This window comes from Grampus griseus (genome assembly GCF_964374135.1).
Source record: "Grampus griseus genome assembly, chromosome: 6".
Lineage (NCBI taxonomy): Eukaryota > Metazoa > Chordata > Mammalia > Artiodactyla > Delphinidae > Grampus > Grampus griseus.
The window spans coordinates 107330588-107473565 of record NC_139000.1 but is presented as its reverse complement, the minus strand read 5'-3'; the positions used below and the strand labels follow the sequence as shown (position 1 = coordinate 107473565).

General features: G+C 47.8%; 3 protein-coding genes across 5 annotated transcripts; 1 reads left to right on the top strand and 2 right to left on the bottom strand.

Annotated features, from left to right (window-relative positions):
- Positions 1–49506: 49506 nt before the first annotated feature.
- Positions 49507–78676, top strand: CTSB (cathepsin B). The gene is made up of 10 exons (XM_082656649.1): positions 49507–49638; positions 70536–70686; positions 71665–71750; positions 72665–72779; positions 74328–74446; positions 75187–75272; positions 75561–75704; positions 76035–76151; positions 77167–77295; positions 77630–78676. The coding sequence occupies exons 2-10, from the start codon at positions 70561–70563 to the stop codon at positions 77713–77715; spliced, it is 1008 nt and encodes a 335-aa protein (XP_082512775.1). The 5' UTR covers positions 49507–49638; positions 70536–70560; the 3' UTR covers positions 77716–78676.
- A 2390-nt stretch (positions 78677–81066) lies between these two features.
- Positions 81067–120086, bottom strand: FDFT1 (farnesyl-diphosphate farnesyltransferase 1). 3 transcript variants are annotated; one of them, XM_082656578.1, is made up of 8 exons: positions 119966–120086; positions 109281–109378; positions 108298–108481; positions 103381–103509; positions 99201–99392; positions 93890–94066; positions 92613–92765; positions 81067–83036 (listed from the first exon to the last, which is right to left on the bottom strand). In XM_082656578.1, exons 1-8 carry the CDS (start codon positions 120062–120064, stop codon positions 82815–82817), a joined length of 1254 nt encoding a protein of 417 aa, XP_082512704.1. In that variant the 5' UTR covers positions 120065–120086; the 3' UTR covers positions 81067–82814. The 3 variants fall into 3 exon arrangements, with proteins under 3 accessions (XP_082512704.1, XP_082512703.1, XP_082512705.1); XM_082656577.1 differs by lacking the exon at positions 119966–120086 and having other exon boundaries at positions 109281–109680; XM_082656579.1 differs by lacking the exons at positions 109281–109378; positions 119966–120086 and adding an exon at positions 109153–109236 and having other exon boundaries at positions 81068–83036.
- Positions 120087–126152: 6066 nt separating this feature from the next.
- NEIL2 (nei like DNA glycosylase 2) lies at positions 126153–141097 on the bottom strand. Its single transcript, XM_082657502.1, has 5 exons — positions 140976–141097; positions 138992–139131; positions 133304–133638; positions 128909–129108; positions 126153–127207 (listed from the first exon to the last, which is right to left on the bottom strand). Exons 2-5 carry the CDS (start codon positions 139127–139129, stop codon positions 126846–126848), a joined length of 1035 nt encoding a protein of 344 aa, XP_082513628.1. The 5' UTR covers positions 139130–139131; positions 140976–141097; the 3' UTR covers positions 126153–126845.
- Positions 141098–142978: the final 1881 nt, after the last annotated feature.

Here is a 142978-nt window from a genome sequence, read left to right as displayed (position 1 = left end):
TTTACCATCAGTTAGTTTTGTCTATGGTTGAACTTCATGTAAATGGACTCATACTGTGTGCAGTCTTATGTGCCTGACTTTCATTCAACACAATGTTTATAAAATCCATCCACTATGCTACATGTAACAGTAGTCTGTGCTTTTTTATTACTGTGCAGGTACCACAGTGTATTTATATACCAATTTCTTCATGAATACTGACAGTTTCCAAATTGGCTGTGCCAGTTTAACTCCCATCAGCAACGTGTGAGAGTTCAAGTTGCCCTGCATCTTCACAAACACTTAGCATTGTCAGTCTTTACATTCTCACCGTTCTGGTGGACGTGTCTACTATTTTAATTTGCATGTCTTTAATAAGCATAATGCTGAGCATCTTTCACATACTTATTGGCCACCTGGAGAGCCTGAGTTATGAAGCGCCTGTTCATACCTCTGGCCAATCTTTTATCGGGCTGTTTGTCATTTTTTTATTGATTTGTAGGACTTATAAAACATTTGAGTTGACAAATATGTCGACAGTAATGAAATGATCTTTATCTGCTTTAAAATCGAGCTGGACAGCCCTGGCACCATAGCTAAGCCATGAGGACATCACTAAGTTAATGACGGAGCCCAGACAAGAGCTTGGGTCTCCTAACTTCCACTGTGTCGCCTATTCCTCGGAGTATTGTAATGTTCATACACGCAAACTTGATACGGGGAAGATGAGAGGGGATGTGGGGGGAAAATGAGCGCCACAAAATGCTATTAAATTGTTCCTTTTTAAAACAATGAACAGTTGAGTTGTCACCCTGGACCAGGTCCCGGAGGATGTACCTTACTTGCTTATCACCTCTCGTTATGATTAAATAAATAATCGTGACCTGTCCTACAGACCAAGTCTAAATATCAATAGATCACGGGGCTGAAGGAAATCAATCCGTACCAAGGCAAAAACAACTTCATTTATGGAACAGTTCCTTCTGCTCTTTGTACCAGACGCGTGGCCAGCCAGCTCTTCCCTTTCTGTCCTGCTTGTTCGGGGGTAGCTGCACAGAGCACCCCGTATGGGGCAGTACTCTTTCCTGCCACCAGGCGGCAGACTCTGCCTGTTTTGCTCCCTCCGCAGCCTTCCGACTTAAAGAGTCCACCGGGAGCACCCGCTGACCACCGCAGGACGTCTTCTCCAACGTCCAGCTTAACAACCAGCTCCTTCGTGTCCTTTAAGGTCCTCATGGTCAGCGCGATACTGGGCATAGAGTCAGCATTCGATCAAAAGCACAATCGATGAATGGAAGCAGAGCCCCCTCTGTGCAGTGATTTCTCCGCAATGCTGTCCACTTTCCAGAGGGCTCTGTTTACAGAACATGACAGTTTACAGAAACGAGGGTCCCAGCCACACAGCAAGTGAGAGTCAGACCCCACATGAAAATTTAAGCCAAGGACCACAGCCATTAGTGTCCTAACCGTGGGTTGGGGGAGGGAGCAGAGCGGGCTGAGGCTCTTGCCCTGCTGGGTCTGACCCAAGCACAGGCCAGTGAGGAAGCCCCCTCTTGTCTGAAAACACTCACGCACCGATGCCTGGGTCTGGAAAGGCCCTTAGAAATCATCACCACAGATGAGAAAACGGAGGCCCAGAGAGGGGAAGGGAAGCCACTAGTGAGGCCAGAACCCAGGAAAGGCCCCAGGTCTCTGAGAGGCAGCCCCGTGCTCCCTGCTCCACACCACGTGCATTTAGGGAAGGAGCTGGTCAAAATGATGGGCCACCATTTACATTTTTTAAATCTTTTTAACCGTGCCTGTTTGGGAAAATTGATGCGTGCCAACTTGTGTAGGACTAGAAATAAATTGGACCGAAATTAAATGCATCCGATGATGGTCCAAAAGGGACTCGAGTCGCTGAAAAGCCCCTAAGAGCTTTTGCTCTGAGCAGGTGAGTGACCGTGGACGGGAAGACCCCGCCCACCCCATCCCCACCCCTCGGCGGGCGAGCAGGTAGAGCCTGTTCTCACCACCAGGGAGCGTTGCCTACCTGCTTTTCCCGCTCGGACTGCGGCTGAGGTGTGCGCGCTTCTCCCATCCCCGTGGGCGGGAAGACCCCGCCCACCCCATCCCCACCCCTCGGCGGGCGAGCAGGTAGAGCCTGTTCTCACCACCAGGGAGCGCTGCCTACCTGCTTTTCCCGCTCGGACTGCGGCTGAGGTGTGCGCGCTTCTCCCATCCCCGTGGGCGGCGGTCTTTGCAGAGCCCAGACGACCCCTCTCGCCACTTTTCCACCTGTAGGAGGCAACATTCAACAACTTTTGAAAGAGTGGGACAGAAAACTGGAAGAGTGTGAACTTGGATATAACCTCACATCACACAGTAAGAACCAGAGAAATGAAATTGTACGTTGTTTGGTTTTGGGGTTTGGGGGGAATTTTTTTGCGGGGAGGGGAAAGGGGATTGGAAGGGGAGAGTATTCCAGTTTTGTAACGAAAGTCAATTTCTGACTGTTTAAGACATGGAAATCATTAGCAAATATAAATTGATAAGATGTATCAATTGGAGGTGAAGTTTTTTTAATTGTACGTTAAAATGTATATGAAAGGAAAGAAATTAATTTGGGGGGAAAAGGGGAAGGCAGAGCAAATGTAATAGAGAGTCAGTGACGAGAACAGCACTGAAGTGTTATAGACTCAGATGCAGCCTCCCTGCGTCAGGCCCAAGTGTCACCTACTAGCTGAGTGATATTAGGAAAAGCATTGAACCTCAGTTACTCATATGTAAATGGAAAATAATAATCACTCAAGAGGCCATACATAAGTTCATGCGGTTGGCACCGTGTCATGGTATGAGTCAATAGATGTGGTATCTATTTGTTGATAATAAGAATCAATGACACGGGTCAGATCTGTACCCAGATTCTGTTTCACAAGAGGTGAGAAGAGGCATGTTCCAAGGTACCTCAGTGTTTTCTTATATAATAGTTCTAATTTTAATATGACCTTTGAAGTTCTCTGAATATGTATTTTTCATATCCATTTTTATACTTCAGTATACTTCTTCCTTTTATTTCACAATATAATGTTCAACTAGTTGAACAAAAAATCCAAAATCATTCTTTTGGAATGTTTCCTATGGAGTCAAAAATCACCACCAGGGGGCGCGGCTTACCTGCTTTTCCCACTCAGGCGGGCGGCGGAGGTTTTTGACTCCATAGGAAACATTCCAAGAGAATGATGCTCTGACTTTTGAAGGTGTGTTTCAAAATAATGATGGAGCTCTAATTTGAGAATAGTCACTGTCAGCTGGCTGGGTATCACTTAAAGAGCACATCAGCTGCAACTAGTCAAGAGCAGCTGAAAAAGGTAAAGACAGCTTTAGGGCCACACCTGAGAGCACTGCCCCGAGCCTCGCCTAAAGGCTCGCCCTTCCACTGCTTACCAGCCACACCTTAGCAGGATGCCTGGCACTTGGGCACTGGTGGCACCACCTCCTCCAGCGGCCCCAGGGCCACCTGGTCTGTAACTGTCAGGTGGGCTCTGCAGCGGGCTCAGGGGCGTATCAGGGATGGGCTCCCTCTCCTGCTGTGCTCTACATACTAACACAGAGCAGCCAGCTCTGGATCTGGGTGGTCCACAGGGAGCACAGAACCAGATCCTGGGGCCCCACCCTTCCTGGTATCCTGGTGAGGCTGTGCTGTCCCAGGCCCAGCCCAGGGCTAAGGGCATCAGCTTGACATCTTAGCCTATACCGGCTGCTCTAACAAGATACCGCAGATTGGGTGGCTTACAAACAGCAGAAATTCACTGCTCACAGTTCTGGAGGCTGGAAGTTCAAGATCAAGGTGCCAGCAGATTGGGTGTCTGGTGAGAGCCCGCTTCCTAACTCACAACCTTCTTGCTGTGTCCTCACATGGTAGAGGGGCTAAGGAGCTCTCTGCGGTCCCTTGTAAGGGCACTAACCCCCCTCCTGGGGGCTCCACCCTCATAACTAAGCACCTCTCAAAGGCCACTCCTTCTAACACCATCACCTTTGGGGGTTGGGATTTCAACGTGTGAATCTGGGGGGGCGGACACAGACCACATCAGAGGGTGTGAGGCCCTGGGTTCCGGGCTTTCAGCTTCCCTCTGTTTCTGACCCCTCCCCTGAGTACATGCGCATCGTATCCCATGCTTGAGGAAGAGCACAACGTTTTTCTCTGTCTGGAGAAGCAACCCAAGATGGGCCTTCAGTCCAGTCCAAGAGACCCACCCAGCGCTGGACTCAGTTTCCCTCATGCTCCACTAATCAAGAATAATGGCTGACATGGTGAGTGTTCCTCTGAGGCTCTTTGCTTCTGCTTCCAAGGCTCTGCCTGCTTTTGTCCACCTCCGTCCAGGGCTTGTCTCCGGCCTCTCTGTCCCCTAAGAGACACATCCTTCACTGTGCGTGGGCCCTGGACCCTGGGGCACAGATGGTCATTCTCCTGGTCTTGATTTCTTGATGTTTGGTTGGTTGGGTCTTACGCCCATGGGTGCCCTTGCCCTGAGTGGGCTCACACTTCTGTCACCCTTGTTACTTTGCCCTGCAACATCCTCTGTTGCTTCATTTAGGCACGAGGAGGTAACTTCCAGCACCGTCTCTCCAGGACGCCCCTCCCCCTCTCAGAGAGCTGGATTGGTCCACCGCTTCCCGGCGACCTCGGCACTTTGGAATGTCCTTTAGGTTCTTTCCTTCTTCTGTAGAGTGGCACATGGTCAAAGGAGTGCTTACATCAGATCCCGATTGAATCATTCCCGGTATCAGCTAGACAAACTTTGCAGAGACCTACAAATGCCCCGATCCCTGACATTTCCACCAAACTCTCATTTTCTCTTCCAGATTTGCTGACAATACACAGGCCTTCCCACCGGGCCCCCCGCCCTCCTAGGGCCCCCATTCCCACCCACCATCGCCTCCCCGCAGCGGGCACTGCCTAGATAAGACTCAGGCTTTCCAACCCGTGGCGCCAGCCTGGGGAAGGCAGACAGAGCAGGGGCCCTGTGGCCCCTCGGCCTGCTCCCCCAGCCCTTCCCTTCCCTGGCACCAAAACAGATGACTTCATGGCAGAACTCAGCTCCTATCAGCTCGGCCTCCCTGGGACCGGAGAGGGGAGGGAGCCTGGAGGCAAAGGACAGCCCGAGCTCTGGTTACTTTGGCACAGGCTGAGCCTCTGCGGACTGTCAGCCGCAGCCTTCAAATCCGCGTGGCCCCGGCCTTTTTCTGGGGGTTCCTGCTGCCCCGGCCATCAGGGCACATGGCCGCCTCTCCTAGCTCAGCTTCCACCCCCCTCCAAGCTGCACTTGGGAACAAGGCCAGCTGCAAACAGAGCCACCACTTAGCCAGGCACAGAAGGGCAGAGGGAGTCTCCCCTTGTCCCCTGAAATAAAAGTCCGTGCTTGCTCCCAGGTCCCCACGACCCAGGCCATTTATTTCCATCCCTGTTGGCCGTCTCAGTCCAGCCCAGCGCGACATTCATCCAGCTCAGGAATTAAAGTCTCCGGCACGGTGCAGGCTCAGCATCCACTGTCCTCCTCCGGTGTCGTGTGGGGCTATGGAGAGAGCTGTGGGGAGCTGGGGGAGCCCAGGGGAACGGCCGTGTCACTGCTCTGCTGGCTTCACAGCTGGGGTCAGTTTCCAGTCTGGTCCAGCACTGCAAGGGCTGGTTTCTGCCCCGGCCAGGTGGGGCTCGCCTTGTCACCCCCGGAGGACAGGCCTGGAACTGGGCTTCCCACGGCCATGTGCTCTGAAGTAGAGACAGTTCCCTGAAACCCCAGTTGACACATCTGTAAAATCTGTTACTCCTCAGAGCATGTTGCAAGGACCAAATAGACTAATACATTAGTACTTCATGCCCGGCGGGCAGCAAACACTCAAGAAACATGTTCTTTTCGTCCCCTGTCTCTGAGAGATGGTGGTCTGCCCCTGCCGGGCTCCCTCAGCCCCCAACAGTCTGCCTGCACCACCTTCAGGTGTACAAATGAGGGTTCTATAACTCCCCCCCAGGGGCCCCCGGGCCCCCCTCTTGCTGGATCACAGGGCTCCAACCTCTCCCCCAAGACCAGGACACACAGTGATTCCCGGTGCCTGGGCACTTCAGCCACCTCCTGACTTCAGGAATCGCTAGATGGAGAAGGGGACGTTTGTCACACATGAGGGGAGAACTGCACCGTGCCTTCCCCCGCCCCACACGGGTGAGGTGCCGGTGATGGAGAATGTGCCACCCGTACACATCCCAGGGCCTCTCTCTCCCTTCTGCTCGCTCCCTGTGCCCTTCTGGAAGCACCAGGCCAGTCGACTCTCACGAACGTTTGGGCAGACTCTGAGTGTCCCTTCTTGGCCAGGAGTCATCTCCCAGGTAAACCCTGCACCTCCCTCCTAGAGGTTGGATGCAGGGCAGATGGTCAGGGAGCACAAGGGGCCTAGAACAGTATTTCTCATCCCACGTGCCACCCAGATCTCACATTGTTGCCCATTTCCCTCTTAATACCTCCGATAGCTTCCTGCATTTTTGTGAGACTTTTATCTTTCCCTACCTGAATTGAATGCACCTCATCTCCCCGACAACAGCTCCACGTATTGGAAACGTGGTTTTTCCGTCTCTATCTTGTGCTCAAGAACATTGAGAAAGGAGAGAGCCAGTGACTTGCCCAAGGTCACACAGCTGGTTCGAGAATAGGATCTGGACCTTCTGGTTCTGGTTCTAAAGAGCAGGCCTGTATCTGTCCGGCTGCCCCCAGGGAAGAGGCTCGCTCCCTCCTTTAGGGATGGCAGGGCCAGGACACCTAAGGCTTGGCCTCCAGATTCCCCTCCCAGGCCCACAAACCCTCCCCCCAATCCGGGTGATAACCGTGAATTGCTAATACTTACTGAGGGTCTTCCACGTGCTGGGCACTTAAATTCCCCCAGACAGTAAGACCCTCCAGGACTATAGTCTCATGAGATCCCATTTTTTTAGTTGTAATATCAAGTATAGCAAGTCCCCTACATACGAACCTTCAAGTTGCGAGCTTTCAAAGATGCGAACGTGCACTCACATGCCATCACCTAAGTTAGCTCACGTGACTGGTGTACCGTGTCACGGGGCGTGCCTCCTCTACAAGTGGTTGTGCTTTTGTGTACTTTACTGTACAGGACTCTATAGAGTACAGTAGTACAGTATCTTTATTTCAAACCCAGGATGTCTGGAAGCAAGAGTAAAAGCAGCAGTGATGTACCTGGTACTACTGTACTTTTCAAGGTACTGTATTGTAAGAGAAACAATTATAACAGTTTTAAACATTAAAAATGTTTATTTTTTGTGTTTTTTTAATGTATTTTTTGTGTGAAAAGTATTATAAACCTATTACAGTACAGTACTATATAGCCGCTTGTGTTAGTTGGGTACCTAGGCTAACTTTGTGGGACTTACAAACAAATTGGACTTAAGAACTCACTCTTGGAAGGGAACTCGTTCGTATGTAAGGGACTGACCGTATGGGCAAGAGTGCTGGTCAACAGGAACTGTCACCCCTTGCTGGGAGCAGTGAAAATTGAAACAACCTTTTTTGGGGGGAGATCGGACTCCACGGTTCAAAACACGTTAAAACCATGACCCCCAAATACTGCAGTTCTTCTCCCTGACCCTCCCTTCTGCTTCCAAACCTCTTCTTGACCCAGCTCCTAATCCCAGCTCCACATTAAAGCTTCACTCCTGCTTCTGGCCCAGTTTGGCATTGGGTTTTCCCGCTGTTTGATATTTAACCCTAGATTCTTTTATAGAATTCCGCCGTGGACCCCAGTGTATTACTCTTCCCAGTCTAGACAGGCTGTGCTTGGACTTGCACAAGTTGTGGCCCTCACATCCAAGCTCAGGGCCCCGTCACACGGCTGTCACTGGGGTCAGGAGGCCGATGTGCGGTAAATCAGCAAGTAAAAAAGTCTGAGGGTTTGGGGTTTCAATCTAACTGGAGAACAAAAGGCTCAGACTATTTCTAAGGAAAAAGCCAGCAGCTTCATCAACTAGTGCTGGGAATATTAGGCTTATACACACACCCAGCCCATAAACCCCTCAAGCCCGCCCTTAATGTCTAATTTCCCCTTCTTAACCTTATTACACCTGGAGGCTCATGTTGGGGGCTGAGCAGGGCATAAATGTGACTTTCTCTGTCTCCCATCTCCCTAAGGATGCACACAGGGGCCTGGGCCCCAGGAGAACACAAGGGATACCCCCACCTCGTCCACCGAGAGGGCGCTTGCCAAGCTCCCGTGGATGTGACCAGTGGCTGGGCCCGCATTCCTCAAGTCCAGAGACGTGGGTTCTTCCCTTCCCAGCTGTGCCGCCTGGGGCAAGTCATTTAACCTTTGCAGGCTTCAGTTTCTCACCTGTAGCAGATGTGAGGAGCCCTGCCCCTCCCGCCCAAGTGGGAGGACCAGACATCATCAGGACGGGCCACCTTCACGCTCTGCACAGCCTGACAACATCTCCAGGCTTCCAAGCAGAGTCTCTCCGGCTCCAGCTTCTCCTTCTGAGCCCTGGATGCGGGGAGGTGGAGCCGTGTATTCCTCTGGCCTCAGGTTCGTCGCTGCTGGTCTCCCATGTGCCCGTCTCCAGGCTTTTACTTCACAAATAGCAGTAAGGACTCAAAACAGGCATTGTGAGCAGCTGATCTATCAGTGGCACCGAGACCATGAACGTTGGACACAGCAGCAAGGAACACGGGGCAGGGAGACATGGTCTAGGATTATAAAATAATTATAATGCCAGAGGGATCTGAGACATGTCTCCAGACCATGAGGTACTTGAGGGCAGAAGTGAGCACTTAACTGTGTTCCATTTCCTTTAGGACGAGCAGAGTCCCTGGCACTCAGTAACCTATTGCAGAAGCCGCAGCGTAGAGGCTGACAGGGCTGGGAAAGGAGGGAATGTTGGCAGCAGAGGGAGTCTTGTTACCAGGGCCATCCCACCCAGAGTGCCTGGTAGACAGAGCGGAGGAAGGTTCACACACCTGTTGGACGCACCCCTCAAGCTTGGCCACTTTGCATCCTCCCTTCCAGGCCACAGTGATAATGTGGGCCCCTGGGGTTACTCTCATTACTCCGATTGGCTGCTGCCATTCCCAGGTGATGCTGGGCACCCGGGCATCCCCAGCCACGCCGCAGTCGTGGCTGTGACCCCTGCTCCTAGGTCCTCATTGCTGTCCGCCCGCTCATTGCTCAGAGCTGCTGGCCCAACCCAGCCGCAGGCACAGCCGTGACGACGGTGGCTTCTCAGGACGGGCAGGCTGAGGGCTGCAGAGAAGCTGTCAGCTGGAGTATTATTGTCCAGATGTGGGAGGCCACTTATCTGGGACGCCCACACGGGGAAATGAGATAGTTTGCGGCACTTTTCCCACCAATAGTCTTATCTTGACTGGAAAGAAGATTGCGTTTGTGTGTGAAGACGTGTGTGTGTGATTTGACAAATTTCCGTGGATGCCTGTTTGAGTGATTTTCACTCCATGACTTCTGACCATATGGATTACGTTTGTGTGCTTTTATGACTTGAATACAAAGTATGAGTCTCTGAAGTGTGTCTGTGTTTGGTGTGTCGGAAGAGAGGCCGATGGCACAAAGGGATGGAGAAGTGGGAGAGTAGTGAGAAACAGCGTCAGGGAAAACATTGAAAAGATGAAAACAACCGGTTTTGGTGAAAGGATGAAGATATAGGTATTGTTATCATTTTTTTAAATTGATATATCGTTGATGTGCAGTATTATGTTGGCTTTTGGTGTACTACATAATGATTTGACATTTGCCTATATTATGAAATGATCACCGCAGTGAGTCTGGTAATCCTCTGTCCTCATACAAAATGCGCGGGCTTTCTCTAGTTGCAGTGAGCAGGGGCTACACTTCGCTGCAGTGTATGGGCTTCTTATTGCAGTGGCTTCTCTTGTTGCGGAGCATGGGCTCTAGGCGTACGGGCTCAGTAGTTGTGGCGCACGGGCTTAGTTGCTCTGCAGCATGTGGGATCTTCCCAGACCAGGGCTCGAACCCGTGTCTCCTGCATTGGCAGGCAGATTCTTAACCACTGCTCCACCAGGGAAGTCCTGGTATTACAATATTAATGGCCATATTCCTTATGCTGTATATTAACATCCCTATGACTTATTTATTATGTAACTCGAGGTTTGTACCTCTTATTCCCCTACACCTCTTTCACACACACCACCCACTACCCTCCCTTCTGAAAACCACCTGTTTATTTTCTGTATCTATGAGTCTTTTTGTTTTGTTTCTTTGTTTTGTTTTTTAGATTCCACATGTAAGTGAGATAATGTGGTATTTGCCCTTCTCTGTCTTACTTATTTCACTCAGCATAATATCCTCTGGATCCATTCATGTTGTTGCAAATGGCAAGGTTTCATTTTTTATGGCTGAGTAATACTCCATCGCGCATATATGTGTGTGTGTGTACCACATCTTCTTTATTCGTTCATCTATCAATAGACACTGAGGTTGCTTCCATATCTTAGTTATTGTAAATAATGCTGCAATAAACATTGGAGTACATATATCTTTTCAAATTAATATTTTTGTTTTCGGTGCGTAAATACCTAGAAGTGGGATTACTAGGTCATACAGTAGTTATATTTTTAACTTTTTGAGGAGACTCCATACTGTTTTCCGTAGTGACTATACCAATTTACAATCCCAACAGTGCACAAATGTTCCCTTTTTCTCCACATCCTTGTCAACACTTGTTATTTGTTGTCTTTTTGATGATAGCCATTCTGACAGGTGTGAAGTGGTATCTCGTTGTTTTGATCTGCATTTCCCTGATAATAAGTGATGTTGAGCACCTTTCTGTGTGTCTGTTGGCCATCTGTATATCTTCTTTGGAAAAAAGTCTATTCAGGTACTCTGCTCAGTTTTTAGTTGGGTTGTTTGGGGTTATTTTCTATAGAGTTGTATGACTTCTTTGTATATTTTGAATATCAACCCCTTATGAAGTATATGATTTGCAAAGATTTTCTCCCATTCAGTAGGCTACCTTTTCAACTGTTAATAGTTTCCTTGACCGTGCAAAAGTTATTTCCTTTTTTTTGGCTGCGTTGGCTCTTTGGTGCTGCGCGTGGGCTTTCTCTAGTTGTGGTGAGCAGAGGCTACACTTCGTTGCGGTGCATGGGCTTCTCTTGTTGCGGAGCACAGGCTCTAGGCACGCAGGCTTCAGTAGTTGTGGCACACGGGCTCAGTAGTTGTGGCTCACAGGCTCTAGAGCACAGGCTCAGTAGTTGCGGTGCACAGGCTTAGTTGCTCAGTGGCATGTGGGATCTTCCCAGACCAGGGCTCGAACCCATGTCCCCTGCATTGGCAGGCAGATTCTTAACCACTGTGCCACCAGGGAAGCCCTAAATTTATTTTTTAATCCTGTTTAGGACTGTGTTTATTGAATCTAAGGCTACTTGTCTTTCATTAATTCTGGAAAATTCTTAGCTACTACCCCTTCCAATATTGCCTCTTCAAATAATGCATTTTTTGCATTCCCTCCTTGTGCTTTAGTTTAGGTGCAAGTAGTTTATTCTGGAAGTGATCTCAGTGACCAGAAATAGTGAGGTATGGAGAGTGAAGCAGGAAATTCAAAAACGTCTGAACTAGTTACCACTGTGACCAACTGGGACTCAATCCTGCAGCAGATTCTTTAGAGAACTTTATAGCATATACCCCCAATTGTTTCAACAAAGGACAGTTTAATTGAGACATTTATTTACTTACTCTCATCCTCCATTGACTGAGGGCTGCTACTGGAAGTGTTAACACCTTCAAACTTCCAGCCTGTGCTTACGTGTAAACTGAGTAGGCTTTTGCAGTGTTGGTGAAAGCCCAGGTTCAGAACAGAGAAGTGGCACATGGTTGAGAAAGGATGTTGGCACTGGGCTTGGAATTATCCACCACCACTGCTCTAAATCAGGTGGGTCCAGGGACTAGCGCAGGGCACCACCAACATCATCTTCAGATTTATAGTTAAACTTCTCATTCCATCTTTCATGCCTCTTAAACTCACTTTTATATTTTCCATCTCTTTTTTGTTCTGGACCTCATTTGTCGAAGTTTCCTCAGACCTGTTTTCTCATTTGCTAATTTTCTCTTTAGCCATATCTAAACTGCTATTCTTCTGTATATAGTATGTTTTAATGGTTTCTAGTTCTTCTTTCATCTCTAAGATATTTATTTTCTTTTAGATTGTCCCATTATCTCACTCTCTTGGGTGGTAATCCTGCTGTTTCTCTATCGAGGTAGGTGATTTTCCTGTGTTTTGTAATTTATTACTATGAAACTATTTTCAGTGAGGATTCACCCTACCCCATACCCTGTCTCTCCACTCTACTGTGGGAACCAATACACTCTGAGAAGAGGATGGTTCCTCCAAGTAGAATTTTATTTGATTCTGCCAAATGCTCCAGGGATACCATAAACTTGGGACCAATTTTTTTTTATTGTGGTAAAGTATACATATATAAAATTTACCATTTTAATCATTTTTAAGGGTACAGTTTAATGGCATTAAGTACATTCACATTGTTGTGAAGACATCATCACCATCCATCTCCCAGAACTTTTTCATCATCCCAAACTGAAGCTCTGTCCCCATTAAACACTAACTCCCTGCTCTCCCCTCCCCTCTGCTGCTGGTAAACACCATTCTATTAGTTTGACTCTATGTCTCTATGAATTTGACTACTCTAGGTACCTCACAGAAGTAGGATCGCACAATATCTGTGTTTTATGTGACTGACTTATTTCACTCAGTGTAATGTCTTCAAGGTTCATCCACATTGTATCACGTGTCAGAATTTCATTCCTTGTACAGCTAAAACTAATACAATGTTATACATAGATTATATCTCAATTTTTTAAATAAATAAACAGCATTTTTTTCCTTTTTAAGGCTGGATAATATTCCACTGTATGTATATGCCACATTTTGTTTATCCATTCATCCATGGATGGTAGTTGAGTTGCTGGGAACTGATTTTTAAGTGAATTTCTCAGCTGGAGTTTGGGTTATCCTGGGAGATGTTTTCCCACCTAGAGCCCCAGGCACACAAAGTCTCCCTCACCAGTGGGTAGGCGATTTCTAGTCCCCCCCTTTCACTGAGCAGGGGTCTCAAGTCCAGCTCCCCTTTTTCACAGGCCTGGGGCCTCATCACCTGTCCCTGTGAGAATGTTGAAACCCAAGCCTTTAGCCAATCAGATCCATTTCCTGGTCAGAATCCACCCACCCAGGCTCCAGGGCCCACAGCACCAGCTTTCACACCAACACTCTGGCTTTCAATTCCCTCTTCACCCCCAGAAACTTGGGATTTCCCTTTCTTGCTTTGAAGAAGTGGTTTTCAACCTTGGCTTATAAGAGAATCAACTGGGGACATTTAAAAAATCTCAGGACACAACCAGACCAATCACATTCAAATCTCTGGTAGTGAAAAGTGAGTTTATGTAAATAAAAATATACTGTGTAAATAAACTACAAGAGGTAGCCAAACATGTAAAAAATTTTGAAGGTGAACCTGAATTGTCAAAATATGGTGATCCCTGCTGACTTTGTTTTTGTTTTCGTTTTTTGGCGGTACGCGGGCCTCTCACTGTTGCGGCCTCTCCCGTTGCGGAGCACAGGCTCCAGATGTGCAGGCTCAGCGGCCATGGCTCACGGGCCCAGCGCGGCCGCGGCATGAGGGATCTTCCCGGACCCGGGCACGAACCCGGTTCTCCTGCATCGGCAGGCGGACTCTCAACCACTGCGCCACCAGGGAAGCCCAGCCCTGCTGACTTTGTTAGGCGACTTCTGGGTTATAGTCCCAACTGTGGGAAGCTGTGGTCTGTGATCATCCCTAGGCTGCAACGTTAATCTGGAGATAGTACTGACTGTCAATTGTAACTACCTCCTTCAGCCTCCTACATGAGATCTTACGTGCAAATCCCAGATTCGGTGCCAGTAACATTCTGACGTTTTACACCACATCTCCTTATGGAGACTGGACCATTCTTCAGCAACAACGAAGAAATGAGTCTGTCCAGTATCAAACCAGCAAATGCATGTATCATCTTCATCTCGTCACCTCTACTGAAGAGCGCCATTCATCTTTAGCCCATACATGAGTCTTTGGTTGCTATTCAATTATTTGCATCAACTGCGGTAAACCTGTTAATTATAATAATAGCAGCCAGCAAGTATTAACAACTTTTGCTATTTAAGCTGCTCTGCTGCCATCAGTGCCAAAAACCTGGACCCCAAATTTTACATTCTTATTTTTTATTGTCCTTACATACATGTAATTATACAATACACCGTGAATATATAACTTTACTATATAATATAGTACAATAAACATATACTGTATAATAATCATTACTATTATTATAACCTATATTAAACGAAGAGATAAGTGCAGAAAAACACTCCATTATTACCTCCTCCAAGATTTAATTGATGTTGGCACTTTTTCATATCAGCTTCAGATTTCTTTAAAGGAAAAAAATAATTATTACATATAGAGCTAAAACCCTTACCACACTCTCCATCTCTACCCTCCCCAGAGGTAAGTTCTATCTTGAATGTATGCTTGTCATTTGAAGGCATATTTTATACTTTTTCTGCATGTGCTTATATTCACGAATAACATATGAATTGCATGCTTTTACACTTTTTTACACACTATAAACTGTTGGAATTAAGGGACGACTCGTTGCCCGGCGCACATGCACTGCCCACAAATTCCGGTAGATGTCGCTAGCGCTCCAGTCATGGGGATCCGGTTTCTCCGCTCTCAGTGCCGGGCTTGGGATTTCCTTCTGCGCAAGTTTCAACTCTCGTTTGCAGTTGGAAGCTGTCTACAGGTAAGATACCGGAGCGGCACAACCGTAAGCAGTGAGACCTCCGATGATTTCTTTCAGTTCTTTCCCTAGAGGGAAGGCCTGTGAGCTCTGGGGTGCGCAGAATGCTTTCAGCAGCGCCAACCTGGGCAGGCACGTTGGGTCCCTGGGCCTCGGTGCCAAACCCCCCTCACCACCCCCTCACCCCACCCCGAGAATCAGTGGTAGCAAATCGCTGCATCTCCCTGAGGCACTCCGGTCCTTTGATAGAGGCTCCCTGGGGGCTGCTCTGGGCAGAGGAAGGAAAGATTCCCTAATGCACGAGGACAGAGGGGAACTGGCCGCCTGCAGCCCGGTGTTCGCCATCCCAGAGGTGATGAGCTCTGGGGGGTCCTTCCGGCTCGAATCCACCTCCCATCCTCCCCAGGTGCTGTGTAGCAGCCCCCAGCGACTCGCAGGCCCGGGCCGTGACCATCTCCCATCGTGGTTACACGGGTTTCTATTTATCATTTTCTTTTTGAAGTGGCTGTGGCTTGAGTCCCAGGAAGGCTTAGCTGAGATGAAACCTTCTCGGTGGCGGCTTCAGGGTCAGAGCACAGGGGTTGAGAAAATGTTTGGAGCGTGATCAGGCCTTGGCTTTTCCTGAAACCACCGCCCAGATTAGCCCCGGGTACCGTCCCACCCCATCCACAGCAGGGCCCTGAACACGGAAGAGACAAATCGGACTACATGCTGGATCTGGTTCATTTACTTTAACCTTTGCTTTCCGCTGCTTTTGTTCACTGAAAAGATACTGTGTATACATAATGGCCTGCCTCGGGGAACCCTGCCCCTCTGCCTGAATATTGAACCAAAGTGCCTTTGTTCAGGGAAGCATCCGGACACTGTTCCACCTGGGGCTGGCAGCAAGAAAGAAGAAATTAACACATCCCCTCCCCGAGGCTGGCGATTCCAGAGGATATTTGCAAAACTTACTGGCCTTTTAACTTTAACTTCCTCATCTCCTCCCCGTCTCCGTGCTATAAAAGAAACTGACATCCAAACCCCGGTAAGATGGTTATTTGGAGACTTTAGTCTGCCATCTTCTCGGTCCCCTTGCCTCGACACCTCGTCTCAGATTTATTGGCCTGTCGAGCGGCGAGCAGAGCGAGCTTGGACTCGGTAACAAATGCCCGAGTCTACTTCCCCACATACTAAAATCTGCCAACAGATACAGCAAATTGCGATGAGACAAGAAAAAGTCCAGGGAAGGAAGTGCTGCCAGTTTGACATCTTCCCAGGAGTTACTGTGGCCAGTGGTCTGCCCAGCACACGTCCGTGCGTCCTAACAACTGTTTGGCCTAGAGGCAGGGGCTCGGACCAACAGTAAGGCCCTGAGCCCTGGAAGCCTGGGCCCCTGTGGGATCTCCTGAGGACCCCCTCCTGCTGGCCCCTCCCTGACCTGCCCCCTCTCTGGCCTCAGGGCCCTGGGGGAAGCCTGCCCAGGCCGTGGGAGTTTGGCTACCATTATCCGGCCCTTATCTGGGCCCACTTAGTTCAATGACCAGGAGCCGACCTGAGGGTCACGCCTGTCTCCAGGGAGCCAGTGCTATCTCGGTGACCTGCAGAAACCCTGGCGTGAGCTCATGTTTTCTGACGACAGAGAGGACCCCGCCGTATCGCTGCCCTGCATCCCCACCCCCAGCGTCTGGCAGGAGCCCGGCGGAGGCTCCACGGCTCCTCACTGAAATAGCAACGTTGATAACTGGGGCAGACAGAAACACATTGATGAATTTCCATTGAGAAAAGTGCCCCCTCCCATCCTCCCCCCTGTGTTCCCGAGGTCCCACTCCGGGGGACATTCGGGGCTCACAGGCGGGACCTTCTTCACAAGTGTCCTCAAAATTGTCCTCACCCCTACCACCACCACCATGAACTTGTGCGGTGACCCCAAACCCCTAGAAAAAGGATGTATCCAAGAATTCCTGCTGAAACGTACTTGTTCCTTGTTCAGGATAAGTAAGGATAGAAACTTTGTTTTCACCCATCTGTATGTTCCAAACTCTGACACCACCCAGCACGCAGTGGGCTGCTCAGTCCTGAGAGACTGGGTTTGATTGGACTGGGTAGGGTTGGAAGAACACAGGACTAGGAAGCAGGGTGCTGCCCGCTGCCCCCGGACTCCCTGGGAACTTGGGTAAGTTAGTTTCCTCTCTCTGGTCCACACAGAGTTACTTTACACCGACTTAAAACCTTTGTTACAGGAGCATTTAGTGCATTTACATCTAATGGGATTACTAACATATTTGAGTTTACATCTACCACTTCTGTTGTGATTTTCTTTTGTCTTGGCTGCTCTAAGTTTGTTTTTCTCTCTCTTCTGGGCATCACTTGACTTGATTAATTTTATCATTCCTTTTTTTTTTTTCCCTCTCTACCACCTTGGAAGTTATAAGCCCTATTTTTATCATGATTACCCTGAAAATCACAGCATGCAGAGTTAACTACTTATCAAAGTGTAAAGTTGAACAATATGTTTATTCCACTCCCAGACAGTATAACAACCTATAACACTTTAATTCCACTTACCCCTCCAGCTGGTGTGCTATTGCTATATATGTCCGGTTTCCCAGTTCTTCTTTCAAATTAGTATTTTTGTTTGATACAGTGTATGTTCATTTACATTTACCCATATTTTCACTCACCTGCTTGGATCTCTATTATTGCAGCTCAGTCCTTCCATCTGGGATTGTTTTACTGTCAGTAGAATTCCCCTACATGGGTCTAATATTGAAAAATTCTTCTGGTCTTATTTATCTGAAAATGTCTTAATTTTGCTCTTATTCCTAAAAAAAAATGTACTGTATAGAATTCTAGATCGGCAGTTATTTTCTTTCAGCACATTGAAAATATTGGATTACCTCCTAGATTCCATTATTACTGGTGTGATCATCTCTGTTTTTTCTCCCTCTGGTGATTTTTAAGATTTTTTTTTCTTTGTCTCTGGTTTTCTGCAGTTTTAGTAAGATGTGTCTAGTGTGGATATATGTTTTCTTCATCCACCTAGGGATTTATTCTGTTACACTTGAACTTGTGGATTGGGACCTGTTACCAATTCTGGGAATTCCTTAACTATTATTTCTTCAAAGATTGTCTCTCTTCTATTCTCTCTTGTCTCCTTCTGAGACTCCAGCTATACATATGTTAGACCCTCTTATTCTATCTTCTATATGGCTCACCCTTTCTTCTCCATTTTCCATTGTTTTGTCTCCCTGTGTTTCATTCCAGATGATTTCTTCTGGCTAATTTCCTGTTCTTCTACTTAGTTGTGTCTAATGGACTGTTATTTCCAGCCACTGAACTTTTAATTTTTGGTTACTGTATGTTTCATTCATAAACGTTCTGTTTGGTTCTTTTAAGATCTGTTATGTCACTTTGGAAAATTTCCTGCAGATATTTTCAAGCTTCTCTTTTATTTCTTTAAGCGTATTTAGTATACTTTTTGTGGGGATACACTTGGAATATTCAGACAGAGAGGAGAGCGACGTATTTGTATATCTGTTTCTATTATCTGTTATTTATGCTGGTTCTCCTCATGGTACCTTGTTTTCTTTTGGTGCCAGTTTATCTTCTATTGTGAGCTGCTCATTGTACTTGAAAAAATATTTATAGCAATAATTTAAGATCTGGGGTCAAACTACCATTCTCCAAAGAGGATTTTGCTTGCTTCTGTCAGGTATGTAGGGGCTATGCACCTCCAGAGCTGCCTTAAACTAAGTTCAAAGCTTAAGGTTCCTTGGACCACCCAGACAATGGGAATGCAATTTCTAACCCCCAGTAGGATGACTGTACATCAAGTTCACCCTTACTCTAGGGATGTAGCCCTTTGTGATGCCAGCATATTGCGGGAGGAATTTTCTATTAGACTTTCCAACTTACATGGGCTTGGACTTTTATTCCTGTCCTCTATCATCCAACCCATGAGACTGTCAAAGGAAAGTCCAGATTTTCCAGGATCAGCAAATGCCCTCAAGGCAAAAGTTGTTTCCAGATTCTGCTTACATCTCTAGGTACTTGTTTATACTTCAGTTTTGACCTGATAATTTGTTGCTGTTATATCCATACTTAAATGCTTTTAAGACTTTTTTTTTCATTCCAGAATTTGTTGTTTTCGGGGGGGGGGGGTGGTATTTGGCCCAAATAACTTATCAGTAATTTGCTATGGCCTGATGTCTTGAACTTATTTAACATTCATTTAATGAACGGTGGTTTCCATCAACCAAAGAACATTCTGTCTGTCTCAGAGGACTATTTAAAGACAGTTAACTACGTACATCTTTGAAAGGACAGTTTTTGTGATTTCGTTCAAGATGTTTAAAACTAAAAGTAGTGTATCTTAATCTTTAACTTAACTGGATAATATGATTCCCATAGTTTTTCATGGTATTTGACGTACGTCAGTGTTTGCTACCTATTGCCACATAACAAATGATCACAATCTTAGGGACTTAAAAAAAAATGACATGTATTTATTATCTCACAGTGTCTGTATATTGAAGTCCAGGAACGGCTGACCTGAGTCCTCTGCTTCAGCTTCTCTCAGAAGGCTGCAATCAAGAGGTCAGTCAGGGGCTTCCCTGGTGGCGCAGTGGTTGAGAGTCCACCTGCCGACGCAGGGGACACGGGTTCGTGCCCCGGTCCAGGAAGATCCCACATCCTTTAGATACAAGGGTACCTTGAGCAAGTCAGGTAACCTCTCTGAGCCTCCGTTTCTGCATCTGTGCTGAGATCCTTGTCCCACCCACCTCCCAGGGGAGGACCTCCTGCTAGATGGTAAATTTGAGCTCCTTGTAGCTAAAGCATTTTATAACGCGGGTTATGTTCCCCTCCTGTTCCCCAGCTCCTCCCTGCCAACCCAGGCAGCCGGCACGACCCTCCAGGGACCTCCAGAGACTGCATGGAGGATGCTGGCCAAATCCGAGTCCCATCCCCATTTTCAACGCGATAAGTGTCCCCTCTCGTGGCACCCGCTCCACCCTTAGACGTACTGAACTGCCCCGGGAGCCTGTTTCAGGGTTCACGTCCTACCTGTTCATTCACTGAACTGACACTCTGGATGTCCACTGGGTGTCTGGCCCCGTGTTAGGCCTCTGCCACCAAGGGAAGACACAGCTCACAGGGCCACAGGGGTCAGGGCAACCAAGCGAAGAAGTGCAGGGTCTCTAGAGCACGGGGGAGGGTGTTCCACCACCTCGCCAGCCAGAAGAGGAGGACAGGCAGTGCTGCCCGGGCCCAGGAGGGTGGCAAGGGCCTGTGAGGGGACCGGTCTGTGCTGTAGGAGACGGGGGAGGGCCCGGGGGTGGAGCTGGCCCACTATCTGAAAGGGGGCCAGCCCCCTCCCCCTCCCAGGGACCACGGCCCTCTCCAGAGACAAGGATGGTGGATGCTCAGAGCAGGGACAGCAACGCTGAGACGCCACCAGCTGAAAATCTGAGACCCAGGCTCCCTGTCAGGTGAAACGTTCAGGATTGGTCCCCCCAGATAGGCTTTTTTTTTTTTTCCTTTTCCTCTTATCTGTGTCAGTACCCACACACGTTCCCCCGTTCCCCTTAGCTGAGACCAGGTCCAGCGACCTCTGAGTCTTTCCTTCCTCGGCACGGCCTCCCCCCTGCACCCCCCATCTCAGCCCTGTGTCTGCAGCCACATCCGACACCCGGGTGTCCCTGAGGACAGGCAGATGTGTGGGGAGACCTTGGGGAGATCAAGGGTGAGGGTGGGAGAGGAAAACAGGAAGGTGGAGGTGATAAGGAGAGAGTCTCAAGGGAAATGGAAAAACAAACTTGAAAACAGCAGGTTTGGGGAAATCCTGGCCTGAAGAGTAGCAGTCCCTGGTCATCAGAATGACAGCAGAGCTGGCCCAGGAACACTCTTTGGTGCAGGACAGGGAAGGAAGACCCTGACCCCTTCATTTACTCGAAATAACATTTATGGGGACTTCCCTGGTGGTCCAGTGGTTAAGACGCCACATTTCCACTGCAGGGGCATGGATTCGATCCCTGGTTGGGGAGCTAAGACCCCACATGCTGCACAGCACAGCCAATATATATATATATATCATATGTATATGACATTTATGGGCAGCCTGTTATGTTTTGCACAAACACAAATGTGGCAGGTCCCCGTGGGCTGAGGTGTCTTTTCCTGAACATGCCAGGTACACGCCCGCCACAGGGCCTTTGCACTTGCTTTTCCCTCTGCCTGGAATGCTCTTCCACAGATAGTCACATTACTCCTTCCCTCATCTTCCTCAGGTCTTCAGTAAAATATCACCTTCTCGGTGATGCCTTCCTGACATCTGATCTAAAATTGCAGTGAGGCTCCCTTCCCCCCAAAAAGTCCCTATCCTTATTTTCCCGGGCCTGACCCTAACAGCTGTGGAGCCTGCAGCAAGAGTAAAATGGTGGTCCCCAAAATATAGCCCCTCCTTTCTCTTCCCACCCCCATTTCCACCTGGCCCCTCAAGATCTTCACCCACACACGTGAGCATCCCAGCTGTGTCCCCAGCAAGCAGCCACCTCCCGATCACGACGCGGACTTAGGGGGTACACACACCTGTGTTCCATTCTACCTGCTAAGATCAGACCTCAGGGAGAGCCATACAAGCCCTGGATGTGGACTCTGCGCCATTTGGGCAGGAACTTTTGAGATTCTGGGTAACCAGGGTGTGCTCTACAAAGGGGGTTCAGGCTCCCAGGGGTGCATCTCCTTGGCTTGGCAAGCTCCTCCCCCTGGAGGAGACCGGGCAGGCTTCTAAAGTGTGGGGCTTAGGGCAGGGGTCCTTCTAGCTCAGTCTAGGGATGGGACTGTCCCTTCCTTGCTTTGTTTTTCTCCATTTGATACAGTATATATTTTACTTGTTTATTTGGCTTATTGTCGGTTCCCTCCAGTAAAATGTAAGCGCCAAAGAAGGCAAGGATCTGTTTTGTTTGTTTGTTTATTAATTTTTTTAATTTTTATTTTTTGGCTGTGTTGGGTCTTTGTTGCTGCGTGCGGGCTTTCTCCAGTTGTGGTGAGCGGGGGCTACTCTTCCTTGCGGTGCGCGGGCTTCTCATTGCAGTGACTTCTCTTGTTGCTGAGCGTGGGCTCCAGGCGCACGGGCTTCAGTAGTCGTGGCACATGGGCTCAGTAGTTGTGGCTCACGGGCTTAGTTGCTCCACAGCATGTGGGTTCTTCCCGGACCAGGGATCGAACCCACGTGCCCTGCATTGGCAGGCGGATTTTTAACCACTGCGCCACCAGGGAAGTCTTGGCAGGGATCTGTTTTGATCACTGTTATATTCTCTGTTCTTACAATAGTATCTGTCACGTAATGAGCGTTCAATAAATATTTCTTGAATAAATAATGGATTTGGGGGGTATGAGATACCAGGATAGAAGCCAGGCTGGGGGGTCTTCATAAAGTTCCTGTGTCCTACAGAGGGCTTCTGGCATCAAGGGTGATGTGATGCATGTTGCCAAACTCCTTCTTTTCAAGTTTACAAACTCTGGAGAGGAAATTATGAGTTTTGCTCTTAGAGGGTAGTTTAAAAATTCAGTGGCTTGTTTTTTTTTTTTCTATACACGGGCCTCTCACTGTTGTGGCCTCTTCCGTTGCAGAGCACAGGCTCCAGATGCGCAGGCTCAGCGGCCATGGCTCACGGGCCCAGCTGCTCTGTGGCATGTGGGATCTTCCCAGACCGGGGCACGAACCCGTGTCCCCTGCATCGGCAGGCGGACTCTCAACCACTGCGCCACCAGGGAAGCCCCAGTGGCTTGTTTTTAATTATGTGCGTGATATTTACTTCAGTACATACATACTCAGTGGATGTGTTTTGTGACAAAGACTCTCTCCTTGACCAAACATTACAGTCAGGCTCCTCTGAGCCCTCCTCTCAACTGTGTCTCGACCTTGGCCCCCATCCTGTCCCCAGGCCGCTTGACTCAGTTTAGCAAGAATCCCCCCACCCTTGATAACTGATCACCCTGATATCTGATCACCCTGGGTATCTGATCAAGTTCCTCATGCCCCACCCTTGCTATCTAAGTCCTTGTCCTGTCTTTAGCAAGAATCCTGTTAGATCAGTTTAGCAAGACTCTCCCCTACCCTTGACATTTCCTCTTAGTAATTTTCCATCCATTACCCCCACTCTGCTCCTTGACTAGAAATCCCCGCTTGTCTTTTTTTTTTTTTTTTTTTGGCCACGCTGCATGGCTTGCAGGATCTTAGTTCCCGACCAGGGATAGAACCCGTGCCCCCTGCAGTGGAAGTGTGGATTCCCCCCAACTTGTCCTTGTTGTAGTAGGAGTTGAACCCCATCTCTTCCTCCTACTGCCAGAGTCATAACCCCCTTTGCAATAGTCTTGAATAAAGTATTTTTTACCTTTTTTTCATTTTTTATATTGAAGTATAGTTGATTTACAATGTTGTGTTAGTTTTTCTTACCATTTTCACAAGTATCAGAATAATCTCTCTTTATAGGTAGGAATACAAAAATCTATCATACAGGGTCCCAGCCTCAAAGAGTTCCAGTCAAGGTGGGAAATCAGTTGCCTAAACCAATAATAGTCAAATGCAAGATAATAAATATGGACATAAAGTATGGTCAAGCTGTCGTCAACACCCAGATGAGAAAGCAGTTAACACTGCCTGTGCGAATCAGAGAGTCCTTCAGACAGGAGTGACATGGGCTGGGCTTTGCAGGGTGAGTAGGAGTTCGTGCTTTCTGGAAGCTCAATAACTAGCTTCAGAAGCATAATTTTTTTTCAGAAGTATAACTTTTGCACATTAAAAGATTGTTAAGGGACTTCCCTGGTGGCTCAGTGGATAAGAGTCCATGCTCACAATGCAGGGGGCCCAGGTTTGATCCCTGGTCAGGGAACTAGACCCCACATGCATGCCACAACTAAGAGTTTGCACGCCGCAACGAAGGAGCTGGCGAGCCACAATTAAGGAGCCCGCCTGCTGCAACTAAGACCTGATGCAAACAAATAAATTAAAAAAAAAAAAGATGGTTCATAGATATGATCTTATGTTTGTAAAATACATGTACTTTCACAGAAAAAATTATAAGTCTAGAGGAATGTACTAATTAAAATTAATAGTAGTTATATCAGGGTAGTGGTTTAATGGGTGATTCTTACTTTTTCTTGAAATGTTTTGTACAGAACAGCACACATATCACCCTTCTAATTAGAAAAACATTAAGATAATTAACAAACCGTGTCCACACGTCCAATATGAGCTTTTGGTCCTGGAGCTCGGGTGGCAGAGACTTGTCAAAGGCTCAGGGAGCAAAAGCAGAGCCTGTGTGGATGTGCAGATTTCAGGCCAAGGGAGCTGAGCTGCCTTCCAGGGGGAGACACTAGTCGGAAATTATGGGAATGTTCTGGGGGAACAGCGAGGCCACCTGTTGGAGGAGTAGGCTGAGCCAGAAGATGGGGTCTGGGATTGCGGGGGCGGGGGGGGGGCGGGCTTTGATCCCTTACCTACAGGCTCAGGGGGCTCCAGCAGAGCTTGGAGGGTGCGAGCCAATCAAGGAAGCTCTGTTTTCGACCGTGAGCCTCTCCTGCCCCACGTGCCCTAGGTCAAGATTCTCCCATGGGGCACAGCTGTGTCTGGGTCCCAAGTCCCTTGACTGCACGCCTTGGGTCACTCAGCGGCAGACACCTGCGTGTACAGAAAACGGAGGCGTTTAATGAAAAAGAGGAAGGAGTGGGGAGGAACCGGAGGGGACAGGAATTCCCAGGAGGCCTGCGGGGAAGGCGAAAACTGAAACCCGCGCGCCGCGTGCATCTGTGAAAATGCTGCAGGTGCGGACGGGAGGCCGCCCCCACCCCGACAGACTCAGCACAGGGCTCCCCACAAGTCTCAGCCCTGGGAACACACAGAGCCCACTCCGGGGACGGGAAAAGGAGAAAACCTTAAGTCACGGCAGCAGAAGCAACGGAGGTGGCCCTAGCTGGCTTGTGTGTCGCCGTCCGTCCTCCACGGGGAGAAGGCCGCCCCCCACGGCCTGGGGTGGTTTCCATCCGACCCAGCGGATCGGGAACAAAGCGGGGCTCTCCCCACCGCTCCGCGCCCGGAAGCTCCCTCCCTTTCTCCGGGCGGTGGCGACTGTTCCCAGGTGAGCCGCTGGGTGATGCTGTCGGCAGTAACGGAGGAAGCCGCGGGCTCGCAGCGGCTGGAGAGGCGGCCTGGGGCTGGGCGTGGATCCTGGAGCTCCGCCGGGAAGACCGAGGCTCGTGGGGTTCCAGGGACCCACCCGCAGTCTGAATTCGAAACGAATACAAACCCCGGGCGCCAGCTCTTGGCTGGCTTCAGCGTGAGGCTCCAGAAGAGGGTCTGTCCAATCTACGTACGACGAGAGGGCACGAACGGCGGTGGCCTGTTTGCAGTCTCGGGGAAACTGGTCCCTTGAGATTATAGGATTTACTCGGGTTTCTCTGGCTCCGGAGTCCAGTAAGTACACTTGTTTCTCATTTCGTTTTTTGTTCGGTGAACAGTGTATGTTTGTTCAATAAATAAAAATGGGAAGGCGGGATCCACAGGGAAAAGAGAGAAGATAAGGTACACCTGAAGCAGGTAAACTGTGTGAGAGGTCACAGCCATGTGATGCTGAGGCTGCCCTGGGAATGACTCCACCAGGTCTCTCTGGGCTGGAGAAGGAGTCCTGCCTCCATCACTCCCAGCCTGACCCTCGGTCAGTTTCCCTGTAAAATGGGCACACTGACCAATGCCCTGCCCATCTCAAAGGGGAAAAGGACACTAGGCAAGGACAGACTTTTAAATCGTTGTGTGCTCAGTAAGTGTAAAGAATTATTAATATCCTCACCCCAGTCATCATTACTGGCAAATCGTTGCCCTGTGATCCACAAAACCTCCCTGAGGCAGCAGAGCAAAGACCACCAAACCCACATCCCGGCTGCTTCGGCTTTACACAGACGTCAGTTTGGTGATAAGATTAAGCTCTGGTGTTTGCACTTTGCAGCCACATTTCCTGGTAATTTGTATGTCCGTAGTTTGAGGGGATTTCAACCTGGAGCCATATAGGGGCTGGGATCAAAAAAGTGGGAAGGGGTGCCCAGACGCAGTGACCTCTCCAGATACATGGACCCTGTTTCAGAGGTTACGATGCCGTAAGACGCCCGCCAACCTCACCGCACCCCCGTGCTCTGCATGTGACCCTGTTGGCTGCATTTGCCCAGGTCCTTATAGTTCCCCTCTACCACCACCACCACTTGATGTGGGCAGCAAGCTATAAAAGTCAGAAGGAAAACTAGGCAGGGCGCACTGTCCCTGTGCAAATAATTTACATGTTTGTAGCACTCTCTAGACTTTGCATTTCACTCACTCAGAAGAAGACAAATGGCCCCATTTCAAAAACGGGCAAAAGGCTTGGATACACACTTCACCAAAGAAGGTATATGAATGGCCAATAAGAACATGAACAAGTGTTTAACATCACTAGTCAGCAGCAAATTAAAACCATGATAAGATACAGCTGCCTACCCACTGGCCTGTTACACTAAAGGATGACCACAGCAGGTGCTGGTGAGGGTGCGGAGGGGCTGGAACTCACACACTGCTGGTGGGAGTGTAAAAAGGTATAACCACTTAGAAAACCAGTTTGACAATTGCTTGAAAAATTCAGCGTACACCTACAGGCGATCTAGCCATTCCGCTTTTAGGTATTTACTCAGTAGGAATTAAAATACTGATTCACACAAAGACTTGCGCTCAAGTGTTCATTGCAGCTTTCTTTATAATAGCCAAGAAATGGAAACAACCCAAACTTCCATCCGTGGTGAGTGAAAACAAACTGTGGTCTATTCAATGGAATACTACTCAGTAATAAAAAAAAAAGTGAGCATGTACCTACAGAGACAAATCGACATAAAAGAAGCCAGACAAGGGACTTCCCTGGTGGTGCAGAGAATCCGCCTGCCAGTGCAGCGGACACGGGTTCGAACCCTGGTCCGGGAAGATCCCACATGCCCCGGAGCAACTAAGTCCGTGAGCCACAACTACTGAGCCTGTGCTCTGGACCCCGTGCTCTGCAACAAGAGAAGCCACCACAATGAGAAGCCTGCACACCGCAACTAGAGAAAGCCCACGCGCAGCAACGAAGACCCAGTGCAGCCAAAAATAAATAAATAAATTTATTTTAAAAAAAAAAGCCAGACAAAAAGGACCCCATACTATATGATTCCACGTATATAAAATTCTAGAAAATGTAGTTGAATCCATAGTTAGAGCCAGTGGTTGCCTGGGGCTGGGGGTGGTGTACAGAGAAAAGCAGCAGGGAGGGGTTACACAGGGGCACAAGAACTTTGGGGAGTGATGGATGTTTTCATTATTTTGATTAATGTGATGGTTTCATTGTGCATATTCATGGGTCAAAATTTATCAAAGTGTATACGTTAAATACATGCAGTTTATTGTATGCCAATTGTACCTCAGTAAAGCTGTTAATATTGTTTAATTTTTAAAAAGGAACAAACTCACAGGGAACTCCACTGTACAGTAGAAACTAACACAACATTGTAAAACAACTATACCTCAATTTAAAAAAGTGTTTTTAAAAAGGAACAAACTATCGATACACATAATAACATGGATGATTTTCAAAATCATTATGTTGAATGCAAGGAACCAGACATAAAAGAGAATGCACCGTGTGGTTCCAGGAATCTAAAATTCTCAAAAATGAAAATGCTCAGTAACAAACAGCTTATCAGTGGTTGTCTGGGGTCAAGGGGGAAAGTAGGGATGAATTACAAAGGGGCACAAGGAAACTTTGGGGGGATGGAAGTATGTTCCCCGACCAGGGATGGAACCTGTGCCCCCTGCATTGGAAGTGTGGAGTCTTAAGCACTGGACCGCCAGGGAAGTCCCAAGGTAGGCATGTGTTGAAACTCATCAGCCTTATGGGTGATATGGAAAGCGTTTAGTGGTCTGGATAGAAGATCAAACCAGCCACAACATTCCCTTGATGCTGTTTGATAGCCTAATCCAGAGCGAGGCCCTAACTCTCTTCATTTCTTTGAAGCTTGACAGATGAGGAGGCTGCCAAAGAAAAGTGAAGCTAGCAGAGACGGGTTCATGAGGTTGAAGGAAAGAAGCCGTCTCCACCACGTAAAAGTGAAGCGGCAAGTGCTGATGGAGAAGCTGTAGAACCCAAGAGATCCAGCTCAGATCGTGCACGAAGGTGGCTGTGTAATAAGGAAGACCCTTTGTATTCTATTACAAGTTCATCACTAAAAGGATGTTTCCCAGAAGCTTAAATGATACATAAGGGCCCATCTCTGGGAACCCTGCCCCCCAGGTAGTGAGCATTCAGCTAAACTACCTGTGTTTAGCTCCCAGGAAACATCCTGACCAAGCCCACGTGTGAATGGCTGCAGGAAGGAAGAAATTAACCTATCCCCTCTGGAGGCTGACTGAACCAGGACTTTACTCCCACCCCTTTCAGTATAAAAGAAGTCTGAATTCTCACTAGGGGAAGATGGCTCCTTGGGACACGAGTCTACCATCTTCTGAAGCCAGCCAGGAGCCTTGCTGCTTGTGGCCCGCGGGCCCCAGATTGGAGGATATTCTGGTAAGGCCCGGGCAGCTGCTGGGAACACTTGTCCTGAGACTCTTTCCTTCAAAATTCCCGGAAGCAGCACTGGCTGCCCCTTGGCAAATGGAGCAGGGAATTGACATCTGGGAGCTGACAGGCTCAATACAGTAGGGTAAGTCACTCTGGTGTACAGCCAGAAATTTTATTTCCTCTGTTTTGGGCTTTTTTTCTCCAGAATAAGGCAATTTGCTTTGTATTTGAGTGGGGTACCCTGTTGGAGAGAGGAATGAGTTGCTAGCCTTGTACCTGATCTGTGAGCCAGTTCGTTTGTTTCTTTGGATGCTACTAGCATTTGTGTGTGCCATTTGTGTTTTGTTTGTCTGGTATTTCTGTCTTTAAAAATTGGGGAATGTTTCAACTAACCCTAAAGAAAGTCCTCTGGGGTGCATTTTGCATAAGTGGTCTGATTACAGCTATGAACCCATGACTGACAGGAAGATGACATTTTATTGTAACAGTGTGTGACTACAGTACCTGTTAGGGTCTCCAGGAGTGGCTTAGGCAGGGTTATCTTGGGACCCTGTGCACCATGTACTGTCACCCTTGCTGTGTTAATTACATCGTTTGTGGTCTCCTGTATCATTGACCTGGCCAAGGAGTCACATTGCATGGGGGTTGGGTTGATGGTTCTTGTGATATGTAAAACCCCGAGACAAAACTCGAGGGTTTATTTAGGGTTTTCTGTTTGTTCTTTGGGTTTCTCATTTCATTTTGTTTTGGTACCATTTCTCCATTTACAGACTGATGTCAAATTGAGGAAAAGAACCAAAAAAACCTGTCTGCTCTTGTCCAAAAGTGGGACATTCCCAGGGAAAAGAGAAAGTTTCCACTTGGTTCCTAAAATCACCAAAAGCCCCATCCCAGAATTCAGCCCAGTTAGTTAATGCCAAGGCAAAAAGGCATCCTTTTAATGAATGGTTAGAGATGATCAATTGCTATTTATGGTTTCACGGTGGCCTTTGAGTGGCTCTATAGCTGTTCTGTGAAGACGTGAGGAAGAATGATGAAATCCTCTATGAGAAAGCATTTGTGCTCTTATATCAGGGTGGGAAAATGTCAGACAGTTGTCACCTTACGGTAAAAGAAACCCAAGGGAAAATCTGTCATACAGGAAGAAAGGAAAGGGAACAACGTTTAGGATATGGTGCCCCAACCTCTGGCCAAGCTGGCTGTCCCAGCTGCTCTAGCTGTTATGCCAATATACCCACCCCTCCCACTGCCTCTCATTCCCATCCAGCCCCAATTCCTGACACTGGGGCTCAGGAAGCTGTGGTACTGGCTCCCCCTCCTTGTAGGGATCAATTAGAAAATCCTGTGTTAGTTCCTGGGGCACAGGGACCTGGCCTGGTATCATGATCTAAGACCCAATAGGGCACCCAGCGTGGGCCAGGAGCCGCTCCCAGGGCAGGGCGGTTTCCTTTCCGTCATTGTCCTGTGGGGGCCTAAATGCAGTGTGAGCTTGGAATCCATAACAGCTACACTAAAGAACAGATTTTCAGTGTAGACGAAATGCCTTATATTGGAAGAAGGTGCCACCTAGGAATTTCATAGCTAGAGAGGAGAAGTCAATGCCTGGCTTCAAAGATTCTAAGGACAGGCAGACTCTCTTGTTGGGCTCATGCAGCTGGTGACTTTAAGCTGAAACCAATGCTCATATACCATTCCCAAATTCCTAGGACCCTTAAGAATTATGCTAAATCTACTCTGCCTGTGCTCTATAAATGGAATGACAAGGCCTGGATGACATGACATCTGTTTACAGCATGGTTTACTGACTATTTTAAGCTCATGTTGAGACCTACTGTTCAGAATAAAAGATTCCTTTCAAAATATTACTGCTCATTGACAATGCACCTGGTCACCCATCATCTGATGGAGACGGACAGTAACATTAATGTTGTTTTTATGCCTGTTAACACAATGCCTGCAGACTATGGACTGAGGAGTCTTTTTGACTTTCAAGTCTTACTATTTAAGAAATACACTTCATAAGGCTATAGCTGCCATAGATAGAGATTCCTCTATCTATGGGCAAAGTCCATTGAAAACCTTCTGGAAAGGATTCACCATTCTAGATGCCATTAAGAATATCCATGATTCATGGGAAGAGGTCCAAATAGCAACATGAACAGGAGTGTGGAAGAAGCTGAGTCCAGCCTTCATGGATGACTTGGAGGGGTTCAAGACTTCAGTGGAGAAAGTCACTGCAGATGTGGTGGAAAACGTAGGAGAACTAGAATTAGAAGTGCAGCCTAAGGATATGACTAAATTGCTACAATCTCATGATAAACCTTGAATGGGTGAGGATTTGCTTTTTTTAAAAAATTAATTTATTTTTGGCTGAGTTGGGTCTTTGTTGCTGTGCGCACGGGCTTTCTCCAGTTGCAGCGAGTAGGGGCTACTCTTTGTTGTGGTGCGCGGGCTTCTCATTGCAGTGGCTTCTCTTGTTGGAGATCACAGGCTCTAGGTGCACGGGCTTCAGTAGTTGTGGCACGCGGACTCAGTAGTTGTAGCTCGCGGGGTCTAGAGCACAGGCTCAGTAGTTGTGGCTCATGGGCTTAGTTGCTCTGCGGCATGTGGGATCTTCCCGGACCGGGGATCGAACCCGTGTCCCCTGCATTGGGAGGTGGATTCTCAACCACTGCGCCACCCGGGAAGCCCCGAGGATTTGCTTCTTATGGATGAGCAAAGAAAGTGTTTTCTTGAGATGGAATCTGTGAAGATTGTTGAAACAACAACAAAGGATTTAGGATATGACATCAACTTAGTTGATAAAGCAGTGGCAGGGTTTGAGAGGATTGACTCCAATTTTGAACGAAGTCCTACTTTGGGTAAAATGCTATCAAACAGCATTGCCTGCTACAGAGAAAGCATTCATGAAAGGAAGAGGCAATGGATGAGGCACACTTCACTGTGGTCTTATTTTAAGCAGTTGTCACGGCCACCCCAGCCTTGAGCACCCACCACCCTGATCAGTCAGCAGCACCCACATTGAGGCGAGACCCTCCATCAGCAAAAAGATTGTGGTTTGCTGAAGGCTCAGATGAGGGTTAGCATTTTTTTAGCAAGAAAGTATTTTTTAGTTAGGGTATGTACATTGTTTTATTTTATTATTATTATTTCCTCTTCTGCCTGAGCCGCACGGCTTGTGGGATCTTGGTTCCCCAACCAGGGCTTGAACTCAGGGCCCCGGCAGTGAGAGCACAGAATCCTCACCACTGGACCACCAGGGAACTCCCTGTACATTGTTTTAGACTTAATGCTATTGCACGCGTAACAGACTGCAGTATAGCATAAACATAACTTTTATACGCACCGGGATACAAATTCATGTGACTCGCTTTACTGCAGTATTCGCTCTATTGTGGTGGCCAGGAACCAAACCCACAGTACCCTGAAGTATGCCTGTACTAGTTTTGGTGTAATCGGTTGCTCACACTGTAGTTGGCGATGGGCAGAAGCACTAAACCTGAGACCCAGGGCTGAGTTTCAGTTCCTGCTCTTCCCCTGGTTCTGTGTCACTCTACACTTTGAGCCTGGTTATCGTCCTAGTCAATTCAGAATCAATAACAAGGATACCGTAGATTGGGTAGCTTACCCAACATTTACTTCTCACATTTCTGGAGGCTGGAAACCCAAGACCAAGGTGCCAGCAGATCCAGTGTCTGGGTGAGAGCTGCCTTGTCACCGTGTCCTCACGTGCTGGAGAGAGAGTTCTGATCTTTCTCCTGTGAGGACACTCAACCCATCATGTGGGCCCCAATCTCATAATTTTATATAAACTTAATTATCTCCCGAAGACCCCCACCACCTAATACATCCAATGGGGGTAAGGACTTCAACATATGAATTTGGGGGGTGGAGGGATGAACATAAGAGTTGTCTTTTAAAAAATAGCATGAAAATACTACTTGCCTCACAAGTTTGTTTAAAGGGTCGAGCGTGTACAGAGCACCCAGTGCCGGGCAAGGCCCAGAGAAGAGTCAATAAATAAATACCAGCGTCTTCTCTGACCACACTTTTCCCACCCCATTGTCCCACTTGACAGTGGACCATCCCCTCCGTCAAATGGACTTGGAGTGCCTGCCCGCAGGGTTGCTGCAGGAATCATATGGGAGTGTGTTTGGAGAAGCTTCGTAAACCAAAGCAGCCCGTGAGGGCTGTCATTAGCGGGTCAGGGCCTGTCTCAGGACAGTGTGCGCTGTGGGTTCCTCTAGGGAGGCTCAAATCGGGGCGCCCCAGGAGTCACTGCACTCACGTGGACGGATGGAGAGCGGCGGAGAGACTTGTCCACACTGCTGACCTCGGGCCCACACGTTACCTATGGCCAAAGAGTTGGGGCGTTATAAAGCTCAGACTCCAAGGTAGAGAAAGGCATGTGACTCCACAGTCAGGAGGCGCTGAGGTCACTGCATGGGCCAAAGATACAGAGAGGAAGCAAAAATGCCAAAAATAAAAGACCCTTCCTAACCACTTCCGAAGAAAGCAGCAGAGTTTTGCTGCGCTGTGAGGTTTGCGCCCTGCCCTGAGCCGTCCAGGGGCTCTGCCCTCGGGTCTTCCTGAAATGGGAGCCGGGCTGGGCAGGCTCAGGTCCGGTAAGCGCGCAACCCTCTGAAATCATGTCCTGGCAGCAGGCGAGGAAATACGCAAACAGGGAGGGAAAGAGGAAAGAAAACAACCATGACTTGGTCAAATCATGCCACAGGTTCCTGTGTGCAGAGTTTGGCTCTCTGAAAATGTTGTCTCAAAATCTTATTTTCCTTTTTCCCCACCTGTATTCCTTTATTCCCAAATACCTGGACAAAGCCATAAATGAATACATTTGTAAAGCAGGCTATACAGCCACGAAACTGAGTGCAGAACAGCTATATAAATCAATATGGGTCAGCGTTAGGCGTATAACATTGAACCAAAAAATATGTCCCAAAACTCGGATGTACACCATTCTAATAAACCTCAAAATAAATAGGACTGAACAATTACCATTTACAGATTCATAATTCACAGCAATACTCTTTTTAAAAAGGTAAAATAGTGATAGAAGTTCAATTTTGCATATTTATTACCTCTGAGAGGGAGGAGGTAGATAGGGAAAAAGTATACAGGTGATGCACTTTCATGGCTAACACTGTTACTCCTGGGTGGGTAGCGGGGTCACAAACTCACGTCATTATCGTGTTCCATCACCTACGTGTTTCACGTACTCTCTTAAAATCTGGATTCCTTCTATGCAATTTTCCTATAATATTTTCCACAGAAGTGAATATAAACATATTAAAGAATTTTGAAAACTTAAAAGGGAGAAAGTCTTCCACAGTCCTACTATTTCAGCTTTCCCTCTGCAGTGGGTCTCCTTTTTACCCGATCATAATCACACTGTACATAATTCTGCTTTCTGTTCTTAATTTGGAAAACTGTTTATAATAGTACCTGAAAATCTTCAAAGTCATCCTTCTTCATGGCCACATAGTGGAATATCTCTACTTAATGAAAATTCCAAGAATATCAATGACTTCTGTATAGTATACTTAAATTTAAAAGAAAATACATATGCTGTTGTATGAGTCTCCTAGGGCTGCCATATCAAATTACCACAAACTGGACTGAAAACAGTAGAAATTTATTCATTCACAGTTCTGGAGATCAGAAGTCCAAAATCAAGGTGTCAGCGGGTCCATGCTCCCGTCAAAGGATCTAGGAAAGAATCCTTCCTTGTTTCTCTCGTAGCTTCTGGTGATTCCTGGCAGTCTTGGATTCCTCAGCTTGTAGCTGGCCACTCTCATCTCTGCCTCTGCCTTCTTATCTTCACATCCCCTTCTTCTCAGTGTGTCTCTGTGTGTCCTCCTCTTCTTCTTTTTTTTTTTTTTCCTGGCTGTGTGGTGCGGCTGTGTGGTACGGTCGGGATCTTAGTTCCCCGACCAGGGATCGAACCCAGGCCCACAGCAGTGAAAGCACCGAGTCCTAACCACTGGACCACCAGGGAATTCCCTTCCTCTTCTTATAAAGACACCCGTCATTGGATTTGGGGGGGGGCAACCCTAATCCAGTAGGATCTCAACCTAATTACATCTGCAGAGACCCTCCTTCCAAATAAGGTCACACTCTGAGGTTATGGAAGGACATGAATTTTGGGAGATACTATTTGACCCACTCCAGCTGCCTTCTTCAAAACTCTGAAATGCCAAACACTGGCTTTTGAACAAGGTGTCAATGGGCTGCCACAAGCCAACCAACCCAAGTGCGCTGGCTGTTGCCTCTTAATCATATCGTAGAAAGTTGGCACCAGAAGAGACCTTGGAAATCTGTCCAAACTTCTCATTTCATCAATGAGGAATTTGAGAGTCAGTGGAAAGGTGATTCATCCCAGGAGACTCCAGTTTCCAGGTATAGTCAAGGAGTCTGCCTCAGGCCAATGTTAACTGGGCCCAGAATAAACTCCAGCCTCCATCTCAAAGAGCTATTTCAGGATTGTGTTATTTACCTACTGCCAAGTAACATTAGCACACCATTCCTTAAAACACATCTACTATCGCACAGCTGCTGTGGGTCAGGAATCTGGACACAGCTTTGCTGTCCTCTGCTCAGGGTCTCTCACAAGGCTGTAGTTGGCCAAGGTTGAGGTCTTGTCTGAAGGCTCAGCTCAGGGAGGATCCGCTTCCAAACTCACTTCTGTGGTTGTCAGCAGGATTCAGTTCCTTTGGGGCTGTTGGACTGATGAGGGCCTTAGATCCTAGCTGGCTTTTGGCTGGAAGCCACCCTCAGTTTCTTGACTTAAGCAATAGAAATTAATTTTTTCACAGTTCTGGAGCCTGGAACTCTGAGATCAAGGTGTCAGAAATGTTGGTTTCTTCTGAGGCCTCTCTCCTTGGCTTACGGATGGTCACTAAATCAGGTTCCTGAACCCAATTCTAATTGGGGGGGCGGTGGTCCCCCATACCAACAAACAATCCTCAGACACCACCAGGGTATCTTACAATTCAACTCAATTCTAACATGTCTACCCAGAGATAGCATCAGATCCCACAGGTTAAGAATTCAATCCTACAAGACTGCCCCTCTCCCCCACTTCAGACACAGTTAATTTGCTAGAGCAGCTCACAGAACTCAGAGAAACATCTTACTTACTAGAGGACTGGCTTATTGCAAAAGAATGTAACTCAAGAACAGCCAGGTGGAAGAGGTGCACAGGGCAAGGTATATAGGAAGAGATGGGGCACTTCCATGCCCTCTCCAGGCACACGGCTCTCCCTGAATTTCCTCGTGTGCACCAACCCAGAAGCTTTCCAAACTCCATCCCTTTGCGTTTTTTGGATACTTCATTACCTAGGCACGGTTGATGAAATCATTGGTGATGGCAACTGATCCAACCTCCAGCCCCACCCACCTCCCCAGGGGTTGGGGGCAAGGCTGAATGTTCCAACCCTCTAGTCACTTGGTTGGTCTCCCTGGCAGCCATCCTCCATCCTTAGGTGGGATCCAAAAGTCACCTCATTCACATTTATCACTCTCAACCCTTAGGAAGTTCCGAGGGTTTGGGGAGCTGTGAGTCAGGGACAGAGACCAAATATATGTGAGGAATATATTTTGGTCATCTGGGTGACCAAATATGTAGTTTTTATATATCACAGTGTCACAGTCTCCTTTTCACCGTGTGCTCATGTGGTCTTTTCCCCTCTGAGTCCTCTGCCTGGTCTCTACATTTTTTCTTCTTATAAGGACAGCAGTGAGATTGGATGAGGGCCCACCCTAAAGGCCTCATTCTAACTCAGTCACCCCTTTGAAGACCTTATCTCCAAATATGGTCACACTCTGAGATATCGGGGCTTCAACAGATGAATTTGGGAAGGGGCACAATTCAACCCATAGCGGGGACCTGGCCTCATTTCGCAGCCCTTACCACCCCTGGCTCTCACCAGAACCCCGGCCCCAGCGTCTGCCTGACAGGATGGCTGGACCAGCAGCCCTGGAGCTCAGGGAAGACCCTTCCCCTGGGGGAGAGTCCAGCGTACTCTGGAAGTCAGCCCCAGTGCCCGGGGCCCGCAGGGGACACCTCTGGACAGCTGTTTATCCTCACCCACAAATTCCCACTCACTCGTAGGGGCCGCTCCCCTCACACCCCGGCCCTCCCTGAACTGCTGCTGAATGCGGCCCCCAGCTCCGTGCAGCTCTCTGGCCCACCAGGGACCCTCACTCCGCAGGTCTGTGCGGCAAGCGATTGTGTAGAGCTCCTTGGAATGCATTCTTCATGGAATTCCCCAAGGACACACCCTCCTGGTCTCCCTTCTCTTTACCACCAAGAACTAGCTCACTGCTTGAGGACTAGTAAGGGCACCACTGCATCCAGACTGACTCATCCCTTTTTTTTTTGCAGTACGCGGGCCTCTCACTGCTGTGGCCTCTCCCATTGTGGAGCACAGGCTCTGGACACGCAGGCTCAGCGGCCATGGTTCACGGGCCCAGCCGCTCCGCAGCATGTGGGATCTTCCCAGACCGGGGCACGAACCCGTGTCTCCTGCATCGGCAGGCGGACTCTCAACCACTGCGCCACCAGGGAAGCCCCCCCTTTTTTTTTTCATTCCTTTTTTTGACTGCACTGCATGGCATGTGGGATCTTAGCTCCCCAATCAGGGATCGAACCCACGCCCCCTGTGTTGGAAGCACAGAGCCTTAACAACTGGACCACCAGGGAAGTCCCCAGACGGGCTCATCCCTGAGATCAAATGTCCCAGCCTTGCTGTGAGGACAAAAATGTGTTCATCAAGAAATTGTGATATATATATATGTAACTGAATCACTTTGCTGTACATCTGAAACTACGCCATTGCAAGTGAAGTATACTTCAACTTTAAAAAATGGTTAGAATTTTGTTTTAATTAAAAAATAAAAAGAAATTATGAACAACAAGGTCCTACTATATAGCACAGGGAACTATATTCAATAACCTGTGATAAACCATAATGGAAAAGAATCTGAAAAATAATGTATATACATATGTATAACTGAATCACTTCACTGTACAGCAGAAATTAACACAACATTGTACATCAACTATACTTCAATAAAATAAATTTAAGAAAAAAAAAAAAGGACGTTATGGAACCAAAGCAGGGAGGATGGCGCCATCATTAGAGGAAAATCCTGCAGGTCCCATAGGTGCTGCCCGGCCAGACAGCCTTCAGAACTGCATTCTGCTGCCCGAGAGAATGTCTCCATCCCATAGGTGCTGCCCGGCCAGACAGCCTTCAGAACTGCATTCTGCTGCCCAAAAGAATGTCTCCATCACTCTGATGACAGTTTTCTTTCTCTGTGTGGGCGATGAGAACCACTCACTTCTATGGCCAGAATCTTCCAGAACTGAGCAGAAGTTATCCCTTTCTTTAAGGCTTACATGCTCTATTTCTCCCAACTCCTCACCACCCTCTTAGTTTCTCCCCAACACTGAGGCCAAGTATTAGTTACCACTCCGTCATAATCCCTGAATTGTTTTTTCTTCTGATAGAGAAATAGTTCTCTGAGCCAGACTCTTCTCAAAAACGGGAAAAGGACCTCAGAGCCGCCAGCTCAGGGAAGCCTCTGATGGACTCTGACGTGACAAAGACAGTGTATGAAATGCAGAAGGGGGCCCACGACATGGTTGTGTACCTTTGTGCATTCACCTCCTCATGTCTGTGAATGGCTCCCCCCAGGGTCATGCAGTGAACAGTCTGCACAGCTGTTCAGTGTATCCTGGAGAAAGATAAGATACAGCAAGAAGGATGCAGATGTGGCCAGCGGACGATGGCCCCCACATGGGGCTGGCAAAGTGCACTAAGGCTGACAGGAGCCCTTTCAGCTTTACTAGGATAGAGAAGAGGAATGAGGAGGCCTTGGGCTGGCAAAGCACAGAAGGAAGTGAAGGCCTTTAACTCCTTCCTCCTTTCATTTTCACCAAAGTGCGTGAAGCTCAGAGGGGAGGGGCAAAGCAAGCATCAGGTGGCCTCTGATGTGCAAGGTTAGCGATGTGCACCTTGCCCTTGTTCGTGCAGGGGCTGGCGCCACGGAGGCCTCCAGACTCGGGAGTGAGTCCGGCACAACTGGCCGCCCTGGGTGAGGCCTCACCTCCACACTTTCTGTCACAGTGAGAAGCAAGTTTCTGGACAGTAAGAGACAGAGACCAAATGGCTTTGTGTTCCCTTTATTTCCTGACCTCCCGACTCTCCCTGGGCCACAGGGTGAACCTTGATGGGCGCCCAGGACCTGCAGCCAAACTCAGGGGCAGCACACTGGAGAGTGGCTTGGAGCCCCTCTGTCCTTCCCCTGGGGCAGGAAGGGGGCCCACAGAGATGCGCTGCCGTAATTCTGCTGCATCTGTGATACTGAAGGGCAAGTGTCCTGGGTTTGAACTGTCCAACAGAAACAATAAAATGCCAGTGAACTTTGTAGACCCAGAGGCGCTCCTGCAAGAGATCTGCCGGCAGGAGGCAAGGCGTTCCCCCTTCTCTGCCTGGCACGTTTGCTGGGAAAGGGGAACGCAAACCGTGTGAGGGTCCAGACTAGACAGGGGTCCAGCTTAGCTCCGTCTGCCCCCGGAGGAGAGAAGCTTATTGCACAGTGAGTGCTGCGGCCTGGGGCCGGGGGGTGAGCGGCCAGGGGGCTTCCGGGGCAAGTCCACGGACTTATTCAGAGGAGGGGCTGGGATGAGCACCACGTGCAGGGACAGAAACGGGGTCCTGGAAAGGGACAGAGGTGAGCAGGGTACCGTCCCTCCCTCCCAGGGCTCCCAGTGTACTTACTCCGAATGACCACAAGCCATTAGCTCCAGTAGCTCAGGAGGGTGAGGTCCTTCCCGCCACGGGATCAATAAACGCTTCAGGGAAGAATTGCGTTTATTCTTAGCCTGGAACTCGGGTGGAAATAAAGAGGGGGAGACCGTTGGAAGCAGAGGGCGCTGCGAAGACAAATTCCAAGTTCCAAAGGCACGACAGGGAAAGAGCGTATGTAGAAATTCTTCGAAACAGGAGCCGTGCTGGGTCTACCATCACCCCAGCCCTTCCCCTGCTGAGTCCTCACCCCCAGGCCCCTGGCCACACCCAGCCCTCCTCAAGATGTGCCTGCCTCGTCCCTCGGCCCAAAGCTTTGTTCCTGCTGTTCCCTGACTGGAGGGATCTGGGGCCTCTGCTCCCCAAGTCCCTTCCTCCTGTTCAGACTCTACTGTCTCTCAAAGTCTAACTCCGAGGTCACTTTGGTGAAGCTGTCCCAGATTCTCTCAGTCAGAACCCCCGTCCTGCTCTCTTTCTCCCCCTCCTTTGCCGGACACGGACGTGTGTGTGTGTGTGTGTGTGTGTGTGTGTGTGTGTGTGTGTGTGTGTGTGTGTGTGTGTGTGTGTGTGTGTGTGTGTGTGTGGTGTGTGTGGTGTGTGACGTGTGTGTTTGCGGTGTGTGTGTACACGTGTGTATTTGTGTGTGTTGAAGTACAGTTCATCTGGCTCCCCAGTAAAATGCCACCAGCCGGTTGGGCTGCGCTCTGGGGCCCCCCTGCTTTCTGCCCGCCACCTTCCCCCGGCACCTGGCTCTGGGAGGGCCCTTGGCGGCGCTGGTTACTGCTCCCGACTGATTTGCTGAATCGCAGCCAATGAGCAGATTCCGTGTCCCGGCTTTAGTGCTGACTGGCTCTGGGTCCTTGGCCAGGTTACCTCACTGTTCTGCCTCAGTTTCCTAATCTGTTAAAAGATCTTACAGGGTCGACGTAAAGACTGAACGACATTGTGCACTGAAAGTGCACGTAGACTCTTATGATCTTTCTTTTGGCCCTGTCTCGCTGCTGGCAGGACCTTAGTTCTCTGATCAGGGATTGAACCCAGGCCCTTGGTAGTGAAAATGCGGAGTCCTAACCACTGGACTGCCAGGGAATTCCTTACTATGATCATTTATATTTACTTATTGTGTATGTATAACATATATTTTAAAATCTGTCTTGGCGAATTCCAAAGTCCCTTTCCCCTGGAACCCAGAGATAAGAATTTGCTTCAAGGACTGCCGTTGAGCAGAAGAGGCTGGCCTGTCCTTGGGCTCACAGCGACCTGGGAGTGTTCTGGAAAGACAAAGGCATACCTGTCATCCTCTTTGCAGCTCAAACCACAGGTCAGGCTTTTAGAAATCCATAAAATATTTAAGGCAAGGCCTTTGTTACACCATAGCTGGTCAACATTACTTTAAATAAATGAACATTATCATTCATCACAATAAAGGGGATGAGAGACAGGTAACTTGATTGTGTAGCCCTAACCCAACCCTAATGCAGAGAAGGGAGAAAGTCAAGTGATTTAATGAAGAGTCTGGACATTAGGAATTTGAGAAAAAAGACTCTTGCCTTTAGAGAAACCATCCATGAGCGCACTGCTTGTGGAGAAAATGGCCCTTGGGTCTTGGTGGGGAGGGCTGTCCCCCATCCCACCCCAGGCACTGCACTGTTCTGCGTTGGGTCCATACTGGAGGCCATGCTTTCAGGGAGATAGTGGTAAATGGTAAGAAACCCGACCAGGATGAGGTCAGGTCTGGGAACCGAATCCCAAGAGCATGAGCTGATGGAATCGAGGCCATTTGGCCCAAATCAAAGGATGTGGCGGCCTCACCTGGGCAGAAAGTGATACTTGAACCTGGGGGGGCGGGGCGAGTAAGACAGAGATCTAACTCCGTATTCAGATGTCAGGGAGACCTGGTGAGGTAGCAAGCATCCTAGCACCCTCGCTGTTCAGGCACAAGGCTAGTGACCACCAGCCAGGGTTCAAGTTACCTATAGAAAGTACTACTTGCCTTGTAACCTTTGGCAGTGGATGTATGGGCTATTGTAAACAGTTGACCTCCGGGAGAACAGAGAGCCTGTCGAGACCCTCTCTGTATTCCCAACATCCAGGACAGTACCTGGCACGTACAAGGCCCTCAGTCACGTTAAGGTGCCTTTCAATTTTAAGATTACTTAGACTTTTTCAAGGACGACAAAAATAAATAATAATGCTACTGGACTTCCCTGGTGGTCCAACGGTTAGGACTCCACGCTTCCACTGCAGGGGGCATGGGTTCGATCCCTGGTTGGGGATCCCACATGCCATGCAATGTGGCCAAAAAAAAAAAAAAATGCTACTAAGAGAGACCTCACCAAAAAGGCTCCACTAATGTGGATGTAGAAATATCCTCTAAACACCCTTTCTTCATTTATGCAGCAAACACCCCATCACAAAAGGCACAAGAGGTCGGTTGTAACCACCAGCATGTTTTTGACCTGGGAGTAACACATTTTCCACATATTCAGAACCAGCGACAATTTCTCTACTAGTAAGACTAGCCCAAGGGAAGTCCCTGAGGGTAGACTGTAAAGCAATGCTGAGCAGGCTTTTCACGTTTCCTCTCTTCTTGCCATTGATTAGTTTTTACTATTACGCTCTGTGGAAAATACTACTGTCACCCCCTGCATAATTATCAAAAGCACAAAAACATTCCAGATTTAGGAGCAGGGAGAAAGAGGCTGGGGGAAGAAATGGCAGGGTCTCATAATAATGAGGATCTGTGGAGGCCACTACTTGGCTAGAAGCTTTCCCTGGTGTTACGGGCTGAATCGTGTGTTCCCCCTGCTGCCCAATATTCATATGTTGAAGCCCTAATCCCCAGTGCTTTTTTTTTTTTAATTTATTTATTTTTGGCTGTGTTGGGTCTTCGTTTCTGTGCGAGGGCTTTCTCTAGTTGCAGCGAGTGGGGGCCCACTCTTCATCGCGGTGCGCGGGCCTTTCTCTGTTGTGGCCTCTCCCGTTGCGGAGCACAGGCTCCAGACGCGCAGGCTCAGCAGTTGTGGCTCACGGGCCCAGTTGCTCCACGGCATGTGGGATCCTCCCAGACCAGGGCTCGAACCCGTGTCCCCTGCATCGGCAGGTGGACTCTCAACCACTGCACCACCAGGGAAGCCCTCCCCAGTACTTCTGAATGTGACTGTGTTTGGAGATAGAGCCCTTAAAGACGTGATTAACTTAAAATGAAGCCAGGCCTTGAGGATGGGCCCTAATCCAACCTGACCTGTGTACTTATAAGAAGGTGAAATTGGAACACAGAGAGACACCAGTGGTGCTCAAGCACAGAAGAGGGACCACCACAGGGCTGAGAGAGACGGCGGCCATCTGCAAGTCCAGGATGGAGGCCTCAGAAGAAACCAACCCTGCTGACGCCTTGATCTCAGACCTCCAGCCTCCAGAACTGTGAGAACACAAACTTCTGTTGTTGAAGCCCCCGAGTCTGTGGTTCTCTGTTGCAGTAGGCTGAGCAGACGAATGTACCTGGGATACTCCCTTTCACCCTTACAACCACTCTGATTATGTTGCAGAAGAAATCAAGGCTCACAGACATCAGTTAACCTGTCCCAGTTCACACAGTGACTGAGTGGCAGAGCCTGGATCTGGCATGAGGTTTGTGGGTTGCAAAACTCACATTCTGGGCTTCTTCCCTTCTCAGCTCTTGTTGCAAATTCACCAACTTCCCCCACCTACTCCCTGATGACTAATCCACTACTTCCCTTCACACACATGCAAATTAGATGACTAACAATCAGAAGATACTTTATTCATCCAGTCACAGACCAATGCCAATTAGAGGAGGTTTTCTCACCTCCACAGAACCCAACATAAATAGACTAAATAGATGAGGATGGGAGCTCACACAGGCAGACATCTGGAGAAAACAAAGGATTTCATATCTCACCATGCATTTCTTTTCTTTCTTTTCTTTTTTTTTTGAATTTTTTTGGCTGTGCTGTGCAGCATGTGGGATCTTAGCTCCCTGACCAGGGATCGAACCCGTGCCCCCTGCAGTGGGAGCATGGAGTCTTAACCACTGGACCGCCAGGGAAGTCTCCTCACCATGGACTTCTAAAATCTAAAGACATCCTCAAGCAAAAGAAGAATTCATGAGAAATAAAAGATCTTCTCTGAAGATTAGTTGATTTTTGAAAAGTACTTATTGGCCATCTACAGCAAACAAGCCTTCTGAAATCGATAGAGAAATTACACCATCTGTCCATGATGACCTCACTGGTCTCTAAAATGAGCCGGAGCAATGACTATGCATTTAAATGGGAACAGTTTACTCTTTACCTTCCCTTAGCAAAAAGAATCTCATACTCAGAAACAATTTCTGCTGGTGTACGGTAATAAAACTTTTCTCCCATTTGAGCCCCAGATGATGGAGAACTCTGAATTGGGGTACTTCCCTATTGTCACTCTTCCTGATGACTTTGCTGATTGTATGTTCTGTATTCACTGCTGACGGCATGGAGCTGCTTTTTCACAGAGAGCTAAGTCAACAGATCTGTCTCTAGGGGACACTTAGTACCTAGGACAGAAACAAGTCTGACACATTCCAGGAGACCCCCAAGTATGGGACCGAAAGCGGACTCGTCAATTCTCTGTAACTCAGACCCCTTTGCGAGCTCCTAGGCAGCCTTGGAGTGGGTCCAAGGGGACACATTTTGCTAAAGATGGTGCCGGTGACCTGAGAAGAAGAGACAGGAAACACATGGGCTGAGTCAGGAGACTTAAGGGCACGTGACTTTGGCAAATGGCCCAGCCTCTCCTGGGTTTTCTCATCTGGAAGAAGCCTACCTCAGAGGGCGGCTAAGAGGCTCCAAGTGGGAAAGATTATGAGGGTGAGACTGCTTTGCAAACTGTAAAGAGCTATGAGTACAAACATACTCACATGTGTGGTCAGCACTCTTGATCTGGAGTGTGTTTCCTGTGCTGGGCGCTTGGTGCCTTACATGTATTAACTCCCTGCCACGGACTGAATCGTGTCCCCCCAGATTTCACATGTTGAAGCCCTAACCCCCAGTGAGATGGTATTTGGAGATGGGGTCTTTGGGAATTAGCTAGGTTTAGCTGAGGTCCTGAGAGTGCCCTTATCAGAAGAGACTCCAGAGAGCTTGCTTCCTCTCTCGCTCTACTTTTAATTAAAAAAAGAAAAGAACCCCCATTGCTTCAAATCCTTGCCAACATTTGGTATCGTCCATGTTTTAAGACCAGAACTTTCTATATATCTTGCTCTGGCCATTAGAAAGTGGGAGGAGCTTTGTAAACTTGAAGAGTGTATTTGTGGGTGTTACCAAACCAAACTTGGTTCCGCTCACCCAGATGTGCAGCAAAGCCAATATATTGACACCGGGTTGTGGTGAAGGAAAGTACAGCATTTATTGCAGGGCCAAGCAAGGGGAATGGACAGCTCACACTCAAAAGACCTGGACTCCCCACTGGCTTTTAGGGAAGGGTTTTTAAAGACAAAGTGAGAGGGAGGGTCTGGGGTACATGATCAACTCATGGACATCCTTGTAATTAGTTGGTGAGGCGGTAACAAGGTGATCTCAATTATCAGTTTTCTGGCTCCAGCCGGTCTGGCGTCTAAGTGCTGCTGGTGGTCCGAATGTAGTTAGCATCTTCCACCTGATGGGGGGGTTTTGTCTCTGCAAAACAACTCAAGGATATGGTTCAGGATATTATCTATAGTCCTTGAGGAGGAACTAAAGGTCCTTGACTCTGTTTTATGGCTAAACTATTATTATTTTGTCTTGTTTCACTGTTTTCCTTTGTTTCTGCATTTTTAAATTTCTCTGATTAAATCTGCTGTTTGGAACTTGAGGAAGACCTAGGAAGTTAAAGGTTTTTTACAAACAAGAGGTGGGGAACATGGCGGGAGTTTGTCACCAGGAAGGCCCCATAGTGTCCTGCTCGGTTTCATGGGCACTGTGGTTGGTGCACTACACAGAATCTAACTTAAATTATCCCCTCATAACAACCTGTTTAGAGGCTGGGAAAAGTGAAGAAACTTTGGAACTAGAAATCAAACCCAGGTTTTTCTGGCTCTGTTTTTTTTTTTTTTTTTTTTCCTACCCTGGCTAGGACCAGTGGGAAAAAAGAGTGTTGATAAGGGAGATTGTAAGCAGATAGGGTAGGGGGTCCTGGAGAAAGGGAGCCAGGAATGGTTTTCTTGGTACAAGAGAACCCATTTTGGCCTATGCCCTTTTGTGATCTAAGCCTGGCCACAATGCTTGCCCTTGAGTAGGTCTCAGTAATTAATGATTTTGAGGGAACAAAGGAACGCAGGAACAGAGAAAAGGCAGTCAAATAGTGCAGTGATAAAGCAGAGTCCTAGTTTCTCCTCAAGGGGTATACATAATAATATATCCTTTTAAAAAATTTATCTCTTGTGGCTGAATGGCATGTGGGATCTTAGTTCCCCGACCAGGGAAGTCCCACCAATATATCTTAGAGTTCTGCGGGAAAAAGGTCCCTACCCAGGTGGAGGACAGAATGATGACGTTGACCCTCCCGACTTCAGTCAGCTTAGCCCCAATTCTGTGCTAATGGTCCTCTGCTCAAGCCCCTTCATTAATATGTATGTACCCTTAGCTTAAACCTTCCCCAGTTTTGCTGTTTGGGGAGACACTGCTTTGGGAAAGATCCCCAGTGTTCTCCTTCCTTGCTGCAAGTAATAATACATCCTTCTCTTTGTGATCTTTGACTTGGTTGTGTCTGTTGGCTCAACATCCACCAAGAGGTGAACCCAGCTTTCAGGGAACAAGATCTCTGTGCAGGAGACTATTGTCAACTCTTCCCATTGGTCAGAGCCCTCCAGGAAGCTCAGAAGATTCTGGTTCATGGTAGAATCCAGTGCTTCTGGCCCTGTAGGATTGAGTGAACTGGGGGCAGGGCATAATGGGGGAAAGAAATCCTCCTTCAAATACTTCCTTCCTTCCACCTGCTAGAGGTCTCAGGAGATCACGCTCTCAGGCTCATAAAAGGCCTAAAGTAAGAATTAGGGGCCCAAGGAGACCTTCAAAAGGTCTTATCTGTGGGACTTCCCTGGTTGTCCAGTGGCTAAGACTCTGCGCTCCCAATGCAAGGGGCCTGGGTTCTATCCCCAGTCATGGAACTAGATCCCACATGCATGCTGCAACTAAGGAGCTGGTGAGCCACAACTAAGGAGCCCGCCTGCTGCAACTAAGATCCCACACAACCAAATAAATAAATAAATATTAAAAAAAAGAAGGTAGAGAGAGGATTCGCTCTTATCAGTTGTCACTCTGTTGGGTTAACACCTGGGAGGAAGAACTAGCTGATGCCCAAACCGTCAGACTCCACTGTCAGCTACTAAAGAGCCCAGTAAATATCGACAAACCATCCATTAAAAATCTCTCCACCACCAGCCTAACTCCTCTGGATTTAGAAGCTGGCAGAAAGAGGTCAGTGGAAAATGAATTTACAAGTGTTTACAAAAGAGAGAGAAACAGATCAGATATTTCTTCAGGAAAGGGGCTTTTTAAAGGACAGCCAGAAAAAGTGGGGGGGGAGGGTTGTTTCTACTTTAGCCTTTTCCAGTACTTCCTTAATCAACCCTCTTTTTAAATTTTTTTGTAATAGTTTTATTGAGATATAACTGACATACCAAAATATTTACTCATTTAAAAGTGTACAATTCAATGTTTTTTTTTTTACTATGGTCATAGGGTACATATATATCCATCACCACAATCAATTTTAGAGCACTTTTATTACTCAAGAAGTCCCATACCTTTTAGCTATCACCTCCCAAATCTCCCATCTCCCTGTCTGCCCCCCCAGCCTGAGACAATCACTAATCTACTTTCAATCTCTATAGATTTGCCTCTTCTGGACATTTCATATAAATGGGATCATATAAAATGTGGTCTTTGTGACTGGCTTCTTTCACTTAGCATAAATGTTTTCAAGGCTTATCCATGCCGTAGTATGTACCAATATTTCATTCCTTTTTATAAATGAGTACCATTCTGTTATATGGGCATATGGCGTATTGTGTATCAATTTATCAGTGGATGGGCACTGGGTTCTACCCTTTGTTTATTGTGAATAATGCTGCAATGAACATCTGAATCCAAGTTTTTGTGAGGATATGTTTTTATCTCTTTTGGTTGTATACCTAGGCCTCTTTTCCAGAAGCTCAACAGGCAAACATCTTCTGCACATACAGGCCAAGGCCCTTCTGTACATTCTGAGAGCTATTCCCTGGTCCCAAACCTGGCAAGTTAAGCCAAAATTCTATTAACCTTCAAAGTCCATTTCATTCATTTATGAATTCACTCAGTGAACAAGTGTTCGTTCTCTACTAGGTGCCAAGCACGCTACTATGTGCTGGGGACGCAGAGGGAACAACACAGGCAAAATCCTGGTCCTCTTGGAGCTTAAGAACCAGTGAGAGCAAAGAGGGAAGTAACATAGATCCTGTGGCATGTTGCTTCCTCCACGAAGCACTCCTGGATCTCCCAGGAATGGTTCAATTCTACTCTAGTAGTACCTGTTTATTTTTCTTTTGCTCTATTTCAAAAGGGATTTCTATCTCTATAATGGCACCCATCCAAAATCCCGTAAAATTGAGAGAATGCATGAAAAGCACTTGGCACTCCTCTTGTCATGCTATAAAGAAGAGAGAGGGAGAGAGATTTATCATGATCATGGGCTTGTCCTCCTACTTTGTGCCTCTTCCGAGCACTATTATGGAATTCAAGAATGACTGATGTCATATGAAGGTGACTTGGCAAAACACTGACTTGCAGTCTGGAGTCCAAGGCTGGAGTCTCTTGATCCCCTGCTTACAACTGCTGTTGTAAGTTCCTTGGATATTCCACACACTTGAGGATGCAGCAACCATGTGTGGACTGAGTCTTTTTTCCTTCCACTCTTACCCCTAACTGGGACCAAACAGGTGCGACCACGTGTCCGGAGACTCTCTGAAGGGCCCTGGCATGCACAGGGACTGTGTCACAGCTCATGGCCAGGCATCTGCAGGACACAGCAGACATCCAGGGCCTCCTGGAGTTGGCCAGATCTACAGCTTTCTTACTACAGGAGCACCAGGATAAAATACCAGACTTTTCTGAGCCCGTTGAATAATACTGGGATCATACCAACCTCGCAAGATTGTCATGCGTGTTAGAAACATCCAGGGGACTTCCCTGGTGGCGCAGTGGTTAAGAATCCACCTGCCAATGTAGTGGACACAGGTTCTAGCCCTGGTCCGGGAAGATCCCACATGCCACGGAGCAACTAAGCCCGTGCGCCACAACTACTGAGCCTGCGCTCTAGAGCCCGTGAGGCACAACTACTGAGCCCGCGTGCCACAACTAATGAAGCCCACGCGCCTAGAGCCCGTGCTCCACAACATGAGAAGCCACCGCAATGAGAAACCCTCACACTGCAATGAAGAGTAGCCCCCGCTCGCAGCAAGCAGAGAAAGCCCGCGCGCAGCAACGAAGACCCAACACAGCCCCAAAGTAAATAAATAAATAAATTTATTTTAAAAAAACATCCGGGGAATCATGGAACCAAGTGGGACTTGAGCCCCTCCATCAGCCTCCATAGGGACCCCCACCCCCAAGTAAACTTCAGGTACAACAGTGTGCTTGCTGTGTACGACCTCTTCAGGACCGGCCTCCTGGCAACCACTCTTCCAAACAGATTTTTGCCTCTCAGGTGCTTCTCTATAGAAATCCTGATGCAGCTCCTGAAATTAGTACTCAGTGGTAATTAACTACTACCTTTTTTTTTTCTTACATAGCTGGACGATCTGATAGGCACAGTCTCAGAATAGTAAAGCTAACAGCCTTTTAAGGCTCTTCTGGGAAGCCTGCTGTCTCGATACCCCCATCTCTGGCAGTTGTTTCTGGATCAACGAAATAACAAACAGCTGTCCCCTCCCTTAAGTAGGAATTCGGGCTTTGGCTTTGATGCGCTGCGTCTCGGCCGGGTGGGCCCCGGGGAATCTCTCCAGGCGGGGTGAGGCCCCGAGGGCCGCCTCCAGCCCCCTTCCGCTCCGCACGGGTCCCAGCGCGCAGGGTGGAAGCCGGCGGCGCTCAGAACCCCTCTTCCCAGGCGGCTGGAGGCCCGGGAGCCGGGCGGGCGCGGCGGCGGGGCGCCGGCGGTCACGTGGTGAGTCAGCCGGGCGCGAGGCGGGGCGGGGCGGGGCGCCGGCGGTCACGTGAGGAGTCAGTCGAGCGCGGGGCGGGGCCGGGCGCTCTACTTAGCGCGGGGGCGACCCTGAGGAGCTACAGCTGCTGCTTAGGCACCGGCACCATCACCAGCGCCGGCCAGGGCGGTCTCACGCTGCAGGCCCAGGCCCTCTGCGGCGGCGGCGGAGCGCGGTGAGTGAGTGCGTGCGGGCGGGTCGGGGGGATGGGGAGACCGGCGTCCCTGGCCGGCGGAAAGGGGGACCCTCGGGCAGTCGCAGCCGGGCGAGCCGGGGCGGCACGGCGTCCTCCCGGACGTCGTTGTGGTGAGAAAAGCAAAAATGAATCCCAGCGCGGGTAGCCGGTGCTCCTCCCCCATTCCCACCCACTCCGGCTGGGAGGCTCGTGTTCCCCCCCCCCGCAGCCCCCAGTCCCCGAGTCGTGTTCTGACCCCAGGCCGGGTCATCCAGACCCCACGGTCCGCCGTCTTCAGGGCCGGGGAGGGCCGGGCGGTGGGATCCGAGGGAGGAGCCTGCGAGGAAGAGCTTGGCCCGGGCCCCGCTGACTTCGGCGGCAGCTCTGCTCCCCAGCCCCTTTTGAGCTAATGGGCCTCAGTTTCCTCGGTAAATTGCTGGGATGATAATATTTACCTGCATCAGTTTTAGGTGTATTCTTTTTCTAAAGGGTTTGCCCGGGCAGTTTCTTGCACACAATCACACCCAAGTCCGGGGACCCCCAGAAGACAGAAATTGGAAAACAGGAACCTGGAACTGGGTGGAGGAAGGTGGGACCCACAGAAAGAGTTAAATCCACAGATGGGAGGAGAAACTAAGCAGGGGGGGCACAGGAGGCTGTAGGACCCGGGGTGCCAGCCCCGGGAGTGTGGGGGGAGGGAGAGGCTGGGCCCACCCCTGGTTTGCTAAGGAAGGGAGCCGGTCTGGGCCCAGGGTGCTGCGGGAGAGGCGAAGGCAGAGCAGAGCCCTGGGGGCATCGCCTGTCGCTCAGCTGATGACCGTGGAGGCCTCGGAGAGGGAGCGTTGTGGGGTGACCGAGTTTGGGGGTCCGCCGGCTGTCCAGGTAGATGTGAATTGGATTTGTCTTCTTCGTGGGCCTCGGTCAACCCCTTCCCCCGGCACTGAGGAAGCCAGTAGGCTGGCACGGGGAGAAGGACAGTAGCTCAGGCTCCACATTCCCTCCCTCTGACCCAGGAGAGACTCGTACCCAGTGCGGGGAGGAGGGGTTCAAAGAGAGGCCTAGAACCTTTGGTTACCTTTGGAAAAACTGACCCTCAGGTGCCTCACTAGAGGCGAATGCAGCTGAGGTGCGTTCATCTAATTGAATCTATAGATGCAGGGTGATATGAGGAAGAGCCTTAGCAGGGCGTCTGCTTTGGTAAAGGCTACTTTCCTTTTCTTTTGTAACATCCTTAACTTCCTGGAGGATTGTTTCCTGTTGGCACTGGGGATGGTGACTTAGCGCCTTTGAGCTTCATAGAGAAAGGGGCTGTGCTGCCCCCAACCTGTGTGGCTTTCCCAACGAGTTGAAGGCACCCTGGAGAATGGATTCACTCAAACCTTTGGGGGCATTTTTGTCCCAGAGCTGGGGTGCAGCCAAGTGGAAGGGTGCAGATCCCTTATCTGGGGGCGTCCCAGGCCCAGGGGAAGGCGACTTGCGCCAGACACAGCCCTGGCTCCACTTGAGCTCCCCTGCTGCTGGGTCTGGACAGCCTGTTTCTGAACTGGCCAGGCAGTGAGTGTGGAAGCCCTTTAGCTCCAGGAAGCACCTGGATTCAGCAGCCTGCTGATTCAGCAGCCTGAGCTGCGGCCCTCCTTGTAGATGGGCTCTTTCTTTCCCCAGCTGCCGGCGCTGGGAGTTGGAGTAGGACGTGGTATACATTTTAGGGCTGAGATACCTTGTGTTACCATTGGCAGCTGGATTGGGAAGTGAAGGAAGAGTGCTTTCAGGTGAGCCTTGGGATGTCTCTTGGGTGGTTTTCTTAAATGTGGTGATGAGTTGGGGTTGTATTGAATATCCCTGTGCTCGGGAGAGAAGAACTGAAACGTTTCAGGGTGAGGACCCACAGTGTCTGCCGCCTGTTTTGGGCAGTTTAGCATAAGGAAAGCGTTGGAAATATGTGAGGCTGAACTATATGAAATGGTAGTTTTTGTACATCAAGGAGGATTGCAGTCAGGCACTTGGATATGGTTCAGCCTCACGTGTAGAGGTGGTCAGGATTGACGGTAAATTGACGAATCTAGTTGAAGCACACGCAGGTGTGTGTTGGACTCACTGGGTTTTGGGAGGCTGTCGGCATTCCACCCCTTGTCCCGTGTCTTCATTTTTCTTGGTTCACGCTCAGCGCACACTCCAGAGCTGCCTCAGCAAGGGTGCCTGGGAGATGACTCCCGAGTCCCTCCATGCCTGGTATGTTCACATCCCAACCTAGCTTGGGTAGGAGGGGGATCTAGGGATCAAACACCATTAAACATTTAGACTTCAGCCCCGTTTTAAAGCGCAGGCCTCATCCCCACCTGCTTTTTGCAGCACCCACAGCTTCTTATCTCAGAGGTGTGTGTGTGTGTGTGTGTGGTCGGTCTTAGAGTCAGTGCCTTCCCTGCTGGTCATGGCCCCCGTGGGCAGACAGCAGCTTCCAGCTTCTTCACTCTGCAAATCTGTTACTGGTGTCTGAGGGACCTTGTAACTCTTATCTGCTCTTCTCTTTATGATTCTCCTGCCTGGTTGGGTTTTTTTCTCCTTGTTCTTTTAATACTTTGTATCAATTTGTGAATAATGTTATTGAAATTAACACACTTTAATTATACTGCATGTGTCCTTTTTCCACTTGTGTCTGTGAGATTGCTTTAGGTTAATACATAGCAGGTCCAGTTCATTCATCTGAAATGCACGGTGTATTTATTTCCTGAGGGACAGTTAGTTTTGCTTTTTCACTGTTCTCAGCACTGCAGTATCCTTGTGTCTGTCAGACACTTGCAAGAGTTTCTCTAGGGCAGAAGCAGAAGTCAGTAAGTTGCTGGGTCCTAAGGTGTGTGCACCTTCCATTTTTCTAGATACTGACAGTGCTGTCCAATGAGGTTTTACCAGCGTATATTCCCAGTGGCCTTGAGGGTTTTTGTCTTTCATATTTACCAACACCAGACATTATCGGACTTTAATTTCTGCCAGTCTGGTGCGTTTGAAATGCTGTCCTTGTTTTGATTTGCATGACTGGGAAGTCAAATTTAATTCTTTGCTCTAGGAAATCATTGATGAGGTTTTTCTATTTTTGTTGTTGATCAGTGATAGTTTGTGGGTTTTAATGTGTTTGTCCACAGCTAGAACTTAAGAAGGCTTCTTTTGATCCTAACCTAGGTATCTGGACTTGTCTGCAATTAGATAATATTTTCTGATTTTTTAACTTTGAGGATGCGTGTGGGTTTTGGGTACTGGAAGTCTGACTCTTCCACTTCACAGGTGAGAAAACTGAGGCATCTGCGAGTTTGTGACATGACAGGTGTCACGCAGATAATTGTGGAGGAATCTCTACAATTCCATCTCTTGGCAGTTCTGTCCCTACCCAGGTACACCATCCAGAGCTTGCCTTGGGTCTTTTCTTAAGCTTCAGTTCCCCTCACCTGGGAAACAAAAACCTTAATCAAGACCAGAGGCCCTTTTCCATCACTACCATCTTATGAATGCTGGGTGCTGGGAAGGATGGTGCCTGCAGTCTTGACTGTATTACCTGTCTCTACGGGGCAAATCACTCACTTAGTCTGGTCATCAAGATAACCTAGAGTTACCAGCACGGATGCGGCAAGGAGGATGGGACAGATACCATCTAGATAGTGAACTGATCCAGTATAGAGCAGTGTGAAACCAGCTACTCTGCCGAGAGACCCAGCGGGGCTGAGCTTCTCCGTGACCCCCTGACCTGCTGACCTGGACTGGGGCAGGATGTGCTCACTGGAACAAACCAGTCACATGGCCTCTGGGCTTGCGCAAGACCTGGGAAGGCGATGCTGCCCAAGGGGTTCAGCTGCTCCAGGGTACAGGCCTTGTCACACATCAGCTGGGAGCAGTCAGCCCCCCCTTCTCCAAATACTTAGCCCTGCAGGTATTTGGGGGGTACTTTGTTCTGGTGGTCAAGATAGCAGGATAAACCATCATCTGAGTAGGGGGATCCTGATTTTTCTTCCACACTGGGATACAACCGAGAATAGAAAGAATTACCCTGTGATGGCAGGAGTTAACCGGCCTGTGCACGGGGAGCTGTATGTTCGCGCTGCTGGCGCTGGTGCGTGAGGGATTGTTTTCTGGTGGCAGTAGGGCTGTCCACACCCAGCCAGGCTGCAGGGAAGATGTCTTCTTCCATCTCCCAGCAGCCTGGTGAGGGGAATGTATCTTCCCAGGGCCCCAGGGGAGGAAACCCAGACCAAGCCGGAGAGGCGAGGCCTTTCTGTTGCTTGTTCTTGTGTCTGCCAATCCCCCCCAGCAGTGCCCAGCCAGCAGGGAGATGTACTCCAGCCTGGGATTGAATTAGGGAGCTGCTGTGTTCCCGCGGGCTGGAGAGGCATGGCACACTCATCTCATTTGAATCTCCAGGGATTTCTGAAAGCTTTCATGAAGTAGCCCCGAGGTCCTTCAGGATCCAGGCAGCACGCCCGTTTTAGAAGCTGAGACACAGGGATGAAGCACCTCTTCAGCATCACACTAAGTCAGGGTCAGCGTCGGGGAGCAATCCAGCAAGCAAAAGCCTCCAGAACTTTCCAGAACTTTGCCCAAATGGTCATGTTTCTCAAAACTACAAAATGTTTTGACCGCTGAGGGCCTTCTTGGGGGATCCATGGTTTTAGGCCTAGGAGAGTAACTTTCTAAGTGTGCAGGTTATGAGCTGCTGTGGATGACCTTAAGCAGTGTCCCATTTGTGGGCAGTGTAGCCGCGCGGTTTCCAGGCATCATGGGAGAGCAGCTCGAGGAGGCCTCCCTGCTGAGCCTGGTGGGAATCAGTCACTTATTTCAGGCAGACAACCGGCAGACGGGGAGCAGGGGAGTCCCTGTGAGTGTCCGAAAGGGTTCAGGTGCCGGAGGCAGGTGGGGCCTTCTCGCAGCTCCTGGAGCCTGCAGTGACGCGCTGGGTGCCTTTTCTGGGCCACACAGTGCTTGCTTGGGCGCATTTAGCTGTGGGGAGCCGGGCTGTAGGGGCTGGAGAGCCAGCGATGCCTGGCCATCTGTCTCCTTAAAGCTGTGAGGATGAAGACTGGCAGCTGTTTTTGTTTGGTTTTGGTTTTGATTTAAAGATTATAAGCCAGAAAGCAGCTTCACATGTTTCCATTAGGAACCAAGACGTAAAACAGAAAGACCACGTCAAGGCTGTGCTTCGGACTCAAGGAGAGGTCCTGGGTGTCCTTCGGGTCGATCAGAGCACATCTGAGGTCGGGTCACTTGTACCGCTCCAACATGGAGGTGTAAGTGGGCGGATGACATGGAGGGGAAGCGCAGGCCTGCCTGCTTCTGTGTGGGTGCGCTGAAATGGCCCAGGCTCCCGGAGCCAGTGCCGCGGTGACAGCAAGGGGCAAGAGCAGCCTTTGTGGAAGAGAAACACAAGCTGTAGCAAGGTCCCACTGAACCTTCACAACCCTCCAGCCCTTCCACCTTCGCCCCGCCTAGAGCCACTTTGCTGACATGTAAGAAACAACCTTAATTTGTGGCTATTGGCAAAATGAAGGCACTCAGTTCTTTAGAGCCAACAGTGAAAGGGGTCAGCAGTATTTAAGCGGCAGCAGTGGGTAAGGGAGAGCAGAGGACCTGATGAAAGACTGTGGCTGGACATGCATCCATCTTCTTCTGGATTAGTCAGAAGATTGCAGCTGGCTGTTTTGGAAATTTCAGGTACATGTCCTGTCTCCTTAGATCAGATTTAGAAACCAGTCTACAGAGGATTCTTAACTGTGTAAGAAGGCTGTTTTAAAAATCAAGCTTGCCGTATGATTATCTCAAAACATGCAGAGAAAGCTTTGGACAAAATTCAACACCCATTTATGATAAAAGCCCTGCAGAAGTAGGCATAGGGAGAACTTTATTCAACATTAAAAAAGGACATATATAACAAACCCACAGCCAATATCGTCCACAATGGTGAAAAAATGAAACCATTTGCACTAAGATCAGGAACAAGACAAGGTTGCCCACTCCCACCAATCTTTTTTTAATATGGCATTTTTTTTACATCTTTATTGCAGTATAATTGCTTTACAATGGTGTGTTAGTTTCTGCTTCACAACAAAATGAATCAGTTATATATATATTTATATATATATATATATATATATATGTTCTCATATCTCTTCCCGCTTGCGTCTCCCTCCCTCCCACCCTCCCTATCCCACCCCTCGAGGCGGTCACCAAGTACCGAGCTGATCTCTGTGTGCTATGCGGCTGCTTCCCACTAGCTATCTACCTTACGTTTGGTAGTGTGTATGTGTCCATGCCTCTCTCTCACTTTGTCACAGCTTACCCTTCCCCCTCCCCACATCAAGTCCATTCTCTAGGAGGTCTGTGTCTTTATTCCTGTCTTACCCCTAGGTTCTTCATGACCTTTTTTTTCCCCTGAAATTCCATATATATGTGTTAGCATACGGTATTTGTCTTTCTCTTTCTGACTTACTTCACTCTGTATGACAGACTCTAGGTCTATCCAGCTCATTACAAACAGCTCAGTTTCGTTTCTTTTTATGCCTGAGTAATATTCCATTGTATATATGTGCCACATCTTCTTTGTCCATTCATCCGATGATGGACACTTAGGTTGTTTCCATCTCCGGGCTATTGTAAATAGAGCTGCAGTGAACATTTTGGCACATGACTCTTTTCGAATTACGGTTTTCTCGGGGTATATGCCCAGTAGTGGCATTGCTGGGTCATATGGTAGTTCTATTTGTAGTTTTTAAAGGAACCTCCATACCGTTCTCCACGGTGGCTGTATCAATTTACATTCCCACCAGCAGTGCAAGAGGGTTCCCTTCTCTCCCCACCCTCTCCAGCGTTTATTGTGTCTAGATTTTTTGATGATGGCCATTCTGACTGGTGTGAGATGATATCTCATTGTAGTTTTGATTTGCATTTCTCTAATGATTAAGGACGTTGAGCATTCTTTCATGTGTTTGTTGGCAGTCTGTATATCTTCTTTGGAGAAATGTCTATTTAGGTCCTCTGCCCATTTTTGGAGTGGGTTGATTGGTTTTTTGTTATTGAGCTGCATGAGCTGCTTATACATTTTGGAGGGTAATCCTTTGTCAGTTGCTTCATTTGCAAATATTTTCTCCCATTCTGAGGGTTGTCTTTTGGTCTTGGTTACGGTTTCCTTTGCTGTGCAAAAGCTTTGAAGTTTCATTCGGTCCCATTTGTTTATTATTGTTTATATTTCCATTTCTCTAGGAGGTGGGTCAAAAAGGATCCTGCTGTGATTTATGTCATAGAGTGTCCTGCCTATGTTTTCCTCTAAGAGTTTGATGGTTTCTGGCCTTACGTTTAGGCCTTTAATCCATTTTGCGCTTATTTTTGTGTATGGTGTTAGGGAGTGATGTAATCTCATACTTTTACACGTACCTGTCCAGTTTTCCCAGCACCACTTACTGAAGAGGCTGTCCTTTCTCCCCTGTACATTCCTGCCTCCTTTATTAAAAGTAAGGTGACCATATGTGTGTGGGTTTATGTCTGGGCTTTCTATCCTGTTCCTTTGATCTGTCTTTCTGTTTTTGTGCCAGTACCATACTGTCGTGATTACGGTAGCTTTGTAGTATAGTCTGAAGTCAGGGAGCCTGATTCCTCCTGCTCCGTTTTTCGTTCTCAAGATTGCTTTGGCTGTTCGGGGTCTTTTGTGTTTCCATACAAATTGTGAAATTTTTTGTTCTGTTTCTGCGAAAAATGCCAGTGGTAGTTTGATAGGGATTGCATTGAAGCTGTAGATTGCTTTGGGTAGTAGAGTCATTTTCACAATGTTGATTCTTCCAATCCAAGAACATGGTATATCTCTCCATCTGTTTGTATCATCTTTAATTTCTTTCATCAGTGTCTTATAATTTTCTGCATACAGGTCTTTTGTCTCCTCAGGTAGGTTTATTCCTAGATATCTTATTCTTTTGGTTGCAGTGGTAAATGGGAGTGTTTCCTTGATTTCACCGTCAGATTTTTCGTCATTAGTGTATAGGAATGCCAGAGGTTTCTGTGCATTAATTTTGTATCCTGCTACTTTACCAAATTCATTGATTAGCTCTTGTGGTTTTTTGGTAGCATCTTTAGGGTTCTCTATGTATAGTATCATGTCATCTGCAGAAAGTGACAGCTTTACTTGTTCTTTCCCGATTTGGATTCCTTTTATTTCCTTTTTTCTCTGATTGCTGTGGCTAAAACTTCCAAAAACTATGCTGAATAAGCATGGTGAGAGTGGGCAAAGTTGTCTTGTTCCTGATCTTGGTGGAAATGCTTTGAGGTTTTCACCGTTGAGGACGATGTTGGCTGTGGGTTTGTCATATATGGCCTTTATTATGTTGAGGAAAGTTCCCTCTGTGCCTACTTTCTGCAGGGTTTTTATCATAAGTGGGTGTTGAATTTTGTCGAAAGCTTTCTGTGCCTCTGTTGAGATGATCATATGGTTTTCCTCCTTCAGTTTGTTAATACGGTGTATCATGTTGATTGATTTGCGTGTATTGAAGAATCCTTGCATTCCTGGAATAAACCCCACTTGGTCATGGTGTATGATCCTTTTAATGTGCTGTGTTGGATTCTGTTTGCTAGTGTTTTGTTGAGGACTTTTGCATCTGTGTTCATCAGTGATAGTGGCCTGTAGTTTTCTTTCTTTGTGACATCCTTGTCTGGTTTTGGTATCAAGGTGATGGTGGCCTCGTAGAATGAGTTTGGGCCTCTTTCTCCCTCTGCTATATTTTGGAAGAGTTTGAGAAGGATAGGTGTTAGGTCTTCTCTGAATGTTTGATAGAATTCGCCTTTGAAGCACTCTCGTCCTGGGCTTTTGTTTGTTGGAAGATTTTTAATCACAGTTTCAGTTTCAGTGCTTGTGATTGGTCTGTTCATATTTTCTATTTCTTCTTGATTCAGTGTTGGCAGTTTGTGCATTTCTAAGAATTTGTCTATTTCTTCCACTTTGTCCATTTTATTGGTATAGAGTTGCTTGTAGTAATCTCTCATGATCTTTTGTTTTTCTGCAGTGTCAGTTTTCACTTCTGCTTTTTCATTTCAAATTCTGTTGATTTGAGTCTTCTCCCTTTTTTTCTTGATGATTCTGGCTAATGGTTTATTTATTTTGTTTATCTTCTTAAATAGCTTTTAGTTTTATTGATCTTTGCTATCATTTCCTTCATTTGTTTTTCATTTATTTCTGATCTGATTTTTATTTTTTTTTTCCTTCTGCTACTCTTGGGGGTTTTTTGTTTTTCTTTCTCTACTTGCTTTAGTTGCAAGTTTAGGTTGTTATTCGAAATGTTTCCTGTTTCTTAAGGTGGGATTGTTTTGCTATAAACTTCCCTCTTAGAACTGCTTTTGCTGCATTCCATCGGTTTTGGGTCGTCCTGTCTCCTTTGTCATTTGTTTCTAGGTATTTTTTAATTTCCTCTTTGATTTCTTCAGTGATCACTTTGTTATCATGTAGTGTATTTTTTAACTTCCATGTGTTTGTGTTTTCTATAGATCTTTTCCTGTAATTGATATCTAGTCTCATAGCGTTGTGGTTGGAAAAGATACTTGATACAATTTCAATTTTCTTAAATTTACGAAGGCTTGATTTGTGATCCAAGATATCTATCCTGGAGAATGTTCCATGAGCACTTGAGTGAAATGTGTATTCTGTTGTTTTTAGATGGAATGTCCTAAAAATATCAATTAAGTCTATCTTGTGTAATGTATCATATAAAGGTTGTGTTTCCTTATTTAGTTTCCGTTTGAGTGATCTGTCCATTGGTGAAAGTGGGGTGTTAAAGTCCCCTACTATGAATGTGTTACTGTCAATCTCCGTTTTTTAGGCTGTTAGTATTTGCCTTATGTATTCAGGTGCTCCTATGTTGGGGGCATAAATATTTACAATTGTTATGTCTTCTTCTTGGCTCGATCCCTTGATCATTATGTAGTGTCCTTCTTTGTCTCTTCTAATAGTTTTTATTTTAAAGTCCATTGTGTCTGATATGAGAATTGCTACTCCAGCTTTCTTTTGGTTTCCATTTGCATGGAATATCTTTTTCCATCCCCTTACTTTCAGTCTGTATGTGTCTCTGGGTCTGAAGTGGGTCTCTTGTAGACAGCATATATATGGGTCTTGTTTTTGTATCCATTCAGCCAATCTGTGTCTTTTGGTGGGAGCATTTAGTCCATTTACATTTAAGGTAATTATCGATATGTATGTTCCTATTCCCATTTTGTAAATTGTTTTGGGTTCGTTATTATAGGTCTTTTCCTTCTCTTGTGTTTCTTGCCTAGAGAAGTTCCTTTACCATTTGTTGTAAAGCTGGTTTGGCAGTGCTGATCTCTCTCAGCTTTTGCTTGTCTGTAAAGGTTTTAATTTCTCCATCTAATCTGAATGAGATCCTTGTTGGGTAGGGTAATCTTGGTTGCAGGTTTTTCTCCTTCAACACTTTCAATATGTCCTGCCACTCCCTTCTGGCTTGCAGAGTTTCTGCTGAAAGATCAGCTGTTAACCTTATGGGGATTCCCTTGTGTGTTATTTGTTGTTTTTCCCTTGCTGCTTTTAATATGTTTTCTTTGTATTTAATTTTTGACAGTTTGATTAATATGTGTCTTGGCGTATTTCTTCTTGGATTTATCCTGTATGGGACTCTCTGTGCTTCCTGGACTTGATTAACTATTTCCTTTCCCATATTAGGGAAGTTTTGCACTATAATCTCGCCAGATATTTTCTCAGTCTCTTTCTTTTTCTCTTCTTTTTTGGAACCCCTATAATTCGAATGTTGGTGCGTTTAATGTTGTCCCAGAGGTCTCTGAGACTGTCCTCAGTTCTTTTCATTCTTTTTTCTTTATTCTGCTCTGCAGTAGTTATTTCCACTATTTTGTCTTCCAGGTCCCTTATCCGTTCTTCTGCCTCAGTTATTCTGCTATTGATCCCATGTAGAGTATTTTTAATTTCATTTACTGTGTTGTTCATCGTTGCTTGTTTCATCTTTAGTTCTAGGTCCTTGTTAAATGTTTCTTGCATTTTGTCTATTTCCAAGATTTTGGATCATCTTTACTATCATTATTCTGAATTCTTTTTCAGGTAGACTGCGTATGTCCTCTTCATTTGTTAGGTCTGGTGGGTTTTTATCTTGCTCCTTCATCTGTTGTGTGTTTTTCTGTCTTCTCATTTTGCTTATCTTACTGTGTTTGGGGTCTCCTTTTTGCAGGCTGCAGGTTCGTCGTTCCCGTTGTTTTTGGTGTCTGTCCCCAGTGGCTAAGGTTGGTTCAGTGGGTTGTGTAGGCTTCCTGGTGGATGGGACTAGTGCCTGTGTTCTGGTGGATGAGGCTGGATCTTGTCTTTCTGGTGGGCAGGTCCACATATGGTGGTGTGTTTGGGGGTGTCTGTGGACTTATTACGATTTTAGGCAGGCTCTCTGCTAACATGTGCGGTTGTGTTCCTGTTTTGCTAGTTGTTTGGCATAGGGTGTCCAGCACTGTAGCTTGCTGGTCGTTGAGTGAAGCTGGGTGCTGGTGTTGAGATGGATATCTGTGGGAGATTTTTGCCATTTGATATTATGTGGAGCTGGGAGGTCTCTTGTGGACCAGTGTCCTGAAGTTGGCTCTCCCACCTCAGAGGCACAGCACTGACTCCTGGCTGCTGCACCAAGAGACTTTCATCCACATGGCTCAGAATAAGAGGGAGAAAAAGTAGGAAAACAGAATTAGTAGAAGTAGAAAGAAAAAAAGGAAGGAAGGAAGAAAGGAAAGAAGGAAGAAAGGAAGGAAAGGAAGGAGGAAGGAAGGAAAGGAGGGAGGGAGGAACAGAGGGACGGAGGGAGGAAGGAAAGAAGGAAGGAAAGAAGAAAGGAAGAAGATAAAGTAAAATTAAATAAAATATAAAGTTATTAAAATAAATGAATAGTTATTAAGGAAAAAATTAAAAACAAAAAACGGACGGGTAGAACCCTAGCAAATGGTGGAAGCAAAGCTATACAGACAAAATCTCACACAGAAGCATACACATACACACTCACAAAAAGAGGAAAAGGGCAAAAAATCATAAATCTTCCTCTCAGAGTCCACCTCCTTAATTTGGGATGATTCGTTTTCTATTCATGTATTCCATAGTTGAAGGGTACTTCAAGTTGATTGTAGAGCTTTAATCCGCTGCTCCTGAGGCTGCTGGGAGAGATTTCCCTTCCTCTTCTTTGTTCTCACAGCTCCCAGGGGCTCAGCTTTGGATTTGGCCCCGCCTCTGCGTGTAGGTCGCCGGAGGGCGTCTGTTCTTCGCTCAGACAGGGCGGGGTTAAAGGAGCCGCTGATTCGGGGCCTCTGGCTCACTCAGGCCTGGGGCAGGGAGGGGTACGGTTGCTGGGTGAGCCTGTGGTGGCAGAGGCCGGAGTGACGTTGCACCAGCCTGAGGCGCGCTGTGCGTTCTCCCTGGGAAGTTGTCTCTGCATCCCGGGACCCTGGCAGTGGCGGGCTGCACAGGCTCCCGGGAGGGGAGGTGTGGAGAGTGACCTGTGCTCGCACACAGGTTTCTTGGTGGCGGCTGCAGCAGCCTTAGCGTCTCATGCCCGTCTCTGGGGTCCGCGCTTTTAGCCGCTGCTCGCACCCGTCTCTGGGGTCCGCGCTTTTAGCCGCGGCTCGCACCCGTCTGTGGCGCTCCTTTAAGCGGCGCTCTTAATCCCCTCTCCTCACGCACCAGGAAACAAAGAGGGAAGAAAAAGTCTCTTGCCTCTTCGGCAGCTTCAGACGTTTTCCCGGACTCCGTTCCGGCTAGCCGTGGTGCACTAGCCCCTTCAGGCTGTGTTCACGCCGCCAACCGCAGTCCTCTCCCTGCCGTCCGAAGCCGAGCCTCAGCTTGCAGCCCCGCCTGCCACGGTGGGTGAGCAGACAAGCCTCTCGGCCTGGTGAGTGCCGGTCGGCACAGATCCTCTGTGTGGGAATCTCCCCGCGTTGCCCTCCGCACCCCTGTTGCTGCGCTCTCCTCCGCGGCTCCGAAGCTCCCCCCCTCCGCTACCCGCAGTCCACGCCTGTGAAGGAGCTTCCTAGTGTGTGGAAACCTTTCCTCCTTAACAGCTCCCTCCCACTGGTGCAGGTCCTGTCCCTATTCTTTTGTCTCTGTTTTTTACTTTTTCTTTTGCCCTACCCAGGTACATGGGGAGCTTCTTGCCTTTTGGGAGGTCTGAGGTCTTCTGCCAGCGCTCAGTAGGTGTTCTGTAGGAGTTGTTCCCCATGTAGATGTATTTCTGGTGTATCTGGGAAGGAAGGTGGTCTCCGCGTCTTACTCTTCTGCCATCTTCCCCTCCCTCACCATTCTTATTCAACATAGTTTTGGAAGTTTTAGCCACAGCAATCAGAGAAGACAAGGAAATAAAAGGAATCCAAATCGGAAAAGAAATAAAGCTGTCACTGTCTGCAGATGACATGATAATATACATAGAGAATCCTAAAGATGCTACCAGAAAACTACTAGAGCTAATCAATGAATTTGGTAAAGTAGCAGGTTGCAAAATTAATGCACAGAAATCTCTGGCATTCTTGTACAATAATGATGAAAAATCTGAAAGTAAAATCAAGAAAACACTCCTATTTACCATTGCAACAATAAGAATAAAATATTTAGGAATAAATCTACCTAAGGAGACAAAAGACATGTATGCAGAAAATTATAAGAAACTGATGAAAGAAATTAAAGATGATACAAATAGATGGAGAGATATACATGTTCTTGGATTGGAAGAATCAACATTGTGAAAATGACTGTACTACCCAAAGCAATCTACAGCTTCAATGCAATCCCTATCAAACTACCACTGGCATTTTTCGCAGAACTAGAACAAAAAATTTCACAATTTGTATGGAAACACAAAAGACCCCGAATAGCGAAAGCAATCTTGAGAACGAAAAACGGAGCTAGAGGAATCATGCTCTCTGACTTCAGACTATACTACAAAGCTACAGTAATCAAGACAGTATGGTACTGGCACAAAAACAGAAAGATCAATGGAACAGGATAGAAAGCCCAGAGATAAACCCTCGCACATATGGTCACTTTATCTTTGATAAAGGATGCAGGAATGTACAGTGGAGAAAGGACAGCGTTTTCAATAATTGGTGCTGGGTAAACTGGACAGGTACACGTGAAAGTATGAGATTAGATCACTCCCTAACACCATACACAAAAATAAGCTCAAAATAGATTAAAGCCCTAAATGTAAGGCCAGAAATTATCAAACCCTTAGAGGAAAACATAGGCAGAACACTCTATGACATAAATCACAGCAAGATCCTTTTTGACCCACCTCCTAGAAAAATAGAAATAAAACCAAAAATAAACAAATGGGACCTAATGAAACTTCACTGCTTTTGCACAGCAAAGGAAACCGTAAACAAGACCAAAAGACAACCCTCAGAATGGGAGAAAATATTTGCAAATGAAGCAACTGACAAAGGATTAACCTCCAAAATGTATAAGCAGCTCATGCAGCTCAATAACAAAAAAACCAATCAACCCACTCCAAAAATGGGCAGAGGACCTAAATAGACATTTCTCCAAAGAAGATATACAGACTGCCAACAAACACATGAAAGAATGCTCAACATCCTTAATCATCAGAGAAATGCAAATCAAAACTACAATGAAATATCATCTCACACCAGTCAGAATGGCCATCATCAAAAAATCTAGACACAATAAACACTGGAGAGGGTGGGGAGAGAAGGGAACCCTCTTGCACTGCTGGTGGGAATGTGAATTGGTACAGCCACTATGGAGAACAGTATGGAGGTTCCTTAAAAAACTACAAATAGAACTACCATATGACCCAGAAATGCCACTACTGGGCATATACCCTGAGAAAACCATAATTCAAAAATTGTCATGTATCAAAATGTTTATTGCAGCTCTACTTACGGTAGCACAGAGATGGAAACAATCTAAGTGTTCATCATTGGATGAATGGATAAAGAAGATGTGACACATATATACAATGAAATATTACTCAGGCATAAAAAGAAACGAAATTGAGTTATTTGTAATGAGGTAGATAGACCTACAATCTGTCATACAGAATGAAGTAAATCAGAAAAAGAAAGATAAATACTGTATGCCCACACATATATATGGAATTTAAGAAAAAAAATGTCACGAAGAACCTAGGGGTGAGACAGGAATAAAGACACAGACCTACTAGAGAATGGACTTGAGGATATGGGGAGGGGGAAGGGTAAGCTGTGACAAAGCGAGAGAGAGGCATGGACATATATACACTACCAAACGTAAGGTAGATAGCTAGTGGGAAGCAGCCGCATAGCAGAGGGAGATCAGCTCTGTGCTTTGTGACCACCTAGAGGGGTGGGATAGGGAGGGTGAGAGGGAGGGAGACGCAAGAGGGAAGAGATATGGGAACATATGTGTATGTATAAGTGATTCACTTTGTTATAAAGCAGAAACTAGCACACTATTGTAAAGCAATTATACTCTAATAGAGATGTAAAAAAAAAAAAAAAAAAGCTTGGCTGTGTGTCCCTGGGATGTCAGGATGCCTGTGTTCATTTCCCTCCTTCCTGAGCCCCAAGGCCCATGGTGGTCCCAGGACTGGATTCAGCGTGGTGTGGGGAGCAGCTCTGTTCTTAGGGGAGGCTCACAGCGTCACCTGGACGCAGGCCCTAGTTTGCCCAGGACAACATTCTGCGGAGCTCGAGCGGAATGTGCTTTCATATAAACAGTCAAGTGCTCTAAGGATTTGGAGTGGAAAGAAGTGACAGAGCCCCCCCCCCCTTTTTTTTTTTTTTGCTCTCACTGTTGTGGCCTCTCCCGTTGCGGAGCACAGGCTCTGGACACGCAGGCTCAGCGGCCATGGCTCACGGGCCCCGCCGCTCCACGGCATGTGGGATCCTCCTGGACTGGGGCACGAAGCCGTGTCCCCTGCATCGGCAGGCGGGCTCTCGACCACTGTGCCACCAGGGAAGCCCGAGAGCCCCTTTTTTTAAAGCCAGAGAGTAGCTTGGAAAAGGACCAGGGGGTGTAATGGATCCCAAGGTCTTCCCAGGAAGTAAGCTGACTGAGGGCTGCAAGTCACATCTGCCCACAGCCGCCCTTCCTCCTGTCCACACCCTGATGGGGATCTGGTGACTTGCAGGTGTCCTAATCCTGTTTGGGGCCCTCTTCCCTCACAGTAAGGACTTTCTGTTCTTTCTCTCTGGTTTTTAAGGGGAGAAGAACCGCCACAGAATTGAGAAAAGGGAAGTGTTTGTTCAAAAGAGGGGAAGTGGAAGCTGGTGGTGTTTCATGCTGAGACCACGAGTGGGATTGTGACTGGCTTTGTAACAGCATAGCTCATGCTTTAAACCATTTGTACTTAGTTTGTCCTGTTTCAGGATGCATGTGGATGTGGACAGAAAGCAAGAGATGGTGTTCACTGGAATGCAGGGGCATCTGTCTGTCCCCACAGGAGGAGAAATCTGATTCCGTATTCTCTGGCATCTCAGCAACCTCCGGACCCTTAGAAGGAGAGGTCCGTTGGGAGATTGATTGGAGTTAAAATCTCAGTTTTAATTGGGGCTCTTTGTGATGTGGAGGTATTTTGGGCGGGTTTGAGTGAACTGGACTTGTCTGGCATGGACTGCAAGTGGGGAGAGGAGAGGAGACAGGGAGGAGGAGAAGGGTGGGGCCTCTGCTGCCTTCTGACTGGCAGGCACCCTCCTTTCACTCTGGACTTCCACCCGGGGACACGAGTGCTCACCAGCTCCATTTCACAGGTGGTGAGACTGAGGCTCAGTGAAGGCGGGTACACAGTTGTGAAGTAAGCGGAATCCAGCCCCACTCTCATCCTCTCCAGCGGCTCCGGCGGCTGTTGACCACTTGAACTCCAGCCCAGATGCTCTCCTGTGATGCTGTGGCCCCGGCGGGCGGGCTGCGGCTGCAGGGAAGGCCCCATGACCAGACTGGAGTGGTGATTTATACTGCACCCTGACCCCAGGCTCACGGGCCCGGTTCTCACTGAGGCCAGGGATGAGCAGGGAGAACAGTTGGCAGGAGCCGTGGAGCAGGAAAGGAGGGTGGACCGTGGGGCAGTTGTCAGCACGGCAACTGAGAACCAAATGGGAGCTGCCCACGTTCCCCGCCCCCGCGAAACCAGAGAATCCTTTCGTCTTTTTTTTGGCTGTGCCACGCAGCTTGCGGGATACCAGTTCCCGGACCAGGGGTGGCCAGGGATCGAACCCAGGCCCTCGGCAGTGAAAGCGCCAAGAGCTAACCACCGGACCGCCAGGGAATTCTAGAAACCAGAGATCTGTGCAGTCCGGTTGCGTGGAGGGGTCCCACGCTCCACGTGAGCGGCCGGCTAAGTCCGCAGGGGGCCCTGGGGACGCTCCTGTTTGACACACGGGGAGTGTTCTGCGCGGATGGCCTCTGATTTCCTGAGGACCCTGCCATGTTCCTGACACCTGGACAGGTAGTGGTGAGAGCCTAGGGTGGCGACCCTTCCAGGTGCGATTCTGACGGGCCCATCAGCCAGGCCTCCCCCTGCCTGGTGGGTCCAGACGCCCTCTTGTGGGGAGCACACTTCCCATCTTGGGGCAGTGTTAAGATGCCAGGGGTAAGTCAGGGTGTCTATATAAAGGAACCCTCTGCTTTGCGTCTCTGCCCAGAAGACTTTTAAAACAGGCCCCGGACAGCTCTGTCGCCCCTCCTGCCACACGCGGACACGGCAAGACGTTTCCTAACAGTTTGGAGGCTCCTGACACAGGGTCACGTGAGCATCAGCTTCCCCATGAGTCACTGAAAATGGGAAGGTTAAGCATTCTGAGCAGGAAGTCACTGGGGAGAAGGCATCTGATTGGAAACAGAGCGTTTGGGGGCTCATCAGAACAAGTGTTCTTTCAGGTGGGTGGCTCCGGGTCTTTGGTAGCACCAGCTATTATTCTTCCTTAAAAAAAAAAAAAACCCACAAATATAACATGCTCATTTTAAAAAAATATATATATATATATGTAACATGCTCGTTTAAAAAAAAAGGCGGCTATATAGTGAAAATCAGTTTCTTGGGACTTGTGTATGTTTTTCTCGATGTTTTGCACGAATGACAGGGATAAACATGTACGTGGCTTGATGGGCTCACACTTGCCATGACTCACCTGCTGCTTTGCTCCCCTTCACTTACTGTCTGTTTTGGTCTTTTTTATCAGTACAGTGTGATTCACTTCAACTAGTTCATTTCTTAATGGCTGCTTTTGTATTCTGTTATTTAAGCATTTACCACAGCTGTGACAGTTAATGTTATTAGTTGCTTTCTTTCCGGTCTTCTGCGAACACCAAGAATGTTTAGTGAACACCCGTATACCGGTATCTTTCGTCTTGAGGCTTGTGGGATACATTTCTAAATGTCAAACTGCTGAGTCAAAGGGCATGCAGTTAGGAGAATTGATAGAGTTTGGGTCATACCTACCACTGGGTATTCATCAGCGTTAGCGTCTGTTTTCTCTACACGTCTAACCCCAGCTGAAAACTTTCCACCCCTGCCACCTTTGCCAGTCTGAAAGATACATACCTCTTTGTTGAGCATCTTAAAGTATCTGTTGGCCTTCTATAGTATTTTCTGTACATTTACTGTATATGTCCTCTGGCCATTTTTCTATTATGCTTTTTCTATTCTGATTTTTTGAGTCCTTTGCGTATTAGGGAAACAGAACCCTAAGTATTTGTAAGGACTGGTTTTTGTCCATTTGTCACTTTATATTTTGTTTTTTTCTAGCAGAGAGGCTTTATTTTCATGTAATCATTTTCCCCTTTAAGATTCTATTTGATGTCGATCTTAGGCATTCCTCACGCCAATGTTACATTTTTAAAAGTGCCCTTATTTTCTTCATACAACTTCTGTTCTTATTCAAGATCTTTGTTTCATGTAGCACTTTTTGTATAGTAAAGACTTGAGGCTAAAGATTGAGTCTTTTGGGGTTTTTTCCCCAAAATGCACAGCCAGTTGTGCAGGCATCATCCACCAAGATGTGCTGTTTCCTCCCTCGTAGGATGTGCTTCCAAATGGCCCGTTTAGTTGATGCAGCTCTTCCTGGGCTGGCGTCACCCAGGATTTATCATACGTTTCCCACCCCAGACCTTCAGGCCTCCATCACTGTTCTTCTCCAGAACTGTCTGGCTATCTTCACACATGGATTCCTCCAAGTTAATTGTTGCTTAAGCAACAATTAAGTTAGGTTTTCCCCTGAATATAAATCACTGTGTGGAAGGCAGCATGTTCAGTGCTGTCACCTACGTCATCTTCATGTACCCCTCACAAAAACCTGTGACCCGAGGTGACCCAGTGACCCTGCTGTTCCAGCCCGAGGTCAGGGACAGGAGATCCCAGCACGCGCACGCGCGCATACACACACACACACTCTCTCACTCTCTCTCTCACTCGCTTACTGAGTGGGCATCTCACGAGGCCCTGCAGTGCCGTGGCGCCCAGGTCACATTTCTTGCTCTCATCAGAGCTTCTTGCCTAAGAGTGTGCCTCAGAGGCTGAGCTGGAAGTTGGCAGTCTCCTGACCTGCAGGCCAATCCAAGAGCTAAGGCCTTGGTGGTGATGGGATGGCTTCCCTTCTCGGGAGCCCCGTCTCTGAAACTGGAAGCAGAGCCCTTGGCTGACTGGAAAAGCCACGGACAGTTCCGGGAGGCCTGTGCCACCGGCCAAACCAGCTGTTTCCCAGCTCTCGAGACGGCACGCGTGGGGCTGGAGGTGGGCTTGTGTTTGCTTGTTTGGTGTCCAGAACGTGGCTCATGAGATCGATCTTCTCTCGCGTGTTTGTCATCCCACTGGTCTTCCACTTGAGACATGATCACGGGGAAAGGCTGTTTATTCCTTGGGAGCACAAACTTGGGAGAAGTCACAAACTTTGTTCCAGGAACCCATGGAGAGGCAGGTTGACCACAGTGGGGAGGGCACTGGATTCGACTTTGCCTGAAGGTCCGGGTTTGTCCATTTGTTTGGGATGGACTTGTTGAAACTGCTTGTCGCCTGGGCCCTGGGGTGGGTTCTGACAGATAGCAGAGCGGCCTCGGCCCCGACCTCCCAGCTCACGAGATAGTTGATCTACAAACCATGCAGTGACCAGCATCATTTCAGACTGTGAGCCCTGCCCTGGCCCTGCAGCAGCTCTAGAGCTCTAGAGCTCTAGAGACCGGGTGACGTGGCGTCCTGCCAGCATCCAAGGAGGCCTCACGCACACAGCACAGCCCTTTCTTGGCTTTCTCTCTCGTGCATGCTCCCAGCCACCTGGAGGAGAAGCACACAGTCTGTCTTAGCCATTCAGGCCATTACAACAGAATGCTACAGACGGTGGCTTCCAAACAAACTTACTGCTCACAGTTCTGGAGACTGGGAGCCCCAGATCAGAGGCCAGCATCGGCCAGTGAGGACCCCCTGCCTGCTCAGACTTTCCCTGTGTCCTCACATGGAGGAAGGGGGGCCAGCGAGCTCTGTAGGAGCTCTTTTATAATAAGGGCAGTAATCCCATTCATGAGGGCTCCACCCTCATCATTCCCCAAAGGCCCCACGTCCTAACACCATCACCTTGGGGGGTAGGATTTCAACTTGAATTTGGGGGCGTGGGACACAAACATGAGTCCATTTCACAGTCCTGCATGCTATGGGCAGGGGCTGGGACTTGGAGACAAGGCTTGAGAGCACATGGTCACCGAGGCTTGAAGGCTGTCTGCTGACACCTCAGTTCCAGAAGAGGAAACTGAGGAACACAAGGGGGCAGGTGGTAGAGCCAGGACGGAATGGGATCCCTTTGACCACTGGGTTGTTTGTGGCCCCAGAACAGTGCTACCTGAGGTGACACCTTGTGTGTGTCAAGCACTTGAACTGAGGGAAGAAGCATCCTGATGTCTTGTGTCCTTTCCTTTCCAGGTTAATCTAGGATCCAGTTTCCAAAATGTGGCGGCTCCTGGCCACACTCAGCTGCCTGGTGGTGTTGACCAGTGCCTGGAGCAATGTGCATTTCCCGCCTCTGTCAGATGAGCTGGTCAACTTTGTTAACAAGCAGAACACTACGTGGAAGGTGGGCTGGGAGCCCCTTCTGTGTACTCTGACTCCTGAGGGAGGGGCTGCAGCTATGGCCCACGGGACAGCGTGTCCTAGACAGTTGATCTGATTCATAGACCTGGCCACTGAGGCCCACGCGCACCGCCCTGTCCCCTTCCCTGGTGTATGTGTTGTCCGTGTGTGAGAGTGTGTGAAGGTGCATGGGGGAAAACCAGCTCTGGAAGAGTTCACCACCGGGTAGACACTGTAACCCCACCGTGGTAGGTGTCACAGCCCATCAGTACCACCAACTCCGTGATTCTGCCCAGCCCTGAGGCCCGAGGCTACAGGAACAGAGGGATGAGGGATAAGCCATGTTCAGGGCATTGGAGGGTCTCTCGTGACGTCAGCAAGTGGTATAGCTTGGGGGAGATCCCCACTGGTCTGAGAGCTGCCCACTGCCCGTGCGGTCACTCTGGGCCACTCCCCGCCTGCTCTGCAGATGCCTGTCTTAATCCATTCAGACGGCTGTAACAAAAGCGCAGAGGTCAGTGCCTGTAAACCGGAATGTGTTGCTTGCAGTTCTGGAGGCTGGAGATCCAAGATCAGGGTGTTGGCACGGTCGGGTTCTGGGGGGGCCCTCTTCCGGGTTGCAGGTGGCTGACCTCTTGTGCCTTCACTTAGCCTGAGGGGTAAGCTAGCTTTCTGGAGTCGCCTTATAAAAGGGCACGATCCCATTCATGGGGGCTCCACCCTTGTGACCTAAGCACCTCCAAAGGCCCCACTTCTTAACACCATCACATTGGGGTTAGGTTGCAACATGAATTTTGGGGGGGACACACATTTGTTCTGTAGCAGTGCCCCAACCCCCTTGCTCTGCGGAGGTGGAGGGGCCCCCGGCCTTGTCAGGGCTTGTGTGGGTGGTGTGCGTGCTCCACCCCGTCTCTGGAAACATCCCCACCCCGCTGCCGCCCCGTGTTGGTGGGTGACTGCTATGGGTGCGGCTGTCTTCCAGGCTGGACACAACTTCTACAACGTGGACCTGAGCTACGTGAAGAAGCTGTGTGGCACCTTCCTGGGCGGGCCCAAGCTGCCCCAGAGGTGAGTGCCCACTACTGGGGAGGACGCACAGCTACACCAGCACTGCTGCCATGGGAGCAGAGATGCTTGGCACAGAGGGTAGGGGGAGGCAAGAAGGCTTCCCTGGCATCTGTAGGCCTCACTGCCCCCAGAGCTGCAGGGACTCTGCCTGAGGTACAGGGGCTAGCCACCGATGCCAGAGTTTCCTACGGTGCTTCTCCAGGCGTCCCAGCTGCAGTGGGAAAGGCCCCAGGTCTGGGTCTCCAAGACCTGAATGGACCCAATCTTGAATAATTTAAGGAAAATCTAAGAAAAGCCATATGATCTGCTGTTAATGTTTTTTTTTTTTCTGGAAAAGTCTGCAGTTTCTGTTTTCATGTAGATACTACTCTTGAAGGAAGTGTTAGAAAAACCTAATAGGATGGGATAGTTACGTTATGGGGACCATTACACAGTTGTGAAGGTATTTAAAAAATGATGAACCTGGGCAGATGTTTGATTCGGGGTCGGGTTGGGGAAGCAAGAGATACAATTATCTGGACCCTGTGGCGAAAACTCTTCAAAGATATCCATAAAATGGGTGTAGAAAGAAACGTACAGAAGAGTAAGTTACGTGGAGCAGTAGAACCTATTTTGTTTTAGAAATTCCAAGGGGGGAATTCCCTGGTGGTCCGGTGGTTAGGACTCCACGCTCTCACTGCTGAGGGCCCGGGTTCGATCCCTGGTTGGGGAACTAAGATCCTGCAAGCTGCACGGCACAGCCAAAAAAAAAAAAAAAAAAAATTGTGTTTAAATAAATAAAATTCGAAGGGGACACCCTTGCATACGCCCTCCTTTGCATGTCCTTGTGCCTGGCCCCTTCTAGGTGACCTTTGCGGGGATAGGAGAGTGGGTTCTAAGGTGACAGCTTGTGACAGAGACCTTCCTTTTTCCAGAGCTGCCTTTGCTGAGGGCATGATTCTGCCTGAAAGCTTTGATGCCCGGGAACAGTGGCCAAACTGCCCGACCATCAGAGAGATCAGAGACCAGGGTTCCTGCGGCTCCTGCTGGGTGAGTACCCTGCTGGCCGGGAGGGCTGGGGCCAGGGGACAGGTTGGGGTGGGAGAGACCAGGGGAGTTGAGGTTAGACCAGCTGTGACTAGGCAAGTCACAGAAGGTTCCCAAGTCTCAATCTCCACCAGTATAAAAACAAGAAGGATCCCTAAGGTCGTGAATCATTGCAGGACCAGGCGGAAGAATCAGTACATGCAGAATGCCCTGTACAGGGCGTGTCCCACGTATGGGTTGTGAAGCAGTTTTTATTTCTGTTTGACACACTGTCCCAGGCCATCAGCAAATACCATTAACTTTGAAGAAGCATCCCATCTGTATCAATGGCTACCTTAATTGTGTTTGTTTGGGTAAAATACACGACATAAATTTAACCATCTTAATCATCAAATGTACCACCCAGTGGCGTTGGGTCCATTCGGGTTGCTGTGCAGGTATCACCACCTCTGTCCACAGAGCCCTTCATTGTGCAAAACTGAGACTCTGTCCCCACGAAACACTAACTCCCATTCCCCTCTCACCAACCCTCAACAACCACTCTTCTGCTTTCTGTCTCTTGTGGTTTTATTCCAGGGTAACTCGCAGGGTGGGATTGGGAGGAGGGGTTGAGTGGGGACGGCAGTCCGGAAGCACGTGCAGTCACATTCTGCACTGCTGAGGAGCCCCTGGGACATTTTTTTTTTTTTTTTGCGGTACGCGGGCCTCTCACTGTTGTGGCCTCTCCCGTTGCGGAGCACAGGCTCCGGACGCGCAGGCTCAGCGGCCATGGCTCACGGGCCCGGCCGCTCCGCGGCATGTGGGATCTTCCCAGACCGGGGCACGAACCCGCGTCCCCTGCACCAGCAGGCGGACTCTCAACCACTGTGCCACCAGGGAAGCCCCTCCCTGGGACAGTTTTATAGCTCACCCAGGGTATGGGGGGGTAGGTAGGTGCTTGGAAAGGGAAAGTACATTCTTAAGATTCATGAATGGGTAACTGGTCTGTTTCGTGGGTACCAGGAATATGTCAGCGAAGGTGTTCATCATTGTTTGGGGACTAACAGAACATAGAGGCTACCAGACCCTAGTGATTATTAAAATCTAGTAAATACTAAAACCTTTGATGACACAGAAGTGATTGACTGCACCGTGCATTCCTGGGTAGGGTCAGCAGAAGAATCGGAGGAACTGTAAGGGCCCAAGGGGGAATCGGTCACGCTAACAGCTCTGTGCTCCACCCCCCCCCCTTTTTTTTTTGGTCTCTCACTATTTTAACTAGTCTGGGTACCTCATATGTAAGTAGATTCATACAGTATTCGTCCTTTGTACAAGCTATATTTTTATGTCAGAAACCAAAGACCGCATGTTTCAGCAGCGAACTGAATGCCCAGGTAGAGGTTTGGGGTGGACTTGTCTCTTGATTTAATGCCCAGCTTGAGTACCAGGCCCCTCCGCTGCCGTGGAGAGGGACCAGCCACCAGGAAGGCACGGGGTGCCTGATGTCGCCCCCCGGGTGGAGGCTGGAGGGCCCGCAGTGCAGGATGGGGCTCAGTGTGCCGGTTCTTGCAGGCGTTCGGGGCGGTGGAAGCCATCTCTGACCGGCTCTGCATCCGCAGCAATGGACGTGTCAACGTGGAGGTGTCCGCCGAGGACATGCTGACCTGCTGTGGCGAGGAGTGTGGCGAGGGGTGAGTCGGAGGCCCTCGAAGCTGCCCAGCAGACCTGCGGGTGGGCGCTGGCCGGGGGGCTCCCTGCGGGTGGGAGCGCCGCTCCCTCAGGCAGGATGACGCCTCTGCTGAGACACGATGGGGACCCGGGGCGTCGGAAACCAGGCCGGCCGCGCAGAGCTGGGTGTGGGCCATGGGGGCCAGACACAGGTTCTCCGCACAGGCGGCTTAGCTTCTGGGTTTTGTTGTGCTGGTTCCCTTCCTGCTTGAGGAAATGTAGTGGTCTCTGGGGCTTGTCTCCTCTGTAATTAAGGGTGGTGGGCTCCCAGATAAGCCACGTTCGTAACCAGATCCTGTCTTCTGCCAACTCTGCCCTTGCTTCTGCAACAGTGGTTCTCAGATGCGGCTGCGGATTAGCAATACCTGAGAGTTTAAAAAAAAAAATGCCTAGGTCTCACCCCACAGCAATGAAATGGGAATCCCTGGCATTGGTGTTCTGTAAGAGCCCCAGGGGATTCTAACGTACTGCCCTTCGAGAACCGCTGTCTAGACAGAAGACAGAGCCTGATTATGAAAGTACTTCCTGTCTGCTGGGGGCGAGTCCCTGCAACAAGTGGCTGTCGGGAGGATGAATGGGGCATTTGGGGGTCTGGGAGAACTGTCGCGCCAGTTGCCAAAGGCAGTGGTGGTGCACTGGGCTGTGGTCTGGGAGCAGCGAGAACCACTCTCACCATAAGTTTAACCAGTGGTTCTTTTCTCAGCTGTAATGGCGGCTTCCCCGCTGGAGCCTGGAACTTCTGGACGAAACAAGGCCTGGTGTCCGGGGGCCTCTATAACTCACATGTGGGTGAGTGTCTGCCCTCAGCCCCCATCTGGCCAGATAGATTTTATATGCAGGAATAATAGTGGTCTCATTTTCCCCTATAAAGTAGAGGTTAAGGGTTGAGGGCAGGAATGCTGGGCTGAAAATCCAGGTCGAAAGACAAGGCAGCCTTGTGTATGGCAGTTAGCAACAGGAGGACAGGGTCAGTGCCGCAGACTTGAGGCTTCTGTTCCCGCGAGCCGTCGCCCCGATTCTTCACTCTGGCCTCGACGGGCCTCCTCCTGACACCCACCTTTGTCCTTGGCCCTCCAGGCTGCAGGCCCTACTCCATCCCCCCCTGCGAGCACCACGTGAACGGCTCCCGGCCCCCGTGCACGGGGGAGGGCGACACCCCCAAGTGCAGCAAGATCTGTGAGCCCGGCTACACCCCATCCTACAAAGAAGACAAGCACTTTGGTAAGCGGGGCGGGCGCCCCCAGTGCACCGGCCGGGGGAAGCCAAGGAGGGAAGACCAGGGCTTTGGGGTCTTAGGTCAGGAACACAGAATGGGGCCTATCTTACGGGACGGAGCAGCACACTGCATTCTGCCCGTTTCCACCCTGAAGTCTGCGGGAATGGTGTCTTAGAACTCCAGCCTAGGAAGGAAGAGACCAAAGGTCTCATTTCATGGGGGAGTAGTCTGCCCTAGAATCCTTCTGGGTGCTGCCTGCCCTGTTTCCAGGGTCTCAGGCCCCGTGCGACCCTCTGTGGGAGGCGCCCTGCCTGACTTGGCCGGTCTCTTTGCAGGATGCAGTTCCTACAGCGTCTCCGGTAGCGAGAAGGAGATCATGGCGGAGATCTACAAAAACGGCCCAGTCGAGGGGGCCTTCTCCGTGTATTCGGACTTCCTGCTGTACAAGTCTGGTGGGTCTCGACCCCTGGTGGCAGCTGGAGGGGGAGGGAGGGCTGGGTTCCCGGCTGGCAGGACCTCCTGGGGGGAGGTGGGCCTCCAGGGGGAGGTGGGGCCACACGCCCCTGGCTGCTCCTTGGCTGGTGGTAGAGCTCTCCGCAGCGGAAAGGCCAGCTCACATCTCTCCTTGGGGAGCCTTTCCATCCCCGCCTCCATTGCTTCCTCATCGCATTCACGTTGGCCTTGGCAGAGTCTAAGCGTCATGCCCAGCACCCAGTGGATGAGGAAAGAGGGAGCACCTTGCTGTGGGGATTCAAATGGCCGGGGACAGGATGGTCCCCGCCTGAGAGCTTAGAAATCCCCCATTCCAGACGAACAGTCTGTGCTGAGGGCTTCTGTCTCATTTTATATGCTGCTAGATCGAAAACTCCAAAGCTCTCCAATCTTATAGGAAAAAAACCAAGGTGCCTGGCAAGAAAAATGATAAAGTTGGTGGTTCTTAACAGTCTCCACCAGTATTATATGAGAGGACGCATTTCCAGTTCGACGAAGTGATTCACCAGTGAGGCGGTAGCCTGGGGGTCCTCAGAGCACCTTAGCCAGCATCTTTCTGGGTCATCAGCACTGCCAGCCCAGCCCCTCTCCCACAGCACCTCTGCAGGGTGTGCCCCAGAGCAGCAGTGAAACTAAGCCACGGAACCCTTTCGACACATCATTACGTGAAGTCACTGTATGTAACACAGTTAACTGTTGGTATTTTTATTAGAATTTACAACTTTAGTTTTAAAGGGAACCAACAAACACATTTGATTGGCCTCCATCTTAATATTTACCTCCTATAGTGTGTTTGTTAGGCTTTCAAAGTAAGTAATTCCAAAATGTTGTGGGAACCCCTGGAGCTTCTTGTGGAACGCCAGGGCCGGTCCTTTCCTCCGGCCCCGTCCGTCCTGCCCGGGGTCACCAGTGAGCTGGAGGGGTGCTGTGGCAGATGGGGCGGCTGCCCGGCCTGACCGCTGTCTCCTTTCCCAGGGGTGTACCAGCACGTCACAGGAGAGATGATGGGAGGCCACGCCATCCGCATCCTGGGCTGGGGAGTGGAGAACGGCACCCCCTACTGGCTGGTCGGCAACTCCTGGAACACTGACTGGGGTGACAATGGTGAGCGCAGCCCCTTCCTGCTGAGAGTAGGGCCCCCTGAGCAGGGCACAGCGGGCGTCCTGTCCTGCTCCGCCAGCTGCGCAGGTGCCAGGGAGCCGGGGCTTCCACGAGGGCAGCCTCTGATCCCGGGAGGGTGTGTGCTGGGCCTGGGTCCCCACAGCACCAGGTGCAGGGGCCGGATGCGGGCTGAACGGAAGCCGGCAGAGCACCTTGTGGGCCGGCTGGTGACAGCTTTGGGGCTGGTTTGTGACTTCCGTTTCCCCGTTTTTCAGGGGTGGGTCTGGATATGTCGGCAAAAGCCAAGCACTCTCTAAAGGCGTCTTCTGCTCTCTAGGCTTCTTTAAAATCCTCAGAGGAGAGGATCACTGTGGAATCGAATCGGAAATTGTGGCTGGAATCCCATGCACTCGTCAGTACTAGAAGATGTAACTCCTGTGGGCCTGTCCGCCGGCCCTGGGGCAGTTTTTCCCTAAATACCGCCATTCAGACTGGGGATGAGATGCAGGAGTAGGAATGTCTGAGTTTTAGCCAGGGCCTGAAGGACTGGGTCAGGCCGAGCCTCATGTCTGCCATCCGCACTGTCTTCCAAGGAGACGCAGCCAAGGCCAGCCCAGCGGACGGGCTGCTGTCACGACGCAAGCACTTAGGCAAGTAAGCGTCTGCCGAAGCAGAGCGAGCCTCTGCTGTAGACCAGCTGTGTAGTGCCTGCTGCCCCCGCCTCTGCGTCACCAGGGAGCAGGACAGACCGGAAGGGTTTGTAGTTTCCCAAAGGAGTGGGAAGCAGCGCTCTCCTAGCTAGATGGATTCCCACCCAAGCAGGCAGCTTTCTGGATCCGGAATAGGTTGAGAAGAGATAGATAGTGGGGGCAGCCCTTTGGAGAAAGCCACGTTCTCCCAGGGCCCCTGCGTCTGTCGAGGTCTGCAGCGCTGCTAACCCTCGCTGGTCTTGTCCTTGGCATGAGTCTTAGGTTTTCTGTTGTGTGCTCCTCGGCTGATCAGGTGGATGAGAGTCTGCTGGTTGGAAGAGCTGTACTAGTGGTACAGATTGTCTCCTTCAAACTCAGTGGTTGAGATTTCTCTTACCTGCTGCTCTCTGATGGCCCTCTGATACCACAGTCTGGGGAGAAGCCGGCTTTTACTGTTTTGAAATCACTGCTTCACCCTGTTAATATAACAAAGAAAAGAATGACTGACTGCCAATAAAATGCCTCTTCTTCAGTGTGAAGCCTGCGTCCTGGTGGCATCTCGAAGATTGTTTGTCACGGTCTGTAGACATTTAGCTGCTGTCTCTCCTCATGGATCTGGGTGCCCTTGAACCTCTAACCAGGGATATCTTGCCTGGGTTGAGTGGAACAAAATAAATACCTAATTTTTAACTTCACTGCTGCAGCCATACCTTCAAACCACAGCACCTCCTCTCCTTACTTTCCTGTCATTCTCATCAACCCTTTTCTATAAATCTACCACCCCACACTGCCCCAACCCTCGATGAACTCTGTGCCTGCTTAATTAAAGAAGTAAGAACTCTTACCTCTTTTTTTAATTTTACCAACTGCACACCAGCAGTGACCTGAGGGTTCCTGCAGGCGTGGTGTGCTGGTGGTGTAACCAGTCCTGCTGGAAGACCAGCTTCCCGGGTCGGGGCAGAGCCCGTGTGCAGTTATGAGCTCCTGCCTCTTGGGACGCTCGTTAAGAACTGCTGCTTTGCATCATCCTAATTACCCGTACACAACGGGAGGACCCCAGTTAGTTCTCCAGGGAACAGGAGGCTGAATCTCCACCTCTACCCGCACCCCGGCCTGTCAATACCCCAAGTCATTTCCCTTCCACAACTGGGAGTGGAACCAGCTCTTTCCAGAAGCACAGGAGGTTTAACTTCTGATGTGCCCCAGAAATTAGGATCAGAACTACCTCAGATACGCTCTTGAACACCTGGTGAACATCACTGCAGGAAAAACTGGTGAAACTCATAGTACTTACAGAATGTTTAACAAGGGTTAAAGCTACAAATTCTTCATTGCAGTATCTGTACAATTTCAGCTAGGATACATTCATAAGCTCAGTGAAGTTCTAACATTTTCTACCCACTCCCAAACTGCGTTGAATAATTCTGTTTACTACTTTCTCCAATTACTACTTTCTCCCCTTACCCACCTCCATCCTCACCCGAATGCCAGCAGAGATACACTAAGTGAACCGAACTGGACCTCGGGGCATCTTCGTGCTTGGCCTGAGGAGTCTGTTAGAAAACAGAAAGCAATGTTTACGATTGGGATTGCCGCCACTACTTCAGGACACACTACCCCACTACCACCACCTCATTGCCTCAGTTCAGTAGGTGGGAAGTTTTTCTTGGGTGCCCCCAAACAAGATGACAGTTGGAAGTGACAGTGCCTTTTCGTTTACATGGAGAAGGGCGTATTTTTGTTCAGATTTAGAAGGGTGAGCAAAGGTAGTCCAACCTTTCCCGTTCCTTTAATAGGCATCAGAAACTGTACTTGGGAGCCTCAGGAGTGGTCCATGGACCAACAGCATTGCCATCTCCGAGGTTCTTGCAAGAAATGCACAATTTGGGGACAGACCTGAATCTGCATCTGTAGTTAACCAAGACTCCAGGTGACACGTTCACTATGGTTTGAGGAACGCCTTAGAGCAGTGGTTCCCAAGCTGGTCTCCTGACCAGCAACATTTGTGTCACCAGGGAACTTGTTAAAAACATAGGTTTAGGGGCACCTCCCCAGATCCACTGAGAAATCTAGCAATCTGGAACCTTCAAGCAGTTCACTAAAGTTTAAGAACCAGCCTTAGAGCTCTGTTTCCAAAACTAAGAATAACCTAGGGCTTCCCTGGTGGTTAAGAATCCGCCTGCCAATGCAGGGGACACAGGTTCGAGCCCTGGTCCGGGAAGATCCCACATGCCGCGGAATGGCTGGGCCCGTGCGCCACAACTGCTGAGCCTGCACTCTACAGCCCGTGCCCTGCAACAAGAAGCCACCACAATGAGAAGCCTACACGCAGCAACGAAGACCCAATGCAGCCAAAAATAAATTAAAAAAAAAAAGAATAATCTAGAATGCCTGTTAATTAACAAATGTCTAGCCACCCCTCCTCCTCCCCCTACACCCGTGGCCACAGAGAAGGGGCTCAGTAGATAGAAGAGTGGCGCTTGCAGGTAGTTGTTTCCCAGGGCAGGGTGTGGGTGTGTGTGCAGGTCTCAGCTAGGGCTCCAGAGAAAGTTCCCCAAATGGGGTTAGGCTCTGTTAAGTTTCTTGATTTAAAGCCCTGGATTCAGATAGGTCAGATATTCCTCTGAGGAAAACTTAAAATCTCCCACTGTATGAGTCACGTAGACTATGCCAGGGATGCTGTACATTTAATTACTTACCTTAAAAGTGTGGAGTAGACGGTGGGGTTGCCAGATTAAGCAAGTAAAAATACAGGATGCCAGGGCTTCCCTGGTGGCGCAGTGGTTGAGAGTCCGCCTGCCGATGCAGGGGACACGGGTTCGTGCCCCGGTCCGGGAAGATCCCACATGCCGCAGAGCGGCTGGGTGCGTGAGCCATGGCCGCTGAGCCTGTGCATCCAGAGCCTGTGCTCTGCAACGGGAGAGGCCTCAACAGTGAGAGGCCCGCGTACCGCAAAAAGAAAAAAAAAAAAAATACAGGATGCCAAATCAGATTTGAATTTCAGAAGTCATTTTTTAGTATAAATATGTCCTGTGCAGTATTTGGGACATAATTATACTAAAAAACCATTTTATCCGAAATTCAAGTTTAACTGGGTATCCTGTATTATCTGGCAATTGCAGTAGAGAAAACATTTAGAAGGGAAATGTTCTTCCAAAGGAGTGGGCATGCGAGCTAAGACCTTTATAGCTTTACAGCTGGGAGGGACCTAAAAGATCATACAAACCACCAGAAGCTCAGAAAGCCCCACAGCTGAGCCAGGAGAGAAGCTTCCAACGCATCCACCTCAGACCAAGGCTCTTTCCAGCGGGTTGTCCCGTGTCCTACGTGAACTGCAGCAGAACTAATAGATTTCAACACACAAATCTTAACACCTACCTTGGAATCGCAAACCAAGTTTTGATGCTTAAATTACTCACTGCTGAGTCTGGCTTACAGCTGGGCTCTAAGTGGTAAGTGACTTTGGCTTCAATGTGGTGACTGGTTCATCCAGGACTGAGTCTCAAATGAACCAAAACAGTCCACGGTCAGGCGGCGGCCCACACGAGAAGAATCAGTGTGGGTATGTTTGTCACAGTGCAAACAACGTTACTGCTGGAACATAGCTCCTTCAGTGACTAAGTCACACACAGCTGCAGCAAAAGAGGACTGACAATACACTACACACCAAGAGCACAGCTTCGGGAAAGTACTGTAATGCCCTGCGACAGGGATTCTCGGCCCGAGGGGCTTTTTCAAACACCCCTCTGAGCTGAGACTCTTAGGGAGTCACTGGGTGGGCACAGCCCAAACCTCGGCGATGCTGGGGGGAAGAGGGAGGTGGACCACCGTGCTGGGGGAACTGGGCTAAGTGCCACTTGGCTTTCAAGCCAATCACCCGAAAACATCTGCCTTTCTTGAGAAACAAACAGAAAAAACCCCCAAAGCTGAAAATACCGTCCGAATGCAATAAAACTTCTGAATGCAGCTAAGAGAATCAGCTAGAAGTAGAGCAGGCTGGCGGAGGTGATGCCCTTGCTCCCTTCCCGGCAGGCACAGCGCAGGGTGGGGAGGCCAGGTCCCTGCTTCCCAGTGGCAGCAGTGGCCACCGTCCCTCAACCAGTAACTCCAGCCTGGAGTTCCGTACCTGCCACGCTCACCCAGGCTTCAAGTGAACTGCCCTTGACAAATGCCGAGTAATTCAGTTCTTTATTATAAAAGTCTCAAAAACGTCAGCCTGAACTGGAAACCAACCTGCTACGATGGGACCAAAGGCGATCCTGAAACCTCAACTTTTAAATGAGGAAATAATGCTAACCCCACCCAGAAGTTACTTCCTAGCCTTCACGTGCAGAAGACAGTCTGCATCCTTAGGAAACGGGGGAATATTCCTAGAACTCTAAACATTCACATCTACTACATTCAAGTCCACTGAAGAAAACAAAAGGATGAGAAAAACAGGAACAGAACAGAAAGAAAATGCACTTCACTTTCTACTAGGATAGGTATTCAAAGGTTGCTTCAAATTAAATACATTTAATTCTAGCCCGTATTCACATTAAGCATGATCTCTCTGCAGGCCTGGATGCAGCCCTGACTGTGACCCACAGCAGTGGATGCTCAGCCCTCAGTCACCCCGCCCAGGTGGGCACAGGTGAACACAGGTGGCCAAGGCTGAAGTGTCCTTTCCCTTTAATCTTATCTTCACCACATGTCACAGTTTCTAAAGTTCTAGGCCCACAGAGTTCCTTGAGGAATTAAAGCAGGAGGGAAAAAAGGGGGGAAGCCCACATCCATCCCTGAAGAGAAGGTCAGTCCATTCCCCAGGGTGTTCTGTCTCCCGACCAAGCCCAGTCAGCGTTCTCCGGTCTGAACATAGTCCTCTGTGACCTGGGACAGGGTGCTCAGATACTGCCAGCTCAGGGCCGCCAGGAGCATGACAAACGACAGGTAAATGGGTGAGTAGTGGCTCCGAGAGATGAGCTGACAGTTGGGAAGATTCTGTGACCTGATCGTGGAGATGATCTGCCTTGTTTTAGTAGAACATGGGTCGGAGTTGGGGATTCTGTGATAAATCTGTGGAAGAAAGAGAAGAAAATAGTAAGTCCTAGGAACTTTATAAACATCTCTGTTCACTTCTTACCACAACCTGAAACAGGTAGGCATTTTACGCCCATTTTACCAATGAGAAAAACTGAGGCTCAGAGAACACAAAAGCAATAACCCCAAGTCACTCCACTAGTAAGGCAGGATGTCAGCGGGGCCTGTGTGATCCCACGGGCCATCCCGGAGCAGCAGGGTGGCCCCCAAGAGCCCCACCCTCAGAACCTCGCAGAGCCAGTGACATCCACGTTGCTCGCTGAGGCTACAGCAGAGCCACACGGAGGAGGAAACACACTGCAGAGACCGGGCACGGGCACTCAGGAGAACGCGATGGACCGTGAGGTGTGCGCAGCAGGCGAGAACAAAGCAGGGCCCCCGAGAGTCACCCTGGAGGCCTCCCAGTCCCTGCACACCCTCCCCTCCGAAAGCTCCAGAATCCGCGCTGAACCCAGGCCTGCAAACACTGCTCCCGCTTAGGTCAGGCCCTCCCACCGGAGCTTCCAAATCGAGCTCCTGCCTCTGTGCTCGAACCCTAAAGCCACTCACCTGCCCCACCACGCTGTCACCAAAGAGACACAAAACCCCTTCGGCGTGACAGCCTCGGGGGTTCCCTATCCCCGGCCGCGCGAGGCCTGAGCTCCTGAGCGTGCACCTGGCCCTGCCCAGGCCCCCGCGCATGCCAGCAACAGTTGCCGGTGATCGTCTTCCGTGTGCGATGCTGCTGTTTCTGTTCCCTCCCCGCTCACACCATTCCCTCTGCCCCCGGGAACGCTCCTCCCACGTGCCGTCGCCGGGCTGAGTCCCACCTCCACCCAAGTCTCGGCCTAGGTAGCTGTCTTCCATGTCACGCGGCCCGAATGCCTGGGTCGGGCCGAGGGCCCCCTCGGGTATATACTCTCCCCGTCGCCCACGCCGGGCCACCATCTGCACGTCGCCCTAAATGGACCGAAGACCTGAAGGCACCGTGGCTTACTTGCCTTTCCATCTCCGGCCCAGCCCTGTGCCCGGCACAGAGCAGGCCCTCGATCAACGTTTCCTGCCTCAAACCAACCGACCCAGAGGTCATTAAGGTGGGAAGCGATGGGGACCTGAGCCCAGACGGAGGCAAAGTGGATGAAGAGGACAGAGCAAGCATCTATAAAATTATTATCTTCAATTTTTCCATTACACAATGGGTATGTTTTTCCCACAAACGTTCTCTTATATTCTTGCCCCCGTAACCCCAAAAAGCACAGCTACAATTTAGTATAGCGAGGAAATAAAAGAACATGCTGACAGGAACACGCCAATGACATCTAACATCTAACGCGGTACTACGAAGCACAGCTACAGAGAGAAGACCACACGGAGAGAAACTATAATGTCTTCTCAAAACACTGTAGATAATGGAATTATACTTACAAAAATAGGAAAAACAAAAATAAATCAAAATTCCCTTACATTATCCCCCCTTGCTTTGTCCTTATTAGCCTATACATATAAATGTACAGTCACATATTAATACATACATTAATGTAATATGATATACTGGTGTAGTTGATTCCTGGGTTTATTCCAGTAATGCAAGGATTCTTCAATATACGCGAATCAATCAACGTGATAAACCATATTAACAAATTGAAGGAGAAAAACCATATGATCATCTCAATAGAGGCACAGAAACTTTCGACAAAATTCAACACCCACTTATGATAAAAACCCTGCAGAAAGTAGGCACAGAGAGAACTTTCCTCAACATAATAAAGGCCATATATGACAAACCCACAGCCAACATCGTCCTCAATGGTGAAAAACTGAAAACATTTCCAGTAAGATCAGGAACAAGACAAGGTTGCCCACTCTCACCACTCTTATTCAACATAGTCTTGGAAGCTTTAGCCACAGCAATCAGAGAAGAAGAGGAAATAAAACGAATCCAAGTCGGAAAAGAAGACGTAAAGCTGTCACTGTTTGCACATGACATGATACTATACATAGAGAATCCTAAAGATGCTACCAAAAAACTACGAGAGCTTATCAATGAATTTGGAAAAGTAGCAGCATAAAAAATTAATGCACAGAAATCTCTGGCCTTCCTATACACTAATGATGAAAAATCTGAAGGTGAAAGCAAGGAAACACTCCCATTTACCACTGGAACAAAAAGAATAAAATATCTAGGAATAAACCTACCTAAGGAGACAAAAGACCTGTATACAGAAAATTATGACACTGATGAAAGAAATTAAAGATGATACAAACAGATGGAGAGACATAACATGTTCTTGGATTGGAAGAATCAACATGGTGAAAATGACTCTACTACCCAAAGCAATCTACAGATTCAATGCAATCCCTATCAAACTACCACTGGCATTTTTCACAGAAGTAGAACAAAAATTTTCACAGTTTGTATGGAAAAACAACAGACCCCGAAGAGCCAAAGCAATCTTGAGATCGAAAAACGGAGCTGGAGGAATCAGGCTCCCTGACTTCAGACTATACTACAAAGCTACAGTAATCAAGACAGTATGGTACTGGCACAAAAACAGAAAGATAGATCAATGGAACAGGAAAGAAAGCACACAGATAAACCCACGAACATACGGTCACCTTATCTTTGATACAGGAGGCAGGAATGTAGAGTGGAGAAAGGACCGCCTCTTCAGTAAGTGGTGCTGGGAGAACGGGACAGGTACATGTAAAAAGTTTGAGATTAGATCACTCCCTAACACCATACACAAAAATAAGCTGAAAATGGATTAAAGGCCTAAACGTAAGGCCAGAAACTATCAAACTCTTAGAGGAAAACATAGGCAGCACACTATGACATAAATCACAGCAAGATCCTTTTTGACCCACCTCCTAGAGAAATGGAAATAAAAACAAAAATAAACAAATGATACCTAATGAAATTTCAAAGCTTTTTCATGAAAAAGGAAACCATGAACAAGACCAAAAGACAACCCTCAGAATGGGAGAAAATATTTGCAAGTGAAGCAACTGACAAAGGATTAATCTCCGCAATTTACAAGCAACTCAGGCAGCTCAATAACACAAAAACAAACAACCCAATCCAAAAATGGGCAGAAGACCTCAATACACATTTCTCCAAAGAAGATATACAGACTGCCAACAAACACATGAAAGAATGCTCAACATCATTAATCATTAGAGAAATGCAAATCAAAACTACAATGAGATATCATCTCACACCGGTCAGAATGGCCATCATCAAAAAATCTAGAAATAATAAATGCTGGAGAGGCTGTGGAGAGAAGGGAACCCTCTTGCACTGCTGGTGGGAATGTAAATTGATACAGCCACTGTGGAGTACAGTATGGAGGTTCCTTAAAAACCTACAAACAGAACTACCATATGACCCAGCAATACCACTACTGGGCATATACCCTGAGAAAACCATAATTCAAAGAGTCACGTACCAAAATGTTCATTGCAGCTCTATATACAATAGCCCGGAGATCGAAACAACCTAAGTGCCCATCTTCGGATGAATGTATAAAGCAGATGTGGCACATATATACAATGGAATATTACTCAGCCATAAAAAGAAATGAAATTGAGCTATTTGTAATGAGGTGTATAGACCTAGAGTCTGTCATACAGAGTGAAGTAAGTCAGAAAGGGAAAGGCAAATACCATATGCTAACACATATATATGGAATTTAAGAAAAAAAAATGTCATGAAGAACCTAGGTGTAAGACAGGAATAAAGCCACAGACCTACTAGAGAACGGACTTGAGGACATGGGGAGGGGGAAGGGTGAGATGTGATAAAGCAAGGAGAGGCATGGACATATATACACTACCAAACGTAAGGGAGGTAGCTAGTAGGAAGCAGCCGCATAGCACAGGGAGATGAGCTCGGTGCTTTGTCACCGCCTGGAGGGGTGGGATAGGGAGGGCGGGAGGGAGGGAGACGCAAGAGGGAAGAGATATGGAAACATAAGTATATGTATACCTGATTCACTTAGTTATAAAGCAGAAACTAACACACCATTGTAAAGCAATTATACCTCAATAAAGATGTTAAAAAAATAATCTCTGAAAAAAAATAGGTTATCAACAAGGACCTACTGTATAGCACAGGGAACTCTTCTCAGTATTCTGTAATAACCTATATAGGACAAGAATCTAAAAGAATGGATATATGTATTTGTATAAATGAATCACTTTGCTGTACACCTGAAGTTAACACAACATTGTAAATCAACTATAATCCAATATAAAATTTAAAAATATTTTAATTAAAAAAAAACACTTACTGCATCATGTAAAAAAAACCAAAAAACAATCCTATAGTTGTTTATAGTTTAATTATTTTATTCTTTGTCCTCCCCCACCCCGCAACTTCTATCTTAGCAGGCTTGAAAAAACTAAATCTACTTTACCCCAGAGTAGTGCTTTTATAGGAAATAACCCAATAGTTTACTTCTGTACCTGCCTCATCAGTATCAGCTGGGAATACCCTGTAATCGTGACATTTTATTAACCTCTGCTGTAAAAGCAGGAGAAAGAATACTCATGGTATTTTTCTGTGCAAATGGTGGTTAGAATAAGGGGTGTTGTAGGGGTGTGAGGGGAAAAGAAGAGAGAGTTAATGAAACAGAGTAAAAAAAAAAAAAGAAAAGAAAAAATTGTAGATGATGGAATTATGCTTATAAAAATAGGCAAAACAAAAATAAAGAAATCAAAATTCCCTTACATTATTCCCCCTCGCTTTGTCCTTATTAGCCTATACATATAAATGTACAAACCGTCACATATTAATACATACATTAATGTAATATGATATACTGGTGTAGTTCCTTTTATACCTCTTGCTACACCCATATAAGCCTCTATACAAACACAAAATGTCATAGAGATGTATTATATATTATACGTACTATATATGATTATATATGATATACAAATATATATCATTCTATATTATCCATACTAAGTTATACATACAAACAATTTTATTTAAATTGTATACGTATTTTAAATTTTATTTAAATTGTAAACCTATTAAATTAATAGGTTACAAACATATTGTTCTATAATTTGACTTCCTTCACTCACACGATTTTTTATGGACATTTTTTAACGCTAGCACCCACAAAATAATGTCATTCTTTTTTTAAACACAAGCTGCATAGTATGAATGTACTACAATTTAATCAATTCATTCCCAACGAGGCATGAGGACAAAATGCTCCAATAAGCATTGCTGCACATTTTCTGGTTATTTTTTTGTAGGTAAAGTTCTAGAAGTGCTCGGTCAGAGGGTAATGCGCACAAAATTGTGACAAGTATGAAAGCATAACCAGAACAGCCAGGACGTGGAGATTCCTGAGGCGGGTTAGGGAGAACAGAGGAGGACATGCAACTGCCTCCAGGCTACCTGGATTCCACGATTAGGTGAAAGGTAATGTCATCAGACAGCAAAAAGAAGTTAATGACCAAGGGCAGAGCTGGGGGAGCTGGAGAGCCCTTATGTGGTGAGGAAACACGAAAATCAAGAACGAACCCCAGGAAACACCAGCACCAGGAGCCAGAGGAGAAAGGAGCAGGCAGAGGGGTAAGAGGTTGAACTGGGGTCAAGTGTCACAGAAGCCAAAAAAGGAAAGGGCTTCAAGGAGAGAGACCCACAGTGGATACAGTGGCATCAGCGAAGAGTAAAGAAAGTGCTCATGAGATCTGTGCGCGGTGGGGGGGGGGGGGGGGGATCATCAAATCACTTAGGTAAGAAAAGTTCTAATGACAAAGGTAGGAAACAGAAGTTACAATGAAGTAGGCTGAGAAAAAAAAGGGAATCAATAACATTAAGAACACCTGCCCTGCGACTTCCCTGGTGGTGCAGTGGTTAATACTCCACGCTCCCAATGCAGGGGGCCCAGGTTCAATACCTGGTCCGGGAACTAGATCCCCCATGCATGCCACAACTAAGAGTCCCTTGAGCCACAACTAAGGAGCCCACCTGCCGCAACTAAGACCTGACGCAACCAAGACCTGACGCAACCAATTAAATAAATAAATATTTTTTAAAAAATGAAGAAGAAGAAGAAGAAGAACACCTGCCCTTTCAAGAAGCTTAGCTGTGAAGGAAAGGAGAGGGAGCGGGGAGGCAGAGAGCTGAAGCCCAGGAGGAGTTGGGATGTGCCTGCTGTCTGCAGGGACTGACCTGAGCGCAGATATACACCGAGAGGCAAGGGCGGGGGAGAAAGGCGGAGGAGCTCAGGCAAGAGGGCAGGAGGGAAAGAGTGCTTAGATGGGGGTCAGGACACAGACAAAAATGCAGCGAGTTCAGACATCCGATCGCAAGTTCACAGCATCCAATTCTGAGTTCACAGCATCCAAACCCAAATTCACAGCATCCGGTTCCGTACTTGCTCACAGGGTTAAATGCACAGCTGACTGAGAACGAGGTGGGGAGCTAGAGCCGTGCTCTGCAAACTGTGTTCACAGGCGCCACCTGGGCATCCTGCTACGGGCACATTCTGACTCAACGACTGAACCGCTCACATGCCAGCAGGGGACGCAGAAGCCGGGAGGAGGACCACACTCTGAGTCACAAGGACCCACAGGGACCGAGAGTACGGCGCCGCTCTGCACCGACCACAGCCAAACGGGAAGCCCCACCCGCTTGAAAAAGTTGGGCCTTGCCAAGGAATCATCTTTGGCAGAGAAGGAAATAAAAGTTTCTGGTTGTTTGCCTGAGCATTTGTTTCTGCCCCGGAATAGCTGGTTGAGCTTCTCACCAGCTGCCAGGTAGCCAGACTGGTTTCCAGCTGGGGCTGCTCCAGAGGATGAGGGCCTGAGGGGCAGCTCCCCTGCTCAGAGGATCCGGGCTTCACTCCACCTCGTCCTTTACACCTTAGAGTTGCAAGAGGAGAACTCTGAAGTCCCCTGCAGGTGCGTTACTGCTACAACCAGGGACCTGAGGGGTAAATGTCTTCCCCTCTTACTGCAAAGGACAGACGTGGTCAGTGAGGAGATGCAGGAGTAGAGTTAATGTCTGGCCACCAGCAAAAAGCCTGACAACTTGTGGACTTCATACAAAAAGTCTTCATTTGAAATTGTATTGACGGAATGTCCTTGGGCTCCCCTGGTGGTGCAGTGGTTAAGAATCCACCTGCCAAATGCAGGGGACACGGGTTTGAGCCCTGGTCCGGGAAGATCCCACATGCCACGGAGCAACTAAGCCCATGTGCCAGAAGTACTGAGCCTGCGCTCTAGAGCCCGAGCGCCACAACTACTGAAGCCCGTGCTCCGCAACAAGAGAAGCCACCACAATGAGAAGCCCGCACACCGCAACGAAGAGTAGCCCCCGCTCTCCGTAACTAGAGAAAGCCTGCGTGAAGCAATGAAGACCCAATGCAGCCAAAAAAAAAAAAAAAAAAAGTCCTTAAGGCTGATATTAAAACCATTATCACATTCTATTACTTGAGACTTAGAAATTTTCATTTTTTTGAGACAAATCAACTTATTAGTATTTCCTCCAAAATACCCTGAGTTTCACTAGAGTAGTTTTATAGACTTTTAAAAAAAATATTCATTTATTTATTTGGCCGTGCCGGGTCTTAGTTGCGGCATGTGGGATCTTCGTTGCCACGTGTGGGATCTTCGCTGCGGCATGCAGGATCTTTTGGTTGCGGCATGCGTGTGGGATCTAGTTCCCTGACCAGGGATCGAACCCAGGCCCCCTGCATTGGGACCGTGGAGTCTTAACCACTGGACCACCAGGGAAGTCCCTAGAGTAATTTTAAACAAAATAATTCATGCCCTAGATCAGAGGTCAACAAACTTTTCCTTAAAGGTCCAAGCAAGTATTTTCAGCTTTGTGGGCCCCCTCTGTTACAGCCACTCAGCTCTGCTGCTGTAGAGCCCTGAGAAGCCGCGGACAATACAGAAACAAATGGGCATAGCTATGTCCTAATAAAAAGGCATTTACAAAATCAGGGGGTCAGCCAGTCCTGCTCTAAATCAAACTGTGAATCACAACTAGATTTAATTCCAGTAGTTAAGGAAAATACCTAATAAAATCTGAAGTTTAATATAGTATGGAACTGCCTACCACTTTTTTTAAACATCGTTTTCTAAAATCAGTGATCAGAATAAAACTGCAAAACTAAAATATTCTCTGAACTACAAACCATACAGAATGTTTCTAATTTACATAAAATGGAGAAACAGCGCCTAAAAAAGGCACTATTCAGTTTAGAAAGGGTAATTCAAGCCCTCAGAATCTTGGTGAACAGTGTAGGCTCCGAAGCCAGCCAGACCTGGGTCCAAATTCTGGCCCCAGCCGTGGGGTTAGGGCCTCAAATTTCCTTGACGTTAATAGTATCCACCTATTTGGCTGCTGTGCCAGGCACAGAGTACGCCCCAAATAAGTGCTGGCTGAACAGTGAACCCCAATTTCCCAAGTCTCGTCAGTAGCAGTTTTTTAGTCAATGGCTGAACATATTCATCTAGTCAGCAGAAGAATTTTAGGATTTTTTAAAAATCTGATTTTTCTCTTATACCTTCTATAGGTGCCTCGGGCAGAAATGCTGAGGTGCAAAACTTGGCAGGTGCGAGACAGGGAGGAAATACAAGGAGAAGGTGCAATATGCAATGGGAATCAGAGGAAAGAGTTGTTTTGTAGAATTCTGTTTAGATGAAACTGCTGCTACAAATCTCACCCCTGTCAAAGCATAACCGGGGGACTGGAAGGGTCAGAAAACTAGGGGCAGCAGTGATCTCCGGGAAGGGAGACCTTATGTTTTCATCTCCTTCTGCAGTATTTCAGTCTTCACTAAGAAACAACCTAAGGATCTCGGGTGTCTACGCACCAGATGGTAGTAGCCACTCACACCCCAGCGTGACAATCAGAAATGTCTCCACACATTGCCAAGTGTCCCCCAGGGGAGGGGGAAGCCAGATCACCTCCATTTGAGAAGCCTTACTCCAGGGCCTGGCAAGTAGAGTTCTAGGCTCTAAGAAAAAGTTCTTTTGAACCAAGTCATGGATTACACCCTCCAGAGTTGGAGATTTGACTAGAACAAGCATGTTGTTTTACAGGATGGGTTTGGGCATCTGAAATGGGATCTGCATTAGAAAATTTAGAAATAGTTGCAGCTTGATGGTTTTCCTTTGCTGAATCCCCCACAATGGTTTCTCAACTGAGGTCCCTGCCATAGTGGAAAGTACTGGACCGGGTGTCGGGAGTGTGGCCTGGGGTCCTGGATCCATTCAGTCAGATGCTGCGTCAGCAGCCACAGCCTTGGCTTCACACGCCTCAGCCGTGAGACAAGAAGCCTGGTTGGCCTCTAACTTCATCTTCCAGCTCAAAAAATAGGATTCTCCTGGGAGCTCCATCCTAAGGCCTGGCTTCTTTTATCCCCTCTGACCAGGGTACCGGGCAGCTCCCAACACTCGGCGCTCTGTGCCTATTCTTCCAAATAAAGGACACCAACCCGTCAAACACCAATGCTGTACCGTAACACTGTGAGCTGTTAAGATCATCTAATATCCAAATACGAAATGTTTAAATAGTGATATTATTAAATGAAAGCCCACCTCTTCCATGTACTGGTGTATTATAGCTTTTACAGCGGGCATGTTGGTGGCATCCATCATCAGGGTGACTGCTTGCCCTTTTCGTATCTTCACCACCCCTTTGAATACCTGTTGATTATTATAACAGGCGGCCAAAGTGGCAATGGCCATGACCTACAGATAAGGAGAGAGAGAGGAAACACTAATTCATCTCATTTCATGAAAAGAAGTGAGAAACTGCACGGTAAGCAATCATCATGAGAAGGGAAGAGAACCTTCGGTAGAAAGTGCCGAAGGGCTAAGATGCAACTAACCAAGAGAAAAGACCCATAAAGAAAGCATGTCAAGACCTCTCCCTTTCCCATGTTTCCCCTTCTCAGCAAAACACAGAATCAAGTGCCCTTTGCAGTCTTGAGTAATTCTATAGTTTAGTCACGATATTTCCTTTTTATTTGGAAAAAACAAACACAAGCCAATGTAACATTTTCCATGCTGGGGCAATAGGTTATTAGGTCTGAAAAACAGATATTCCAAAATAATATCTGGAAATATCCAAAATAATATCTATTTTGTTTTTTCTCCCCATTTTTCCTACAATGAACATAATCATTATACATTAAAAAAAAAAGTAGCATGGGGGTGGCAGGGGACAAAAGAAAGGGGGCCGTGTAGTTTCCCATGCTCAAAGGTAAATTATTTCTAGGATAGATGGAAACATAAGTCTGGCATAAAGAGTTTAGTTCCATCAACTGGTCAGATTGGTCATTAGAACAAGACGAAACCATGCTTCCAAATCAGTTAAATCTTATAACTTTCTTCATTTTATTTGAGTTAAAAACGGAAATAACTGGTAAAGGCATTTAAAAAGTATAAGCTCCTAGGTCCACAGGACCAGGTTCTGTTATCCCAAGATCTGGGAAAGGAGAGCCAAAATTAGGTGCTTAAATAAGACTTTTTAGTAACAGCTTCACCTGTGTTTCACCCAGCACTCCTCATAAATCTGACTCAAAGCCCTAGATTTAATTGTGAGGATAAACATCAAACTAGCTCGTTTAGAAAAAAGGGTTCTAGAAGGTTCTGGAAAGAAGCAGGCTTAACCTCAAGGCTGACCTGAGTGTGATGGCCATGGGGCAGAGGGGAGGTGTTGTGAACGTGCCTGCCCCTGGCAGAAGAAAATACACTAGAGTCATTTTTTTGAGGAACCACATTCCGGAATACGCAGACCAAAACAGTACACGCATTCCAGGCATGCCCTTCCCAGCACACCACCCCGACCCCTCGGCCTCCCTGATCCACACCTGTGGAATAGCACAGAAGTTGAATATGCTCTGGTTTCTGAGTCGTGAAAGGTAAGTGATGACGTCAGGGATGTGGTGCAGCGTGCTAGCTATGAGCTCATTCAGGCACTGCACGGCCAAGTCCATGTTCTCTGGCTTGGCAAAGTCACCCAGCTTGTTCACATACTTGCTCCAAGCCTAGGCAGATAAGATCGAAAGACGAGTCAGCACATGCACAGGGGAACAGTGTACAAGTCACATGAAAGGATCTTTGTGTATAAGAACTATGATATACAAAGCCTTTCTTAGCTGCTGCCTCATCTTTCACCAAGACCAAGTCCGTTTTAACCTCTATGCAATGTCTATTATGACTACAATCAAGATCTAGTCATAATCAAGAGTCAGTTAAGTATTTGGGAAAGTGTCCCTTTGGGACAATTAGTGCAGCATGTACTAAGCAATACTTTGATGACCTCAGGCCAAAGAGGCCTCCTGTTATGTGCAAGGCATGGGTCTGTTCCTGAAAAGATAACCAGCTTTAACAAAATCAGCTACAACAGCACTACAAGCTGAACACTAAACATTCTCAAGATGGCCAAGGCGTCAAAATAATTAATGATTAACATTACATTCCCAGTTCTGATAAGAACACTGCTGAACAAGCGTATCTGGGGAAATGAGCTGAGTCTCTACTGTAAGAACATTACCTCCTTGACCTTAGTGACCTGAAAATGAAATAACAGCCTCAACTCCAACAACAGAATTGGTTTGATGATCTTTAATAGTATTTAGAGGATTCTCTGAAGCTAGCAAATAACTTACTTTTATCCTTGGGTATTCTTAAGCTTCCTAAAGAATAACGCTTATTGTAACTTTATACACTCCCCCAAATAAATGACTAGGCCTAAAAGGACTAAGAGATTCTATGGTAAGTCACGTTTGCTATCCATTCTTAATTTGCACCTAAACCCACTCAGATTGCTGGTACTAGACTGTCCTGCAGAACCTGGAGAAAAACGCTAATGGGCGCCTACATATCCATCCACCAGCTTCAACAGTTACTGACACTTGGCCAATCTTGTTCCAGCTATATGGCCCCAGCCCCCAAATTATTCTAAATTAAAGCCCTAAGATATCATTTTATCCACAAATACTTCATTATGAATATCTAAAAGACTAGGAACCTTTCTTGTACATATATCTTATCACAACTAAAAGTTAACGATAAATATTTAATACAAATTATCCAATTAGCAGTTGTATTATCCCACTAATTTTTTTTCCACTTGGTTTCTTCCAGTAAGTACCTAAACAAGATTCATATGTTGCATCTGGTTGATGTCACATAGGTCTCGCTGCTCAGTTTTTATTTCACCCCTCAAGGTGGGCCCAATCCTGGAAGAGACTCCTGACTGGTCTGTGTCCACATCCAGTTCAAGGGGGCCAATGCACTCCAGCTCCTCCAGGCTCCCCCTTGGCCCCCGTGGACTCACCCACAGCCAGAGAAGGAACACCCATTCCTGTTTCACCTGCTCTTCTCAAATGGGTCCATCCCACTGTCCACTCCCGCTCTCGGGTCTGAGACACCTGTAGCACCTTGGCTTTGTCCTGCACAGGTTTTGCAGGTTTTGTTTTTGGAGCTGCTGTTTTGTCTGCACCCATCTGTGTTTTGGAGTTCCTGGGGGTGCTTTGTCACTTGTGCTTCTGGACATGCTATCCATTGTTTTGGATACATCTGTTTCAGTTTTTTGGTTGAGTTTTTGTCACTTTTTTTTTGGGGGGGGGTGAGAATCTGGGAAAATCCAAACACTATGATGCTACCATCATCACAGTTTTGCAAAATCCAAAATTCCAGCTAATAAATGCAGAAAGGATGACAGAATTAAGATAGCACCATTTAGCATCTCCATTGATAATGGATCTAGGCAGTGACCACCAAGGAGGAGAAAAAGAACCCATAACGTATACGGAAAAGAATTAGATTTTCAACAGCCAGTCCTAAAGAGGGAGAACATGGAGTAACACGTTTAAGAAACTCGAAAATGTGAGATAAAAACTTTACATCCAGAAAAAGTGACCTTGAAGTATAAAGGACAAACTATTACCAACATGTATAAACACAGGGAAGTATCGTTCTTTTTTTTCTTCAAAATTCATAAATATTAATGGACTTCCCTGGTGGTGCAGTGGTTAAGAATCCACCTGCCAATGCAGGGGACATGGGTTCAAGCCCTGGTCCGAGAAGATCCCACATGCCACGGAGCAACTAAGCCCGTGCGCCACAACTACTGAGCCTGCGCTCTAGACCCCGTGAGCCACAACTTTCTCTAGTTGCAATGAGTAGAGGCTACTCTTCATTATGGTGTGTGGGCTTCTCATTGCGGTGGCTTCTCTTGTTGTGGAGCACAGGCTTTAGGCACACAGGCTTCAGTAGTTGTGGCACGTGGGCTCTAGAGCACAGGCTCAGTAGTTGTGGTGCACGGGCTTAGTTGCCCCGCGGCATGTGGGATCTTCCCGGACCAGGGCTCAAACCCGTGTCTCCTGCGTTGGCAGGTGGATTCTTAACCACTGCGTCACCAGGGAAGTCCAGTCTTAATGGCTATCTGATCTGACAATTTAGATATAAATACAATATAAAAATAGGGAATTAGCTAGCATATGCGAAAACATATTTTCAACTGTGCTCAGTAGTCACACTTGGTAGCAGTAGCACTAGAGTCACTATTCAGAGACTGCGGTAATGTGTAATTACATCTGTAATGTGGGAAAAAAGCAAGTGAGTCATTATGGGATATACTAATTCTATCATCTCCTATTTTCCTTGAGAAATACGACTGTGGATGAGGAAGAGGTAGAGATGTAATACAGAGGAGACTAGGTAACAGTCCTGAGTTTGAATTGGAAATATCAATATAAACTACAAGGTAAAAATTTTAGATTTAAAACTAAATATACACGACGACTACTCCAAGAGCAATGACCACCCCGAGTGCCCAAGTGTGGTCTGGAGGCCCCATTTCCCATTAACAGAAAGCTTAGGCTTCCTGAAGAGCTGGGTGAGTCCAAATCCCAGTCAAAAAATGTACAAAATGAGCTTGGAACATCTTGACATACCACCAAATGGCACGGCAGCTATCAAAGACTATTAGGGTCCCATCAAGGGGACTGAGGAGCCACTTGAACCTCTTTCTACAATACAACTCTTAGTGGATGGAGCTAGAATTTTCTAAGAGAAACGATATCATGAGTTCATACCGATATTTCCAATCCAGTTTAGGATCACTGGAGTTTTTGCTTAACTTCAGTGTTTTCTATCTTTGCAACTTTTATTTTAGACTGAAAATCTTGCTTCCTAATGATACGAACAAAATTACCTATTTTCTTTAAGCTGTAAAGTTTCTATAATAGTTTCAATATTATTATTCACAATATAATTACTGAAAACTTTATTCCTTTCTGGTTTATCCTTCCTTTGGAACTACACATACTGTTACGCACCTTGCTTTTTTCACTTAGTAATATAACCTGGAGCTCACTCCACAGGAGGATCGCTCTTTTGGTGCTCCACTGCGTGGATAGACCATAGTTCATTCCCTCCGTCCCGTACGGACGGACATCTGAGTCGTTTATAAACGTAACTATTACAAACAGTGGCTGCGGTCAGTAACCTCCCACAGCCGTCACTGGCCAAGCTTGCGCTCACCACCCGCACGGGAGCACCCATTTCCCCAGCATGGCTTACGGCTTATCAAACTTCCGACACTTTGCCAATCTGATGCAGGAAATAGTATCTCACGACTGTTTTTTGTGGTCGTTAAGCTGCTTGAACTGACGTTTACTAAGCACTCTGCGCTAGAAGTTTTTCTCATTTTATTCGCACCACTGCCTGGTGGTATAAACTATTCTATTTTACAGAAGAGTGGGCAGTGAGGCACCTGCAGGGATGCAGAGCCTCGTCTGAAAGGCAGTGTGGTTTCCTGGACAGGCACCGGGCTGAGATCCAGGAGACAGAAGCTCCCCTTCTGGGAGTCCTGAGACAAGCCCCTTCCCTTCTCTGAGCCTTGGTGTCAAAGGAGGGTCGTCAAGAGCTGTTTCTCGACCTCGCTGCACACCACAGTCACCTGGGAGGCTTGAAAACCTATGATGTCTGAGGTCAGGGGAGGTTTAATGTGAATTTCACCTATCAGGAGTAAGGTTGATCACTTCCCAGATATTTAAGGATCATTTCCATCTTTCTTTCTGTGAACTACCTGTTCTTATCCCTTTACCCATTTTTTCTGTGCAGTTGGTCTTTTACTTAACTTTTGGCAGTTCTTTTAATATTAGGAATATTAACTCTTTATCTGCAGTATAAATTCCAAATATCTTTTCCACCTTCTCACCTGCCTTTTTTCACCTTAAAAGCACTTGGTTCTAGGAAACCGTTTTTTTTATCTTTTTAAAAAAATAATAAATAAATTTATTTATTTTTGGCTGCGTTGGGTCTTCATTGCTGTGCGTGGGCTTTCTCTAGTTGAAGAGAGCGGGGGCTACTCTTGGTTGTGGTGCGTGGGCTTCTCATTGCGGTGGCTTCTCTCGTTGAGGAGCACAGGCTCTAGAGCGCAGGCTCAGTAGTTGTAGCGCACGGGCTTAGTTGCTCCGCGGCATGTGGGATCTTCCCGGACCAGGGCTCAAACCCGTGTCCCCTGCACTGGCAGGCGGATTCTTAACCACTGCGCCACCTGGGAAGTCCCTAGGATACCATTTGATGGATTAAAACAAAAGGTAAATGCTGGAGTAAAACCAGGAGATAGTCATAAGATTTCCTAGCTTTCCTTCTGAATAAAATCAATGTCAAAGCCCTTCCTTTCCCTGTCCATTTTAAATTAAGTCAAAGATCCACTCTTGTCTCTGATAATGAACATCTGTAGTGGGTGCCCATCTGGTGCCCCTTCTTGCCACCGAGTCCTTCTTTCTCGGAGGAAATCCATTCTACATGTGTGGGCAGACATACTCCAGGTCTAGACTGAGTGCTCAACGCTCTGGCTACTAACTGATTAAAGGATGGGCATAGGAACCAAGCCTATGAGTGAGTCATGGGACGTTATACCCACCACTGGACAAAGCCTGTCCAAGAGGTAGAAAGGGGACAAAGTCTTATTACACAGTCTGAATCCCTGGATGCAGCCCGTCCCCCTGAAGCAAACTAAATCCTAACCTAGTCTACACCGTCTCCTATGCTGTCTAAGGGAGCTTGATTTGTGTTTCTGTCACTTGCAACCAAAAGGGTTTAATGTTTTGTTGTCAGAGAGCATTCAAAATTATTTCTCCCCAAATCCCCTGAACCTATTACCTCTTGAGGCCAAAACTCTCTTCCTTCTCGCTGGTCTTCCAGATAATCACGGATGATGTTTGTTTTCTGCAGAAACAGGCCCATAGAGTTGGCAAGCTCTGTGTCTTCACCAATTAAGGGATCTTCTAACTCTGAGGCCGAGAACAGACGAGAAAGGCCAATTCCCACCAGCCCAGCAACATAGTGACAGTACTGTAAAAGATGATTTTTCAAGTACTTTAATAATGAAACTTTTACTAAAACAGAAATGCTACAGATTAGCTATAAAAACCAGGTTCCAAAAAGAACGTAAAAGATCTCATTTTGCTTAAAACAACCACATTATACACCATGTACATGTAAAGAGCAAAAAACATTCCAAGAAGGATGTGCACAAAAGACTTAACAAAAGTGATCTCTGGCTCATGTGATGTTTCTATTTTTTTTATTTTATTTTTTACTGTATTTTCTATATCTGTACAATGCACATGCACTGCTTCTAGAATAAAAGGTTATTGAAAAAATAAACTAGTACAGTAAACTTTTTGATATCCCAAATTGGGAGTGAAGGCCTTGAGGGAATAAGGAATATTCTAACAGAAACTAGAATACCAAGCAGAATTTAATCTTGAAGACATTTTAAGATCTTGCAGTGTCTCAAAATCCTCATTAAGTAAAAGAACGTAGTGGTACTACTTTGTTTTTTTACATAACAAGGATGTGTTTTATTTATTTTTTAAATATACTTTCCTAAGTTTTTCACTCATTTTTTTAAAGTTTTTTAAATTTATTTATTTAGGCTGTGCTGGGTCTTAGTTGCGACACTCGGGATCTTCAGTTGTGGCATGTAAGATCTTTGGTTGAGGCATGCAGATTTCTTAGTTGCGGCATGCATGTGGGATCTAGCTCCTTACCAGAGTTCGAACCCAGGTCCCTTACAGTGGGAGCGCGGAGTCTTACCCACTGGACCACCAGGGAAGTCCTCAATGATGTGTTTTAAGCATGCTGCATATTCGGTCCTCACAAACATCTTCTGGGGCACATTCACTAATTATCACCATTGTGCAGATGTAGAAACTGAGGCACAGAGACGTCACTTCACTTGCACAAGATCACTCATCTGGCGCGTCAGAGGCCAGGGGTTCTCAGCCAAGCCATACGGCTTCAGAGGCAGGTTGAACAACTTTGCTAAAACTCTGCCTTTCTCTCAAATGAAGTCTGAGTAAATGTAAATCTTAATTGTCAGAGAAGTTTCTTTCTATACAAGTGGTTTGTCAAAGCTGTCCTCCCCGGAGAAGAGTATTCCAAGACAACTCAATGGAATACTCTTTGTTTTTAAATTGAAATATAGTTGATTTACAATATTGTATTACTTAAAGCAATACGTTTATAAAATGAATGTCCACTAGACAACTTAAGAAGTGAAGAGGAGTTAATGAAGGTACCCTCTGCAGCAGAGTTAGGGGAAGACCAGAGTAGAGAGTGTCTCTGGTTTAAAGTAATACAGGGCTTCCCTGGTGGTGCAGTGGTTAAGAATCTGCCTTCCAATGCAGGGGACAAGCGTTCGAGCCCTGGTCTGGGAAGATCCACACGCCACGGAGCAACTAAGCCCATGCGCCACAACCACTGAGCCCGTGTGCTATGGCTACTGAAGCCCGCATGCCTAGAGCCCGTGCTCTGCAACAAGAGAAGCCACCGCAATGAGAAGCCCGCGCACCACAATGAAGAGTAGCCCCCGCTCGCCGCAACTAGAGAAAGCCCGTGCGCAGCAACGATGACCCAACGCAGCCAAAAATTAAGTAACTAATTAATTTTTTTTAAAAAAGAAAGTAATACAAAGTCACAGACTAATCAAGGGGTACGATGAAATGGTAGAAAAAGCACTTGAAATATGTTCCAGGAGAGGAAGGATCTGGAAAGAGTAAAGATATGCTGAAATCAGAGAGAAAGCAGCTGTGGACAACTACAAGAAATTTTTAAAAGACTTATTAGAAATTAATAAAAAACATTACATATTACATTACAACATCCATATTGCTGTCCAAGGAAAAGTATATTTTAAGATAACAGTTCTTTGGGTAGAAATACTCCTAGAATGGAGGTATTCATTTTCCTCTCAAGTTGAAGGAAAAGAAAAATATTTACAAGTATTCAGTTTTATCTGATCCGAACTTCTACTCAACAGCCTATAATTAAGTTTCCTGAATAGATCTGCATGGCAGAAAAGGAAGTTACTGTGCTGATAACCAGCGCTGGTTCATGGCCAGGAGTTTCAGCTTTAACTTTAAATTCATAAACTGATATTCTAGCAGCAGCCACACTCACACTAACTTGTGGAGCATAAACCACCAGTTCCAAAGATGCTGTCATCAAGTTTTGAGTCGTGAAAAATGAGGAGGCCAGACCTTGGACCTACACTCACTCGATGAATATGCAGTAGCATCTCTTTTGGGATCCTAACCTAAACACTATTAGAGACACAAAATATGTACGCAGTTTAGACGTTTAAAATGTCTCTGCTTCCACTGAGGTGATGAGTAAGTCTCACAGAGGCCATTCCTATGGAAAATGGGCAAGACCCCCTCCCCTCCTATCTTGTATTTTGAGTCAAGTTTAGTCCCCGTAGTCAATTACGTCACTTTGTCCACAGAAGCAAGCTCTCCCCAACCCCTGGCCAACATCCTTCACAGCTGCTGGTCAGGGATAACCTCTGGCCAAATGAAAGCCAGTATAATTGTATCTGCCACATCATCTGCTCTCACAGCCCTTTCCAGCTGCTCTGTCCCTAGAGGAAGACAACCTGGGCCCCCCCAGGGCTCCTTCGTGTACCTCCATGTATGTGCATCTACAAGCACCATAAGAAGAGGTAGGTGGACGTCGAGAAACCTGGAACCTCTCGCATCATCTTATTTCTATGAAAAGATTATGGGGAAGGAGGTGTGGGTATTAGAAAGGCACTCACTCCTCAGCATAATGCAACTATGATCCAAGTTAATGCCTTGGGATCCTCGTGAACCGTTTTGTTTCTGAGGAAACAGACACAGAATACAATTTAACAGTCTGATACCTACTCCTAAGTAAATGGGGCCAAGGTGGCCCTGAATTTAAAAGTAAGCTCGTGGGGACTCCCTGGTGGTCCAGTGGCTAAGACTCTGCACTCCCAATGCAAGGGGCTTGAGCTCAATCCCTGGTTGAGGAACTAGATCCCGCATGCCACAACTGAAGACCCAGCATTCCGCAAGTAAGACCCAGCACAGCCTAAATAAAGAAATGTTAAAAACGAAAAGAGGGGCTTCCCTGGTGGCGCGGTGGTTGAGAGTTCGCCTGCCGATGCAGGGGACGCGGGTTCGTGCCGTGGTCCGGGAAGAGCCCACATGCCGCGGAACGGCCAGGCCCGTGAGCCATGGCCGTTGAGCCTGCGCATCCGGAGCCTGTGCTCCGCGACGGGAGAGGCCACAACAGTGAGAGGCCCGCGTACCTCAAAAAAACAAAAAAAAAACAAACAAAAAAAAAACAAAAAAACCGAAAAGAAACCCAAATTTCATTTAAAAAAAAGTAAGCTTGTGTTATGAAGGAACTGGAAATGACTCAGAAACACACACACGTGCTCAGTAAAGGAAAAAAACATAGAAGACACATTTTAAGATGTGAAAACTATTGATGTCTCTATATTACATGCAATAATTTGGTCATTAACCTCAAATTTCACAGCAAGTCAGAGACACTTTCATCAGCTTAATGTTTGCACCTCTGGGACGAGTTATATTATATCTGCTTTGGCCTAACTCAGTGGTCCCCAACCTATTTGGCACCAGGGACCAGTTTCGTGGAAGACAGTTTTTCCACGGACAGAGTGGGGGTGTGGGGGATGGCTAATGCAAGCGACGGGGAGCGGCAGATGAAGCTTCGCTCGCTCGCCCACCGTGCACCTCCTGCTGTGCGGCCCGGTTCCTAACGGGCTGTGGACCTGTACCGGTCCATGGCCCAGGGGTTGGGGACCCCTGGCCTAACTTGACAATAAACTCCCCAGAGCAACGATTATTCCAGGTATGATGACACGTAAGCCCCTATTAAGTGTTTATGTGGAGACATTACAGCTGGGCTGTGAAACCATCCCTTGTCCCTCGGACCGAATGTCATGGTGAGCACTGCCAGTTCATCAGTGCCACTCACACCGACAAGGCTCCACAGGGACACTAACCTTGTCCCACTCCCGTTCAGACATCACACGCTTATCCAGAAACTCTGCCATCCCAAATCCCATCTTCCGGCAAATGTCAACAATCACTGTTTGGTATTTCTCAGCCAGATTTCGAAACTCCAGGGAGATCTGAAATGGAGGTCATAAAAAAACAGAAACTTTGAAACACGTATTAAAACTGGGCACCAACAGGGTACCTACAGATCATAAAGCAAAGCAACAACAGAACGCATTAGGGAAGACTCCCAAACGATCCAGCTGTAAGTCTAACATCTAGGTTATGCTAGCTTTCTACATATAGAATAAGTTTGGCAAATTTCATAAATATTAAAATAGAAGGGTACAGAAATGCTAAAGTTTCTAGACTCAAAATAAGATTCAGGGAATTCCCTGGTGGTCCAGGGGTTAGGACTCTGAGCTCTCACTGCTGAGGGCCCGGGTTCAACCCCTAGTCAGGGAACTAAGATCCCACAAGCCTCGGGGCAAGGCCCCCCCACCCCAAAAAAAGAAGATTCATAGTCTTATTATACGCTCATCTTCCCACCTAATGAGCAATGAGATAATTCAACATAAAACTGGACATATGTGTAAGAATTTTAGGAAGAATGCCTCATTTTCAGACAAGCCTCATGATAATGAAGATTCATTTGTGCAAACATGTCTTGGCCACTTCCTATGCAACAAGCACTGTTGTGGGCACTGGGAATGCACAGCCGGGAGATGACCAGAAACTCCGCCCCCAGAGCTTATGTTCTAGCAAGGAGACCAGCCAACCACTGTCTATCCTCAGTTCCCGAATTCATACCATGAAGCTACAGTGTCTCCCTACTATAAGGCTACACTTTCTAATTCCTTAAACAACTCAGTTTAGTTCAATCTGCAGCAGGCTATCCAACATTTATTTTTCATAGCCCAAGCTTTAATGTCGAAAAGTACTATTGATGTTCTTAAAAGTCACTGCTACTGTACAAGTATCTTGCTTAAGTTCAAAGAAGTGTCTGTAGGTTATCAAAATAGAATATACTGGGTTGGGCAAAAAGTTTGTTCGGGTTTTCATCCCATCTTACAGAAAAATCAGAACGAACTTTTTAGCCAACCCAATAAAACACCATGAAACTTCTCAAATAACATGCTATCAACACACAATACTGCAAACAGTGAATAGACTTTGCTAAGCTTCCGAAGTGTGAGAAATACCTGGTCTGTGTTTACAGAAAGGTTAGAAAAACTCCCTCAAGGAACACCTAAATTTAAGGACCTGAGAGAAACCCAGAGGGTTGCAGGGCACTGAAGGGGTTCAGAAGTCTAAGATCCTTTAGGATTATTCTGATAAACATTAACTGTTAAACCCCCAAATTCCATAAAACCAAACTGATCTCTCCAGAACTCTTCTCTACAGAACAGCTGTTCCAAGACAGAGCCAAAAGGTAATTCCCACGTGGACTGAAGCAAACGAACAGCTCTACCAAAGGTCATGTGAATCCCTGAATCTCCCAAGGACCTGGTCTTTCAACAGATCCCAGGCTGGGTCAGTTCTATTTATAAGAGGGGAAAGGCCAGCGAGCTGGGGGAGGAGCAGCTCAGGCTTGAAAACAAAGGCTCCAAAATAAACACTTCACTGCTGGATGTGAACCAACTTCAACTCCTTGGTACTTACTACATCATTATATAATTCAAAACACGAAAACAAAAATATCTAGGGAGGAGTGACCATGAAGAGCTCTACGTTCTCCCAGAAACCTGAGGGAGGGTGGGGAGGGAGGGGCCCGACTCCCCCAGGCAGCTCTGCCCGCGAGGTCAGCCAGGAGGGGCTTTTCCTTGTCCCTCCAGGGAATTCTGTTTCCCAGCTACAGTACACTTCTAGGTCCCGGGGTCACTCTCTAGTGATTCCAAGTACGAGAAGGAAGGACACCACGGGGAGTCCACTGGTACAATGGAGAAAGGCCAGCCCCGAAGCAGGGGCAAGGGGAGCATGTACACAGAAATCTCCCTGATTATAAACTTTGGGGTGTTATGATCAAAACACTGGGTGGGGCTTCCCTGGTGGCACAGTGGATAAGAATCCACCTGCCAGTGCAGGGGACACGGGTTAGAGCCCTGGTCCAGGAAGATCCCACACGCCGCAGAGCAACTAAGCCTGTGCACCACAACTACTGAGCCTGCGCTCCAGAGCCCACAAGTCACAACTACTGAGCCCGCGTGCCACAACTACTGAAGCCCGTGTGCCTAGAGCCCATGCTCCTCAACAAGAGAAGCCACCGCAATGAGAAGCCCGCGCACCGCAACAGAGAGTAGCCCCTGCTCGCCACAACTAGAGAAAGCCCACACACAGCAATGAAGGCCCAACGCAGCCAAAAGTAAATAAATAAATTTATTTATTTAGTTTAAAAAAATATTTTTAAAAAAATGGTTTCCTAGAACCAAGTGCTTTTAAGGTGAAAAAAGGCAGGTGAAAAGGTGGAAAAAATATTTGGAATTTACACTGCAGATAAAGAATTAATATTCCTAATATTAAAAGAACTGCCACTAAGCCCATGTGCCACAACTACTGAGCCTGCAAGCCACAACTACTGAAGCCCGTGTGCCTAGAGCCTGTGCTCCACAACAAGAGAAGCCACCGCAGTGAGAAGCCCGTGCACAGCAACAAAGAGTAGCCCCTGCTCACTACAACTAGAGAAAGCCCACGCGCAGCAATGAAGAGCCAACACAGCCAAAGGAAAAAAAAAAACCACCAAAACACTGGGTGATGCTACCTTCACCTATATGCAAAGTTTTATTTTTAACCATTTTTTAAAGGGGCAGTAGAGTGTGCCAGGGATTAAGCACAAGGGTTCTGGATGTAGGCCTTTTGTGTTTGAATCCTGGTTCTGCCACTTAACTTCACAGGTGATTTGAGGCAAGGGGCTTAAATCTCTATGTCTCAGTTTCCTTATCTATACACACGTGGTTAACAGTGTATCACGTCCATTACATGTTAAAACTATATTAATATTAAATAAAGCAAATGATAAACCAATAACGAAATACATTTCGTAACTCATAACTCAATAAATGTACGCTATTATTGCCATTATCATTTAAAAGTAACCCTTTCTTATTTCTCAAGCTGTGTTTGGAGGTAGATCTCTAAGACTACCAGTCTCCACTAGTACCAGGTGAAAAAGATGCACTCTAATTTAACCCCTAATATACAATGAGTGTTCTAGAAAGCCTGGTATCAACTAATGAGCACTGAAGCCTTATTACAGCCCCAGGTCCCATGTCAATGCTGACCAGAGGAAGCCTTCAGCCACTTCACTCGGTTAGAAGGCCCCGTGGAGGCTCAGCCCCACCTTCCACCGGGCCTGGGGCAAGAGCACAACGGTGGCCACACGCCATGTGGCTCAAAATCTTAAACCATCAAGCGAGCTAGTAACTTACCAAGTGCAGTATGTTCTCTTCTCCCACCCTGACAAACATACCTTCACAACCACCTGGAGGACTCGGGTGTGAATTTACAATTCTTGGCCCCTCAGGCTTCTGTTCCAAAATTAAATAGTGCAGAGACTGCCAGGAGGAGGAATCTCACACTCGTGTGTAAGGACACCCCAGACAGCAGGGTCAAGCTTCACCCACGACCCTCCTGAAGAGCCACCCTCAGGCCAAGGGTCACGGTCACTGGTGCACAGTACACCCTGGAGGAAATGGGCCCCAGGAAATGGACTGCAAGTCGGTGTGTGTGTGGGGTGTCTCAGGGAATTAGGGGCACGCAACCCCAGACCCCCAGAAGATGGTCTACAAGGGGAGCTGCACAAGCTCGGGGCAGGCACGCTCCCACGGCCCCCCTTGAGGGTGAGGTGGCCCAGAGGGGGGCCCTCTAAAGTGAGGGGCAGGAAGGGACTTCCCTGGCGGTCCAGTGGTTACGACTCTGGGCTCCCAATGCAGGGGGCACAGGTTCGAACCCTGGTTGGGGAACTAAGATCTCGCATGCCACACCGCGCGGCCAAAAAAAAAAAAAAAAAAGATGGACTTAAGAAAAATAAATAAGTGAGGGGAGGGGGAAGAGCCCTTCTTGCCCCTATCTGAGAGCAGTGCTGTGTGAGGGAGGCCCTCGCCCCAAACCCACTCACTGTACACCTAACCCTCAGCAACCGGAATTTGTGGGATCTTCTAAAGCTCAAGATTTTAATTAGAACCCACTTAACTCCAACTGAGTGGACTAAATACCCAATATTTACAGAACACTATTCTAAGTACTCTACATGTATGAACTCATTCAGGTCTCGCAGCTCTAACTTTACAAATGAGGAAACTGAGGCACAAGGAAATTAAGGGGTGTGTCCAGGCTCACACAGCTGCGGGTGGCAGAGATCATCCTGCTTCAGTCCTCAGCTCAGCTGCGAAGAGCCCACGCCCTACCCCACAGCTGCCACCCATCATGAGCTGCAGCTGCACAGCACACCACCAGGTTCAGGGTGCCCCAGAGGCCAGCAGCGCGACACACCTAGGCTGCGTTCTCGGGTGCACTGGCTGGAGAACCCATCTTTCACGACACTGGCACTGGAGTACTCTTTCCACAGGAAGGAAGGCTGGACTTCCCAACAACATCCTGGTAATGACAGTAGCAGCTAACACCTAAGAGCTCCACCTACGTTAACTCTTTCCATCCTCACAACCACACTGGGAGGCAGGGACCATTATTCTCTCTGTCTTACCGATGAAGAAACAGAGGCACAGGCAGGCTATGTAATGCAGCACCAGTTAACGAGTGGGAGCATGGGGCCGCCAACCCAGGCAGTCTGGCTTGAGACGCACCATTGCCACATTATGCTACACTGCCCTGAAACTGCTGGTTTTGCAGTTCCCGCCAGGCACACGGGCCAGCTGACGGCCACCCCACCAATCATGCGCACGACTGCATCCCGTTAGTCCCGCTACCGTTGGAAAGTCCTCCAGGACTTGTCGGTCCTTCTCCTTGCTCTCCGTGAACCGCCAGTCGGGCTCATAAAGGTACGAGTGGAAGTTGTGTAACAGGGGGACCTTTCTTTCTATACTGATGGTCATGTCATCTTCCAGAGTGTCCAGCGCTCGGAGAACCAGATAAAATATGCATACTGCATGGCTGTAAGAAAGGAATAACTATCAATACATTGGAACAAACGTTCAAAGATATTTGTTTTAAAATCACATCTCATTTTTGCTGGGCCATTTTCTAAACCCTCCTACACCCTTAACTCTACAGAACTATGAAAGGATATCCAAAACTTTTCGTACTTAATGCAACTTCTTGGCTTCTCTTTCTCAGATGGGAGCAATGGACTTCTGTAGTTTATTTATAAAAATAAAGAAAGAACCTGCCAGCTGCACGTCACTACTACTCCCACAATGAGTAAACATTTAACTAACGCAGCACAACTGTAGAAAGACCAGCAGACCATTTGGAAGGAACTATTATTTTGCAGATAAAATAAAGTCAAAAGACACAATAACTTCTCACTATCAATACTATCATACCTAACGGCTAAGTCATATACATAATCTGCACAGAGGCAACTTCAGAAGAATTAACCCAATATACTAGAAATGCAAAGTAGCATAAGCGAAGCCAAGGAAAATGCATGAGCCGCTTAGAGACAGGTCCAGCTGCCAGCACTAAAAAAAGTTAATAAACATCCCCTCCCCCTCCCTGAAAGAGCTGGGCCTGCAGGGAAGCTATGAGATGGCCAGGTGCCTGGAAGGGCATTCTAAAGTAAACACAGGCGTGTTTCAACCCCGAACATTTCCTTCACCCACCGGGGCCTGTTCAGGCTACGCCACAAGCACGGCGACAGCCACGCGAGGGGCCGTGTCAAAAAGTGGCTTCGAATGGCCCGTAGCAGTTTTCTTCCCCCAGGTCACAAAGAGCTGCCTGCGCCACTCACCGCATTTCCCCATCCAGCGCCTGGATAACAGCTGCGAAACTGCGACTGGTCTGATTCAAGTACTTGTAACAAGTTTTCAAGCTGCTGCTGAGCGAGTCCTGCGTGCAGAGGAGACACACGGCGGTGGGAGACGCGGAGGGGCTGGAGTGGGGTTGGGTTGAGCGGCCGGCTACCGCGGGGCTCCGCAGCCGGCCGCACACGCCCTCTCCCCGCGGCCGGTCCTTGGTGGGCCAAGCGGCGGGGGGCAAGGGGCAGCCGCGCGGCGGAGTGCCCGCGCCCCTGGGCGCCGCGCCGGGGCTCAGCACCAAGGTCCGCTTGAAAAGGGACATGGCCTTGGTGCCGCAGGCGACTGCGGCCATGGGAACCGCGGGGCCAGCGCCGTTTTTCCTCCATAGACCCGAGAGGAGCGGAGGGGCGCCCACCGAAGGGCGGGACCGGCAATTGCTCCACCGCAATAGGCTTGGGGAGGCGGAGCAGTGAGCTGGCGTCCGCCGCCCCGCCCGCCCACGTGCGAGCCGAGCCCCGCCCCACACGCCCCACACGCCCCACGGCCAGCCCCGCCCGCCCACGTGCGAGCCGAGCACCGCCCCACACGCCCCGCGGCCAGCCCCGCCCACCCCGCCCAGATGCGAGCCCCGCCCCGCGGCCTATGGCTCACCACCCGCGCCTTCCTCACCTTGTTCCCCTTCTGCCCAGAACCCGCAGGCTGTTGACGGAACCCCAATCTCTCCTCGGCCAAACTTTAGTCAGGCTCCTCAATCCTCCACCTTTGTACTTCTATGTTTATCTTTTGCGTCGCTCAGCTTTAGCAAGAACTCTGCTAAATTGGTTTAGCCAGAATCCCTCATCCGTCATGTATGATCACTGCACCATCTGACCCGTTCCTCTTCCCCCACCATCCCGGCGCCCTGACCTGCCTCCAGCAAGAATCCCGGTAGGTCGTTTCAGCAGAATGCCCCTTACCCCAGAGGTTTCCTCTTAGTACTTTTCCATCCACCCACACCCACACTCTGCTCCTTGTTGTATTCGGAACCGAGCCCAGTTCTATACTGAGGTCTCTTTCCTCTATTGCAGTTGCTTTTCTGAATGAAATCTGATTTCACCCCTTTAACTACTGTCCAGTTCTGGTTTTCCTTTAACACCTGTTAAACCTCTGTTATCCTCTGGAAAGCTAGCTATTCCTTTTAAGATTTCTAATCATCTTTCCCTTTCAAATCAGTGAGCTGTAACGATCTTTATGAATCTTATTAACTCTTCCCTAAGGAAGACAAAAACTGTTTTTCCAGAAAAAAAAAAGCCATGTTCTGATATGCAAGCATATCAGAAAGAATTGCTGGCTGTTTTGTATATTTTTTTATGGAGACTTTATATTTTAGAGCAGTTTTAGGTTCAGGGAAAATTGAGTGGAAAATACAGAGTCCCCATATACCACCCCCCCAAGTCTCCCCCACTCTCTTTTTGAGAGAAGCGGGAAACATTTGCAATATCTAACAACAGGGGGGATGGTTTAAAATAAATATATGTACACACATATACATGTGTATATATACATATATATGTATGTATATGGAAATCCCATAGTCACTTGGAAATGTCAACAGTGAACCTTGGGACCCTGCTGGGGTCCAGGTGAACTATCTTCTTTTCATATGTGTTTATTTCCTACCATGGATACATGTTCTTCTGTCAAGAGAATAAAGCTTTTCTTTTTAAATCACATAACCATGAGAAATTATTGCCAAGTTCAATTAAAAAAATAGTAAAAATTAACATTTACTAAGCACCATATATTAGTAAAATCATTTCGTACATACAGTCTGGCATATAAAAATACTCAGTGAAGGTCGGATGAGTAAATGAATAAGTTCAAAGAGTATTTAAAAACAATTCACCAACTCCTTCCCTATCAAAATGTGGAGAGGCAAGACTTCACAATAAAATAGAAGGAACAGAATAACAGCTCTTTTCTGACCTCTAAGCCAGCTCTTCACATACAACTGTTGTTATCAGGCCACAATGATTCCTTTCACTGCACTGCCAAATGTTTTAATCCCCGGATACAACTAAGCGTTTGGGGGCTGATGTCAAAGGTGCATCACACATTGGGACTTCCCTGGTGGCGCAGTGGTTAAGAATCCACCTGCTAATGCAGGGGACACAGGTTGGAGCTCTGGTCCAGGAAGATCCCACATGCCACGGAGCAGCTAAGCCCGTGCGCCACAACTACTGAGCCTGCGCTCTAGAGCCTGCAAGCCGCAACTACTGAGGCCACGCACCACAACTACTGAAGCCCCCATGCCTAGAGCCCGTGCTCTGCAACAAGAGAAGCCACCGCAATGAGAAGCCCGTGCACCGCAACGAAGAGCAGCCCCTGCTCGCTGCAACTGGAGAAAGCCCGCGCGAAGCAACGAAGACCCAACACAGCCAAAAATAAATAAATAAATTTACATATTAACAAAAAAAGGATCGTCGCACTCGTTCTGAAGAGCAACAATCTTGAAGGTGTCCCCCCTCCTTTCCAACACACCTTCTCCACTCTTCTTTTTTTAAAGCAGTCATCCTTGTCTTTTTTTTTTAATATAAATTTATTTATTTTATTTTTGGCTGCGTTGGCTCTTCGTTGCTGCTCGCAGGCTTTCACTAGTTGCGATGAGCGGGGGCTACTCTTCGTTGCGGTGCGCGGGCTTCTTATCGCGGGGGCTTCTCTTGTTGCGGAGCACGGGCTCTAGGTGCGCGGGCTTCAGTAGTTGTGGCACGTGGACTCAGTAGTTGTGGCTCACAGGGTCCAGAGCACAGCCTCAGTAGTTGTGGCGTACGGGCTTAGTTGCTCCGCGGCATGTGGGATCTTCCCGGACCAGGGCTTGAACCCATGTCCCCTGCATCGGCAGGCGGGTTCTTAACCACTGGAGCGAGGTCACGAAATCACTTCGCATCTCCTTACCCCATCATTCTTTTTTCCTGGCACCTATTTGTGTCAATACCTCATTCTGTTAACAATAATTTCCTCAAATTGCCAAGAACATACAGGGAGATATAACTATGAAACACACTATGGAAAACACCACTGTTAAAAATATTTCCATTGCTTGCTTCCCATGAGCTAACGGAAAAAAAAATTTTTTAAATAAAAAGCTAAAGCTACTGTGGCCTGTCCCTAGAGCCTCCTGATGTTTTTCTTTGCTGAGATGAGCGTGCTCACAAGAACTCTCCAGTGAGAGAAAACAGGGATGAAGGGCATTGAGAGGAAGAGTGTGCAGTGGTGAGAAGGACAGGACTGTCCTCCCACGACTGGGGCTCCACCTGAAAGACAGTTCCACAAGTGGACGGAAACCAACCCGCCCCACGGCCTTCCATTCAGATTAAGTAACACAGCCTCCCTGAGAAGGGAGGGAAAACCTCACAAACTTGAGAAATGAAGTTACGTAACAGCAAGAGTAATACCTGCCACTTGCTGGGCAGCTACTACATGCCAAGCACAATACAAACATTACGCCTTTTAAAGATGACGTGATACAGACCTGCAGTCCACCCAAGGTCTTCATGGCCAGATGTGTAGCACAATTCAGAATCTGGAGTGTTTTAGAAGACAGGCAATGAAATGCACATACAGCCTGTCATTGTGGAATGGCTCCCTGTAACTGATTATCGACACTTCCTCAGCAAAACATTTTGAATAGTTATACTAAGTGGGATCACTTTATCATATATCAGAGCACATTGTACTGCCAAGTGACCTTGAGCCAGACTTATTAAAAACCTCTTTGTTTTCAGACCATTTTGGAGTTGGGAAATTGTGATTGACAGATTGTGATCCACTGTCTCTATTATACGGAGGAAGAACCTGTTGCTGGACGTTAAATCACCAAAAGGAATAGAGTCAGGATTAAACTTCATAGACATTAGTCTAAGTAATAGGATTTAGACTTGATAGAAGCCAGAACTGCATGATTACAAAACACTGAGTTTTTCCATTATGTGCTCTCTTAGTGATGTCACATAACTTGCAGGTGGTAGTATGATGCCAGATTTACTTATATGCTCCTAAAAATTCAGGATAAGTCAATTTAGGGAACCCTGAACTCCTACAGCCAAATCCTTCTGTGACTGAAATAATCTCAGCCCTCCATGTCTGCTAAGTGTAATTTTTTCCCCCAGCTTCTTCGTTACCCAAGAGAGAAACTAAGGTAATGTTAAGTGAAGGAAAATGGTTTTTCCTATGTTTCCTCTAACTAGAGGTATACTCAGCTATATTTTAAAAATGGTTCATGGGGGTTAAAAACGGCTCAGGAAAACTACAACTAACAAAATAGTACTGTACTGCATTGCTCATCAAATCTTAGAGCTAGGAGAGAAAATAGCCCAGGTCTCACTTTTTAAAAAATTTAAAAGATTATACTGTGAAAAGTCTTACCCCTACCCCTTACTGTGGCCACCCATTTGCCTCTCTAGAGGTATCCAATGCTACCATTTTTTCCAAGTCTTATTTCATAGAGAAGAAAATGTGACACAGAGACGTCTCTGGACCCAAATCACAACCCTATAAATTGTGTCCCCTGACTTCAGACACTCAGCTCCCTTGCCCTTCTATCATTTTCCTTTGTAGTACTTCTCTCCACCTGAAATATTGTATATTTGCTTTTTTTCCCTTCTCTCTCTCTTCTATTAGAATGTACGATTCGCAAAAGCAAGGTCTTCACCTATTTGGTTCACCGTTTTATCCCAGCACCCAGAATAATATCAAGCATGCAACCGGCGGCCAGATGTTTGTTAAATGAATATAGGAAGGATAGGAAGGAGGGAGGGAGGGAGGAAATGCACAACAGAATTGGGAAGGGCAGATAGAAGCCAGAAATTGCTGTGTGCCCGTGAAGTGTCTGGTGCACACGTGACAGCACTGGAATGTGATCAGCTCTCTGGGACCAGTCAAAGCCTGTGCTCTTTATTCTGGGTGGCCTCCAGAGTGGAAGCATGAAGGTCTTCAGACAGGCCAGGGATGGCATCATGGAACCACCACTCGAGAGCTTCCAAATTCAACTCCTTTACGCCACAGTTTCCTGATGTGTAAACTGGCAGTAACAATAGCACTTACCTCTTTAGCGTTGTCATCAAGATCGACTAAGTATGGTAAGTTACAAAATGGCCAAAGTTTGTGGCTCTTCCCATCAGGAGGTGGAGTCTATCTCCACCTCTTCGCACCTGGGCTCCCCTTGTGACTTTTTTTAGCCAAGAAGACAGTAGCAACTGTGAGTCAAGCAGAAAGCGGAAGAGTGCGTGCACACTGGGGTTTGCATGATTCTAGTCAATAGAGCAGAGTTCCCAGGCTAGCCTGCTGGATGAGACACACAGGGCCCAGCCTCCCCTCAATGTTCCGGCCTACAGCCTGCTACTCAGATGGTCCAGCCACATGCCAACCAGCCAGCTGAGCAAACCCAGTAGAAATCACTCAAGTTGGCCCAGACCAGGACACCCCAGCTCTCCAAGAGAACTGTGAACTAAGTAACAGTTGTTATTTTAAGTCACTGAGTTTGGTTTTTTACTTGTGGTAAAATATACATAACATGAAATTGACCATCTTGACCATTTGGGAGCGTGCACTTCAGGAGTGCTAAGTCACACTGTTGTGCACCCAGTCTCCAGAATTAAGCCACTCCGTTTTGGGGTGGTTACCCAACGAAAGCTAGCTGATAACACTGACATAACAGACTTCAAGAGCTTCTCCAGTGCCTGGAACACAGAACTCAATAAATGCTGTCTATTAATATTACTATTATCGTTATTAATTTGATTATTCTCACAGTTTAATCCCCTAATTCCATTCACCTGCCAAACTACTGTTCCAAAACTACTGCTTTCATAGTGCCACAGGTGCATCTGACCATTGCCTGCTTCACGGAATACAGCTCAGCTCCTGGACTCCCACATGTACCCACTGCACTTTGCACTCAATTCCAGCCACACACACTGTGCTTAGTCCTACCTACATGACTGGCTCATACTGGCTTTCCCCACAGAGGATCCTCCCCCACTAATCTAAATCTAATACCTCTTTTCAAGGCCCTACACTTTGCAAAGCACTTCTGTGTTTTTTAAAAACTTTTCACTGTAAAACAGTTCTACTTCACTAAAATTTCCTGAAATCTCAATGTACTTAAGATGACTTGGCACTTCCTAGGTATCTTTTGTACACCTGCTCTCCATCAGGCTGGGAACCAACTGAGGATACACGGTTTCCAGTCTGTGTCCATCACACAAAGCGTGTTCAGCTTTTAGCTGAATCTGGACGACCCTCTGCTTAATGTGACTCTCTGGCCCATCACCTTAATGACCAGCAGCATGATGGGGTCAAGAGAGTGAGCTCTGGACTCAGACTGCCAGGGTCAAAGGCGGTCTCCACCAGTGAACAGCTGTGGGACCTCAGGCAATAACTAACCTCTCTGTGCCTTTTTTTTCATCTATAAAAACAGGAAAAATAATAGTAGCTTCCTCACAGGGTTACTGGAAGGTTTAAATAATACACGTTAGGAGGCACTGGGCACACAGTAAGAGCACAATAAATGTTAGCCATTATTATGACACCCTTTACCTAAAAGGTAAAGATCTAGGTTTAAAAAGTCTTTCAGGAGGACATCAAGATGGAAGAACAGACCTTGAAGGGATCTGGGCTGACCATGGTTCTCAGTCCACAGCATGGTGAGACTGCCTAAAAAGGTCAATGAACCAAACAGACTTAATTGATATTTATATAATTAAAGTGGCAGGATACACTTTCCTCTCAAGTACTCACAGAATATTCTCCAGGATAGATCACCTCTTGGGTCACAAATCAAGCCTCTGTAAATTTAAGAAAATTGAAATCGTATCAAGTATCTTTTTCAAACCACAACACCATGAGATTAGAAATCAATTACAGGAAAAAAACTGTAAAAAATACAAACACATGAAGGCTAAACAATACGCTACTAAATAACCAAGAGATCACTGAAGAAATTAAAGAGGAAATAAAAAAAATACCTAGAAACAAATGACAATGAAAACACGACAACCCAAAACCTATGGCACGCAGGAAAAGCAGTTCTAAGAGGGAAGTTTATAGCAATACAATCCTACCTCAAGAAACAAGAAAAATCTCAAATAAACAACCTAACCTTACACCTAAAGCAGCCAGAGAAAGAACAAACAAAACCCAAAGTTAGTAGTAGGAAAGAAATCATAAAGATCAGAGCAGAAATAAATGAAATAGAAACAAAGAAAACAATAGCAAAGATCAATAAAACTAAAAGTTGGTTCTTTGAGAAGATAAACGAAATTGATAAACCTTTAGCCAGACTTATTAAGAAAAAAAGGGAGAGGACTCAAATCAGCAAAATTAGAAATGAAAAAGGAGAATTTACAACTGACATCACAAAAATACAAAGGCTCATAAGAGACTATACAAGCAACTATATGCCAATAAACTGGACAACCTGGATGAAATGGACAAATTTTGAGAAAAGTACCTTTCAAGACTGAACCAAGAAGAAATAGAAAATATGAACAGACCAATCACAAGTAATGAAATTGAAACTGTGATTAAAAATCTTCCAGCAAACAAAAGTCCAGGACCAGATGGCTTCACAGGTGAATTCTATCAAACATTTAGAGAAGAGCTAACGCCTATCCTTCTCAAACTCTTCCAAAAAATTGCAGAGGGTGGAACCCTCCCAAACTCATTCTATGAGGCTACCATCACCCTGATACCAAAACCAGTCCAAGATATCACAAAAAAAGAAAATTACAGGTTAATATCACTGATGAAAATAGATGCAAAAATCCTCAACAAAATACTAGCAAACAGAATCCAACAACAGATTAAAAGGATCATACACCATGATCAAGTGGGATTTATTCCAGGGATGCAAGGATTCTTCAATATACACAAATCAATTAATGTGATACACCATATTAATAAATTAAAGAATAAAAACCATATGATCATCTCAATAGATATAGAAAAAGCTTTCAACAAAATTCAATACCCATTTACGATAAAAACTCTCCAGAAAGTGGGCATAGAGGGAACCTACCTCAACATAATAAAGGCCATATATGACAAACCCACAGCAAACATCATTCATAATGGTGAAAAACTGAAAGCAATTCCTCTAAGATCAGGAACAAGCCAAGGGTGTCCACTCTCGCCACTATTATTCAACATAGTTTTGGAAGTCCTAGCCATGGCAATCAGAGAAGAAAAAGAGATAAAAGGGATACAAATTGGAAAAGAAGTAAAACTGTCACTTTGCAGATGACATGATACTATCCAGAGAAAATCCTAAAGATGCAACCAGAAAACTACTAGAGCTAATCAATGAATCTGGTAAAGTTGCAGAATACAAAATACACAGAAATCTCTTCCATTCCTATACACTAACAACGAAAGGGCAGAAACAGAAATTAAGGAAACAATCCCATTTACCACTGCAACAAAAAGAATAAAATACCTAGGAACAAACCTACCTAAGGAGGCAAAAGACCTGTCCTCAGAAAACTGTAGAACACTGATGAAAGAAATCAAAGATGACATAAACAGATGAAGAGATATACCATGTTCTTGGATTGGAAGACTCAATATTGTGAAAATGACTATACTACACAAAGCAATCAACAGATTCAATGCAATCCCTATCAAACTACCACTGGCATTTTTCACAGAACTAGAACAAAAAATTTTACAATTTGTATGGAAACACAAAAGACCCTGAATAGCCAAAGCAATCTTGAGAAAGAAAAATGGAGCTGGAGGAATCAGGCTCCCTCCCTCACTGTAAGATAACACCTCCTAAAAACCAGAACTCTGTGGAGATGGGCAGTCTCCAGAGGTAGTGAATTACCTGTCACAGGAGGTGTTCAGGAAACTGTATATCCTGGATTGTAAAGCAGTGACTATTTTTCTGTTTTGGGTCACAGATCCCTGGAAGCATCTGATAATAGTGAACAGAATTCTTTTTCCCCCAAAACACACAAATATACAGTAACATAAGTATCTGCAAATAATTTCAGGAAAGGGCCAAGTAAGAACTCTTAGCCAGAATCTCCTAATTAAACAAATATCTATTGATCAAGACACAGGAGAAATTTAAGGCTGTATTTCCTTTAGGCATCCCTCAAAAGATTAATCCCCTATCCCAGCCAGCGGTGATTTTTCCCTTCTGTGAATTTCCTTATGGCATTTACTATATTCTGCCACAGTTACTTAAGTTTCTCTTGTTTAAAAACCTAGAGGTATCTTGAGGGCATTGCATCCACCTTTTGTTCATTAATTCACTAAAGGTACATCAAACAAGACTCCTGTTTTCAAATAGCTTAAAGTCCAGAATCAAACATAGAATCTTAAATCTGAAAGGTACTTTGGGAACATAAAACCCATAGACAAATAACAGCAATACAAGACTATGGGACTGATATAAGGTGAAACAGTGCTAGAGAAAATGGTCGAGGGAGGGTCACAGGTAACATTAAAAGGCATCTCGTTATGGTGACTTCCTAAGCTTTCTATGAACAATTTTATAACATTTTATCGACCTGACAAGACAATGAGCTCTTTGGGTGTCTTATTTGTCTATACATGTTATCCTGCCCTTCTGCACCCAGTATAAAGCCTAAAGCAGAACAGATGTTTAATAAATATCTGCTGAATGGTCAACAGAGGTGGTATTCACAGAAGCCAGACCTTGAAGGATGAGAAGGATTCTGAGTTATAAGGCAAAGGGAAAACTTTTCTTTCTGATGAGAAACTGAAGTGTTTTAATAAAGAACAACAACTAAGAGTATAAACACAGGACGGTTTTGTGTTACTTCCATTGGGGAAAAGAATTTAGAACTTTTGATATAACCCCACTAATTCAGTTGAATGTGTCTATTTATTCAATAATCACTTAATGATTTTCTTGTTGGAATAAATACCTTTGTAAGTATTCATTTAACAAAGGGTACAGGAGTGAGGAAGGTGAAATATAAATAAAACCAAGTCTGGCCTTCAAGCAGCCAACAGGGTAACTAATCGACAGATATAGAGAAAATTAATAAGAACTTGCAAAAGTAGACAAGTATTCTAAAAACCTCAGGGAGCACTGAGGAAGAAGGGCTTGATCAGACTGCAGGAAAGGGGGAGAAGCTTATGGAGGTGGTGTAACTGAAAACTGGAAGGATGAGTAAGGTTTCATTCCAGAAAAGGTATTCGTGACATTTGCGTAGTTCATTACGTTCACAAAATTCTTTCACACGTCCTCTCCCACTTAATCTACCCATGCAGTCTCAGTTTTGTAACCCACATATTAGAACCCAGAAAAACATCTATCTCAGGGACAGAACGCAATATGAAGCAAAACTACTTGAAAACCAATGTCGTGAACGAACATTAACATTTTAGGCAGCAAGACAACTTGGGGATGGGGGCGGATGCCTAGGAGACCAAGGGCAGCTGGGCCCGACATCTGATTAAGGAGAGGGGAACCAGGCTGGAAGGGCAGGGCCGCCTGACAGGGGTCAGGGGGTTGCTCCCCCGAGGGAAGGAGGGAGCCCGAGGCGTTTGGCACCCGTTGGCCGCAACCCTGGCCCTCGATTCTGGGCCCTGCCGGCCAGGCCCAGAAGCCGGCGGTCGCGCGCAGCCTCCCGGCTCCGCCGGGATGCAGGGATGCTCGGCCCACCTGGTCCATCTTGGGCATCACCTTCCGCCGGCCCCCCATCTGGAAGCGCAGCAGGTTGTAGAACTCCTCGGGGTGCCCCAAGCACTTCACGAACTCCATGCTGGCTGCGGCGAACTGTCGGACCTCGGAGCTCACCTCGCGGATACCTCGGGATGGCCCCTACCCGCAACCAAAGAAGGATTAGTCGGCGGTTGGGGCGGGGCGGAGGCGGGCCCAGCGCGGCGAAGGCAAGCCCCGCGCGGCGGCGCCACGCCCACTTCCCAACCAATTTCAACTGGCCTCGGTCTCTCGCGCCGCTGCCCGTGGGCTCGCGGGGTGGACTGGCGAGCGCTGATTGGCCTGGGCCGCTCGCACCAGCAAGATGCCGGCCAATCGGCGGCGGGATGTGTCTGGCGTGAGGACCACATCCTAGAAGCTAATTGGAGGGAGAGAAAGAGGCAGGCGAGCGGGATTGGTGCTCCTAATGGGGGCGGGCCTTTGCTTTCCTCTGTTTTCCCAGTGCAGGGCTGGAGGAGCGAACCGAGACTTTGAGAAGCCCCCCGAGGCGGAGCTCAGTGCGTGGGAGGCTGGCTCCGAACGGGCTTTAGCTGAGAGCCCAGCGGGCCAGAGCCCGCTAAGCCCTCCACGTGTTTGTCCTGCCAGGCAGATTAGCTCTTCCGGGACGCGCTCGGCTCACAGCCGCGCCTCGAATGGGTGCAATCAGCCTAAGGCTTCGAGCACATAAATTTTGTCCCAAAAAAGGATCTGAAGCGTTTCTACGGCCTATCAAAGGGTGATGTGGAAATTTTTATCTCGATCCTAGAGCACTCACAAGCCCTGGAAAAACACGTGCTACCCCAACCACCAAATCTATTTTAACACCGCAATCAGTGATCCTTTTAAAAATTAAGGCAGCTCTCATCACTGCCTAAAAACCCTGCAGTATCTGTCCATTTTACTCGGTAAAAGCCAAAGTCCCCACGAGGGTCTAAAAGCTCTGCACGAATAGCCCTCCATCCCCATTACGTCTCACCTGCATTTTCAAACCCCTCCCTCCTTGGCCCCAGGACTTGTCTACACTTCTTTCTTCCTGTAATATTTTTTCCCCCGGATATGCAATTGGCTAACTCGCTCGCCTCCTTCAAGTCTTCGCTGAACCCTCACCTCATTTAGGCCCATCCCATCACACTGTTTTATACTACAGCTTGCCCCACCCTCACCACTGCTGACTCCCCGGCCTGCTCTAGTCTTTCCCGTCCTAGTGTTACTAAGGTCTTTGGACTCTTTAGTCAATAGAAATTGATGAAGCCAGATCAGGAATTCAGGCAAGGCGTTACTGGGACTCCAAGGAGTGAAGACAAGTAACCGGTTCCCCTGCTCACTCTCTGAAGGGGGGAGAGCTTGTTCCTTAAATGGGGGGGAGGTAGAGGCAGATCAGTGGGTGGTGGGTGGGGCCGGAGGGGCGGCTTAGGTGGTCTGCCCACCCCTTCGGTGGTACTGTGTGCAGGGATCATGTAGTACCTGCTTTTGTTCCTGGCGCCTCAGAAGTGCCAGTTGGGTTTTGGTCTTTTTGTATCTTATTGTTCAGGATTTGCCCCAACTGCCCACGCAGTTATTTTTAGTCCCTTATAGTTTCTTTGTATTCTGTTGCTCATTTGTCCGGGTGCAAGCACTACAGGAAAGGGTCTCAGGTCCCAGCCTATCTCAGCACTGATCACGTTCTGATATAAAATACATAGTTTACTTACGATGTTTAGTGTCTGTTTTTCCTTGCTAGAATATAAGTTCAATGACGACAGACTTTGTTTTGTTTGCTCACATACCCCCAAGCCTCCAGAACAGTGCAACTCTTTGATGTCCCCTCAGCATTGCAAACTTAACATTGCCCTAACTGGACTCTCTCTCCCATTGAGACTGCTTCTCCTGTGAATGGCACTAACCGCCTCCCAGTTGCCTAATTATAAAATCCAAATGTCATCCCTAACTCCTCCTTTCTCTCCCTACACCTGCCCTTTGTAAGTCATTCAACAGTTCTCTGGAATCCAAGAAACAAACATCTCTCCTCTTAATCTTTCCTCTCTGCTCCGGCGAGGTTCAAGCCCCACCTTCTCTCTCAAACTGTTACAGGTCAGTTTACCATCTCTCTCTCTCTATCCATTCCCATGTAACAGCTTGAGTAATCTCAATCTTTCAGTTTTATTTTATAAGGTATTATGATTTTAATTAGCTTAAGGTGAGACCCTGTGGGCTTCTTGACTTTGGTTCCACGAGTCCAGTCTGGCAACACAGAAAAACAGACTGAAGGGAGCTTCGCTGAGAACTGACTCATTTACCTACAATTTCTTTGCGTTGTATCTGATGTTTGGTCCTTTTTTAAACTGTCAAGTTATAACTTTATATCTCTACTTGCATACTGCTTTTGGCCAGAAGACATAAAGCTAAGAGTTTTAGCACTCCCCTGCCTGTTAAAAGGACCCTGTAGAAAAAACATGCCCTTCTTTCAATTTTAAATTGCACAAAGGAAATGCCTTTCAAGATAAAATCTGAGAATTCTGGCATAGAATAAAAATCCTCCCATCATTTGTCACCTACATTCCCTTTGGATTTCAGCCTCCTATTCAGTCACTCGACAACTCTCAAACCCTGATCCAGCCCTGGCAGCACTCACCACACAGGCCACAGTAGTTCATACCCCAGGACTCAAGTAATTCACCTGCCCTGAATGCCCTTCCTCCGTCCTCACCAAGTTACCTGCCACGCCTTCATTACAGCTCAGGTGGACTCCCCTGCTTCAGGAACCCTCTCCTTTATCTGTTCTTCAGATTTAACAAACACCCACTGAGCACCGACAACAATGTGGCAGACACTGGAAATAACAGAGACAAAGTAGGTGAGGTTCCATCTCCCTCCCAAAGAGGGAGAGACAGAAGCATCTGGCACGGTGCTGCTGTTTACTAGGCACAGCTGGAGCCTCCCTCAGCTCCGCAGTCGGGTCCAGGTGCCCAGCCAGAGACTGTGGGAATGGACAGACAGACAGTGACCAGACCATATACAGTATCACAGTTCTGTCCCACAGCCTCTGCACCAACTGGCCTGGAATAGTCAGGACTTGATCAATTGCTTCTGTATTCTTTGCCTCCACTTCCAACTCAGGACCAACCACAGAAAGCCAAACATGCTCCCCAAACCAATCACGTAAGACAGCCCACTTCGAGTTAGTCTGCTTCCAGCATCCCCTTGCCAACTTCCTCCCATCAGAGCACAATGATGAGTTCATTTTTTCTTTTTTGATAAAGTTTTCCCACTCCCTGCCTGCCTCTGAGTTTCTGCCACATGCAAGTGGTGGGGGCTGATGCCCTTGCTATAGCAAGCTCTGAATAAAGGGCCTCACTTGCTTATTCTTATTTTGGTGGTCTTTATTTCCACAAACCTCAGTACTTCAATGATGTTCAGCGGTCACTCTCATCCTGAACTTTCTGTATGTTAATTATCCCTTGTCTGACTCTTCACCTCACCTTGAACCCCTCAAGGTCAGGGACAGTGTCTAAACAGGGTACCTGGCACAGTACTTGCCACTTAAGAAGTCTCCATTACTTCTTATTAAATATCAGGGCTTGAAATAGGGACTGTACTGGAACTTTTAGAACACAGACAGGCAGTCACCTATCCAATCCCCCGCCCCCCCCACAAAAAAGCACTTTACAATAACCTACTAAAGTGCTTCTAACACTCTGTTGTAACAAGCCCGCCTCCTCCTACTAGTACAGAAGTTTCCTTGTTTATCATTGTATTCCCAGAACTAGCATTTAGGAGGCATTTAAAAAATATTTTAGATGGCTAAGGCCACTGAAACCTCACACAAAATTGCAAGTTTTTTACAACGTCAGTAATCATGAAACTCCAGCTCATAAGTAACTCTTTACCCTGGAATCTGCTGAGTCCAAATGCATCACCTCTCTCCCTTCTAAGTGAAACCGGGACTCGCTGACTCTGTACCCCATCCCTCAACTGCAGCCTTTCCTTACGTCCAACAGGCACGCAGGCCACAGGAGTCATTCCCACTGTTCACCTCGCCAGCCCTGTAGGTTCTGTACCACCATCCTCTTCTCTTAACCCTCATTCAGCCCACCTCTGCTATCCCTGCCTTTCCCCTTTGCAGAAGTAACTTGAGACTTTCCGCCGAGAGCCTCCTGCCAGGATGAATGATAACCTCGCAGAGGGCTGCAGTAGCTGTGCTTTCTGTTGGCAGTCCACGTTTCCGCTTCCCCGCTGCTTCCATGCGGAACCCAGTCTATGCAGTTCCGATGCAGAACTCATGGTGCGGCCATCAGCCTTTACAACTCAACTGCTAGGTGCTACTATTTTCCCCCAATACAGACTGAAGTCAGAGAAATGATGTCAGCTCCTAAGAGGACAGGGTAGACTGAGGATTATTCTTCCATGTCTTGCTCTATAATCTTTTGTATGGCTTGAATCTTTTGATGTATTTTTTAAAATAATTTTAAACAACTTAAAAAAATAAGGATTCTCCTTTGCCCTCTTGGACTTCTACCGTTCATACCCTGACGACCTTCAACTGTGGGTTCATCCAGCATCCCTCTTTGGTTTTGACCCTAAGCTACTGGAGACTGCTGTACAAAGTTGGGAAACGGAGCGACTACTCTGGTCTCTAGTGTGGCTCTATAACCCTCCCTTGAGCCCTAAGCGGCTCTAACTTCCCCTCGTAGCTGTTACAAACCTCCCCACTCCTACTCTGTGCCAGCTGGTTTTCTCTGGGTCTACTTTTCTTTCCCCACCGGAGCCCAGGCGTCTCTAAGTGCTGGCGCTGGTGTCTCTCTCCCTCCTGGATTTCCCCTCACCCGATCACACACGAATCCTCACATCACACCCATCCTTTCATCACTCTCCCTCCCTGACCCCCTTTCTCATTTCTTTCAAGGACAACCTTTTTTAAAAAAAACATTTATTTATTTGGCTGCGCCAGGTCTTAGTTGCGGCACGCTGGATCTTTTTTTTTTAGTTGTGGCATGTGGGCTCTTAGCTGCAGCATGCATGTGGGTTCTAGTTCCCTGACCAGGGATTGAACCTGGCCCCCTGCATTGGGAGCTCGTAGTTTTAACCACTGGACCACCAGTGAAGTCCCTCAAGGACAACCTTCTTGAAGAGCAGAGCACACTCACTGATCCCTGGGCTCCCACCCAGTCCTCAGCCCCTGCAGACTGGCTACCACTCCACACAAATGGCTCTTGAAGGTCATGACCTCAAATTCGACCAAATCGAGGTCATGATCTCAAATTCAACCAACCGTCAAACTCGAAGGCCTCTTCTCCGACGTGTGCACCACTGGCTGCCCCCCGAAGTTCCTTCCTCCTGTTTTATCTGATCTTCCATTGGCTTGTCTTCTCTTGCCCCTTGAACAAAAGACCTTCTAAAGGTTCCCCTGTGACCTCCATCCTTCTCATGCCGCATGATCGCCTTGTTAACCTTTTCGAACCGACCCTCAGCTGTGAGGAAAGCTCCCAAATCCATACCTGCAAGCCTGCACTTGTGGGGAGCCAGGCCCATTTCCTGGGTGTGTTGTCCCCCCACTTAGGTGCAGGTGCCTCAAGCTCAGCACACAGGGTCTGACTGTCTCCTCACGGAACCTGCTCAGCTCCCGTGACTCTCTGTCTCAGTGGCGAGGTGGGGGCAGCTTCCTCCAGCTCTCAGCCCCCTCCCTCCCTCGTTTTCACATCCAGCCAGCTGACGCGTAAGAGCCCATCACCGTGGTGACCCTCCCATCTCTTCTTCTTTCCACACCCACGGCTGTTTCTAGTTGTGTTGCTGCTTCTCTCAGCAACTGAAACAGCATTTCCCCTTTTCTACCAATCGCAGTGGGTGCCCACCCGCACGCAGGCTGTGATGCCTGTCCAGCCCACCCCCCTCTTGTACTCCAGACCCTGACAGATGTTGACTTATGGGAAATGGCCTGTCTGGGTACCATCTTGGCCCTGAGCTAATGCCTGCCATAAGGTGGCTTTCCCCGCTGTGGACAACTCCTAGTGACTTAAGACAGACAAGTGTAAGGGTGCATGTTCACCTTTCTCCCTGCCTTGCTCCTTCTAAATGGATCCATCCGACCAACCCAACAAGTCCTAAACAGCATCTTCACAAAGAGCTCAGTTATGTACAGTGAAAGAACCTTTACTGCCAAATAAAGGTGACAACACAAAGTAACAAAGAGCTTTATTTTCATGTCCTGGTTTCTTCTAGGTTTTGCTAACGACCTGGATTCCTGCACTGTTGAGCATGTCAACTGTCACAAACACGTCACCTTGGGGAGGAAACAAGTCGCTTTTTTCTAAAGCCCATGGACACACCGGGAAGGGGGCCAGCTCCCTGGTCCCCCCGTTTCCCCTCCTTCTCCTGGCATCTCTGTCCCATGGGAAGGGTCCAGGCAGGAGGCTGAACCTGAGCAACACTCTCCTGTTACTCCCTCCCTCATCCCTGGATCCCTCTTGGGGAACCAAGAAGGATAATTCCCTTTTCCTGGTTCTCAAATGGAGGGACTTAACACCAGCCAATGTTTCAAAACCAAAACCAAACCAAACCAAACCAAACCCCTGCAAAGCGATGCTGGCTCAGCTGTCTTCCACTGGCTCTCATTTTCGCCGCCCCACTGTCACTCCGGGAGGTTTCCCCTTAACCGCCATCGCGATTTGCCTCATCTGTCAACAGTGGTGGGATTAGATAGGAAGAATTAACCAGAACTAGAAAAGAACAAAATCGGACCCTGTGGAAACTGCCTCAGCCTGAACTCCAGTGAGATGAACACCAACAGCACTGGCATCCCGACCCCACTCCCCCAATTCCTGTCCCCAGTCCCAAACCTGCCCACCACTGCTGTGGTGACACTCAGGCATCACGGTCCCTCAAGGGCAAGGCTCTGCGTAGAAGGGGCCCGAGCACCCGAGGAGGGCGGCACCTGCTCTGGCTCGTCCAGCGACAACCTGGGCTGGCACTGGGGGCACCACCACGTGAGCCTCTGGAAGCCCCCTGGAGGTCCCAGTGCCTCCTTCACAACCTGGTGCCCAGCAGGGCACCACTCCTTCTGGTAGATCTGCGTGTGCTGCTGTCTGCCCTGGAACTTGCCCCGCAGCCAGCCTGCACTGAAGGCCACCACGTGGTCCACCAGGGCCTCGAGGCGCGGAAGACCCAGGAGTGAGCCGGGAGAAAGCGGGTGGATCCCAGCTCTGAACAGGACCTCGTTCTTAATGATGTTCCCTGGAAGGAGGCAGGGAGGGGACAAGGGAAGGAAAAAGGACACATCCATAAGGAAAGCTGGCCACATAATTAACAAAACAGAGCGCAGCTGATACGATGGCAGCGGAGAGCATCTCAGGAAGATCCAGCGTGGCCGAGAAGCTCTCGGGCAAGCCTCACACTGAATCATCCGGCCCGTCTGCGAAGTAGTTGCTAACACTTACCCTTTAGGTTGTTGTGAAGACAAAATGACATAAAACTCACGCGTGGCCCATGTTACAGCAAAGAGATTAACAAAATGGGCTCCGGACCTGAGTGCCTGGCTGTGAATCCCGGCCCAACCAGATCCCGGCTACCTGACCCTGGTGAATTCCCTGCCTTCTTGAGGCTTCCGTTTCCTGGTCTGTAAAGCGCGGGTAGGTTCCCCGGTTTTCGTGGGCAGTAAATGAGAATTCTCACACACACATACAAATGCTGAGCACTGTGCTGGTACGTAGAGAGGAATCAATAAATACTAGCTGTTATTATTATTTAAAATGTCAAGCATGATGCCTGAAATATAGAAAGTGTTTAGGAGGTACTATTATATTATTTTCCTACTCCTGCCTCATTTGCTGTGAAGTCAACCTCGACCTCTCCTTCCTGAATCAGTAAGTTTCTTCAAAATGTCCCAACAGTGCACTTTCTTTAACCTCTACTAGGCATTTATCATAGTCTATCTTTAGCTCCAGGGGGCTGAGTCCATGCTTGCTGGGTCACTAAACAACCCTCTCCTTCAGGAGAGAAGGTGAGCTCGGTGGAGGCCAGGCGTTTGGCACGTGTGGAGCAGATGGACAGGTGAAAAGGCTGCTCTTTCCAAGAGCTTCACAGTCACACAAAATTTCTCTCTAAAATTCGCCAGCAGACTACCTGCTTCATATCTCAGCTGTGCCCTTAGAGCAATGTGTCTTTTGCTTTAGTTTCTTCATCTGAATGAAGGGAAAACTAGTAAGTGGCCATCTTGAGGAAGAGCAGTAAGGATGAACCCACGTACCTAGCACAGTGGAGTCACCTGAAAAATGTCGGGTGTTCTGATTATCGTTTGTAACAACAGCCGGTTACACAGCATTTCTCTTGCTAATTTACCCCAAAGGCTGCTCCTGGAAGCCTGTGCTCCTCTGGGTGCAGGGTCTGCGTTTGTTCTACTATACTTCAATTAAAAAATAAATTAGGGCTTCCCTGGTGGCACAGTGGTTGAGAGTCCACCTGCTGATGCAGGGGACGTGGGTTCGTGCCCCGGTCCGGGAAGATCCCACATGCCGTGGAGCAGCTAGACCTGTGAGCCATGACCGCTGAGCCTGCACGTCCGGAGCCTGTGCTCCACAATGGGAGAGGCCACAGCAGTGAGAGGCCCGTGTACCGCAAAAAACAAACAAACAAACAAACAAAAAATAAATTAAAAAAAAAAAAGGATGGAGGGGATGTGATCCTTGCCCTCTAGAAGGTCATGCTCCAATGTGGCTATCAGGCAGACTACGACTGATAATATAATTAGGGTAGGAGAGAAGTTAGAAATGGCCTGATCTACTCCCTCATTTTAAAAACGAGGGAAGTGGAGCTAAGGAGCCCAGGTGATCGTCCAGCATCACTGACACCAGTGGCGGGTGCCAGTTTCCTGCCTCCTGGACGAGGGACTTTTTCATTAGGTCGGTCAGCAGGATCACCCTCTGCCATCAGCCATACCTAAGCCTGAGAAGTATCTCTGGTCCAACAGCGTATAGCAGACGGGCTGCTCCCGGCCCAGAGCTTCCAGGGCCTGTCCTCGATGGAACTTTTCCGACAAGATGTCAGAGCTGGGTCTGACCACCGGGCAAGAGGAGCTCCACACCATCCGACAGTTATAGAAGGCCAAGAAGCCGCCCCCGCCGAAGTGCAGGACCAGCCTGGGAAGAGAGGAGAGGTCACAGTGCACAGGGCTGTGACAGCAGCATCAGGTCACACGTGCACACACAGCTCCCACTCCGCTCAGGATAATCTGGGGAAGCTAAGGTCCCAGAGGAGAAAAGGGATGGCTCTGCCAGAATTGTTAAACTCTCACGGCCAAATGGAGTAATTAAAAGAAAATGTCTACTCTCTCCTTTTTTCTGATAATAACAATACGTGTTGGCAGAAGACAACTTGGGACGTACAGAAAAGTCTCAAGTCCAGGAGGTGTGGCTATGGCACAAAGCAGGGCTTGTTAAGGAAGGAGGACAGAGAAACTGATGCCAGGTAGGCACCTCTCCCAGTCCCGGGCAAGATCTACCAAGAAAGACACATACACACACCGCCCCCACCAGGGACACAGGAGAAACCTCATGAACTCTGATAAGCAATAACGGGCTACTCTGTGAGGGGAGAGACTCGGGCTGCAGCTGGACTCCAAGACTCACGTATCTGACCTGGGTGGTATCTTATGTGAAAGTAAAGGGACAGCTTGAGAGGAACAGGACTCAGAAAAACACCTACGCATAGTACCTGCGGTAATTACTCAAGGAAAAGTACATCCCAACAGAAATTAAATCAGCAAGGATCTCAAGAGGAGGGGAGATGGAAAGGATGGATGGAAAGATTAGCACTGGACTCTGTCACGTCTACTGTGAGATCCGAGTGGCCTGCAATCATAACAGTGCACCTGTAATCCAAGTGTGAGGAAAGGATTCTCTGAACAAAAAGACACCTATATTAGTGTGTTTTTGATATTAATTAATTTAATTATACATAACTAACAGTGTAGTTAATTAACAATACGGAACTAAAATTCTAAACTATCTCAGCAGACACAAGAGATGGGGTAGAAATGGCAGGAAAGTACAGAAGTAGAAATATTTTAAAGGTCTCATCTCAGATGGAGGGGGGAAAGAGAGTGAGCAAAATACCATTGTTAATAATAAGGGAAGAGATTATTAATTTAATACTATTAAAAATTTGATAGTTATTAACTCAGGGAAAAAAACAGATATCATTTAAAGATAATATTATTACCAAAAGAATAAAGATGAATAGCAGTACTTCCAAATTAACAGAGGTTTAAAAAAAAAAGGACGAAAAGAGACTTCCCTGGTGGTGCAGTGGTTAAGAATCCGCCTGCCAACGCAGGGGACACAGGTCCGAGCCCTGGTCCGGGAAGATCCCACATGCCGCGGAGCAACTAAGCCCATGCGCCACAACTACTGAGCCTGTGCTCTAGAGCCCATGAGCCACAACAAGAGAAGGCACCACAATGAGAAGCCCACGCATCGCAACAAAGAGTAGTAGCCCCCGCTCACTGCAACTAGAGAAAGCCCGCACACAGTAACAAAGACCCAATGCAGCCAAAAATAAAATTAATTTTTAAAAAAAGGAAGAAATGTGATAAATCCAACAGAAAAAAGAAAACAAGGGACAATAAAACTACAAATGAAAGAAAATCCAAATAGCACAGTTACCCCATTTCAAAACAAGGAGTTTGCATCTGAGTTTAAAGAGATACAAAAGCCTGCTATTTACTGTTTATAGCAAGCATACCTAAAATAAGTGAAAAAACAGACCTATAACTAAGTGGAAAAAAGACCAGGGGGTGAGCCAACCAAACATGGAGTGGCACTGTTAACATCAAAGAGAAGCAGAATTAGGGCTAAAGGCAGAGACAGGGTCCAGGATTGTTTAATAATGAAGCTGCAAAGAACCTTTGAGAGTCAGGGACCCTGATGCCTGGGACCAAGGGCAGCAAAACACAGAAACAAAAACAAAAGACAAGGAGAAACTCTATAAAACCACAACTAGCCTGGGGGACTTCAATGATCCTCTTCCCAAGTTTTGCATATTAAACAAAAAAAAATAAGCAAAGGGCTTCCCTGGTGGCGCAGTGGTTGAGAGTCCGCCTGCCGATGCAGCGGACACGGGTTCGTGCCCCGGTCCGGGAAGATCCCACATGCCGCGGAGCGGCTGGGTCCGTGAGCCATGGCCGCTGAGCCTGCGCGTCCGGAGCCTGTGCTCCGCAACAGGAGAGGCCACAACAGTGAGAGGACCGCGTACCGCAAAAAACAAAAACAGAGAAAAGCTGAGCTATCAAAACAATAACCTGTTCTTAACATTTACAGAATGTTTTTCTTTTTTTGTTTGTTTGGTTTTTGTCAGAATGTTTTACTTTTAATGAACATTCTATCTTCATTTATGTACACAAAACGTAAGCAAAGATCAATTATGTGTTTGGCTGCAAATCTTGATGCCAAAAGTAGAAAATTTACAGGCTGCCACCCTGATCGTAATCCAATAAAAAAAATTAAAACAAAAAAACCCCAAAAAAGATGACCACAAACACTCAAAGATTTGAAAAATTAGGAAATAATCTTCCATGTGGTTAGTATACAAAACTATTAATTATTTGAAAGACCCACAAAGTAGATAAAACTCAGGCAAGCCTAATAAAGAAAAAAAGGGGGTAGGGCAGGCAAAGCAAAATATGCAACATGGAAGGAGTTATAACGTGACAGGAAGAGATTCAAAAATAAGTGAATGACATGAGTTCACTGTGTGGCAATAAATCTGAAGGCCTGCAGGACCAGCCTTGTTAGTGGAAGAGCGTTCCAATCGCCCCGGCTGGTGACCGGGTCCGGAATCAGCCAACGAGCCCAGCTTCGGGGCCATGAGAGGTTTCCTGGGGGTTTCGGGGAAAGCTCTCCTTGCTCATCTGAACTTTAGAAATGACACTCTCTCCTCTCTTCCTCTTTTCTTGTGTGGATATAAGGCCTGGAACTGCAGGAGTCTCCTGCTGCTGGTCTAAGGACAAAAGCAACATGTGGCAAAGTGCAAAGTCAGGAGAATCACAAGAATGTGAAGCCAGAGGCTTGGACCTGCGTCAACGCCACAGCCCGCACTCCCTCTGAGCTTCTAACGTGGTTGACCCCTGAACAACTTGGGGGTTGGGACACTGACCCTCTGAATAGTTGAAAATCCGCGCACGTAACTTGCAGCCGGCCTCTGTATCCACGGTTCCGTACCCACGGATTCAACCAACCTCAGAGTGAGTCATGCAGCAATGTAATATTACTATTGAAAAAATCCCCGTGTAAGTGGCCCCGTGCGGTTCAAACCTGTGTTGTTCAAGGGTCAACTGTCTGTGAGTCAAAAGAATCTCACCATTCAAGCCAGTCTGAGGTTTTCTTTTTTTCTCTCTCTCTCTCTTTGTTTTTGGCCTCACCATGCGGCTTGCGGGATCTTAGCTCCCCGACCCGGGATCAAACCCAGGCCCTCGACAGTGGAAGCGCCAAGTCCTAACCCATTGGACGGCCAGGGAACTCCCGATCTGAGTTATTTTTATTGTCCCAAGCATCTTACTGGCCTTACATAATACCATAAACAAAGACTGTAGTTCTGGACATGAAAAAATATATAATTATGAAACTAGAAAAGTATTTTGATTTGGAGATAGAAGGAGCCTTCTTTAGCAAGAGGATAAAACTTAAGAGCTATCAAGGAAAATACTGACCACTCACTACCTACAAACTAAAAATCCTGAATGCCTAAAGGCACAAACACCATCAAAGGACACAGACAGGCTGGAAACACTAGCACCACACATCACAGAGGTTAACACACAAGGTCCGAAAGCCCCTACAAGTTGATAAAAAGTACACAAAAAACTCAGTGCTACCAATAAGAACGTTCATTCTCTCTGACCAGCAATGATTCCTCTGGGAATCTACACTAAGGAAAGAATCCTGAACATGGATAGAGTTTTCTGCAGCGATATTCTCCTCAACATGAACAGACTGAAAACTGGGGCAATTCTGTCCCTAAATTCAGAGAGCACTAGTCAAGCCATAAAATGTTGTTCAGAGGCCTCCCAGCCTCAAGGGCTGTGCTTGTTGGGAAAGTACTCCCCGCTCTCTAAGCTGCCAGGTGGTCCCCATCCCTCTCTGGGTGCAGACCACAGTCGACCTGCCATCTCAGTGGGCAGAGGAGTGGGTTCTCTCTCCTAGGCGGCAGGCTGCTGGAGACCACCCAGCTTGCCCGCAGAGCCCGGCCCAGGCCCGCACAGCGGAGCCCTGGCGAACCCCACAGACCCCGCACAGCTGCCGACAGTCACAGCCCACGGCCTGCTCAACCACGCCTTACCTTGGAACAGGGTCCCTCCAGTCACCCCTCTTGTTTGCTTTCTTCGCTCTGGAGAACTCGTTCCCCCAAACGCTGCCAAACAAGCCAAAGCTGACCTGCAGCCACCTCTCGGCACCTCCTGCAGGGGTGTCTCCCCACAAACACCGCAGACCATCACCTCCACTGGGGACAGCATCGTCTCCTCCTGGGAACCGGGAGGACTGCTCAGAGACTTCCTGGTGGTGCCCGGCCTCTTCCTTCCACTCTTTTTGTAGAGGCTCTGACAGTGGGTTGTTGCCAGGGGACACGATTTCTTCATCTGGATCAAATCTAAGGAATAATTTCTTTCCATGGACCTAGAAAAAGATGAACATGATCTAAGGCTCTGCTATAGACTTATCTGTGTCCTCCCAAAATTCATGTGTTGAAATCAACCCCCAGTGTGATGGTGTCTGGAGGTGGGGCCTCCAGGAGGTGATTAGGTCATGAGGGTAGAGCCCTCCTGAATGGGATTAGTGCCCTTATAAAAGAGACTTCAGTGGGCTCCCTCAACCCTTCTTCCACATGAGGACACAGCAAAACGATGGCTGTCTACAAACCAGGAAGTGGGTCCTCATCAGACACTGAATCTGCTGGCACCCTGACCTTGGACTTTCCATGCTCCAGACTGTGAGAAATAAATTTCTGTTGTTAATAAGCCACCTGGTGTGAGGTATTCTGTTACTGCAGTCAAAACAGACTGAGTCTTACCCAGAACGGGGAAGACTGGAAGAGGTGTATACAGACATTTATCCTAACGCAAATGTCTCCCCTCTTGCCTCTTCCATGAAACTTTCCCAACTTGAATATTTGGGACTTGCCTTTTCCTTTTTGCTCCAGCCATGTGGGCACTTAGTACATGGTTTTCAAAGTGATTAGAAGCAAGTGGAAGAATCAGATCAGCAATGAAATAGATGCACGCTAGATGCAGGGCCACCCTAGAATACCTGAGGGGAAATACTCCCAATTTTTTCATGAATTAGCTAATAAGTAAATACTTATTGTCATTCCTGTATTCAATTCATAATACTTTTTCTTTGTTAGAAATAATCAGCATACCTACACACACACACCACACGCAAATTGACAGCAGCTGAAGACGACCCACTGTAAAATTCTGCAGCCCTCACCGTCCCCCCGAAATTGGATTTCATAGAAGGAATGGCCACACGAGACCTCACAATCAAAAATGACGATCAACACGATTGCAGTAGAAGAAAATGAAAACAGAAAACGTGTGTAAAAGAATGTTCCAGCTGCTGAGTATCCTATTTTCATATTGCTAGTCCTGGCAGGTAATGTGTACATGGCCCGATTCCAGGATAAGCGTGTTCTGCAAGACCCGAAATTCAGGCAGTCTTTCCAAGAACTAAACACCAAACATCTGGCATTCATAATGGAACTGCCTGTGATATTTTGACCCCCAAAGGTACGTACTTAAAGATCACAGTTCTGATGAGATCTCCAATTTGTCAATTAGTATAAAAGTTAACCACTGGAGCAGTCTTTTGAAGGCCTCTCCCCCAAAGAGGGCATTATCTTTCTAAACAATTCCAGAATAGCTTAGCTGCAAATCTGAGCACAGTTGTTTGCTGCCACACATCAGAAATGGCTTAACTGAGCTCACATAAAAACCTGCGCAAGGAATTAAGCAGGCATGAGAGAATCTGCTCCAGGCAACACTTTCTCGGTGCAACTCACCCACGCTGGAATAAGGCTGATGAAAATATCTGTCAGATGACCCTCAAGGTCAAAACATTTACCAGGTCAAAAGGCCTAGGTCAGGAGACCCTTGCACCCTTCCCAACAATGGCAATTTCCGCCGTCCCTCTTTTAAATTCCTCTGACACTATGGATAGTTCAGTTCTAACTGCTAACTGGGATATACAACGTGCCAGACAGTGTGCTAGGTGCTGAGGGTCACACAGAGGAGTGAGCCTCTGCTCCTTCCCTCAGGGAATTCAGGATTTAAAAGGAATGAAGTTCTGACACAGGTTGTAACAGGGATGAACCTACGAAACATTATGCTCAGTGAGAGAAGCCAGTCACACATGGCATGATTCCAAGTATGTGAAATGCCCCCCCAAAAGGCAAATCTGTAGGATAGAAAAGAGAGTAAAATGGTCGCTTAGGGCTGGGGGTGGAGAGTTGGGGTGAAAGGGAAAGGACTAATGGGCACAAGGCTTCTTTTGGGGGTGACGAAATGTTCTCAAGTTGATGATGGTGATGGTTGCACAACTCTGTGTCAAGAAACTGAATTGTACACTTGAAATGGGTGAACTGGATGTGATGTGAATTACACCTCAACAAAGCTGTACATATCTTTTAATTGGAGGACTGATATAAAGTCTAAGTATACAGTGGGATTTGATCTCCAGATGTCCCACCCACCCAGACTAGGATGGGACAGAAACATTAACAGGCGGAAAGGACTCAGTATTTACCTCCCACCCCTAATGCTTTCTTAGGCAGCTCTGGAGTGTGTGCTCTGCAAAATGAGAGGCTAAAACAAAAGAGAAGATGATATGGGACCAAGTGTGGAGAAACTGCTGGCTGCCTCCCAATATCCCTCTCTCCCCTTCTCCCTACCAACAAATCTACTGATTTACAGGAACATCAACATACTCAGCTAAAAACCTACGTCTCCCAGCCTCCCTTACAGATGGGGAAGCCAGTGAGATTGTGCAGCAATGGTCAAATGTGGTTTCCGGGAAATCTCTTTAAAATGGATGAACCAGTTTCCAGCTCTCTCCTGCCTTTTCTTCCTGCCTGGAATGTGGATGTAATGGCTGGAATTCCAGCTGCCATGTTATCATCATCATCATGAGGATGAGGGCTAGACCCCAGGGAGAGAAGAGCAGGAGCTTGGGCCCCAGTGATCTTGCATCACTCCTACACCACCCTGGACCACCTCCTCTGGACTTCCCATTATGGGAAGGGGGAAAAAAACCTCCTGACTTGTATAAGCCACTCTTCTGAGTCTGTTATGAGCAATTATACATAATTCCTGACACAGAAACTGGAGAGCTTATAAGTAAGGACAGTGAAGGGCCATGCCAGATATACAGCCGGCACAGAGTGGAGCCAATTTTCCTCTGCCTCACGAGCCCACCCTGCTCATTCCACCTCCATGTTTGAATCTGTAACTGATTCTCAAACCTGAAATGCCCTTTCTTCTCCTTTTGACCCACTTAAGTCCTCCATCCTTTAAGGTCCAACTCAAGTCCCATCTCCATCATGAAGGCTTTTTCTCCAGGCCACAGGACCTCTTCTATGTCGAGGCCCCCAGCTGGGCCTTAATCACACACTCCCCTCCTCCATTCATTGTTACCTAACAGCTTCCCATTTAGGGACACAGGTCTAAACTTCCAAATTCAACTCTCAGATCCTGAGAATAGGACCCACGGACAGAGAAACAGAAAGGGAGCCCACTGATGGGGACCCAAATGCCAGGCAGCTCCCCAAGGCCACCTCCCTTAGGCTTCTGGGCTCCCAACACTGACCCCTGCCTTGGTTTACTGGGAAACCAGTGCCCAGATCCATCTCAAGGCTCCCTTGCCTCACATTCTTCTGTCCACTCAGCTATTGAGTAAATATTTTCTGCAAGCCAGCTCTGTGAGGGCAGGTGCTAAGATCCCGGCCACTGGGACCCAGAGGCAAAGGGACATTAATCCTGTCCTGCAAACTCTGCAGGACAGTCTGGACAAAGAGTCCAGGTGCTCTCACGGGAACAGCACAAACCTGGAGGTCAGGGGGCCTGTGCTCCAGTCTCTGTCCCTTGCTAGCTATGTCGGCTTGGGCTAACCGCTCCCCCTCCCTGAGCCCCACCTCCAAATGCAGAAAACACACATGAAGGTGTAGCAGACCTCTTCCAGACCGCTTCCAGTTCTAACCAAGAATGGTTTTATAGCCTGTGTGTGTGTGTGTGTGTGTGTGTGTGTGTGTGTGTGTGTGTGTGTGAGAGTGAGAAGGGCAAGGTGGAAGACAGAGAACTAGTATTTACTGACCACCTATTATGTGCCAGGTGTGTGTGTGTGTGTGTGTGTGTGCGTGTGTGTGCGTGTGTGTGTGTGAGTGAGAAGGGCAAGGTGGAAGACAGAGAACTAGTATTTACTGAGCACCTATTATGTGCCAGGTGTGTGTGTGTGTGTGTGTGTGTGTGTGTGTGTGTGTGTGTGTGTGTGTGTGTGAGAGAAGGGCAAGGTGGAAGACAGAGAACTAGTATTTACTGGCCACCTATTATGTGCAAGATGTGTGTGTGTGTGTGTGTGTCTGTGTGTGAGAGAAGGGCAAGGTGGAAGACAGAGAACTAGTATTTACTGACCACCTATTATGTGCCAGGTGTGTGTGTGTGTGTGTGTCTGTGTGTGAGAGAAGGGCAAGGTGGAAGACAGAGACTAGTATTTACTGAGCACCTATTATGTGCCAGGCATAAAGTCGGCTTAATTCAACAATTTTAACTGGTAGGTGTTTATCCCCATTTTACAACTCTAGCAGACACTAGAGCTAAGAGGTTATGTAACTTGCTTAGAAACACACAGCTAAGAAGCAGCAGAAATCCTTGGTTTTTCTACCGCCAATTACCAAATGCCTCCTAAGTGCCGAGCACTCAGTTAGGTGCCAGGAATACAATATTGCGCCCTGTTTACTTGTCTCCTCCACTCAACAGGCAGGACAAATTCAGCAGTGAGCATCCAACAAGAGGTACAGGGTGCCCGGGAAGCACAGCAGAGTCTCTTCTCCAACTCAGAGCAGGCAGGGCAGGCTTCTCAGAGGACGTGATGGCAAGGCTGAATCCAGAAGGAGACTAGGAATTACCATGGTAACATGAAGGGACAGGAATGGGGGTGGAGCTGGGAGAAAAAGGGAGACTTGCCCGCACAGGGGAGCAGCACGTCACCATGAAGGACTGTGAGAGGAGCTCTAGATAGTTCAAAATGATTGGAGAGAGATCTGGGGCAGGGTGAACTGCAGGCCAGAGAGGGAGGCATGAGTCAGACCACAAAGAGCTCTGCAAGCCCCTTAGGGCAGGGGTCCCCTACCGCCGGTACCGGCCGGGCCGCAGCCTGTTAGGAACCGGGCCGCACAGCAGAAGGGGAGTGGCGGACAGAAGAGCGAGCGAAGCTTCATCTGCAGCTCCCCGTCGCTCACATTACCACCTGAAGCATCCCCCCCCACCCCACCGCCCCCGCCATCCGTGGAAAAACTGTCTTCCACGAAACTGGTTCCTGGTGGCAAAAAGGTTGGGGACTGCTGCCTTAGGGAATTCTGACTCATGCTCAGAGCAAAGATGAGTCAGGCTGAAACCCAGATCAGAAGGCTATGCTCTTTCCTCACCTCCTTGCTGGCCCCATAGAATTAAACACGGTTTCCAAACAAGGTGCACATCAGTCTGTCCGAGTCATCACCACCACTCCAGACGCTGAATGTGAATACCCAGCTCATGCGCGTGTATTTTTTATAGTTCCACAGGCTACTGTGCTGCTCACCCGAGGCTGAGAAATGTCAGAAGGGGAGCTGCGTGGGGTCCCAGCGTGGTCGCCTCAGGCTCCAGGAAGTGACAGCATGAAAAGTCTTGAGATAAATTTAGGGGCGGTACAGGGTGTGCTGATGGAGTCGGCCCGCTGGGGTGAGCTGTGGAACGAGCCCATCAGAAGATGACGAACTCACCTGGGTGTCCTGCAGCCACAGGGACTGGAAGCCCACAGGGTTCAGCTTCTTACTGCTGCCCCCTGTCTTGACCACCTGCTGCCCCACGAAGGGGGAGACCAGATGGTGAAACTTCCTCACAGACGGCCCCTCCGGCATCCCTGCAGGCAGAAATGTGGAAAAGAGGCCACTGACTTAGCTGGTCTCTCTAGCATTTCTGATGGGTGCCAAGCTCCACACAGCCGTTTTTTGGGGGTTTTTTTGCCATCAACTTTAAGAGCATATACGGCCAAAAAGGGAATGTGCTGGGAAGCGGGGGTCGGATCAAAGAGAAAGCCCCGGTGCGGCAGGCTGTGAGCCAGCTTCCTGAGGACCGTTGCCCCATCCCAGCCCCTCTCGCCTTTCTTCAGGCAGCACCAACAGTGTGCCAGGCATCACACCACAAGCGCCCTCCGCTTTGATCCTGTGGCAGCCTGGACGGGAGCCCACCCTTGTTACTTGTTTCCTGGACTGTGGTCCTAACTCATCTCCAGGCTTTCTCTGTCCTCCTTCTGCCTCCCCAAACCAATCATTCCAGCCCACTGCTGCTGCTTTATCTCCCCTCTTTCAGTGGAGAGATGGTCGAGGTAGAGAAGGCTATAAGGGACACAGACACAGACGCAGATCCAGCCCTGCCAGGATCACCCTGCTAGTAGCAGCACTGCGTATGTGACAACAATGCAGGGCTCAGAATCATGACAGGTGCAGACACAGGGTCATGTCAGGTCAGATCAGGGAGACGCCACATCCGGCTTACCTAGAGAAGATTATCCCTGGTAACTGAGAAACAGCTGGGGCTCCATTTTAACCGTGATGTAGGGTGACCTGTGACCCCCACCTCTTCCTGCCCAAATCATCCAAGTTCACTGCGAGCTTGTGTGGGAGCCATTCATATGTTTGGGCCTGAGCGCTCGGCACCCCAGCTTCTAAGACACAGAAGGCATTCCCCCCACCCTTACCCTACTTATCTACCTGTTTCCTCACCTGCACAAGACTGCAAGTTATGATGAAAACCCAAAGAACTAAGCAGTTTCCTGGCACAGTGGTAGCTACTGCATTTCAGTAATTTTAAGTAATATTTAAAAATCTCTGAAATGGCGGTGCCTCTCACAGTCCATGCTTTCTCAGAGTTTAATTAGCAGCACGTTCCATAATACGTATTTTTAATTTGATGGTGCTTTAAACTCACTAAAATGTAGTACAATTGCCCCTAATCAGACCTTCAAGTCACTCGAGAGGCTCTCCTGACAAAACTGCGGGGCTGCAGGAAGACCGGCCACAGTGCAGCCGACCTGATCCTCTACCAGCTCTGCGCCCTGGTCTCTCCAACCGTGGAAGCTTCTGGAAAAGCTCCCCTCTGAAATGCCTCTGATGCTTAAAATCTTCCGACACAAGGGCATGTTTCTTTCTCGGTTTTATTTATGGAGATGGAAAGCTGGGCAGCGAGCTGCCTCTACCACAGCCTTAAAAGATAAGAAGCCGAAGGGACACAGGTCCCGAGGGGACACCCCGCGCACCCTCGTTAACCGAGGGTTAACGGCGTAAGGGGCTGGCTAGCGGACCACACTGACAGAGGAGAGGGCGTCACCGCCGCCCCCGGGAGAGTCTAAAATGCCTGCTTTGCCCAGCGCCTTCTCGGGGTGATGCGGGGGAGAAGCGGGCGCAGAGACGGGACTGACGGTCACTGCAGGAGCCTCGGTCGCGGGCGGGAGAATGTTAAAAAGTGGTAAACAGCCAAAAAAGAAAGAAAAATTCAACCCGGGCTGCGGGTTTCCATGAGGGACGCTTCTAAAAGGTTCGGTAACAGTTTTCACGCCGGTAACAAGGTGACGAGGGTAAAGCTGGGGAAAGCCCTGCATTTCCGACGGGGGAGGTGGACCCGCTACAGCCAAGGACGCGCCGCTCCGCCCCCTCCCCACCCGCGCACGTCCCGCGACGCCGCAGCGGGACTCGTGGCGGGACTTACCGGCTCCCCGCCCGCAGACGCCGGGACCCCAGCGCCTGCGAGGCCCGCAGACCGCCTCCGCGCGGGCCGTGGAACACCCGGCGCCCGGTGTGCGCGCGGGTTCCTCCCGGGGTGCGCGCTTGACTCTGTCGTAAGCGGGCGGGGGAAGCAGACCTCTGACTGGAGGTGGGGAGTGGGTAGAGCGAGGCTCCTCCCTCGAGGGGGTGGGGTAGCTCGGGGCTCCGCCCCCCAGTGAGCGTAGGAGGCGGGGCTCGCCCTGCGTGGGTGGGGTTCCGGATTTCGTTGTCCAAACAGGTGCGGGGCTCTGTCCTGGGAGGCGGGAGTGGGGGGCGGGTCTCGCCCTTGGGAGAGCTGGTGAGGGTGCGGAGCTCCTCACCTAAGGAGGTCGCTGGACGCTGGGCCAATGCCGAGTGTCGCGGCTTAAGGGTGGAGAGAGAGTGAGTCTGAGCAGATGCGGGGGAAGAAGCAAACCGCGTTTGGAACGTTTATTGTCTTACGAAGGTAGAGAAAATTAAGTTGCTGAATAGGAGAACTTTAGGTGGTCAGGCAAAGGCAAGCCTTTGGTTTTGCTGGGCCTCCGAGCCCGGCGAGGTAATTGTGAAAAGGAAACAGGTTGTCAAGAAATCTCATGAAGTTTTTAAAGGGTGGGATTTTTTTTTTACTTTATATGATTTGAGTATTATTATTTGAATTTTTACCATAAGCAAATTTTGCTTTAAAGGTAATATTAAATTTTTCCAGACAATAAAAAAGATAAAATAGTAGACTATTTTAAAATAAGAATGTTCCATTGTTGTTAATTCTCCAAAGAGGATGGGGAGCCAGCACTTTCCAAGAAGTCAGCAGGGAAGTTTGGGGAAACTGATCCGGATGGCAGGCACCAGGGACCATAGCTGAGAGGGCCCTGGGGAGGTCTTGGCCAGCACAGGGAGACAGGCCCAGCCCCTCCCCAGGTTGTGTCCTGCTGATCCAGCCGGAGCAGTACGGGTGGCCCTTCTACTGAACCGGCTAGGGCAGGAAGTGAGGAGAGGAAGGCTGGAAGGTCTGTGTGCTGAGGGTGCTCAGCACAGAGGAGCCCTGGAGGGGGGATGAGGTTTGAGGGGATGGTGTTTCCATCCCCCCTGGGCCTTCTGGTCTCCCTCTTTCTGTACCTGGCGTCTTCTGGGAACAACATACCCACCACAGGATGCCACCTGCTATAGGATCAAGCACACCCTAACAGTAGCTTCTGGAGCCCCTAACTCCCCATTCTGTAGACTCTGGCTGAGCTGGGAAGGAAGCCAGAGACACAGTCCTTGCCTCACCTCTTGGACTGAATGCCTGGTGCCTAAGAGAGCTCTTCTGAGGCCGAAGGGTTGTAGAGTTGAGCAACCACGTGGTTCACAGCTTACCTCTGTCATTTACAGCATAGCTGTTGTTTGCTGAGCACATGCACTGTTCTAAGCTCCTTACATATATTGCCTCAATAGTAGTTATGGGGAGACAAGCAAGTCACAGTACCTCTGAATCTATTCAGCATGAAGTGGGATAGCCATTTCATGGTGTTATTATGGAAATATCACAAAGCAAGGTTTGTAGCAGGGCCCAAGATTTTGCCTTTTTCCCACAAGCTCACGGATGCTGCTGCTGCTGGAGGTCCAGGGACACAAGGTGGAGCAGCGAGGACTCAGCAGCACGGTGGTTGGCAGTTGGTGGGCACTTTGTAAATATTCTTTGAATGAATGGCTAAATGAGGTCTTAGATACGAAACTCATAAACTGTAAAGTGCGGTGCAAATGTGTGCAATCACCATTCTAAGACAATAGAGCTGGGGAATCTGCCTGGAGAAGGGCAAGCTTCCAGAAGCGCAACTACAGGATAGCAGTGAAGAACACTGTTGCTGCATCAGACTACCTGAGTCCAAATCCTACCGCTCAGTGCGCAGAGCTGGGTGAGTAATTTAACCTTTCCATACCTTAGTTTCTTCGTCTGTAAAATGCAGTGAAATGCCTACCTCACTGGGT

Excerpts from the sequence above, each read along its gene's own strand:
- CTSB (XM_082656649.1), top strand. The coding sequence starts at position 70,561 with ATGTGGCGGCTCCTGGCCACACTCAGCTGCCTGGTGGTGTTGACCAGT. Across the intron at positions 76,152-77,166 it reads CTTCCTGCTGTACAAGTCTG|GGGTGTACCAGCACGTCACA; the intron begins GTGGGTCTCGAC and ends CTCCTTTCCCAG. Across the intron at positions 77,296-77,629 it reads CACTGACTGGGGTGACAATG|GCTTCTTTAAAATCCTCAGA; the intron begins GTGAGCGCAGCC and ends TCTGCTCTCTAG.
- FDFT1 (XM_082656577.1), bottom strand. The coding sequence starts at position 109,639 with ATGGCCGCAGTCGCCTGCGGCACCAAGGCCATGTCCCTTTTCAAGCGG. Across the intron at positions 103,510-108,297 it reads TCCTGGAGGACTTTCCAACG|ATCTCCCTGGAGTTTCGAAA; the intron begins GTAGCGGGACTA and ends CCTCCATTTCAG. Across the intron at positions 99,393-103,380 it reads CTGAACGGGAGTGGGACAAG|TACTGTCACTATGTTGCTGG; the intron begins GTTAGTGTCCCT and ends CATCTTTTACAG.
- NEIL2 (XM_082657502.1), bottom strand. The coding sequence starts at position 139,129 with ATGCCGGAGGGGCCGTCTGTGAGGAAGTTTCACCATCTGGTCTCCCCC. Across the intron at positions 133,639-138,991 it reads TGTGGCTGCAGGACACCCAG|GTCCATGGAAAGAAATTATT; the intron begins GTGAGTTCGTCA and ends ATCTTTTTCTAG. Across the intron at positions 127,208-128,908 it reads GAGATACTTCTCAGGCTTAG|GGAACATCATTAAGAACGAG; the intron begins GTATGGCTGATG and ends GCCTCCTTCCAG.